Genomic DNA, 138,009 nt, shown 5'->3' with positions numbered 1-138,009 from the left:
TATGTCGCAGGGACTTACCCCCAATCCAACCCTTGATGCTGAGTGTCAAGCAGGGGCACTGGGTCCCATTTTTTTTGAGTCTTTGGTATGACCCGGCCGGGGATCGAACCCCGACCTCCCAGTATCAGGGCGGACACTCTAACCACAAGGCCACTGAGCTGGTTATTTTGTAGAAGGGCAGTTACAAACCAGTGACTGCTGGAGGGAGGGGCAGTTTAGTAGGTGGGGGGCTTTGTGCCATGCAGGGGAGTACACTCGTGGCTGATGACTCAGAATACATCTCGGCACAACAATACAACCCATAGAAAAGCACCGCTCTCCTTGGCCTCTATGATGGCCGGCACCATCACCAGACAGTCTGTATGAATTTTAGCTTTGTTTAGCCGCTGTGTGTGTGATGCTGATCTGTCTCACCAGCTGCCATGGTTTGCATACACAGATTGCTAACCCAGCCTGAAAGTCGGCATCTGTGTTTGCAAGAAAACAGTGGGTTCCTTTAGCTATGTGTCACTCACTGCAAATTTTGGCGACTTAAGGAACTTAATTTGTTTAGTAAACACAAAAAGATCCTGGGCTGGAGACAGACTTAAATGAGGCACACTGTGTATCTCAGACTGATCTTGGGATATGTCTGTCTGTGTCTTGTAGATCAGATTTGCAGTATCAGATGTATTGTACCCATCTCTGCCAGACAGTGCCCTGTGAACATGCTGTGTCATATAATTGGACTTCTGCAAATAATTCAATTTAAAACCATTCCCTGTATTAATTTTGAAGTCTACTTGGCTTAATGTGTGTCCAGGACCATATAGGGCGGCTAATACCAACAACACAGACTTGAAAACCATGTTTTATGCTTCCATAATCTAAACTATAAATAACACCTTTTAGAACTTCAAGCATAGATTGCAAACTTTGAGTTTGCAATGTGTTCCTTCGCTGCATTTGCAATGCTTTGTATTTTGGATTTTCTATTTAGCCTTTAGGTTCTTTTTAAAAGTTATATTAATTTTGGGGGGGTTCCAAAATTGTTAGAAGTACATTGATTTGTGAAGATTATCATTTTGAACAAAACATATATCTTTGTTCGCTACAGAGCTCTTATTTATTTATCCAAAATGTCCATGGGAAATCTGCGATGGGAAACCATGGTAGAGGTAGTGTCTGGGCTGGCCTTCAAAAAGACCTTATTCCCGTAGCACTTCCACTATAGTGGATATGCCAAAGAGAAATTGGAGCTCACTGACACCCAGGGACGTGCAGAGAGTGTTAGAGGCAGGGGCTGAAATCCGTAAGAGGGCACTTTTGGACAAAAATAGCAGATCTACAAGCTCACAACAACGCGACGCATTGAGAGCTTGTAGATCAGCTATTTTCGGGGCGCAACCCAGCACTCTTTAGCTAGTGGAGATGCGGTGTAACGACATGGATTTCTAAACAAATTTGTTCAACACAAAATGTTGCGTTCAAGTTCAGGAGACTTCGGGAAAAAAGCAATTCTCCTGAATGCAGACTTTGGGTATGGCATGAAAAGGATAGGAGTGGCATGTGCATTTCTTTCCATAATAACTCCTGCAATCGTGGTCTAGAAAGGGCAGTATGTTGTACTAACGGGTAAAAGGGCAGGGGCTGAAGCCCCCTTTGATGTCTATGTGTGCACGTCCCTGCTGACATCTAATTGGAATGATGGCAGAGAGGAGGTTTGGCTAATTAATCAAACCTGTCCTGAACACATGTCGGAGGATTGGCCTGATGACAGACGAGATTAATTAGAGACATAATCTGACCAAAGATGTGTTGGTCACTGCTCAGGGTTAGGGTTAAGGTTACGACAATGAATCCTGCTGAATGAATATGTGCGAATGTGAATGTGAACTGCAGACTCACTCCCAATCTTCCGCCGTAGTCTGAAAACCCACCTCTTCAGACTCCATCTTGGCCCGTAGCACTTGCCCTAGCCCTGACGACCTTTAGGCGTATGCAAAGGCTCAATTTATGTAACTTAGATAGGATTTTATGTAGACATAGCACTATATAGTATGCATAGTTTCATTATATAGATATTCCACTGTTACGTACTTAGCTTACGTATGATTCATGATAACTATTTTTATGTATATGATGTATTGCCATGTTTTTGTTCTTGCTCAATGTAAATCGCTCTGGATTAAGAGCGTCTACTAATTGCCTGAATTGTGAGGGCCGATTCATACTCCTATTTTAGAGCCGAATAAAAGTCGGTTCGGCGCTGTAGAGCCTACAATGTGACGTCATTTGATGTTCGGGGGGGACGGGTACCGTCCTTAAGTCGGCTCTTCGGTGCTACTGAAACTTTCTGACGAGCCGAAATCATTTCGGCACTACAGCGCCGAAACAGCGGTAAAATAGGAGTATGAATCGGCCCTTAATGTCAATTCTCAGAATCATCAGCTGAGAATTTCACGTGGAATTCCACCCAAAGAGCATCTTTCTTTTTCTTGGAAGTACTTTGCAACCGTACCATGTACCATGCTTCTCATTCCAGCATCCTATTTATTTTGCTGAAAGCCATAGGCTACTACACAGAGGGGGTTGTGTGGGGCTAAAATAAAAGCTTTAGCCTTTTGTGAATATAATTTAAACAGGCAGTAGACTTGACAGAGACAGCGCATGAATTACGTCTTTGTGTACCGTGGGCACCGTCCTGTCAGCTGACCATCATAGGGGAGCTGGAGAATGCAACTCATTGCTGTCGGTCTACTGAAACCTTTTATCTCAGAGCAATGTTTCACTTTTGAGAATAACCTCTATAGAATGTGATGCGAAATAATTATGTAATAGTGGATACACGTGTTTTTACAAATGTAGATCTTGCATCGATGATTTGAGTCAATCAGTGTTGCCCTCTCCATTTTAAGAGCAGCTATATCCTCCCCTCACCTTGCATACATAGCCATGCAGTTCAACAGGCCTCATCCGCTCAATGGCACGAGAGAGAGTAACACCATCCATCCATCCATCTTCAACCACTTATCCATAGTCGGGTGACTCGGGTCGCGTGTTGAGTGACACCAGCTAGAGCTTATTCAGTACAGCACATCCGTCTCTAATAGCCCCATAATAGCCTTAAAGCTGGCCACACAGTACCTGCAACCATGACTATGACTGTATGGTTCACCTCTGTCATCAGCAACATTACTCAGCATAACGCTGCCCTTGTTCGCTCGGCTTCAGGGTTGACCCAGGATATGTTCATGCCACAATTTCTTGCGTACCGTCCCATAACTGATTTGCATGGATGGCTAGAACTGAATCTCGTATTACGAAATGTCCTTTGACAGTGTTTATAATGCAGTTAGAACAAAATGGTCCTGTTTTTAATTTGATAAAATTACAACATGTTTCTGCATTACAACATTCTTTGTAACTTACTGTTCAATAAAATGACTCATGGTAAGATTATTTTTTACAACCAGCAGGCTGTATTACCACATCTAAGCGTATTGCTCCTAGTCTCTTACGCCATAATTTTTTTTAAAGTTAACAAGCAATACAAATGTTTCCTGTTGTCACAGCATGTGCCGATCACTACTGTAGAACTACTCGTGTTCTGCACTTGTTTACTGTACAGCTGTGTCAGGAAGTGATTTCAGTATTTGTATAGCGTCCCATAAACATCCCATAAAACACTGAACAAACTGCAGGCCTTTAAAAAATGTCAAAGAACACAATGATGATTTCCTTTTTATGAGCGACACACAGATTTGTTGATAAAGGAGAGTTTCGAGGCTGTGTACAGTAACCAAGATGTATGTGGTTGTTTTCTAGCACGTGATCATCACAGTATATCTTGAGATTAGGGTGTGAGGTTTTATCCGTATGCCATTCACACTTAATCTGATGCCTCCGGTGTCCTTGTGCAAGGCTGATGGGGAATCACAAATATGCAATCAAAGACTTCTGTGTTCCTCTCACTTGTTAAGCTGCCAATCTGTAATGTCTGTGTGTGTGTGTGTGTTTGTCTCTCTCACTCACTCACTCTCACGCAGGCAGGCAGGCAGGCACGCACGCACGCACGCACGCACGCACGCACGCACGCACGCACGCACGCACGCAAGCACGCCAGGGTCTCATCAACAGGAGGACACACTGTTCATGTCACCATCCAGTAAATCTTGTCCTTATAATGTAAATAAAAGTGTGGTAAAGTAAAGGCTAATAGTATACCGGTACTTTGTCCTCTGACAGTGATGTGGCATGTTTTACAATTGAAAATCTATCAATAATCATATAAATCAAGATAAATAATACATCTTATGTATATTAGAGAGAACAGCCATGGTGAAAGAGCAGAGCGATTTCCTTTTGGAGCTAGCATGTTCCAGATGCACATTGGAACACAGACTTCATACAGGAGGCGGCTTAACCAGCTCTCATGTCTAATTTGACTGTTGTCGTGGTACTTAACACTCCACCAGACATGCGCTAATTGTGACATAGATGTGATGAGGCAAGCTGAGGCGGGGGGGTATGTGAGGTGGGCATGACTACAGAACACACCACTGCTCCCATGCTCTGTGCCTGTAGGTGATGTTGAGTACAGAACACATGAGTACAGAACACACCATGCTCTGTGCCTGTAGGTGATGTTCAAAACTGAAGGAAGGTCTTCTGCCTCCTACGAGGAAGCAAGCCATTCAGATTTCAGACACAGTCCCATATGAGTGAACACATTAAAAAAAAAAATAATCTACAGTATAGGGAGCAAACACAAAACACATTAAGAATAGGGAACAAGGATTTCTTTCCTGTGGTGGATTTAAATTGCACCTTTCAGATGCAATTTAAGGACATGGCATGGAAGGATGGAGAGAGGCTTCTGAATTAGGGTTTTCATTACTGTCTATTTTTCCATTAAATATAACTAAATGCTACAGTTGTTTTTAGTTTTTTTTCAGTTTCTTCAGTCTTTACTGTATAGACATCTTTGTCTTTTTTATGGCTTTTAATAATCTTTTTTTAAATCGTAATAAATACAATATAACCTGCTAGGGCTATGACTTCAAATCAATAGAACGATTATTACAAACTCTTGCCTTGATCTTTCTTTAAATCGTAATCAAGGCAACAGTTTGTAATTATCGTTCTATTGATTTGAAGTCATAGCCCAGCAGGTTATATTGTACTTGACCTGCTGTGCCTTCAAGAGTGAAGGAGATTCAAGTTAATTGGGTTAGCGCTCTGGCCTCAACCAGACGGTTACAGCCAAGGCAGGTAAGTGGGTCCATTCTGAGACCACCAGAGCTCTCCACATGCATGCACGCACACACGCACGCACACAGACACACACACACACGCACGCACAGGCACACACACACACACACACACACACACACACACACACACACACACACACACACACACACACACACACACACACACACACACACACACACACACACACACACACACTCTTCCAGTAAGAGACAACTTGATTAGCAGGCCTAGACACAGCTGGACATCAGCTTGTGAGGATCTAGGTCTGTGATAATCACAATGATTCTCATTATGATTCAAAGCCTTGAAATGAAATTCAATCAAGAACTGAAGTGGGAGGCTAGACAAAGTACTGTACAAATCTGGTTGTGCTCCAATTGGGAACATTGGGTTCTTAACTTCCTTTGCATGCTGGCCAAAATATAATCACAGGAGTTTAGCCAACTCAGTCGAACCTGTTCTTAAGGATATGATCATGTACTGTAGTCGAGGGGCCACAGGCCCAAAAGCTCAAGGAATAGAGTTTAACCTGTGATGTCATGCCATACTTTTTATTTGTGTTTTTTGAGTGGTGTAAACCACTCCTACAACTGGCTTTGTTAGTGCAGAAAAAATGAGCATGGTTGCTATGTTCACCCTGTTCACCCGGGTGTGATTTAATTACGTCAGACATGATTTCATTACGTCAGACAGGCTATATAAGACCTTACACCACTCAGTTCACACGGGTGTGATTTTTTCTATTCATTTGGTCATTAAGGTCCACAGAATGAGAGGCCTGCTCTGCTGGAAACATCACGAAAAAAGGTTATGGCCATTTTTGTATACCACACCAGAGACAACCTATAGGCCTATAAGGCAAATTTTCCAAATTGCATTATGCTTTAAGTAGCATGTGACATGTCAAACTAGGGGGTTTTCATGATTCTGAATCCATTCCAAGCATTATTTTTGCACGAAAAAACACCCTAAATTCGGCCATAGCCCCTTGCCCAAATGTGCCCAAATCTCCTGACCTCATCACATTTGTGATGGCAGTTTCTTTAGCCCAAGTGTGTGTTTTTTGTGCAAAACTAATGCTAGGAATGGATTCAGAATCATGAAAACCCCCTTAGTTTGACATGTCACATGCTACATAAAGCATAATGAAATTTGGAAAATATATATATATCTATGTCTATGGTGTGGTATACAAAAATGGCCATAACCTTTTTTCGCAATGTTTACGGCAGAGCAGGCCTCTTATTCTGTGGACCTTAATGACCAAATTAATAGAAAAAAATCACACCCGTGTGAAGTGAGGGGCGCTAATATATTAAAGTCTAACTCATGTTGATTAGGTGATGTAATGGTGATGTAATACAAACGGTGCCAACACAAACATTAAATGCCATCAACAATAAAGAGACAATATGACGTAATGAGGCACATTATGACGTAAACTTTCCCTTCATTGTCAATGGCGTTTACAAAACAAACATTGAACTAAAGACAAAAATTAAACCTGTTCTGTATATAGGAGGGGCTAGCGCCTCTCAAAACACAAATAAAAAGTACGGCATGACATCACAGATACTCTCAAATTTTGGGTGACTGGCTCCCGGCTACTACTGCTGAAGATTGGCTACGATAGTGTCCAACAAAAAAAAAAAGCTTGGAATTTTCCAACCTGAACTAAACAGCTACCAGTGGTGGAAAGTAACTTATTGCATTAATCTAAGTACAATTTTGAGGTATTTGTACTTTACTTAAGTATTTCCAATTTCCAATACTTTTACTTCTATTCCAATGTATGTCCAGACTGTACTTTCTACTTTTGGTACTTTAATTATTGTATTTATTAAAAGTATTGGCATTTATTGATACCAAAAGAGGTAGAGCAGGTCGTCCAATGATCCATGGGTCGGCGGCTCGAATCCCGGCTCCTCCTGTCTACATGTCGAAGTGTCCTTGGGCAAGACACTGAACCCCAAATTGCTCCCGATGTGCTGGTTGGTACCTTGCATGGCTTCCGCCGCAATCGGTGTATGAATGTGTGTGTGAATGGGTGAATGTAATGCATAATCTATGTAAAGCGCCTTGGATAAAGGCGCTATATAAATGCACCATTTACCATTTACCATTTACCATTTACCAATACTTTCTTTTACTCAAGTATATTTTGAATTCCGGTCTTTATTGCAGTATTGATACTTCTACTTAAGTAAAAAATGAGCGTACTTTTTTCATCACTGACAGCTACTCTCAGTGAATCAATACCACATTTCTGTTTAGTTAATCTGACACAGTAATCCTTGGGCAAGTTTCCACATTAGTGATCCCACTCTCAGTGAGGGGTGTTATTGTGCAGGGTCAGTTGGGGTACCTAATACATTATTGTCATTTGAAGAAGGCATTATATATATTCTTTTACTACTACATTTCTCTTGTAGAATGCAGATTCAATAACAAGCATTGTCTCAGAGTGAACTTTGATCAGTGTGAGAGTGTCAGAGAGGGGAGGCCAAACAAAAGCACATAACACCAGACATCTGGAGACATGTCAGTTTGTGAGCTGCTATTATTAGCCAGACACATTCAGCCTGAGCCTAGTAGGAAGTATATCAGCAGGAGGTGTAAAGTCCAAGTCGATCACACACGACACTGCTGGGAACTGCGCGGCAGACTTTTGATGTGCCTGATGATGGGGCCTCTTACCGTAACACAAAAACACCCAGGAAAACCCATCGCGTTAATTTAACTCTGAGATTGTACAAAATGTAACAAAAAAGGGTCCATTTGGTTACATTTGTACAATCTCAGAGTTACTAATGGATAAATGAACTCTGACTGACTGAGGATTTGAAGCTGTCTTTCCAGGAAAGCTTCACGCACGCACGCACGCACGCACGCACGCACGCACGCACGCACGCACGCACGCACGCACGCACGCACGCACACACACACACACACACACACACACACACACACACACACACACACACACACAGGCCTTCAAGGCACAGTAGATGGTAAACTTTATCTATAAAGACATCCCTGTTTTTGAGCCAACCTGTTTTACCTGTAAGCCTTTATGTTGTATAAGGAGATTGGCTTAAAAGGCAATAGGAGTGTACTCAGTAGTACAGGCTGCTTAAAGTGTTTAGATCTGTCCAACTGTGTGTGTTGTGTATCTGTCCAATTAACCCTGCTTCTACAGCTGTTGCTGCAGGGGGCAGGCAGGCTTGGACAAGCTGTACTGTACTTTTTGGGAGTCTTAGGCCTATAGATTGTATGCAGGCTATGTGTTTTATTTATGTTTTTTGTACATTCAAGGTTCAAGTGTTCATGTGTGTTTATTGCCACACGTGCGTGCGTGCGTGTGTGCGTGCGTGCGTGCGCTTTTCTATATTACATCCGTTTAGAGGTCTTTAATCAGCCTTAAACATAGCTTGTTGAAATGTATAGTAATTTGATACATGAAGTCCACTATTATAGTAGAACGGAGATCCGATTATGGGTGTGGCACGTGTGTGAACTGGCCAGGTTACATTTCCTGTGTCGCTGTGTGTGTGTGTGTGTCTCAATGTTGCTGTAATTCCATACGTGTGCCACTGAACTATATTATCAGACTCCAGGAGATAATGTATGTGACCTATTTAATGCATATAATGGAGATTGTTAGTTCACGTTGCATATATCGCCTAATTCTGACGTGGCTGTTTCACCATGTCGAGCAGGAGTGGTGGAAAAAGTACTCACAAGTAAAAGTCTGGAATTCCAAATGTACTTGAGTAAAAGTACAAAAGTATTGGAATCGAAATATACATAAAGTACCAAAAATAGAAAGTACTCACTATGCAGAACGTCCCATTTCAAGTTTTCAAATAGTATTTTTCAAGTATAAAAATCTGGTGAAAATAGCAGTGAAGCTCACAATGTGTTCCATTGCGATGCATTGTGAGCTTGTAGATCGGCTATTTTCAAATGGCCGAAATGTATGTAGGGCTGAAGTGGCTAATGTACTGTATGTTTTGTAATAATAATCAAAGTAATTAGTAGCTAAAGTTTTCAACCAACCAACCGCAGCAGCAGCAGCAGCAGCAGCAGCAGCCAGGAGAATGAGACCACAAACAATGTTCTCTCAATATCTTTTCTCAAATTCTATCCATAACCCTATACTTGTGGGGAAATTGGGCCCTCACAAGTATAGTACTGTAGGTATGTAGACGCATGCACGCACGCACGCACGCACGCACGCACGCACGCACGCACGCACGCACGCACGCATGCACGCACGCACGCACACAAAAACTACTATTCTGCTGGCTCATCTTCTCGATATTCATTCACAAACTCAGATTAAGCTCACATCACCTCTTAATACCTTCCATAATCCATTCGCCTTGTAAGCCTTGTTATCAAGAGGATTGCGTATTTGTGAATGATGTCGTCGTCCCCCCCCCCCCCCCCTTCAGATTATGCTATGGGACCCTGCATAGAGGTTCCGCTGATGTAATTTACCCAGAAGAATTTAAATCCAACAAAAGCCCAGTCCCAGCTGTTGAACGATACACACAGCCGCAATGTTGAAGAATACTGTAAGCCTTTCAGAAATATGAATAGAAAGACAGGAAGAAGAATCTATTTATGTATGTACAGTATGTATAACATCATATATTTGTATTTACATTTCAGGGTCCTTGAAGACACTACATTAGATCATCTAACCACTCTCAACCATGGCGTTCCTATTTTGGACATGTCAATGTAAGTAACGATTTTCAATTATAAAAATAGTGAAAATAGCTGTTATTGATTGAATAAAGTAAATAAACAAAATATATTAGCATGTCCGATGTGTGATGACTGAGGGAGATTACTAGAGGGATGGAGCAGGGATGGAAAATGTCCTGTAAACCAGGGTTCAACCAACAGATTATGCTGGTCACTGTCTATCTACCCACACATGCACACGACAGGGGCCAAGCTATCCCCTTCAGGGTTAGTGGAAAGCCTCCAAGCAGTTACACTGGATTGATGTAACGCCTGATTTATAAGTTGTGATCTTGTCAACGCACGACACTGGCGTGCAACAAAGTATAAATCAAGGCAGTTACGCACATACAAAATAGTGAAAATATTTGTACCTATTTAATAATATTGCTATAGTTTCACTATGTCACACCCATTTTAATTTACAGCGGCACTATGTCAGTTTTTTATGAATAAAATGTCATGTTAATACAATATAACTTTTATAACAATTGGGGTGGTTGTATTTTGTCTTCCTGCTCTTCTATTAAGACATTTAGATCGTGTCAAAGGTCATGTCTCACCTAGACACAGGATCTGACACAAATTTTGACCAGATGGTCAAGATTCAATTCATACCCTGAGCAAGCATGTAATGGTAAAAATGTGCGTTCATAAATTGCTCAATGTTGGCAAAAAAAGGCTCATTACATAACCCTTACATGGCATGTTAGCGTAATCCCATTCCTGTGGTTCTATATGGCTAAGCATATAAAGAATTTACTCACTAAGTACTAAGTAAGTAGTGGCTCGCGAGCAGAGTATTCAGCAAAGAGTGTGTGTGTGTGTGTGTGTGTGTGTGTGTGTGTGTGTGTGTGTGTGTTTGTGTGTGTGTGTGTGTGTGTGTGTGTGTGTGTGTGTGTGTGTGTGTGTGTGTGTGTGTGTGTGTGTGTGTGTGTGTGTGTGTGTGTGTGTGTGCGTGCGTGCGTGCGTGTGTGTGTGTGCATGCGCGCATGAGTTCATGCGTGCAAGCGAGGTTTGTGACCTATGTCTGTGGTCTGCACCATTGATCAGTCTCTTGTTCTCATGGTACAGCTCAGTAGTTCCTCGTCTCAATTCAATTCAATTCAAAGGAGCTTTATTGGCATGAGAAAACATATGTTTACATTGCCAAAGCAAGTGTCAAAATATAATAAAAACAGTTGAAAATGGGGAAAGTATACAGTTGGAAGGGGTACAGCATTTTGTAAACAGAGCTATGTCACATTGTGTTGTTATAAAAAGATATGGTATAAAGCTTTTTTGAAACAAATAGCGAGTGCGGGTTTTGCAGTCACTTTGGGACAAATAGCAGCATTTTTACTCAAGACTATTTAAATAGTAGGCATATACGAAAATAACGAATAAGATGCGTTTAAAGGTAGCAGCTCTGTTTACATGTGCAGTAGGTCTTGTGGTCTCATGACCAACTTGTAATGCCTTGTTACAGCATTCGCCCCACACCGCAGGGCCCACCACACTGAATTGCACAGACAGATTCAGAGAGAATCAATTTGATAGAAGATGCATTCATCCTTAAAAAAAACCAAGTAATACACTTTATAGCACTACAATATTCATGATGAATGTGTCTATGATCATCAATATCTTGTGATTTGTTTGTGGAGAAGCCTAATAGGCACATTACATGAGTCAGAGGCCCTGCAATAAATCGATATGTTCACACTTGGCAGATGAGTATGTCTGTATCATCATTCATCATTGTACAGTACGGCTGGTTGTGATATTCTAGCACTGGGACATTACACAAAGGGCCGGGCTGTAAGCCGAGCTATGTTTGGAGTCTCCCTGGATCTAGGGCAGTTACATGAGCCTGTCAATGCATCCTCTCCACTCACACATGAGTCATGACTCGATCCCTTCCAAGGTGTCAGGTTGAAGCCAGGTTGAGGATAATGGCACAGGAATATCCATCATCCACATGTATTGCTTTGGGCTTCTAAACTTTGTAGGTAGAAGGCGCTGGTTAGGAAGAAGAAAATGATCAATGACCCTGGTGAAGACAGCAGCTTCTCCAGCCTTTTTTCCCCCCTCACTGTGGCTGTATATGAAACAAACTTCAAAGAGCCCAGAACACCAGCCAGGCAAAAGCAGAAGCCTGAACTGTACCTTTTGATCTGCAATCTGTGATCTGGTTATCAGCTGCTGCCCATGGAACCACAAGAAAAACATCCACTTAGAGTCATTATGTTCCTTTCTGGCTGAAGTGCTGCTTTTATCAGGGGTGGGAGGAAAGTATAGTATATGTTGAGATGGACATTTTCAAATATATCAAAGTAAATGAAAGCCACAGAGGGAGAGTCCATGTGCTGGTTGTGATAAGCAACTAGCTGAGAGGCAGGATTGTCATTTTATAAAGAGATCGTACGTCAAGTTTGATGCACAGGCTGTTCTGTTTGTTATCGAACAATCTGTTCTGCTCATGTATACTTATACTTGGTTCTTTATGTCGATGACCACAACAGAACACATCCACACTGGTTGGTTTTTTCATCTCTGAGTGAGTACTGAATCTGCAGATAGGAGGACATTTGTTATCTCCACCAAGCTGGAATGGCCGGAAGGCGGAGATTATGTTTTCGCCATAGACTGAAAAGGTTTTCACCCATGTCTGTCTGTCTGTCTGTCTGTTTCTTTTGCCCCATTGGCAAACTTTAAAACAAACCTATACATGGAATAATCTTCCAAAAGACTATTTCATCAACATAGAATATCTGTTCACCTAATGGGTCTAGTTTGATCTCCTTTGACAGTATTGTGGTTTGTTAAAGGCGTAGTTTATCATTTACTCAGCCTGTGATGAATGCACACAATGACGCACAGTCGCATACACCTGGGTGCATGTGCGTGTGTGTGTGTGTGTGTGTGTGTGTGTGTGTGTGTGTTTTGTTTTTTTCTTTTATTGTTTGTTTACAACAGACTTTAGACAATATTGTGAGCGTTCTTTTGGAGTTTTCATAACGTTTTTTGACTTTTTTCTCATTTTTTGGATTCTTCATTCACTATGAAAACGAAAATTCTTAATTTTTTGGGGGAGAACTTCTCTACGTTTATACATGTGCCTTTTTGTGAGCGGCCAAAAGCGCTGCCATGCATGCCACCGCCATTTTGGCTATTCAGTGCAAAAAGTTAATCTGTTCTTAACTTCTTACTCAGGCCACGACCAACCGTTCCAACCTTTTGTGCAAATCTGTTCATGAGACAACAAGCTACAAGTAAACACATTATCCACTTGAATGCAGTCTTGTTCCCTGCCCTGTGTGTACAGCTTAATGGAAAGTGGAACATTTGTAAGAGGTGAAAATAACCTGTGCACATCATTGCCAGTTCCTAAACATCGAGGCCAGGTGGGGTGAGGCAGATGATCAACTTAGATGCTCTCCATTACGTCGAAACCATGATAGTGATATTTTTAACTGGTGTGTTGTTGCTGAGTGTTGTTAAATTAAGCATGATATTTGAATCCCATCATGGTATTTCTAACCTACAGTACAGAGTACAATAGAAACTCTGCTTTGAACCGGTCTGCTCATAGCACACCTCTCTTGAACAATACCATTGTAATTATGTGATGTCAATGCCAGAAGCTGTTGACGCACATTAGCTGTGTCTGCAAACCGGTGTATCATCTCATTGTCCCATGGCCATCTTTTCTAGGTCAAGCATTATTGAAACTAGTATAATAAAATGAATTAATAATAATAATGAATTGCATTTTTATGGCGCTTTTCTATGCACTACGTGCCTACTCAAAGCGCTTACAATGGTTCATTCATTCATACATTGGGAGGTGAAGCGGCGAACAGTCGACGCCAGCGTCCTCACTTCCCACATTCACACACCAATGGTGGCAAGCTCACACCGACCGACTCATTGGAGGCAATGTAGGGTTCAGTGTCTTGCCCAAGGACACTTCGACATGTGGACAGGAGGAGCCGGGATTCGAATCGCCGACCCATGGATCATTGGACGACCTGCTCTACCTCCTGAGCCACAGCCGAATTGACAATGTATTATGATTATGTTTTTTAATCGTTATTCCAAGAAACTGTATCAATGTTTGTTTGTTTTTAATTTAAAACACTGTCACATGCACTGCAGTGACCCAATTCCACCTGTGTCTATAAAACAAGATAAAGGAGCAAAGCTGTTCTCACCGGGGAAGGCACGAAGTGGAAAATTCCTTCTGCAGTGGTCAAACAAACAGCGTGGGGCCAAGAAGATGCCTGGACAAACTCAGCATTGTTCTGAAGAATAACTGCTTATCTGTGGAATCTCTGGACCATGGAGAAATGGTGGGAGTTGCAAAGCATTTCTCTGCATCAAGAAACATATTGACATTTCACAGAGTAGAAGCTGGGGAAGAGCAACAGCTGAAGGCAAGGTGAACTATTGATTATCATATGGCTGTAATCATGACCAACATTACGAGCAGTGGCTTTTAAAAGCAGAGCTCTTTAATTGTATTTTCATATATAAACACGATATGCCTATGCCTAAATTTAAACGTCCATTTATTTTCATATCGGCATCCCTAGGGCAGAATAATTTGAAATGGGGGTCTATGGCTTAATGAAAGTCAATACAGGGGTTTGGGACATTAAACATTTTGAAAACGCCTGACCTAGAGCACTCTCGTCTAAACAATAAACAAAGGAAGGATAAAGTTAATATAGATTATATTGTTTGTTGAGTTTTGATGAAAAGAACACCTCAGCAAAAGAGCATCACGTGTGGTGTAAGTTTCTGGTCTTGTAAGTTAATATGCACAACATGGCTTACCAAAACAAAACTTTAGGGAAAACATTTGTTGAACTCAAGTGCCACCACAAGCACAAATCAGCATCAACATCAATAAGTGGCTTCAGGAGAATATCAGAGAAAGGAGACCTGACACTTATCCGCCTGGTAGCTCCGGAGTCACGTCAGCTCATTTGTCCCAAGACATCTCACAGTCCACTGATTTCATTACACTGATGGACTTGTTACATAAGGGGGTGTATGCAACAAGGGAGAATGTGATAGGATGCCAAGAAGCCCCCATCTAAGTGAATTTCCAACATTAGGTTATGATGAATCACAGCTAAAATTGGTCAAGTACACTTTTTTTCTTTTTCAGCACATGCACCTCGCGTGCCTTTGGGTCCCGAGCGTACAATCCAGATTCCAGACATCATGCGTAACATTATACAAAGGAGTGTTTCAATAAGCATGGTAAAAGTGATTACAAGAACCATATGAATAAATTAAAAGTGCTTGCGTACTCCTCATTGTCTCTCTGTGACAGTGCGGAGATTAATAGCTTTAGACTAGAGAACTCAGCCAGGGTGCGGTGTTTCTTGAGCTGGCAGGATGAGAGGATAGGTCACAGAGGTATGGTTCATGGCACGGTGCCGAGCCGCAGAAGGGTGTGAGGTGGCATGATGCCGAGCCACAGAATGCCAGGGCATAATGTAGCTGCCTTTGCAGCAGATGTTCGCTCTTTCATAACAGGTCGCTGCTGTGTTCTTAATCCCCCATCAAGCTTTGCCTTTCATTTCTGACCCATGCCAGGCTTTAAACCCCCCCCCAAACCCCCCCAGGCACATGCGCACAGTGTACGCTCATCTATCTCTGTCTGTGCTCTCTATGCCCTCTTCTTTGTCATTATCTTTCATTGTGTTTGCATTATCGTCAAGTGGAACGATTAAGCCTTGATTTGCTACGGAAGCATGTCTTGACTGTGCTGGTTCATCATACTTTGGTGTTAAATCTCTTCTTGTATTGATTGGCCTCATCATGCTCAACCAGTATCAACCTACAGTAGCTTATCTATAAAACCTACAACTCTATCTGTCTGTCTGTGTGTCTGTCTGTGTCCCTTTTATGCCCATATAGGGAGATCCTTCATGTCATCAATATGACGTCATAGTATGTCATAGACTGGCTTCCAAGTACTACTAACCTGTACTGCATTACAGTAAGTACTCTGACAACGGGTATTGTATAATATACGTGTTCCCAACAGGCATATCCCTCTGAAAAACAGGTAACCTCCAGAGGGGCTATTATTCCCAACAGACATGCGGCCCTAATTTAACAAAATCTAAACATAACCTACTGGCAGCATGCACAAAACCACTGCTCGGTCCAGCTGTTTGCGAGATTAGCCTCAGACAGACTCACAGACATTTTACACAGGATTTTGCTGTGCACCTACCTGTGTGTCGGTTTTGTATTTGTATTTTGTATTTGAATGACCTTGGATTCACCCAGTGATATAATCCGAGCCCTTTCAGATCCACTGGTAATACAGAGATTAATAATATTTCACGTTTTTCACCAAATCTCACTGTAATCATGTTTATATCCAGTTAATACCCACTTAAACAATAAAGTTCTTGCTTCTTTTACCATACAGTTAGAGTGAGGGCTTTGCCTCTCCAAAATGGGGTGCATACTTAGTTTAGACTAGTTATTGGTTAGACATGGGTTAAGGTTAGGTTTAGGTGTGCTGCCCCGTGGGAGGTTAGGTTTAGGGTGAGGGTTTGAGATATGTTGTAGACAGTTGTAGGACTAATGACTGGTCTAACCAATGACTAGTCTAAACCAAAAACTGTCTAAACTAAGTACTGCACCCGAACCTTGAGTTCCATGTCAAAAACGTCACCCAGGCGTGCTATTATCACTTACGCAACATTGCTAAAATAAAGCCTATTCTCACTCCCCCTGACCTAGAAAACATTATGCATGCAGGCATTTGTTTCTTCCAGCCTTGATTACTGCAACAGATTCTACACCACTCTAAGCCGCTCCTCATTATCCAGAGTTCCAGACTTCAACTTGTACAGAACACAGCAGCCAGAATCCTCACCAACACTAACCGCTGAGAACACATCACCCCGGTGTTAGCCGCACTGCACTGGCACTGGCTACCCATCAAGGCCAGAATAGATTTAAAAACCTTTTAACCACAAAGCTCTACACGGACTGGCCCCATCTTATATTACTGATCTTCTGCCCCCCAAGGACAATGTGAGATTTCTGAGGTCCTCTGACAAAGGTCTCTTAAAAATTCCTGTGACCAAGCTAAAAACAAAGGGTGACCGCGCAGGCCTTTGCACTGCAGTAGTTGCTCCTACATTATGGAACGCCCTACCTTACGTTTTAAAAAACACTGAGTCAGTCGACATTTTTAAGAGCACGTTAAAACATTTTTTATTTCGTAAACATTTTCCCCATGTTGTTATCTGACCTTGTTTTTTTTTAAATCCTTTATTTAATCCTGTATTTTTGGCATTATTACACTATTTTGTCTTGTTTTAACTTGATTGTTTATATTGTACAGCACTTTGTAACTTTGTTTCAAAAGGTGCTTTATAAATAAAATCTACTTACTTACTTCACAATTCAATGATATGTTATATAACTGTTATTCCAAACTAGTTATATCATTTGGTATACTGTAGTGTATGTTGACCCATGTCAGCCTTTACCTTCGACGCAATTCATAGAGCCTAAATAGCTGTTCTTTTTCATAATGTTTTGTGTCTCAAGTGCTGTCCTAGACTGAAGGTTTATTATGCAAGAGCAAGATCTGGAATAAGGCTAAATGACGTCAGTAGTCTCTAAAGGATCAGGAGAGATTTAAACAAGAGAGAACGATACAGGCTAATTAAGACTATTCATCAGAAGAATCCAGAGAAAATGACCTGATCATTGTAGTTTAGAATTTATGGTCAATTGCACTATGGAACATGTTCACCAACAGTAGCAACATCAGGACACATACGCTGGCTAATCAATTGGAAATTTGTTTTTGAGGGGCGTATCCCCTCCAACGTCTGGCTTTCAGAAATCACGTCATATGACACTTTAAGTTTAAGGACTTTTAAATGAGTTTTAATGTTTTAGTGTTTGCTTAACAAACAGAACCCAAAACCCCAGACAAGTCTAGGGTCTTAAGTGCTGCGGTCTAAGGTGAAGTCTGAAGAGGTGGGTTTTCAGACTACGAAGATTGGAGTCATTCAGTCACTTAGTTAGTTATTACATAATAATTCGATGAAATGAACACACACATCAACTAGTTGTCAATTGCAGTATTTGCATGTTATTACGATTTTTATATAAGGAGAGTATCTAGATAACATGGGAGCTAGAAATGTCAGATTCACAAGGTCTGTGCACTGGCTGGCAGCTCCACTACGCACTAATTCGTGGAATAGATTACTTTAGGTCCAGGAATTTTCAAAAGCTCCTCCATTAATTGCAGCTTTACCAAGTTCAGCTTCTCTTCTGATGGCTTCCTTCCATCTTACATCAGTAGAGCAGGGACACATGTGGACTAGAAATATACTCAGCAGATGCATTACACATGCTGCTGTCCGGGTCTAGATGGATTTTTTGAACTTTCAGGCCATTCCAAGATGGAGAGACAGAAGTCCTGTTAACCTCTCCTCATTTAGCTGTGGTCTGACTCTGAATGCCAGCTACTGGTGCAGCACTATTAATCTCTCTAGGCTACATATTTCGGTGTTACATTTCTGTCTGCTTATGCTTCAGACTCCCTTGGCAGAATCCCCCCTTCTCCCTTCACTGGTTACATAACCAAGGTTCCAATCTGGGATTTACAGCAGAGACTTTTGTGTACTCTGTTCTGTTCTGTTCTGTTCTGTTCTGCAGGAAATGCAGTAAATAAACTGATTCTGATCCATTGACAGGAAACTTAAATTTTAAACACTTAAACTAAGACAGTGGCCTTGTAGTTAGAGTGTCCGTCCTGAAACTGGGAGGTCGGGGGTTCGATCCCTGGCCGGGTCATACCAAAGACTGTAAAAATGGGACCCAATGCCTCCCTGCTTGGCACTCAGCATCAAAGGGTTGGATTGGGGGGTCAAATCAACTAATCAAATGATTCCCGAGCGCAGCACAGCTGCAGCTCACCGCTCCTTGGCTGCGGCTCACCGCTCCAAGAGATGGGTCAAATGCGGAGAACAAAATTCACTGCGGTGACGTGTGTGACAAATCATATGACTTAGACTTTTTCCAGTAGACAAATTTGCCATTTAATAGTTCCATGCTTATTTCCCTTCAGCAGTGATCACAAATAGAGCATGTCGAAATGCTCTATTTGTTTCTGACCAAAAGTTTTGCATTCTGTGACTGGTTAATGTGGGCTGTTTGTTGACACAAAGCCACATCCATCACTCGCGATCCATTGTCGAGACTCACAAGTTTCGAGTGAACAAGAGCCTCAGGTTATTTGAACTTTACTGTGAACCCAAATAACTAGAAATCCTAATACCATCTTCGTATTTCTTGAAAACCTCTTGGTATTCCCTTTTGGCAACACACATTTACTTTACATCTAGCCTTTTAACCAAAGACATGACTTCAGCCTGTGGCATCCGACGTCCTGTCATGGGACTGTATTATAATAGGAAGGAAACAAAAGGCCTATTCTCTATAGTCTCTCCCCCCGAGGGCACAAAGTGAGCATGTGTTCGTAGTAGGTATTGAACTTGTGCGTTACTGCTAAAAGGTTTCAACACTTCAGTAGCCATGTGAAAGTGCAGCGGAGAGATCACGGGCACTCTGAGGGAAATTGACGTCTAAGATAAACAGAGGGTGTTTGTTTATGTGAAAGGGAGCAAGGGATTCAGGGGAGGTTAGACGGGGTGATACGATCACGATTAGATTCGAGCAGCTTCTCGTGTCACCGTACAGTTTTCCCTCGTTAATAATGAATTGCCCTTATTTAGCGGGCAGGTTGTCACACTGGTAGCTTTCATTTAAAAGCTTGAGGTCCAATATGTTTTGTCAGGCCTATAAAATAATAAAACATAATGCAGGTGCATCCACGGCAATCAGAGGCCTACATAGTTTTTCTGCTTTCAAAGACCCATTCAAATGCTATCATACACTTGTTTAAATAGGCTTTTAATTTCTTTTTTTGTTTTGTTTTTTTTGCCAGGCATTTTGGCTTTTTGATCATATACCCTTTATGGGAAGAAGGCCAATTTCTCTATCCTGTGTAGAGTAATAAACATGCCCACTTGCCCAGGCCCAAGCACGTCCAGTTTCAGTGAGGCTGAAAAAGAAAGAACCTGCATTCAGGCCTTCAAGTGAACCGAAATAGCTTCTTGATCTAGTTTAATAGTTTCCTGTTTGCTCCTTTTCCTTAGTGAAAGTCCTTCCTTACTGAAAGTGTTGATGTTTTCAGGGGCAAAAGGTTAAGTGGTGTCCAGACTGGCACTCAAAACAGCCTTGTCATTCTCTGCACTGGATTCATTCTAGCCTGAAAGAGCCCTATGCTTTTCTGGGCATAGAGGGGTGGAACCTTAGAGTATATATGAATAGAGACGGCACCCGAAGGAAACCCTGAGGCGAAATGGACATAGTGGCCGAATTTGGTATTGCAGCGTGGGCCCAAACACATGAACGTGCTGGTCCGTTGACTATCATTGTGCACGTTCACGATGACACGTGAACGCTGTTTCATACGTGAACGCACGTGACCGCGTGCAATGATAGTCAACGGCAGCGCGTTCATGTGTTTGGGCCCAATCCATCCCAGAATGCACTCTGTTCCTACCCGGAAGGAGGAGTGAAATCGCCTCATGCTCTTTAGAGCAACTTAATGCAAGTGGATGGGAGGAGAACTCGGGTGCCGTCTCTATTCATATATACTCTAAGGGTGGAACAAACTAGCACTGGAAACCGATGCCGACTTCCTATTGGTTCACCAACCTATGAGCCCGTCTCCCCTCCCCCCGCTCCCCAGTAGAACACTGACATCACCAAATTTGACTGCACTGTCTGCACTGTTATTGGTTTAGCGAAATACAAGGTTTACGCCCACTCTTATGCCACATTTCCTGGCTCGTTCGCCCAGGCTTTTTGAGTGGCGCTAGCCCCTCATATGTTCAGCTTTGAGGCTCTGTGTAAACACAAACATTGAAGAAAAAAATCACACCCGTGTGAACTGAGTGGTGCAACTGTTCACACACTATGTCACACAGTAACCATAGCAACCATGCTCATCTGTACGTGGCCCCACGTACAGGTACACACATACACAGGTACACGGGTACATACACGGGTACAGACAAAGCTGATTGTTGGAGTGGTTTGCACCACTCAAAAAGTGTGTAAACACAAACATTGAAGACAAAACTGAGGACACAAATTGTGATTGGCCAGAATGAGATGATGTATGATGACATATTATGATAAGAGAGTGCCCCTCACTTCACACAAGTTTTTCCCCCATTGAAAACAAAACGCCTGCATTTTCCGAAGCTAATTAATTGGAGGCTCTCACCCTAGTACTACAGTAGATGAGAGGGTTGTCCAGACAGCCCCTGTCTGTGGTATACGTTGCTTCACATGGGTAATCACTGAATGATAACATCAGGATTCATGATGACACATGGCCAGCAGCCCAGCACACAGAATAAGAATGCCCTCCCTTGAAAGTCTTAAAAATACATTTTGTAGACACATCAGAAACTGATTTTTAGAGTCTCTTTCATGCAAGGCTCTAGTTCTGAAACAGAATGATGATGTAACGTCCTTCTCTTTTCATACCACCTTTAATTATTTCATGCCTTATCCAGCACTGCCATTATTCCACGCCAACGGCTTTGAAGTGGGCTGGGTTGCAGCAGCAGGACAAAGATGAAATATGAAAAGGGAATTGATGAAAGAGGATGTTCCACATTTATTCAAATGACTAATGCAGATATAGAGGTAACCCTCTCACAACCGTTGTTTTACAAGTAATTAGCTAGACAAATTTTAATAGCAAAGGAGACTCCATTATTGTATTTATTCTGTTTCTGGGCACACACTCACACACTGTGACACGCACGCACGCACGCACGCACGCACCTGCTTCTTATATCCATTTTCCCCCCACATATAGAAGCCATGCTTTTTCACTCAAATAGTGATATTTTGAACAGAGGATAGAGAGACATAATCTTCTTTTGCAACTCCCAAGAACTTGCATATAGGCATTCTGGGTATTCTGGCATAGACGATGTAATGTAATATCTAATCCTGGTGGAACTGTACAGCATATCAGGATTAAAACACTGTGATGCTTCACTTCTGTTTATTATTTCTTCTTTTCCTTGTGGGGGATGTGTGTGGGGGTCCTTCAGGTGGCCCAGGATCTTATATAGCAAGTATACAAATTAATTACTCCGGGCTGTTTGTGGTGCATCCGTCCGGAAACAAGTGCAGGAGAAGAACAAGCATCCATTCAGTGCTGTTACATAAAAGCCTTGTCTGAATGCAGCGAACCATCACGCTCTATCCAGACCAGTGACCAAGTTCAATTTAATGTAAAGGCATTATATGTACAGTACTTTACGGTGTGTGTGTGTGTGTGACCCCCCCCCCCCCCCCACCACCTATCCCTCTTGTTCAGAGCAAAACACTCCAGCTTATGTCACAGGGCTGAACAGGCCATGGGCAGGATGATCGAGCTAGGGATCAGAGTGTGCTCTGAAGACAGCTGCAGATCTGAATTTACACCAATACTGTATATCTCTATCACAGTGGTTCCCAAACCTTTTGGCTCAAGACGGAAAAAAATAAGAAATTAGACGTTTGCCCAGGACCCAAATTAGTGAAAAGAACAGATCTACAAGCTCACAACACGCATCGTAGGCTTGACGAGAACTACTGTACTGCCGAAAGTGTCCGTCTAACTGGAAGTGCAGGGCTACAGGACCATACAGTAGGCTGGACAACAAGCAGACCTGAAATTCCTGCACTTTCAGTTAGATGTTTTCAGCACTGCCAGATGTTGTTTTCATGGGGATAAACCTGGGAACTAAGTTAAGCCTGATTGGCAATTGAGAAATGATGCGAAGCTTGCGTAGAGGCAGACAACTCGTGAGCGAGCCTACCTGATCAGGTGACTAGTCTCATGCACTCTTTACCTGATCAGAGCGGCTATTTAAATATAGGCATTCATCATGCTTACACTCATGAAGTTTTTGCAAATCCCACTGCCTCCCCAGCATCCACCTGTGTAGGCTCTGTTTCTAGATCCCCCTGCATGGGGGTCTTATTAATTCCCTGTAATTCTATTTGGCTTATATAACCTAACTAAAATGTTAATGGGAATGAATAGGGACAGAGCCCTGACGCCAATCGATGCTTTATATATCTATGCTCAATAAATATATATTCTAAATTCACTCTAAGAGTTGTCTGACTGAACTTGTGGTTATTCAGAATGGGCCAATTTTGCTTGGCCCCTGGAAGTGCTTGCAGTGTTCCCAAAATGCTGCATTGTTCGAGAACCACGGTATGGCTACTTGCAGAATTATGCAAAGGACAGACACCTCATGGCTCATCATCTCTCCGAACGTACTTACTTACTTATTTACGCCTATCGCCCAACCTTGGGCATAGGCCACGAACAAGAGCTCTCCAGGCATCCCGGTCCTGGGCCATTCTCTCCAGCTGTCCCCATGTATGGCCAGATCTCTTCACATCTACATCTAGGTCACGCCGCCAGGTGTTTCTTGGTCTGCCCCTTTTCCTTCTCCCTTGTGGGTTCCAGAACAGGGCGTATCTTGTGATACTAGATGCAGGCTTCCGAAGGGTGTGGCCAATCCATCGCCAGCGTCTTTGTAGTATTTCTTCTTCCACAGGGTGTTGGCCTGATTGCTGCCACAGTTCCAGGTTGCGGATTGTGTTAGGCCAGTGGATTCGGAAGATTCTTCTCAGGCAGGTGTTTATGAAAGTCTGGATTTTCTTCATGGTGTTAACAGTTGATTCTTCAGCTGGTGGAAAGCTGCTCTTGCCTTTCCCATCCTAACTTTCACGTCAGCGTCTGTCCCGCCCAGTTTGTCCACGATACTGCCTAGATAGGTAAAGCTCTCCACCTCCTCTAGTGCTTCACCCTCTAATGTGATAACGTTGTCGGTGTTTATTTTAAGGACCTTGCTCTTTCCTCTGTGGATGGTGAGGCCAAGGCGTGATGAGATGGCTGAGACTGTGTTTGTCTTCTCCTGCATTTGATGTTGGGTGTGGGATAGAAGAGCAAGATGGTCTAACTGTGTCCATGGTGTCCACTGTATGCCATTTATTTTCTGTGCTGTGGATGTCTTCATGACCCAATCGATGGCCAACAGGAACAGAACACCATACGTACACCATACAAATAAATTACATACCCATTAGTTCACGACACACGCGCGTGCTCGCGCATACACGCCACTCACTCATCAAAACACCCTCATATCCAACACTTCTCACTTCTACACTCTAATCTTCTGTGAGTTAAACTCACACTCAGGAGTTCACTGTGTGTGGGAGGTGTTGTGTAACCTTGCCTTCACACAGTCACTGTGATAGACATTTCTACTCATGCTGCTCGCTGGTGTGGATCAGTGGACATAGTGGGCGCACACGCGCACACACACACACGCGCACACACACACACACACACACACACACACACACACACACACACACACACACACACACACACACACACACACACACACACACACACACACACACACACACACACATTTTGGCTCACATATGCACAATTCTTTTTTAATTGTGGTTCTCCAGTGTTTTTTTGGGGTGGTTGAAATGCTATAAAAGCCATACAAACTGTTAAGCCTGCATAGTCATTATTTGACTCAGTTTATGCACCTCTAATGGTTCTAGTTATAGGTTCTAGTTTGCTACTATCACCATTAACCCTGGCATCCTTAGTTTGGGCAAAAGTTAGGCCCGATTCGAATGCTTAATTTATACTCCCGTGTCGCCATCTCACCATCATATGACAAAAAAGTCCTACCTACAGTATGATGGTATCCACTATCCATCGTGAGTTTACTCAAGGCAGGGGTTTAACGATTTGTGGCTAAACCTCAAGTCAACCCACAAAGGCAACTAATGAACCAGCAGAATAAATTTGTGGCAAAAATAATTTACCCCGGAATTTTCTATGGCTGCCAATGCAACCTGGTCCAATCCTTAATCACATACGGACAAACATCTATGCCGATGCTATCTAACTTGCGGAGGTAGCGTGCCTTGTCCACGGGCAACAGATCTTTCAACGTATGGCATTGCAAATGGGTGGGTGACGTGACATGCTGTCCTTTGCTGTCCTCAGTGTCAAACGCGTATAAATAAAAAATATATTTGTCAAAAACCTTCTGAATATTGTGCAGGACATTATGCTTCATGTGAACATACTCAAGATTAAAACATTTAATTCCTCATTTCTTCAGAATTTTCAACCAAACATAGCAAAACTCATATGGTGCTGGCCCTGTTTCTCAAAGTAGGAACTTGAATAAAACTAAGGGGAAAAAATGCTAAAATTATTTTAAAAATTCCATAAATATAATATAGATGTCTATTTGTGAGCCTTATCTTTTCAAAGTCCAAGCATAATGTTTTCAGTCATTTCTGATCAAAAATATTTTGTCCCCCAAACCAAAATCATATTGTGTGACACCATTTTGGGAAATTTCAACAGGCAATTGTTTGGACACCCATTGGGATAGAGAGGTCCTTCTTCAGTAAGGCTGCTCAGCACTTGCATTACAATAGCATGACAGGTGTCTGTGGTGAATTATCATTTTAACATTTCCATGAAATACGATCTTGTTGGAACGCTGACCAATGCGACTCATCCGAGTGTCTGTGGGTGTGACACCTTTTTCATTAAAAAAGCTAAAGTTATTAGATTTTTTGGTCATAATTACATGTAAATCTATGTTGCTTTGTTATAGCTAGCATGTTGTTAGCATGCTAATGTGTAGCTAGTAGCCTCAAGGTTATGTTAAGTGCAGAAAACATAATATGGTGTGACACTATATTTGAAGTGAACGGAGCTCCTGGCCCCTGTCTAGTTGAGTAAGTAGCATTCTTTTGTATTTTAGCAAACTGCTGTTAGTGTTACTCTAAGTACTTTTGTATTAGTATTATATTATTAGCTTGTGTGGTAGTCAGTAGTTTATAGTTGTATTGTTTGTGTTGAAGCAGTAGGCTTTGGACACTTTGGACTAGTGTAACTAGTTTCACCCTGTGATAGGCCACTTGATAAGTAGTATAGGCCACTTGATTCCCTTGTGAAGTGTGAAGTGAGTGCTTTAGCCAGCACAGCTCTAGGGTTAAGTAGCCAGGTTGGGAGTATTCAATTCAGTGTGTAAACCAACATTTGAAGTGAACGGAGCTCCTGGCCCCTGTCTAGTTGAGTAAGTAGCATTCTTTTGTATTTTAGCAAACTGCTGTTAGTGTTACTCTAAGTACTTTTGTATTAGTATTATATTATTAGCTTGTGTGGTAGTCAGTAGTTTATAGTTGTATTGTTTGTGTTGAAGCAGTAGGCTTTGGACACTTTGGACTAGTGTAACTAGTTTCACCCTGTGATAGGCCACTTGATAAGTAGTATAGGCCACTTGATTCCCTTGTGAAGTGTGAAGTGAGTGCTTTAGCCAGCACTCCTGGCAGACGATTAGCAATCAGTTGGAGTGGCCTTATACCACCAGGTGAAAGCGTCAGCTGTTAAGCGGCGGCCAGCAAACGAAGGCCAGGCGAACAAAGGCGACAGGCGACTTTAACAAAGGCGACAGGCGACTTTAACAAAGGCGACAGGCGACTTTAACAAAGGCGACAGGCGACTTTGTCAAAGGCGACAGGCGACTTTGTCAAAGTCCGACTTCGTCACTGAACGATAAGCTGTAGCATTGATTAGTGACATATATAGTAGTGTGATAGATATAGTAGTGTATTGTGGTATATGTTTAGTGATCTACAATGTGTTTTCTTCCTATTCCTGTCCTCTCTTCTTCCTGGCGGTCGCACAAACACTGGGTTCCACCCAGATGTCGCGACACAACTAATCTCATCTATCCTACTCTTTCAACTCACGTCGAGCAAGTGGTAACGGGAGGGCTTTGGAATTGCCACTCAGCTGTGGTGGAAGGCAAATCTGCTTTCATCTCAGCCTACGCGTCCTTGCTCTCCCTTGACTTCCTTGCTCTGACTGAGACCTGGATCAGACCAGAAAACACAGCTACGCCCGCGGCTCTGTCAGATGTGTACTCTTTCTCTCACACTCCCAGAGCCGTGCGGACAGGTGGTGGGGTTGGTCTGCTCATTTCCAGAAAATGGAAATACTCTCCTGTTTCACTGTCACTATTCTCTCCTACCTCATTTGAATTTCATGTGGTCACTGTTTCTCATCCAGTCAAGCTCACCATTGCAGCTGTTTATCGCCCACCGGGCCCTGCTGGTGGCTTCCTGGAGGAGCTGGACCATCTAGTCTCCCACTTCCCTGTCGATGGCTCTGGATTCATCCTTCTGGGTGACTTCAACCTCCCGACTGAGAAGCAGCTAGACCCACTACTTTCGTTTCTCGCCGCCTTTGACCTAGTTCTTTCCCCATCTCCTCCTACCCATGAGGCGGGCAACCAACTGGACCTGATCTTCACCAGAGGCTGCTCTATTGCTAACCTGTCTGTCACTCCTCTTTCCAGTGAAAAGGGTCAGAAACTCTCTGATCACTACTTCATGTCCTACTCTCTCTCTCTCTCCTCTCCCCCCTCACAGCCCCTCCCTACCCACATGATTTCCTCACGTCACAATCTTCGCTCACTTTCCTCCACTGATCTTTCCTCTTCTGTTCTCTCTGCTCTCCCTGCCCCTGAATCCTTTGCTCTTCTATCCCCTGATACCGCCACAGATCTTCTTTTCTCTACTCTATCCTCTTCTCTCGACCATCTCTGTCCCCTCACCACCAGGCCTGCACGCCAAACTCCACCTGCCCCCTGGTTGTCGGACTCAGTGCGGACTGAGAGACGGAGCCTGAGAGCGGCTGAGCGCAAATGGAGAAAGGGCAACCTCCCGGAGGACCTTCTCACCTTCCAATCTCTCATTTCTACTTTTTCCTCCTCTCTATCAGCTGCTAAAGCTGCTTTTTTCTGCACTAAAATTCAGGCTTCTGCTTCCAACCCTAAAAAACTCTTTGAAACTTTCTCCTCTCTCCTACAACCACCACCCCCTCCTCCCTCCTCGTCCCTCCTCCCTGACGATTTCGCCAACTTCTTTGACAAGAAGGTGAACGATATCCGATCCTCCTTCCCTCCTCCCCCGGCTGGTGCCCTGCGCACTGCCCACACCCGTCTGCCTGCCACCCCCCCCTCTCTACCTTCATCTACTCCTCTTCCCCCCCCCATCCCCTCTCTATCCCACTTCTCTCCCCTCTCCCCTAACGAGGTCCTTCTCCTTGTTACCTCTAGTCGCCCCACCTCATGCTCTCTGGACCCGGTCCCATCCACTCTGTTGCAGTCTATTGCACCTGAACTTCTTCCCTTCTTAACCCACCTTATTAACACCTCTCTGACATCTGGCTACTTTCCCTCTACTTTCAAGACTGCCAGAGTCACCCCCCTCCTGAAGAAACCGACACTTGACCCCTCTGAGATCAAGAACTACAGACCGGTTTCCCTTCTATCCTTCCTATCTAAAACTCTCGAACGTGCTGTCTTTAAACAACTGTCCTCCTATCTCCACCAGAACAACCTCCTGGACTCCAACCAGTCTGGTTTCAAAGTGGGTCACTCGACAGAGACTGCCCTGCTGGCAGTGACGGAGTCGCTCCATGCCGCTAGAGCGAACTCTCTCTCCTCCGTCCTGATACTCCTGGACCTGTCTGCAGCGTTCGACACGGTGAACCATCAGATCCTCCTCTCCACCCTCGAGGGGATGGGTGTCTCAGGCTCTGCACTCTCCCTGTTTGCATCCTACCTGACGGGTCGCTCCTACCAGGTGATGCTGAGAGGGTCTGTGTCAGAACCACACAGGCTCACAACTGGGGTTCCCCAAGGCTCGGTTCTGGGTCCTCTTCTTTTCTCTCTCTACACTACATCTCTGGGTGCTGTCATCCACTCCCATGGCTTTTCCTACCACTGCTATGCCGATGACACCCAGCTGATCCTCTCATTCCCCCCCTCTGATACCCAAGTGGAGGCACGCATTGCTGCTTGTCTGGCTGACATCTCGGCGTGGATGTCGACAAACCACCTGAAGCTCAACCTGGACAAGACCGAGCTGATGTTCCTCCCGGGGAAGAGCTGTCCGCACCGAGACATGGCCATCACCATTGATAATGCTGTGGTGACCTCAACTCGGACTGCGAAAAATCTGGGTGTGACCCTGGACGATCAACTGACGTTCTCGGCAAACATCGCATCAGTGACAAGGTCCTGCAGATTCCTCCTCTACAACATCAGGAGGATTCGCCCCTTCCTCACGGAGAAGGCAGCCCAGGTGCTCATCCAGGCTCTCGTCATCTCCCGCCTGGACTACTGCAACTCCCTCCTTGCTGGTGCTCCGGCATCTGCCATCAGACCTCTGGAGCTTGTTCAGAAAGCTGCGGCTCGTCTGGTGTTCAACCGCCCCAAGTTCTCCCACACAACCATCCTTCTCCGTTCTCTACACTGGCTCCCCGTAGCGGCCCGCATCCAGTTCAAAACCCTGGTGTTAGCCTATAGGGCAGTGAAAGGAACAGCTCCTTCCTATCTCCGGGCTATGGTCGATGCCTACACCCCTGCCCGACCACTTCGGTCTGCCACCTCGGGGCGACTGATTGCCTCGTCACTCAAGGGTCCTTCTGGCCGATCCACACGGTCACGACTCTTTTCTGTTCTGGCCCCACAGTGGTGGAATGAACTCCCCACTGATGTTAGGACAGCAGAGTCACTGCCCATATTTCGCCGCAGGTTGAAAACCCACCTCTTCAGGAAACACTACCCTTCCTCTCTGCCTGACCTACTTGTTGTTAACTAGTTGTACGAACGCTTGTTTTCTATTGTTGTATTGTTTATTGGATCTTGTTTAGTCGATACACTTAATTGTTTTAGCTCATGCTCATTTGATTTAGCTATTTTGTCTCATCTGGTTAAGGAAATAGGTAGCTGATATATTGCACTTTTACCTTAGCGCTAGGTATACTCTTGGTTGCTTGTTTTTGCAGAAAATGCACTAAAAACTTCTGGTGATTAGTAGTTTTTGTTCCCTACCTATGTTGAATACACTTATTGTAAGTCGCTTTGGATAAAAGCGTCTGCTAAATGACTGTAATGTAATGTAATGTAATGTAATGTAATGTAATGTAATCATAATGGTGTGACTGTCTGCCTGTCACGCCATATGACTTTTTTGTCACACCATATGATGCAAACTGTATTTTCCTACAGATATAACAATAAATAACAAAGACACATGTTTCTTTTGTCCATTTAAACATTTGTTTTAAACAGCTTCACCTAAAATCTGCAACTATCCACTATAAAATGTGTTTAATTTTGTTTTATTCAGTCATTGCATGTTATTCAATGTTAAAGCAATTTTCCTGTTGCTGTTTTTCCTGAGTAATTGTTTAATCAATCTGTAAAGTTCAGTACTCACTAATAGGTAGGTTAAAACTCAGTTTGCTTTGAAAAATGAAGATATGATCATACGGTGTGACACTAAATCATTTGGTGTGACGTTCCAAATAGTGAAAAAATCATACCTTTATTAATGATGAAACCATTAATGTTCATGGATTACATAGCAAATAGTATCAGGAAGAGTCACAAATATTTGTGTAATTTTAGAGAGAGTTTTGTCACAATAAATACAAAATATGTTGAAAGACCGACAACATGGGCCTCACATTGAGTGTTGATTACGAAAATAATATACAGATTTAATACATTTTCACAAAACTATAGTGGATTACAGGTTAGTTATGATAAAGGACTTTGATAAAGTGAGTAACTTAAGAAAGGTGTACTATTGTCATGTCACACCATATGATGATTTTAGGCACAAGTACAACAAAATGCTGAATAAATTCTGATTCCAATAAAATATCTAAAAACAAAATATGTTTCCATAAAGATGAGAGTGAGTAGAACAAAGGTAAATCATTTTTATTCCTGTTATTTAAAGGTTTTTAAAAAACACTTTTTTAGGGGTGTCACGTCACTGACCCAAATACGTTTGATAATCGCTACTCTGCTCAATATTGTTTTGAAAATGCCGCAAATTGCATTGCAGTGAACGAGTGAAAATCACAACTTCCCCCGTTTGTGGGCCGAGTCACAGTTTGAGGCGCTGTTTACGCGCAGTGTTGTCAGTGTATCCACAATTCATCGTCAGGATCACACAGTTCTTAAGAAGGCTAAGAATAAACAGGCAGTGATAAGCTCTTATGTTTAGAGTTCTAGCATGTGACCTGTGGGCCCATACTGGCACCGGCCACCCAGCATAAGGCCTAATGTTACCTTATTCAGCTTTGAACTCCTTGAAATGCTAGAAGATATTGAATTGACTTATTTAACTTCAGATTAAACTAATACACTGTCCAATGAAGTATAAACTCCTCTCATATTATGGTAGTCTAGACAGGTTCGTTCAGAACATTTGTTATGGTAGTCTAGACTCTAGACAGATTCATCAGTCAAAAGTTTGTTCTGTTTAAGTTGACTGTACACATACGGATACAATCTTGGTTTAGTCTGAGACCTCAGTGCAGTCTCTCCAGTCAACCCTGTTCCCAGATCCTAACTGATAGATGACAACACAGCATGGTGTCTGATGACATGGCTCTTGTGCTGGTGGCTTTGGCTATCACATTGCGTCATGTTTGCTTGCCAGGCAAAGTACAGGCAAAGTACATCTCAATCTTTTTCAAATGCAGACATTTAGATGACACATAGATTTCCTGGAACCAAGCCAGTTTGCTAATGTGAGAAAGAGAGATGTATAGATTTTACATATGATGTTATGCTATTTAAATTATGCTGAATTTAAAACTCCATCGTATAGGTTGTTGTGAGCTTGTAGATCTGCTACTTTCAGTAAGCGAACAGATTTATACTGATTTTACAGTATAAATCAGGCAGTATGGCCTCTTGTGCAATAGACATCAGTCTAGCAGATCCTGCTCCTGGTCATATGACCAGCTTATAAGGCTAAAGATAGCAACAGGTGAGTGCATGGGGTCAGGTTGTCTGTAGACAGAGTCTACACAGGTCATCTCATCTGACCTCCTGGGAACTGATTACTTCTCATCTAATTATTATTTGATTCCACTGTTACGTTCTTAGCTTACGTATGATTCATGATAACTACTTTTTTATGATGTATTGCCATGTTTTTTGTTCTTGCTTAATGTAAGTCTCTCTGGAGCGTCTGCTAAATGCCTAAATTGTAATTGTAAATTATAATGAACCACTGTATGACTGACTTTTCTTCAGCATTATATCACAACTGAACTCATATTGCCAGCAAGAGCCTTCAACTAGTTGGCTCACACTCGACTTATATGCAAATCTGCAGAGTCAGAGGGATTTGACACATATAGTGACTCATAGTCACTACTGTTCTCTGCAAACTGTTTGTTTAACAATGTACCCATATGTTAAGGTCATAGGCGGATCTAGAAATGATGGGCCCCTGGGCCACCGTCAGCTTTTTTTCCTGACGTGGCGCATACTGTCTGTACACGTGTACGCATATAACAATTATGACATATAGGCCTGCGATATTCAGATTTACAGCAAGGGATTGCTTAAAAATAATAAACAGCCAAAAACTAAGCCAAATAAATGCAAACTGAGGGTTTAAACACTTGCAGTAATGTACCGTATCATGATGCTACGGGGCCCCTGGGCCTGGGCCCAACAGGCCCGTTGGATAATCCTCCCCTGGTTAAAGTGGAGTCTGGAGAACAGGCAGAAGAGATGTATTTGTTGGCAGACTCTCATTATTTCAATTACAGACCCCTGTCATAAAAGTAAACACAGTTTTCTTTGACTAAAATATCAGCTTTCATAAATCGATAGACTTTTATTGATTCCTCAAGGTTCCTGATCTGAATGAATTTTAACAACTTTGTTTGAGCTGTTGGTTTGGGTGCAACACTTTCAATATCAATAGAGGCAGACTGTTGGATGCGTCAAGGCATATACAGTACATGCAAGTAGCCTTGGTCAGAACTTGAAGTAGAGATGTCCCGATCACGTTTTTTTGCTCCTGATCCGATTCCAATCATTTGATTTTGAGTATCTGCCGATACTGATTTTTCCCGATCCGATATTTATATTTTTACAGAACACTTATGCCATATCACTATATCCAAAAGCACAAACAATATCCAGTCTAATATCATGATATGGATATGATATTGATACTAGGGATGTCCCGATAAAAGTTTTTTGCTCCCGATCCAATTCCGATCATTTAAAAAATGACGTGATGCCCCCGATTTCTGATCACGTGATCGGATCGGGACAACCCTAGTCATAAGCTTTTGATAATGAATGTATAACAACAAAGTCAGTTTATCGTAAAAACAACTGAGTCACTATAAGCACGTACAAGCAGCAATGATTTTACTGCACACACACAGACCCATATCATATTACTCCAGTTTTACACTCACTACATTGGCTCCATTGGTGGTTTTTAGGATTGATTTTAAAATGATTTTACTTGTTTATAAATCCCTAAACGGTCTTGCACCCTCCTCCCGAATGCCTACCCAGATACGTTCCTAACCGCCCCCTCAGGTCCTCCACTGCTGGCCTGCTTGAAGTGCCTAAAAAATGTCTACAAAAAAATATGGTGAGGCAGCCTTCTGCTTCTATGGGCCTACAGCCTGGAATAGACTTCCATTTCAACTTAGACACGCACCCTCTGTAGACATTTTTAAAGCTCAACTCAAGACTCACCTTTTTACTCTTGCTTTTAATTGAGTTTTAGTTTTAGTTTTAGTTGAGTTCTCTATTCTGACCTTTTGCGGTGTGCTCTGTTTCTCGTCCATCTATGTTTTTATGCTTTTATTTTGTTTGCTCTTTACCATTGTTTTATCCTTCTAACTGCTTGCCTGTGTTTTATTGCTATTTTTATGTACTGCCCTGTGAAGCACTTTGAGTTGCATTTATGTATGAAAGGTGCTATACAAATAAAGTTTATTATTATTATTATTATTATAATATCACACGGCATTTCCTGACTGAGAGACGATGGTAGTGTGTTCATCTATACATTAGCACACAGTATACAAAAATAAATAAAGGCTTTGCCCCTGGCAACATTTCAACCGTTGTCATTGGCAGGCCACATTATCATTATTCTCATTTGCAAAATGCAGAGTGAGCTGAAATTAGGACACCACACAAGGAATACTGAGTCAGTCTGAGTGAGACAACAGCAAGAAACCATTAATTATTTCATTGTTTTCAACGCCTGTCAATATACGCTAGTCTAGCATCTAGACAACACAGTACACAGTCATAACTCCAGTGCATGTGGGAACCCATTCGTTTTTTGCAGAATATTTCTTAAGAGAGTGGAAGTGCATGACAAATCCATTAGTTAGGGAAGTGCATATTGATGAAATATTTCTTATCCAGCATCGAAGGACAAGCAACATAATTTATCACATTGTGTGACTCACCAAATATTGACTTGACTTATCAGTCTTGTTGTCTTGTCTATGGTTTTTTTTCACACTGATTAAGCCTATCTTATATGAATGAACCCTACAGAACCCTACAGACCACGTTTCTCCGTCAGATAATACTCAGTGTAACACTGGCCTAGAGCCCAAGGCTGTCAGCTAACAAAGCAATCAGACCTCAGTATGGCTAACCAGATCATATGCCAGCCTCTTCAGAGCACCGTTGTTATTATAGTGCTATAATGTTCTGTTCAATTAATTTTAGTTTCATTTTTATTTATTTTTATGATTTAGAAATATTCCATTTTAGTTTAGTTTATACTATTTTGAAGCAATCAAAATTGTTTTTTATTGTAAATTGTGAAGATAATTTGTGTTGACAAATTTGACCAAATTGACAAAGAGTAAAACTAAAGAGTAAAGACATACAGTGTGTGTGTGTGTGTGTGTGTGTGTGTGCGTGCGTGCGTGCGTGCGTGCGTGCGTGCGTGCCTGCGTGCGTGCGTGCGTGCGTGCGTGCGTGCGTGCGTGCGTGCGTTATACTATAATAACCTTACTTCAGATATGGAAAATAAAGAAGTTATGGGGGCTGACAACCAGCAGGCAGTTCCTTAGCGCAACATCAGCCAATTAAAGCTAGTTCTTTAAAAAAAAGGTGCTGCCTGTTCCCTGTATTCCTCAGGTGATTTCTGTATCATAGGAACCGGCTTTCCCCGGGTGGGACACCCGTACTCACGGGAGCTTGTAACAAGACACCTGCTTTTGTTTTGTCCATGGCTCCCAGGTATAGATGAAAGAACAGATGGGGGGGGGGTGAGAGGGGGGAGCAGGTGCGTCACCGCGCTTTGGTTTCAGTTATATGGTGTCATTGTTTCAGCTCTGCATGTGAGAGGGGAGAGAAGAACCTGAGAGGCAGAGAAAAAAGGGAGCAGGAGGAATTGCGATGAAGAAAGTCGTTTGATGGTGATTGAATAGACTTTATTTCAGCCAGTGCTGCAGTGTGAGAGAGCGAGACACAGAGAGAGAGAGAGAGAAAGAGAGAGAGGAGTGCTATTAAGGAAAAGGTGGATTTACAGCAGCAGAAGTCAGAGGCATCTTTCTTGTGCACTCAGCCATCAGGAAATTCTGAATCTGACACACAGACCTACATTCATCGGAAACGCCGTCTCAGATCATAACACGTTGCATGTAATCACAGGAATACACAGGCTGCACAGCACAAGAGGACATGAAGACCGGCAAGAAATCTTTCATAGGTGGGGGCTCCTTTCATTATCTTTGTGATGTGTACATGTACAATAGCAAGCTGACGTTGACAACCATGGATCTCAGTGGTAAAGCAGTAAAAGGATAACATGCAATTTAGCCCTGCTTCATTGCAGGGTAAGTGTTCTGATGCAAGATCATCATTTAGATTTAATTTACTTTCTTTATCTCCTATCTCACTGTGCCCCTCATTGGATGTAACATACGCATTCCCATTGTGTAACTTTGAATCCTAAATATGTCCGTCTGTTGACTTATTTACATGCATGTCTTCCAATCTGTGAACCTGTGCATTTGCCAGGTTCTGTGTGTGTATAGTATGTCTCTCACTCTCACTGTTTTATTGATTGTATTATTACATTCCCTCCACCATTTTCATCTTCTCACCTCTCTTCTCTCACTGTTAATACCCATTGATGCCTGGTGCAACCTATACGTTGTTCTACCCTTGATGCCGGCGCGCTCTCTGTGTCTCATCAGCTATTGCTATACATGTAGCAACATAACTATTTAAAAAAAGAATGCATCAGAATTTGAAGGTTTTCAGAAACCTTAGGTCAGGCCCTAGAAGGCGTTCCCAGATTCGGCCTCAGGCATCAATGGGTTAAGGTGCAACAATTCATATTTGGATCACAGCATGAAAAGCTTTAACTATGACACTTCCATCTGTCCCTGCTGACAGTCTAAATGCATTTTCAACATTTTTCATTTCACCCGTTTTGGTTTGGGTCCAGCCATGCATTAGGTCACAGCTCCCCATTTTATATGACCCCTATCTACTCTGTAAGATCCTCAGTTATTTTACAGACCTGAAAGGGTACATTTGGTTCCTAACTATCAATTTAGCTCGGGACTCCCTGGTACCCCCTCAAGGTCCAGCTCATCGGCCTTGTGGTTATAGAGTGTCCGCCCAGTACCGCCCTGAGATTGGGAGGTTGGGGTTCGATTCCCCCGCTGGGTCATAACAAAGACTGTAAAAATGGGACCCGACTGCCACATACTAGCGTCATGTCCAGGGGGTGTACTTGTACATCAAGCTGCCTCACGCTACATAAACAGTAGATAGGCTACTGCCCTATGGGCCTAATGGCTGTCAGCAAGGCTTACTTACTTGCATTAGGTCATGAACCCCCATATATGACCCCAAGTAATGGTCCATTTGGTTCCTAATTGTCACTCATTTAGCTGGGGACTCCCTGGTACCCCCTGGAGGTCCCTGGATAGTACTATGTTGAGAACTAGTGGTATAATGTATTGTTCAATGTCCATGCCTGTGCCTGGATAGCCCACTCTCCTATTTATTTCATTTCTCAACTGAGCTGAAAGTCCTGACAACCATGGCCAAGGAGATAGGAGTCGGATCATTCTCAAATACATCCATGCACAGCAAAACATCAAACCTACCGTGAGAATGCACGAGTAGGGTACATACTTGTGCCATGCCCATAGGTCCCTAATACAATATTATAAAGATGTTGTAAGGCATGTCAAGACTTCTATTTTATATACAGTATAATTGTCAGTTGATTGCAAAATGGTAAGAATTAATAGTAAAGAAAATAAGTTAAACTCATAGCACTGCAAAATAGGCCCCTGTGTTTCCATAGAAGGCTATGGTTGTACAATGAGCATTCCCTCAGAAATGGGTACATTTATGTTGCCCAGTCTATTGTCGACTCATACACGTTTTACGTTCTACTTATGACTCAGTCCATGTATGGAGTCACAGGGAAGGGATCTAGGCATCGCATGAAATAATTGGAGTCACAACAAGCCGCTCGTTGATCCAGTGGGACTCATCTGAGGACGGCCTAGAGAGACGCTTGTTCACGATCAGTCAGTTTAGAATTGTGAATGAATGAGAGGGCTTGTTCTGTCTGCAACCACTTTGCTGAGCACCACTCACTGAGCCGTGGTGTTTCTGTAATGGCAGGGAACCTGCTGAGGCATGAATGTCCTTTTACAGTCTTATCTGCTGCAGTGCTGGGGCTGCACCTAGAAGAACATACTCTCCAGATGTTATAATTTAGCTATTCAAAAAATCAAAAGTGCTCTATCATCGTACATCATCATGTCGTAAAATAGACACTATGTCTATTTGCTCAGACACTATATGACGTAAAATTCTCATTTCGTTGTCAATGGGAATTTAATGTATAGGACGAATATATACACTAAGCCGTTTTGCTCAGACACTGACCTAAAATTCTCCCTTCATTGTCAATGGGAATTTAATGTTTGTGTAGGACGGAAATAGTTGATTTGCTCAGACACATGACGTAAATTCTCCGTTCATTGTCAATGGGAATTTAATGTTTGTGTAGGACGGAAATAGTTGATTTGCTCAGAAACATGAAGTAAATTCTCCATTCATTGTCAATGGGTTCCTTAATGTTTGTGTAGGATGGAAATGGCCGATTTGCTCAGACACATTATGACGTAAATTATCCATTCATTGTCAAATGGATGGATAATTTAATGAGGGAATTGAATGTTTGTGTAAGACGAAAATCTACACTAATAGTTGAATATAGGAGGGGCTAGCGCCCCTCAAAAATTGTGTGTCAGCAATTGTGGTAATAATGATTGCCATTTGTGTGTGGCTGGGGGGTGTTCTATATAGCATTTCTAGATTAATTTTACTCATGGCTTTCCTGAATATAATGCCACTGATTTGACATCAGTGTGTGAGTCATCACTCATCACACAAGTTGTTATATATCTGACAGTGCCGATTTATGAACAGCAGCAAATGCCCTGTGTTGATGTGAAAGGCAGTCATCTTCTGACAGGGAAAGAGTCCGGTACTACTTCTACTGTGACTGTTTGATACAAAATGTACAACCACTTGATGGGGCCAGGGACTGTAAAGCAGAGCAATAGGACCACAACCTCCAGTGTGTTTATGGCTCTGTGGCGAGGATGTGAACAAGGCTGGCTCAGAAAAAGGCACTGGTACATGCGTAGACATCAGTAACGTCACAGCTAAAAAAGAAAGCTTGGATGATGGACAGATTAATTTATTAGGTCAAACAAGTGAAAGACTCTTGGGACTTTACTGCAGATCTATTACCTAACACCGCAACTGCCATGACTGTGTTGGATGGAAATTAAGGCTAATATAAGAAAAAGACACATTTTAGCTAGTTCAGATTTGAAATGTAAAAAAGAAAATCACACCCGTGTGAACTGAGTGGTGCAAGGTCTTATATAGCCTGGTCAGCCGTGGTCTGACGTAATGTCAGTGACCGTAGCAACCATGCTCATTTTTTGGTACGAACAGACAGACAGACAGACAGACAGACAGACAGACAGACAGACAGACAGACAGACACGTAAACTAACAAAGCCAGTCGTAGGAGTGGTTTACACCACTCAAAAAACACTGCTCATCAGATGAAAGATTTAGGTGAGGTGCTGGAGTCACAAAAGTATAGCAATGAAAAAATAAAGGGAGCCTCCTCACACTCAAATCTGTGCACAATCAATTTATTGCTGCAAGCTTTCGGTCTACTGACCTTCTTCAGGCTATAGTTCAGATTTTAAAAATGGTGGTCACCCAGGACCTGCTTGCCTATGTGACTCATCCGTTGACCCTGGATCTAGGCACAGCCTCGCCTTGTATGCAAATATCAACCTCCATCTCCCAGTCCCCACACCCCAGCTCTACTTGTAGCCAAGGCAACACACTGTAGTTACCGTGATAATAGATGGCATCATGGCTCCCTGTCAAATTTAGAGGCCTGTATTGGCTTTGCTGTCATAGTTCCTGGTAACACACATCATGGGCAGTCTACACACGGAAGGAGCGCCTCTACCACCTGCCCACTTGGCATCACTCGCACAATTTCACAGTGACAGAAAGTGTGGAATCTATTGAGGAGGTGTTAAATAAAAACTTGCCAAGTCCATGCCATTGTCTTTAAGATAGGAAGGGCATCTGTCACTGTGTTAGTTTCAGTTTGTTTCCAAAGTGCGTTTGCTCATTTCAGTTTAGTTTTCATTTAAAATTTCAGAATATATGCAGAAATTAATCTAGAAGCTGGTACTGATTTACAATAACACAGAATAACGACTATGATTATTAGCGAAAAGAAAAGCATAGCAGAGAAGGTATAATTTCTAATCAGACAGGAGGATGCTGGTCAATTTGTATGACTCATGTAAAAAACACACAGAGGAGTGGACTACCCATAACTCTGACATCCCATTACTCCCGACTACATGGCTTCGTGTGCGGTTAGGGACCGGGTTAGTAATGTGGCGAGTCGGACCATTGTACACGCCGTCACAGCACCAAACACATGCACGTATGTCGTATGCCAATCCCATTGCACACTGCAATAATGCAATTACAAAGCTTCTGTCATTCATTACTGCTGGGCAGTGGGCAGAGTATGTTATTGATGATACTGACTGAGAAGGAAATCCTCTCAATATATAATATTACTAATATATGAATAATATTATTAGTATTATTAATGTGATAGCATAATAATATTAATATTTTAGGGAAGTACCACTGAAGCATATAGCTGTAACTGACTTTCTGTTTCACACTCAAACATACAAGGCATACAAACAAATTGCAACCTATAGGTGGAAGTGAAACAGAAATTATATACTGGCTTTTCATGCAACTGGGGTTGGAGAATAAGCCATGCCATGTGGAGTCAGTGTCGTTGAACTGGAAGAGGTATGTGTGTAAATAATTCTGGACTAGGATTGTATGTCCAGGCAGGTACTGTATCACACCAATTTTTGACATCATGAGCCACTGGCTCCATATCAGTGAGCTCACTCTGTTCTTTGGTCATGCAGCCAACAATAGAATACTTCAGTTCCTCTTTGCCAAAACAAGAACTACCGGTCAAAATAAGTCTTGAGTTGCTTCCTTTAAAACATGCATGACTGTCACTTGTCACATGAGAGGCAAACCAGGATTTCCCATCAGGTCGCTTTTCAGGTGTTGCTGGTTAGTCAATTTCAAACAGAGGAAAAGTGACACTTCCAGACATACTGTATACTTTAAGGATGAAGCCACATGCAGTACAAGTATTTACAGTAGGACAGGTTGATTCCTTGAGTGTTTGTCTCTGTCTTATATAACACTGAACACAGAAAGAAAAAGAGTTTACAAATGAAGGAACCATTTGGTTACATTTGTACAACAGAGTTACATTAACACTGAGGTGTTTTTTTTTCTTTCTGTGCATGCTGTATAGGGTGCTATTATGGCACAGTTATATAACTTATCGGTGTCAGACTGGGCCACATCTGCACAACTGGTCAGATAATTCTGTGGGCTTAAATTAACATGATGTCGTAGTGTAGGCTATGATTTCATTGCATTTTTATAATTTCACTTTACCATGCTACTTCTATGATCTTGACTTCTTATGGCCCTCTCTTATAGGTGAGCAGATAGAACTCCTTGTGAGTTACCACATGCAGTGGGATTTTGTTTATTATTTAATTGCATGGGAACATGGCACAAATTGCATGGCGTTGAAGTGCTTGTGTGCATGTTTTATTTGAACTATAATCATAGTCATTTTTTTAACATGAGGTGGGACACCACACCACGTTAATATCATAACACATATATTTGCCCTCATCTTCGTGAAACGGACCTATAGGTTGGGCAAAGATTAAAGATGCAGTCTATTTGCACTGCTCACTGGTCATCTGGGGTATAGCTACCTGCCATATTGGGGTATAGCAACCTCTACCTGCCATACAGACTATGCCTACAGTAGTGATTCTGGGAAGATTATCACAATAAGGTTGTACATTTCCATGGAGAGCAAGGAAGTTATAGGAGGGGGCATCTATGCGGTGAGCGCTCTTCGTCATCCCTGCCCGCCTCCCATAGAGTTATATGCCGCCGCCTGCAGTCAAACCACAGAGCTGCGGAATCCCGTGACATCACTTCTCTGGCAGTTGCCTTGGTTACACGAGTGATGTCAGTAATGTTTCGCCTCCGATACCACGTGTTCCGTATAATAACCGAGTGCCTGTCGCGCACTGGCCAGCATTTAGAACTGTAGTCAGTCAGCCCCACAAGAGCGAAGTGGGCCAATTAGACGGAACATCATAGGCTAGTAGCACATTTCATTTTCTAGGAGAACGTTTTTTTGTTTTGTTTTTTCAGCTACAGAACTTTGTTTTCCTTTTTGGTGGATTATATTTTTCGCTCATCATGGCAGTTACTGAGGCTGGAAGTGAACTGACTTACTGCAAAATGAGAGGAATTGTAGGCGTTCTCGCCGGTGAGCCTATATTATACCTGCCTACATTAGTCTTAAAATTATATCTTCGACTTGAGAAATCTATTGCTAGTTTCTGATGGTGGAGTTTGTTTTCGTAGACATAGGCTATTCTGTGACTGTATGGTCCATTATAACTGTAGGGTTAAAAATGTATGTTATAATAATATTAATATTGTCTGTGCAACTTGAGTGCTCTACCAATTCGTCTCTAAACTCTAAATGACTTTATATTAACCAAATGATAATTTGTATTCTAGTAGAATGTTGAATATCCCTGTCCGCCCATCGCGGCTATAGTGGCCAAATCGTGTATCGGTGGTTGCATAACGCAAGCCTTGAAGTCTGCAGCATAACATAACGCATCCCGAAAATATAGGCTAGCCTACAAATTACAATAGCATAGCCTACAGCGACAGTTAATATAATTTAAAACTAGGCCTACAAAATAGCAGATTAAAAACAACATAAAATCGTATTGTATTATTTCATAGTGACAATTTTTACATCACGTCATCAATCCAATCCAAAGAAGCCTGGCTATTATAATGTCTTTCCTTGAATGGGAGTATATGGGACGCAGTGTGTGACGTTTCGGCCGTTAATGCTCTCCATTGATGTTTCTCCATTCGCAGCTTTCATCAAGGAGAGAAAAATGGGACTGAACGACTTCATTCAGAAGCTGGTATCAACGCCAAACATCTGCCAACAGTGAGTCTACAGATGAGCTCTTAAAATGACATTGTTATTCTTCATCACGTTGAAAAAAAAATAGAAACAAAAAAATAATAAATTGAATGTTATAACTGAATGGATTTTTATTGTAATATACGTTATATTATTAGCACACTGGCAAACCAATCAACCATTAGGTTTTGGCTGCACATTCCATGACAAGTAGACTAATCTCAAGGCAGGTGTAAGAATAGTTCGTGATGCGCGCTGACCTTTTACAGCGCCTAATCATCTCAGTAAATCCCTTCTGTTCCCCGTGGCGAGGATAAACCGTTAATTCAATTATTACATGATATGGGTTGACCCATCATTCTGAACATCCCTGCATACAGGTCAGGGTGATGTCCGGTACAGCGGAAAATTCCGCTAACACAGCACAGCCCGTGTCCACTATCTAGAATGTAAATGCTTAGAAAATACTGCAGTAGTTGTAGACAAGTCCTATTCTTCTGTCCTTGTTTAGGGTCAGCAGCTTTAGCTGTCTCACTCAGATAGGTTAGGTAACCATCAAGGCTGTGACTTGACCTGTCCTGGATCTGTCCATATAGGCCTACAGCTTAAGTCTGTAGGCCATTGAAAGTCATGTTGTCATTACACAACAAGAGCAAACCTTGTGTCCACTATCTAGCAATTAGAAAATACCACAGTACTTGTGTGTAGACAAGTCCTATTCTACTGTTTAGGGACAGCAACTTTATAGAAGTCTCAGGCAGGTTAAGGTCTTATTATACCATCAAGTCTGCCCTGTCCTGAACTGGACTGTCACTGGTCCATACGTAGGCCCTCAGCATAAGTCCATTGAACATCATGTTGCCATTACACAAGGGCAAAACTTGTGATTTCACTGTGACCTATTGCAAACCAAATAAACACATCCATGTCGGATCATTTAATGCTATCTTCCATATAGTGCTAAAAGACATCTTTAATAAGCCACTTGCCACATAATAAAATAGCAATAACCTAACCTTAGGATTGATCTCCTTTTTCCCCAGTGCTGACGTCACAAACTTTCTGAAAATTGACGAGAATCTGGAGGAGTTGGATGGTTTGGAGGATGATGAAGGTCCTAGCCACCATGTGAGCATAATGTGCACAGTAACTTAACTTGATACGATAATTGCTATACATTTTGTTTTAGAGCACTGGATTTTTTTTAATATTAATCTTTCTTGTTCAGATGTCGCGTCTGGAATCAAGAACGTCACTGGCTGAGGAGACTCAGTAAGTGGTGAAATAGTTTTTTATAGTGTGTGTGTGTGTGTGTGTGTGTGTGTGTGTGTGTGTGTGTGTGTGTGTGGTAGGTTTGGTGTGTGTGCGCATGTGTGTGAGAACATCGTTCAAATACAACTCTGTCTCTCTATACCAGTGTAATCCTAATGTTTGTTATTTTCCTGTCCATCTTCAGGATCAAACCCTGTGATTTTGACTACCTCAAAATCATTGGCAAAGGCAGCTTTGGAAAGGTGAGCATCTGTCTGATTGTGTAACTCAATCATCTGCTCACCAGCTGTTCATGAAATCTCTATCACAGTTTATTTGGTGCACAAGCTGATGTCATTGTCTGCATGGTTACAGGTTCTGTTGGCTAGACACAAGGAAACAGGCCAGTACTATGCTGTCAAAGTCCTCCAGAAGAAAATCATCATGAAAAAGAAAGAGGTCAGTCGTATATTACATTAGCCTGCTGCCACAAACCCATTTCCTGAACCAATCTTAACCACTTTGTCATATGACAAATAGTCCATCTTACATACAAAGCTAGTTTGGAATGTTTTGATTTTTTTTGTGTGTTTAAAGAGAGCCACAGAGATACTGTTGATTTAATTGCAAATTATATTTTCTCATCTTTTTACCCCCCTTGACTTCTCCTTTCAGCAAAAGCATATCATGGCAGAGCGAAGCGTGCTAATGAAGAATATCAAACATCCGTTCCTGGTGGGGCTACACTACTCCTTCCAGACAACAGAGAAGCTCTACTTTGTTCTTGACTATGTCAATGGCGGAGAAGTAAGCCAAATCTCTTCAGTGTGACACACAGAATTGTGTCTGGTCAGAATAACGTTTCATATAGATTTTAAAACACACTTTTCTCTCTCCTTAGCTCTTCTACCATCTTCAGAGGGAGAGGGTCTTCCTTGAGTGTAGAGCAAGATTCTATGCTGGTGAAATTGCCAGTGCACTTGGCTACCTCCACGACCTGCATATTGTTTACAGGTATGGTACTATGTATGAACCAGTCTACAGCACCCCCTAGTGGGCATTTACACACGAGCGCAGGATGATTTTGGACCAAGAAATGGTGACAATTTGTTCAGATAAGTTGTAGTGATCATTATTCCTTGTACTTTACAGGGATCTCAAGCCTGAGAACATCCTGCTGGACTCACTGGGCCACATCGTTCTGACAGACTTTGGTCTCTGTAAAGAGGGCGTGGAACCCAACGACACCACAACAACCTTCTGTGGAACCCCTGAGGTACAGAACATACTGTATACTTGTACAGTACACCCTTGAAATGTACAACATTTCAGGAACTACAAGTAATGATTAATGATAAGATTTGGTGTAGAGTAGACAATGGTTGACCATGTTTTCCCTTCTTTCTGTTCACAGTACCTGGCTCCTGAGGTTCTCCAGAAGCAGGCATATGACCGCACTGTTGACTGGTGGTGCCTGGGATGTGTGCTCTATGAGATGCTCTATGGACTGGTGAGTGAAAATCACTTATTACAATGCCCTATGAATTTGTTTTGCCGGATCGAGGAGAAACCTATTTAATTTCTTTAATTTAATTTTTTCATAAATGAATGGTAAATGGTGCATTTATATAGCGCTTTTAGGTGCATTACATAGATTGTGTATTGTGTACATTCACCCATTCACACACACATTCCTACACCGATGGCGGCGGAAACCATGCAAGGCTCCAACGAGCACATCAGGAGCAATTAGGGGTTCAGTGTCTTGCTCAAGGACACTTCGACATTAACTCTGGGGGAGCCCGGGTTCAAACTGGCAACCTTGCGGTTACCATCCAGCCACTCTACCCCTGAGCCACCGCTGCCCGAATGCAACCTCAAATTATGCAAAATATCTACAAGCATCACAAGTCAGGTTGAAAGTGGTTAAGTCTGCCTGTCTGCCTGGTTTTATAAATATTTAACCAATGAAAATGATTAAATATGTGAGTAAATAACAACTACAATGGATCGACTGAAACACTTTTTTTTTTTTACATTTCCTGAAGTAGACTTACAAGGTTTCTGCCCGACAGCCATTCAATATTTTGTAACGTGTTTTAATTTGGCAATATAATTCTAAACTTAATTTTGTTTCTCCCCAAACAGCCCCCATTCTACAGTCGCAATACATCCGAGATGTACAATAATATCCTGAACAAGGCTCCAGTGCTCAAGCCCAATGTGTCCAACGCAGGCAGGGAAATCTTGGAGGGGCTTTTGCAGAAAGACCGTACCAAGAGGCTGGGAGCAAAAGAGGATTTTGTAAGTCTACTCTGCTGCACCTTGCTACCACTTCCTTGTGACGATGCAGATCTAGGAAGTTTTATTCTACTTTTACTCTACTCTACTCTACTGCACACATTGTTAGTGCAGTTAATATCAAATGGTCTAAAAATGTGATCTTGTAAAAAAGGTTATCCTGATAACCTTTATAAGTTAAAGCAAGCCGTTTTTTCCTGGTCTTATATGATATCGTTCTTTTGTCGTCCGACAGCTGGAGCTCAAGTTCCACAGCTTCTTCTCTCCCATTAACTGGGACGACCTGATGGCGAGGAGGATCACGCCTCCATTTGCCCCCGCAGTGGTAAGTTTACATATCGAAATGAAATACTAGCCTACATGAAAGCACTTAATGATGGATTGTTTTCACTGCATGCATGTCTCTAATGTGTCATCATCATTGTCTTCACAGTCCGGCCCTACCGACCTCAAACACTTTGACCCTGAGTTTACCCTCCTCCCCGTGACCTCATCTCTGTGCAACACAGATTCCCTGTGTATTACAAACAGCGTCAAGGAGGCTGCTGGAGCCTTTCCAGGCTTTTCATATGGACCTCCTGCTGAGCTCTACTTCATGTGAACTTTTTCAGTTGGTCCAGGCCTCTGACACGTTCTCTATTTCTGACTAGCAGCAGAGGATTTCCCTCAACACAGGACTAAACAGACCTGGGGATCTACATGCATTTCTAATATCGGCCAGCAGATGGACAGAATACAAAATACGCACAAGTAAATGGAAAAGGCTCTTGAGCTCAGGACAAACACTGCCTTGGTTTGGTTATGCAGTATGGGGATCACGATGGAGGGGAAAACGTCTTGACAGACACAAGTATTTGTGTGGAGTTCTTGAAAGATTGTGAGCATTATGTGTGGAGATTGCACAAGACTCTCAACATCAACGGCTTACTTTTCCACTTCCAACCCCATGACTGATAAAGGGTGTGCCAAGTTTGGAAATGCACTTTTGTACTCAAGGGACATTGCTCTGTGATGGCTATGGACCTCAGACATTCTTGATGTGACATTAAGAGATGAAGTGACTGTGAAATTAAGTGAAGTGCCTGAGGTACTAAAGGCAGTGTGGACTGTAGCTTGGCAAGAACCAGCTTTATCAAAGTAAAATGAGAGACTTTTCAGAACATGGGATGCATATGAAAGATAATTATTTGTGTCAAGATTCACTTTGGATTTATTGTTATTTCCATGTAAACTTTCCATGTCCAATTGCACTTGAGAGGGAATAAGGATCAAATACAATGTTATTCCAACTTGGTTTAGACATACATCTCACATCTGTAATTCCTGTAGAACAAATTTAAAAGTTCAGTGTTCTATATTAGTGATAATTATCGAATGGACCAAACAATGACTCCTATTCTCAACCAAACCAAACAATTTTACTGACCAGTTTTTCCGCATACACCGAAAAAGCTGTACAAACTATTTAATTTCAACTAAATGGTTTTCCTTTCTCTAGTAACCACAGCCATTCAGTTCACTTTGGCCTTGTATCTAATCTTATATCTTACAAATTCTTAACTCCCATTCAAATTGTACACCTGTTCAGAAGTATGGTCTGTGCATGGGTATGTCTTATTTTTGTATGTTTAAACTTCTTTCAATTTGCTCATATTTCATACCAGATAGTCAACATATCTGCCGTTTGCAGACTTGCAATCCAGAGAATGCGATATACAGTCTAACCAGCAATAATAGGTCTGTAGTAATGATAGCACATTCATCAATACTATTTTTTGTTTTTGAGTTAAAGTGATTGCCGTTTTATGGCAAACATGAGAAAATCTGCTATAATAGTTTTATATTATACACGTATGTACATATATAGAAATTATGTTCATGTGTTTAAGTGTACATTTCAAAGATGGAAAGTGGTATTAATGAAATATTTTCTTTATTGTATCTTATGTTGTATCTTTGCTTTATTTATGTCATGAATGTTGACATTCTGCGAAACACTCTGTGACACTGTCCCTTTTGGAGAAGCCTCGATTCGGTATTGGGATCCAAACATTAACCAAATAGCAAACACACACATTTTGCCGTAAAAAACATTAAAGTTATGAACAAAAACATGGTTGTGCTTTGTCCTATCTTGGGCAGGGGTATCTAAAAAAACTCTTTACTGGGTTTTGCTAACCCTAAGCCAATAGTGGTTCTCAAAGTGGGGTCCTTGCCTGGGATTGTCCCCAGCAAAATAAGGAAAAGTTTAACCATTTAAATTTTATAATTTGGCTATTTTCAAATAGCCGATCTACTAGCCCACAAGGCCACAACGTGTAGTAATGCAACATGTGAGCCTTGTAGATCGATTGTAGGACATTCGAAAAATATCTTGAACCACATTTTTTTTGGTCCCTAGCACAAAATAATAATTTAATGTTGATGTGCTGTCAAATGCACATCAATTTGGGGGTCCTTGACATGAAAATGTTTGAGAACCACTGGTATACACTGTCTTCTAACCGGCATGGTCCTCTCTCCCCCACCCCACCGTACAGGAAGAGTGGAAGGGGTAGTGGTGAAACTTTTAATAATTAGATAGGGGTGAGTGGAATTGTCAAAGTTGCCATTATAAACTCACTCCCAGGTAAAAGATTTTGTCTGAGGAATATAAAATTGACTTTAATAGTTTTATCATACTTCCAAACTGAATTTCAAATCAGCCTATAGAAAATTAATTCAAGCTGGCAAGAGATTGAGATTGCCAGTTCTGTCACCACTAGAGGGAAGCGTTGGCCTAAAAGTCAGTGTATTTGGTCCTATCAATTTCAGACAAATGTCCAATCTGGCAATAAATTCCTTACCAAGAAATGTCTCCACAATTATGTTTGTAAAGCTGTCTAGTAACACATCTCAAAGATTGAAATTCAATTTCCCTAGGGGAAAGCGTCTGAAAGTTGGGGGCGGGGCTAACCTAACTGCAGGCAAAATGTAGTAGCATGCGAGGGGTAAAACTATTTTTTTCAGGATTCTGAAGCCATTGCTAACACTTGTTTTGTACAAACACTCCTTGGGCTAAAAATGGCCATAATCATCACCACAATGTGATGACCTGGAAAAGTGGCTATATACAGGAATTTACCGTCTAGGACTCAAATGGGTGGGTACACATGCGGCCACACAAATTATATCGGGTCTCTTTGCAATAGACAGGTGTCACGTCTCGTGAAGTCACAGGGGTCCCCGTTGACCACCAACTTAGTAGACTGCTACATTGTAACGTAATCCGAGTTCCCAGAAGTTCTCGCCGGCTGTGGCATACAACCGGTAAGGGCGAGAAACAGCTGCTACAACTCACTTCATTCCAACCAACACATTACCAAATATAAACTATAATTCAAACAACCATAAAACAGTATTAAGCAGTAAGCAAACACTCACTCAGGCAGCCTACAAGCACAATATTACTGTGTTTAAGTGACACACACACACCAAGTTAACATACACATCTTAATCTTCAAATAAGTGAAATAGACAAATCTAGATCAGGCATTAATCTTTATTTAATGCAAATGATAAAAATGTTTCACGAAAGGTGATGCCATATCACAGTATGAAAACGGATCCAACGAGCACATCAACAGAATAGTATGCTTGTATGTGCGATGAACATACTAAGACATACTACAGCATCAGCATAATTTTGATCCATTTAAATGTACAAAAATTGAGCTCTCCACCTGTTATGTCCCAAACTAACTGTTTAGTTGTCATTCCGTTATGTCAAACACCTCCATAAGAGAGAACACTACTGGAAAAATATGTTGAATAAAAAATAAAATAAAATGGAGAAGCATTTGCATGAGAGACATCAAGCAACCGAGTGTAGCCTATAGTATTCTACACATATTTAAAAACAAAAAACGACACATGGTTAAGGATTTTTGGGGGAATGTAAAAGGAACAGGGAGACAGGATAAGGGCTCATGGCAGGACAGTCCCATCTCGGGACTAGGAACGGGAACGAGAACGTGAGCGGGACTGGGAGCGTGATTTGGAGCGAGACTCTGAGCGGGACACGGATGGGGATCGAGCTTTAACAGGTGAGGGGGAACGGGACTTTGATTTAGACTTGGACTTTGATCTGGCTTTGGGTTTGGATTCAACAGGGGAGCGTGAGCGAGAACGAGAGCCTTTCTCAGCAGCGCCTCCCTCCTCATCACTTTTTGCCTGATCGACCTTGGGGATGGATTTTTTAGGACGATCCTTGATGCCTGACCTAGATCGAGACCTGGAGCGAGATCGTGATCTGGACCTCGACTCATCTTTTCGGCTCTTCTTTCCATCTTTCTTGTTCTTTTTGCTCTTTGGGCTGCGGCTCCTGCTGCGACTGCGCCCTTCGTCACGGCTGCGATTCTCCTTGGGTTTGTGAGCACCATTACTGCGCTCTTCCTCCTCCTTCTTTACCTTCTTGTTCCCCTTCTTGCTGCGAGAGCGGCTGCGGGAGTGAGACTTGTCCCCCCTGGGGACAAGAAAACTTGGTAAATCAAAATGTCTTAAAAAATACGGGGTTAATAGCTAAAGGATTTACTTTCTGCCATTATGCCGCTTAGTTTGTCAAGTTAAAAATTGCTCCATGCATGTAGAAATTCACATACTAACAGGCATTTCCTTTGTACCATTCTCTACTGTGGTCTCTCACCTGGATCGGGAACGACTGCGACTGCTGCTTTCACTGCGACTACGACTCTTGCGAGACCTGCGGCTTCTGGAGCGAGACCTGGGAACCAACCGGGAATAAGGCTTGGTTAGAAATATTGTTATGGTCCCACCAAGAACATTTATTAAATGTTCATGAAAAATTGCACTGTATGAAATGCACTGTACACAATCACATTTCCCTTGTTCTCCTATTGTGCACGAATCATGTCCATTCTATTGTTGCAACTATGGTATTTGGCAAATCAATTAGTCAAGTCCATTTATCGATTTCTTCCTTTGTGTTCGACACAGCAGTTGAGAACGCAACTATGCATTCCTTTAAGCAACACAACTTCTGCAGCTGCACCCATATGTTTAGAATTTGCATCAAACCCCTAATAAAAAAATAGACTATTTTGTAAACAGGCGACACAAGGCTGCATCAGAAATGACGTTGGACACGTGGAAAACTTGAAACTTGCAGAGTGACTCATTACTTTACCTGGGCAAGCTGGGTTACATCTTCTGATAGTTGTACTTGAATGTTGACATGAAATAATCCCGCTTAGTGTTTCATAAGCACGAGCGTGAAAAAAATACAGCGACGCTGAATGCATGCCGAGGCTAGGATAAAGATGGCAAGGATTCGACAGTGATGTCACTATTATGAGACACTAAAGGAGCACGGTTGTATGCCGAAACTGGTTATAAAGATACCAAGGATTCGACAGTGATGTCACTTTTATGCGACACTGGAGGAGCAGCAGCCCGTTGTTGTTATGCTAACAATAGCTCTCGACAGTTCTCCGCACACGGCCAACTGCTATAAGAATAACTGTCTGAGTAGCGGCTCTCCACCGCTTAAAAAAACGAGCACACCCCCACACACCCCCTTTTTTTCAAATCCCTAGTGGCAACCATCATTTGTGATTTCTTTACCTGGAGCGGCTGCGACTACGGGAATAGGAGCGACGAGAACGTCTGGCACCAGGACGGTCCTCAATAAGCCGGATCTTCCTGCCGTTCACCTCTGTGCCATCCAGCTTATCCAGGGCCCTCTTCATGTCAGCATACAGCCTGAACTCTATGACTCCCTCATTCCTACGGCCCTTGTTGGTGTCAGCATAAGTCACCTCCCCCGCCTGTCTCATATAGTCCTAATGAGTGGATGAAAACAAGAATTACATGAGTACAAATAAATTCTAGAATTTGGCTTAGTCCATTTTAATGCAATTATCCATCAGTGGACATATTGTATATTACTGTATATTACTACTACTGAACTTAAATTCCATTTAAGACGCTTTAAAAAAGGCTTGCCGTAAGACATGATTAGAGACTTGCCGACATACCTTCAAATCTTGCCAGCTGCAGCGACTAGAAAGGTTCTCAACAATGAGGCGATAATCTGTCCGTGTAGGTGGGCCGTATCTGTCCCTTGCTCCACGCCCATATCCACCTTTCAAGTTAAAGAAGGAAGTCCAGAAAAAATGAGGACATGAGACCAACGAAGACATGGTTAACAATACTACACTCCAAGCTACACACTAGAAACAATGTCCATATAAATTTGGGAGAACGCAAACAAAAAGGGGTAAAATAAAGATGATAGAGCTACATAAAAATGTGAAATAAAAGAAATAAAAACAACTCATTACAATTTAAGACTAGCTAATCTATCCTATTAGACGACGAAACCTTTTATTTATGAACATCATTAAGGCCTATGGCTAACAATCTATATTGATTAAAATGTGGTAGCATTGACAAAATAACCCTGCTCTACTTTAAGACAGTGAAATAAGACAACAAATATTTAAACAATGTCTGAAGTACTTACGGTGAACTAAAGCAACTTTCTAAACTACCACATCTACTAAACATTTCACTTTTTCATAAGAACAAGTTCTTTTTTCAGGCACCTATAAGAGCTGAACCCACATCTGTTTTCCTAAACCCATGGTATCCTCACCACCCGGCCTGGGCCTAATGGGAAAAGCGGTCTTCATTCACAATGGCTCCCTTTTTTGGTCTGCCCAGGGGCCCAGAATGGTCAAACCACACTCTTGGAAAGGGGACACCATGGCCAGCAATAGGGGCAGGCAGTCAGCCAGCAAAGGACTCTTTCAATTAAAACATTGAGGTTCTTTGTTAAATCTTTACCGTTATATTGACATTTTAAATAAAATAAAATAAATCCTGAACAAAAAACAGCAACAGATTACAATATACTTCATCACAATTAAAAGTAAATGTACAGTTTTATAGTCAAATCAAGACATTTATCAGCAAGCATGTAAATTTCCACATTCAAAACATTACATGGTCCTATATTAGTGATTTCACTGAGACCAAGTATATGGAATCCCAGGATCATTTCAAGTCATTGGTGGCCCTGGTGCACACAAAAAAAGTCACCATCAACTAATACACGGACTGTATTGGTGGTATGTAACTATATCAACCCGGTTGAACTTGGTGCTTCCTCATGGTCAAAGACTATTGTTTGGCAGATAAGCAAGACAGATAAACTACCCGAAGCAGACAGTCATCAATATTGAAATGTCATGCACCATATTATAATAATTTGTTAGACAAAAGAGCACATCCCTACTTTCAAGTGCTATGAAATTCTGCATGGAGTTGTACACTTGATACATTTGAAAGAAAGGGGTAGAACATTTAATCTTTTTTTTTTTTAAGTTGGTGCCCTAACTGAAAGCTTTGCCACACCTGTATGCTAATTCAATCAACATAAACTCAGTGAATGGCTAAATTAGCCCAAAATAGTGTGTCACACATGAAAGACCACCAATTCCTCTTTACTACTAAATTGCACTTAATGTGGAGAGATTTTTCAAATTGAAAAGTGAATAATGTATGTTGCACCAATAGTTAAGATAGCTATAGTAATTATTTTTTCCCCCCATAGATTTCATTCCCAAATATACAATTTCGACATTAATTTAATGCACATCAGCCACCAAGGACATGTTTAAAATTCATGCAAGTATTATATTTGATTTAACAATGATTTTCTGAAGTGGATGAAAAGCCCTCTACAATCACATTTATTCCCAAAACTACAAAAGTAACATTTTAATGAGAACTTACTCCTTCCTCCTCCGCCGCCGCCTCCTCCTCCTCCTCCACCACCACCCCCCCCTCCTCCTCCTCCACCTCCGCCTCCTCCACCGCCACCACCTCCGCCGCCACCATAGCCTCCATCTCGACGTGGGCCCTTGGTGTGTTCCACTATAACCCTCTCTCCACACAAGTCTTTCCCATTGAGGTCATCGACAGCATCATCTGCATCACGGGGGTCATCAAATTCGACAAACCCATACCTAGAGGATTTTGCCAAAAGCTCCATGTTAATAATTTCATAAACAATAGTGTATGTGCACACTACACACCAGTGCAATAAAATATAAGGCGTCTCCAAATTTAACTTTTGTTACCTAGTATGCACAAATCAAAATAAAATCTAACTTTATTTGGTATTATAGCACATTCCAACGACTAAGATCGAACCAGTGCTTTACAGAGCATATATACTATAATATAATATAATATACAGACATGCAAAAGAAAAGTAAACACACGAAAATAAAAACGTATCAATATATGCAGCACATCAAAGGTAGGCCGTGAGGACCACGGAAAGCTAATTACGTTGTAAGCGAGACCAGAGACCACGATTGAAAATGTTGTTCAGTATGCAGAATGGGTACATTTCAAACGAAAGTCAAAACCGCTCAAACCCGCTCTCAAAGGGCACCTACGGGTGGCTGCAATTCGAAACTGGCCCCCGTAAAATCTGAATCCCCCCACCGCCCCCCCCCCCCCCCTTTTCCCCTCACTGTATATGTTTCTTTTCCCTTTTTACCTCCATTATGATGAATTCCTGTTCTGTTCTTTGTCTATATAGAAGTGTCTATTTGTACGTCTCTAAATGTTTTGATGAATTGAACATGGTGGACCCTGTTGTAAACAAGTGTAATGCTTAATTGGGTCGTCCACTCACAGTTAACAGCCTTTGTATTGAGTTTGTGCTTGAAATGTACTGTAATTCTGCAAACTGTTAATACAATTTTCAATCAATCAGTAACAATCCTAACTTTAAAACATCAGTCTTAACTAGGCCTTAATGTCCATTTTCTAATTAAATCGCGAAAAACTTCGGAGGAAAACCGGTCCTCCAACTAAGAACAAAAATGTAAATAATGTTTTTCTTCAACAATGTCACCCTCACGCCCCCCCTCCCCTTTGTGCTAATTAAATAGATCTAACCTCGTAGGTCCGTTTTTTAAATAATCAATAGGGATAAAGTGGTTAAGCGAATATCACCGACACCATATGGTGAATTGGCCAAAAGGAGGTTTCATGAAATTACATTATGCATGTTAAATGTAATAAAGCACGCTTGTCTTTGTATCCTGACTGGCTGTACAACAACATGGCCACGTATCATTCACAGCAGCAGGCTATATAATAGCAGCAAGTAGCTACAACGTTAGCATGCCCACACAGCCTCAATAGTAGCATTAGCGCTACTACTAGTATACTACCACCGGTCAAGAAGAGCTGTAGGAACTCACTGTGCAGTGAGTGTACCGTGTGGCCCTTTCTACAATTTACAGTAAACGCTAAAGTAATGTTATTTGCCTCAATCGCTTTGTTGAAACAACATTTCCCCCCTCCCACACACAAGGGTTAGCAAGCCAGGCTTGTTGGTTAATGCATGCATAGTCGCGCGAGCGTTTCGCGCAACAACAAAAACGGCATTTGTGGGCACATATAGCCCTATTTTGAACTGCAAATCGTCAAAAATGTGCAGCTTTTGTCGAGGCAAAGGGTGGTGCGTGAGCTCGTGCTCCGTGTGTGTGGTGCTGACGAGGCCTGCCGTGAAACAAGGCCCACATGCCGCGGCCTAAACGTTAACGCTACCGACTATAATGAACTTTCCCCCCCCTTTCTTGCTCCAATAACACGCCATTTCAACCTTACCCGTTTTTTAGATCGACTTCCAGTATCTTCCCGTAGCCTTTGAAGAACTTCTCGACGTCCTTTTCTCTGGCTCGGTAGCTCAATCTTCCAATGTATACTCTCGACATGTTCCTGCTTTGTGTGTGAAGTCGAGTCCGTCAAACACACACAGGAGGAAGAGGCGGCAGTGAGTGAGTGAGCGCTGAGCTGCACACAGACAAGACACGTGAGTTATATGGATGGGCGTGGCTTTGTGTCTCCCTCTTTCTTTGGTGTCGCCAAGGTGGCGCCAAGTTCACAAAAACTATGCCAAAAATAAAAACCCTCACAGACGCACCTGACCGTGACATGACCCTAGATAGAAACTTCACAGAAATGATTCCTAAAGTAAACATGAGCAAACATTACACCTGGGGGAGGTACACATGTCGTTTTATATTTGTTGATGATATTGACATTTTGGTGTTATTTTTATGCTATGTTGATGAAACAATTCCCCATTACTTGTTTGTGTTATCCCTTAGCTAAAATGACTGACTGACACTGTATCTCGTGCTGTTTAGCCTACGTAACATGTACATAAAGTATTCAATCAATCAACAACCTATATTATATATTATATATACCCGATATTTTAATGTTTATTTTTAGTCCAAGTTTTTGTAAAACATGTTTTTCATTGATTGAATACTTTATTATATTGGTTTGTAGAACAGTTTGTAGAATTACAGTACATTTCAAGCACAACTCAATACAAAGACTGTTAACTGTGAGTGGACCCAATAAAGCATTATACTTGTTTACAAGAGGGTCCGGTCCACCATGTTCAAATCATCAAAACAGTTAGAGACGTACAAATAGACACTTCTATATAGCCAAAGAACAGAACAGGAGTTCATCATAAAGGAGGTAAAAAAGGGAAAAGAAACATATACATTGAGGGGAAAAAGGCGATTCAGATTCTACGGGGGCCAGTTTCGAATTGCAGCCGTCCGTATAGGTGCCCTTTGAGAGCGGTTTTGAAGGAGTCAAGCCAGGGATGCGCATGTCTTAATGACTGTTGGTAGGGCGTTCCACATTTTGGTGGCATAGGAGCGGAAAGAATATAGTCCCTTGTTTGTGCCAAATCTGGGTTGTACATGGTTTGTTGCACTCCCTCTGGTGTTGTGGGTGTGGACTTCGTTAACATTAAGGAAGTATTTAGACAGGTACACATGGGTATCTTGGTGGTGTAGCGAATCTTGTGGACCAGACCCATTGCAAGATGCTGTACTCTGTCATCGACCCTAAGCCATTCCAGCCTGTCAAAGTGGGCAGGGGTGAGGTGGGTTCGGGGGGTGAGGCCAAGTAGGAGCCGGGCCAGTTTGTTTTGGGAAGTCTGGAGCCTTGTTTTAAGGGCCTTTGAGGTGCTGTGGTACCAAGAGGTGCATGCATAGTCAAAGAAACCTTCTACGAGGGCCCCTGTTAGGGTCTTCAAGGTGTTTTTGTTGACCAGTGAGGAGATCCTGTAAAGGAATCTTGTTCTTTGGTTGACTTTTTTGATTACGTTGGTGGCCATTTTATCACCGGAAAGATTAGCCTCCAGGATGGAACCTAGGTAGGTAATTTCATCTTTTCGTGTGTTTTTTTGTTTGTTGTTTCCACTGGGAATATTCAATTCATATTGGGATTGAATCATCATTGGGATGATCGGAGAATTGAGAACACGTCCAGAGCTTAATCAAGTTGCATTGTTATGGAATTGTCTCACCTGTGACCTGTGTACTGTGCAGTAATGACAATTTGTTATTATTCGAAGTCAGTCCAGGTGAGACAGACAGACAGACAAGACAAGACAAGACAAGACAAGACAGACAGACAGACAGACAGACAGACAGACAGACAGACAGACGTTACATTATTATAGGTGTATAAATCGATCCATCAAGATTCATCCATGCATGGAGTGGACAGCAGTTTTGGTGGGAGCATACATGTAGATGGTGGGAGGGACTATAGCCATAGCCAGCTACTAACTGTTGATGCAGGCCAGTCGTGTCACTGCGGGGTCGGGTCAGTCGTCGTTCATTGTTGTTCAACCGACCGCCGGAATACAAACATAGCAGCCTGTTCACGTCGATCTCCGTGTACTAGTGTTGTAGTAACATTCTAATACATTTATCGCAGTTAAATGAGCAGAATACTCGACACATCGCAATGTATTATAACGAGTAGATATACGTGGTCTGTCAAACATGAGGAAATGTAAGTTATACACCCCCCCTAACGGACTGAAGAAAGTCGCATGGAGAAGATAGCGGTACACACGAGCGAGCGCGGGGGGATTAGCTAGTCATGTTAGCTCATGTTAACAGGTAGCTCGTCAAAATCATCACTCAGTGACTCAGTCCACTCTAAACTTTTTATGAAACAACAGAATGGTGTATCCAGCTTTTTCCAAATACTCGTGGCTCGATTTCGCCTTCTCCGTGATCGGGGTGTGCACCTTCCTCTTCGACTGGGGCGCAGACGTGTGGGTCGCCGTGGAGTTCTACTGCCGCGGGGACGTGCTGTGGTTCGGGGTGCTGGTCGGCCTCATGGTGCTGTCCTCCGTCGTGGTCCAGATGTTCAGCTGGTTCTGGCTGAAGTACGACCGCGAGTTGGAGGGCTTCGATGGCGCGCAGACACCGGGGACCGTGCTCCTCTTTGGAAACCGACTGAAACTCTCGTGCTTTCTACATGTGTTCCAGCTCGGCTTCTTTTGCAGGTAACGTTAGGGATACATACATTACATTGCATTTCGTAAGTAACTTTGTAAACAAGGCAGCCAGTGAGAACCATTAGTGACGAAGTAATCAGGGATTTTGTGTTCCCGTAACAGACTGACACTGACAGACTCAGACAGTCTAGCTCTGAGAACCAACCAACCACTCATCTAATTGGATTTGAAAAGCTAAAAGTTAACAGTACTAAACTAGGTCCAGAGTTTCATGATTGACTATGGACCTACGCAAATTAATGTTATTATTATGTCATATTCAAGCTATGGATGTGATTGTTGTAGTAACCACCTTGTGATTAACTGACAGTGATTTCTTATGGTAGGCAAATCAAATCATCATTCCAAATCATTGGAATTGGAACTGGTTAGGTTACTGACGTCACAAGCAAATAGCAGTTCCTCCATATCAACTTTAAAATTATTTACACTACAGCTTGTTTTGTCTATAGCTGTCTAATGTTAGTCGTGTTAAACTTACACTTGACACACAGTCAGCTTAAACATGCATCTATGGTATTTGACAGGTGCAGCGTTTCAGTGACAAGAAAATGTAAAAAGCATATAGCCTATATTGTAATATGATGAAGGAAAGCTGACAGGTTTGATTAAATTGAAGCACTTTGCACAGGGAATGCGTGCTGTTTAAGAGCATGTTTATGTATAGCCTGGCCCTATACCCTTCATTTATTACTTGAGTCTTTAATACACCTTTTCTTACACTATCCATGCAGGCACATCTCTGCCATATGGCAAGGCTTCCGGGTTTGGTGGCGGAAGGAGCAGGGCTCAGAGTATGCTGTGTACCTCATACATGACCTGAGCATGCTCCGGCTCATCGAGACCTTCTGTGAGAGCGCTCCTCAACTTACCCTCATGATCTATATTATGCTTCACACCAACAAGGCCTGGACTGTACAGTGTAAGCATATATATATCTTCTGCTTTTCCCCCCTGCAATCTTTCACTCAAAAGCAGAAATATAGTGTGAAGACAAAACAATATAGAAGTATCATGGTTGTGAAAACTGCTGCTTGCTTCCTGTTCCTGCTAACAAACACAGCAAAGACATATAGTCATAACTCATATCCGCTTCCTCATGTGTGTAAAGCAGGGGTAGTGGTTAAAAACATGAAATAATTCTCTTCTGCTGCAGACATTGTATGTCTCTTTTCTCTCATCACGGCGTCTTTTCCCAAACTTATTCTCATTACCCACTCTTAAGTTGGTAGCTTTGGTTGAAAAGTAGTTACTTAGTACTATAAACAGGTAATAGACCTGTTAATACACCTGGTAATACCACCCTGCTGCCAGGGTGTTCCTGTGTTAATTAGTGCTGTGTACATGCTTAGTTGCTAGACAATATGAGTGGATGTATCTTTTTTTTTTATTGCTCTTTGATCCAAATCAAAATGCCCATTGGGACCTCTGGTGTGAAACTTATGGCTCAACTGTTATTTTGTAGGTGTGAGTGTTGCTGCATCAACCACTTCCATAGCCTGGATGGTAGTGGACTATCACCGCTCCCTGCGCTCCTTCCTCCCAGACAAGGCTAAGCAAGGCTGGGGCTCCTCCATGGTCTATTTTCTGTGGAACCTGCTGCTGATTGCCCCACGCGTGGCAACAATTGCCCTCTTCGCCTCTGTCCTGCCCAAATACATCGCTGCCCACTTCCTCCTGCTGTGGCCTGTCTTTGTGTTCTGGGCCTGGCGTCAGAAGACATACTTCATGGACAGCGCTGCAGGGGAGTGGCTCTACCGAGCTACCATAGGTCTCATCTGGTACTTCAGCTGGTTCAACGTGGCAGAGGGGAGTACCAGGGGCAGGAGCATCATTTACCATGCATTTATGACTATGGATGAAGGGATCCTGCTTGCCACTTGGTGGTGCTACAGGGACCCAGTCCTGACACAATGCTATGCCACCGTCCTGCTCATTGCTCTGCCAGTCACCTACCTCCTCGGACTGGTCTTCAAAGCCGTCTACTACTGCTGCTTCCACCCAAAGCTGTGGAGGCCTCCGGTGAGAGAACCTGGACTTGGCAAAGAGATACCCGATGGAAATATTGTCTTCAGAGACTCCCCACTCCAGGATGAGTCCCTGGCTTCTCAGCTGTTCAACAAGAGGATGGCCCATCATGCCACTCATTTTTACTCTGAGGAGTCGGGTGATGTTACAAGGCCTCTTAAGACGAATAGACACAAGGCCAGCAGTGTTGTATAACCACAATGTGTCAAACCAAACCATGCACTACTACTTCAAGGCTGCGGACACGCCGGACAGTTTTCCAAACCGTCTTGTGTAACTCGGCTTGTCTTTTATGCTGTATTTTCATGATATTTAGAGGTTAAATGTGTTCTGTTCTATACCAATTTGCAGACACAGAAGCTGTTGTTATTTGATAAGCTTATTCTAAAATATGTATATATTTTGTATAAAATTAATAATTTGTTTGTACACAAATGTTTTTATTTTTACATTATGTAAATGTTCCTCTTTTGTAGTGCACATGGCCTTATTTTAATAGATCCTACTGCATAAAAACTATGCATTTGTGTATTTTTGGATGATTCTGTATTTTTACTATCACTTAACTTTGTTTACGTTTTCAGAGAACATTGAATGTACAGTCTACCTGGTAGACTCTACCATCAGACTTGACTATTTAATTTTGTCCTATTTGCTTGCTGTGCCACTCAGTTGTTTGGGTACACAAATATGTTCAGTATTTATCTTTATGACACTTGGATGTATTATATTCAGTTCAAAGGAAGGATTCAAAGTCTTTCCATGTCTTTCAAGCAGCCATTTTTAAACTATGCCATAAAGTGGTTTATCCTTATATCCGGTAAGGAAAGGCACTCTTTTCCTGTCCTGATATCTTCTTTCTGATATCATAATTAGCTTTATTAATTTGTGTCCGGTGAACGTTAGTGTATTACAGTGTCTGGTGGATTTCAAAAGTTATATGCCAAATACATTTTTCGAACTGAAAATATTTCCCAAATGATGATGTCTTATTGTACATACTCTGTTTGTATAACTTGTTCAAATGCCACTGATTGCAAAACAGTATTTACTCGAGTAGTAAAAGGTTGAAGGTTCACAGTTTATTTACTTGAGTATCAGTTGGAAGTTAAAGGTCTACACTCCTAGAAATATTCTTTCTGTGTTTATTATAGGAATTTACTATATTCCTTATGTATTACATTTACCAATACAAATGGATGTAGTATACTGTAAGTAAACCTGGTTAGTTTCCCCAAACTCTCCTGAACACAGGGTCAAGGTCAGTACAGATGTTTTGCCTTTCCTCATTTGCTATGCAGGAAACTTCAAGTCTTCAAGAGACCGTTCTAAAACTCCAGTTCATAAACACAGGCTATCAACATACAAAATATAGCCCTTTGTTTGTTTGACTTGTGTATATTTAGTATAAAGATGGAACATTATGCAGGTACATTTCACACCAGACATCAACTCAATAGATCAACTTGAACTTCAGCAAAGTGCCTTTAAGAACTCATATTACAGTGGGCGGGTTCATGGGAATGGAGGGGTGTGTTTAAACAATCTGGACCTTGGCTATTTGCTTACTTTCAGTTTGCACTTGCTTGGGTATGAGTGTGAGAAACGGAAGGCCCACACACACAGCTGCTAGCAGAAGATAGCTTAAAGTGAGAGGTCTGAAAGTTTTGATCTGTGGACACCATGGAGGATGATACCTTTAGGTACTCTTCGGTGGATTTTGTCTTTACATTTGTGGGTCTGCTGTTCTTTTTGTTGGATATAGTACTAGATATATGGGCAGCTGTGTCTTTCTACCATGAAGGGGACTATATTGTCCTGGGACTCCTGCTGCTGTTTTTGCTCGGCTCCTCAGCCCTTACACAGATGTTCAGCTGGCTGTGGTATCATTATGACTACAAAACAGACTACAAAACAGACAGTGCAGTAGAGCGCTGCCTCAACCGTTCATCTCTCATGGCTCTACACGTGTTTCAGATGGGCGTCTACCTCAGGTTGTGCAAACTTTGTTTACTAAAGAATTTAGCATGTTGAAATTGCCATGAGCTGTACTTCCATTTATGGTACTTAGTTTTCACAATGTATGTGATGCAATGTATGCAGGACATTGGGTTTGCTATGATGGATATACTGCTGATGTAGTGGACAAAAATGATTAAAATGTACAACCAAGTCTTTTTTCCCACTGGGTTCTATTTACAGGAAATAGGGTTGGGTCACATAATTACTTTTTTAATGCAGTCTGTTACTGAATACAAATGGCACTGTATATTTAGTAGAGTTCCACAAACAAACATTCTATAAACACATTTGGCATATTCAGTATTTACAGTTGGTAAAGTCAAGTTAGAACTACCCGTACAAAAACATTACTGGCACAAACTACAGATGCGCTGTGTATTCTACAATCTACACACAATCTACACAGGGCGGCGGTGGTTCAGGGGTAGAGTGCCTGGATGGTAACCGCAAGGTTGCCAGTTCAAACCCGGGCTCCCCCAGAGTTACTGTCGAAGTGTCCTTGAGCAAGACACTGAACCCCTAATTGCTCCCGATGTGCTAGTTGGTGCCTTGCATGGTTTCCGCTGCCATCGGTGTATGAATGTGTGTGAATGGGTGAATGTAATGCACAATCTCTGTAAAGCACCTTGGATAAAGGCGCTATAAAAATGCACCATTTACCATTTTACAATCTGATTACTTAATCCTGATTGCTCAACTCTAAAAGTAAATAACAATTGTGTTGCCTGCTACATTGTTTAATATTCACAGAAAACATATTGGGAAGATTATACTATCTTATGCCATGTACCATCAGTTTTTTTTAAATCCTTGCTATTCTGGTGGTGCTGAAGCAAAGTTAAACATCAGATTAATTAATATACATTTCCTTCCTTAGGTATGCTTGTGTAATGGAAGTGTCCATACAAAGCTTTAAAACAAAGAAGCGTGACCCTGGGGGTACTGCAGCGTTTCTCACCCATGACCTCAGCATGCTGCGACTCATAGAGACATTTTCTGAGAGCGCTCCACAGCTCGTCCTCATGCTCACTATCATTGTCCAGAGAGGTCATTTGGACCCTTTAACAAGTAGGTACATGCCTATGTTAGGAATAAAAAAATAATGATAGCCTACAAACACATACAAACTTACATAATATCACTGAAAGATAGTTTTATTCTAGTGGTCAGACTTTATGATACAATGATAAATCTGCTATATTCACTGTTGGTTCAAGTTTGTAATGCCAGAAGACATAATGTTCAAGGTTGCGGTTGTTTGTTTATATTTTTCGCCAAATTCATAAAAATGTTACCTACCTAATAATCAAGTAAACAAAACGGCATTGTTAATAAGTCACAGATACGAATTTGAATTAATTTCATGAATAAATCTTTTCCTCAGGGAATATATTCTGCTGCAACCATGTCACTTTGATAAACGAATTACAGAGCAGTATAAGACATCAAGCAAGTTTCTAGTTGATTTTCATACATACTCAAACGAATGGCAAATATTAGCTTCCTCCAAGACCAAACAAACCACACTAACTGTTGTGGTATGTCAAGTATACAGTGAATCGTAGTCAGCAGCTCAGTCCCAGGAGAGGTGCCAGTTCACCTCCTGGGCCTTGTAAATGTGCACTTCAGCAATGCACCGCACCCCTCGTATTATTTGAGGTATTTTCAGTGAGTGACAGGGTATGACACACGGTCATCTAAAATCGTATAACCAGTTATTTGTCATAATGTATTAAGGTAAATTGTTGGCTTCTCTATGACCTGACCTCTCTCTTTCTCAGTGTTAAAGGCAGCCGGTTCAGCAATAGCCATCGCCTGTGGTTTAACAATGTACCATCGTTCTCTGCGCTCCGTCTTGCCTGAAACGGATAACCAACACCTTTGCTCCTTTTTTATCAACTTTGTCTGGAACCTGCTACTCATCGTTGCCCGTCTTGTTGCAATTGCCCTTTTTGCCTCTGTACTGCCCTGTTACATCTTCACCCACTTTCTATGTTCTTGGATGATTTTTTTCTTTTTCGCATGGCGATCAAAGACCAGCTTCATGGACAGTCCTGGTGGAGAGTGGCTCTACCGGGCCACAGTAAGCCTAATTTTGTATTTCAGTTGGTTCAATTTGCTCGAAGGTCAAACAAGGTACACGTCTATGCTCTACCACATCTACGTGATAATTGATCTCGTACTGCTTTGTGGTCTGTGGTGCTTGCAGATTTACAGGGAACAATTGTATTTTGAACTGCCAGCCTATTATACTATCATAATAAGTTTGATCATAATTGCATTATACATCATTGGTCTCTCTCTAAAAGGAATATATTATAAGTTCTTTCATCCCAGGCTTGCTAAGCGCGAGCATGAAGAGAGTTTGAGTGAAAGGTCAGAAACTGTGGAGTTTCGAATGCTATGCTCAGATGGAGAAGATACCGTAGATGTTCAGATGGACAGCGAACCACACACCACGGATGGCATGATGAAGCCACCGACAATGACTCAAAAACGAGAAAATAAAAGAATGAGGAAATTGGCAGAGAATTTCTACAGCTGATCTGCACCAGCTGACAGATTGGTTTTGTCACAGTGGCACAGACACATTCACATGGGAAGTCATGCATTGTGGCCTCGTCAGTCAGCTTTAGACGCGGCAGATGTAATAAGCAGGCAATTAAGTTTTGAATATGGGCTTAAATGTGATATACTGTAATTGACATTGCCTTTCTTATTACGTGTCAGAACGTATTTAAATTGTATGAACCCTAGTTATTTACCGACCTAGAGTTCATCCAGCCTGGGAAGTTTTCCCTTAAATACAATTACATCCAGGAGAAATGGTGGAGGTGGCCATTGCAAGCCGCTTAGAACTTTTATAAAATTAAAACTAGTGTTATGGCACATGGGACGGTTTAATTTATGGTTTTCTGTAATATATTAAATATTTATATTTTTAATGAAGTAAATGATGCGTTGGTCAAGCCTTTTTCAAATGATTTATTTACATTGTCTTGTGTCCTCACTACACAGGAAAATCATGTTGGACCAAGTGTTCTGGTCCCGAACAGCAAGTGTGAGACATGATATCTAGTATTCCATAATCACTAAGTATTTTGACAGCATTGAGAGGATCATGTTGAGTCAAATATGACAATACTATGTGCTCTCACAGCTCAGTGAAACGTGAGGAGAAAAACATTTAAAAGAAAATGAAATGGAAAAAATAAAACAGACATGACATTTTAAAAATAAAGTTTTTGGCATTGAAAAAAAAAGAAGAAGTTTAAAATCTAAAGCATAACCCCATAAATATTGCATGGTCAAATGTCCATTGCCATGGCATAGTTTACACGAAAGACTGACATGCAGACACAAAAGTATAACTAGTAAACATCAAATGCTAATAGAGGAAAAACAGGGAGGCAAAGCCCCATGAATATTTGAAAACGATGTAAAGATTGCATATAGTCTCTGAACTTTATAAAACGTAGGACAGCATCGACTTCGTCAAAGGACACAAATGATTCATTCAGAATTTCCCTTTGACTCATTTAGGTAGTACAACATTGAACTAAACAAAAATGAGGATATTGTGGACTTAATTTAACATACCACATTCAAGACTGATTGTCTAAGCGAAACAAGCATTTCACAGCAAAAAAAAAAGCCATTTCCTTTTCAAAAGGCAACAGGGGGGTCCATTTCAAAGCAGACAAATATGATTGCTGAGCAATGATTAACCTAATTAACATAATATAGCTGACAATAAGCTTTGGCAGCACAAAGTATTAAGTAAAAAAAGAAAATGAAGTAAAATAACACTTCAGATAATAACATGATACTGACATAACGTTGATAATGTTAATGTATTTAACACATTTTTAAGTAGTTCCCTTAAAGATTATGTGTACAGATGAAGGTTAAAGGCACAATATAAATATGTACAGTCACGCAAGAGAAAAGAGAACAAATACACACAAAGAAAAAAAAATACACATTCTTAATGGTCAAGCTGCATGTTTGTACTGTAAATGCTAAATCTTCCTCAGGCTCAGTATTGTTCAGTCATTCTCACACAAACCAGGGATAGTTGACCCCCATCCAGCTTTCTTGACCAGCTATCAGGTGAATCTAACCTCTTGAAATACAGTCACTGACCATTTGCACCAGCTAGAAATGTATTGCACAGTCATCCCTTGTGTTTACCAATGACATTTAATGACAAGGGCATAGGGTTTTTAAAAGTGACCGATGATGCCAGAATCTGTGTAAAATCCAGCGTTGTACGAGTTCCAGGTTACTTTGGGGTAGTACTGTAGCTGTCAAAGAACAATGAAGAGAATATCCACAAGTGCCACTCTATTGCAAATTATAATTAACCAACTACTGCCTCATCCATAATTGATTGTGCAACAGGTCACACCATGGAAAATAGCACATCTATGAGATTGTAGATCTGCTATTTTCAATGTGCGGCACCGGTGCACAGCAAAGTATAAATAAATAAGGCATAATGGTCCACACTTATAATTTACCCTGCCATTATAAAGTTGTTGTTCATGCGAGAGTGAGGTCTAGTAACTGACCAAATGGCCGGTGATACAAGAACATTGGAGGGGGTGGGGTTGGGTTAAAAAAGAACATCATGCTAGAAAAAGAATACATTTAACAGTATTTGAAATATCAGATCTAAATTTACCTACAAAGAAAGTTATTTTTTCTGCAAGTGGACTACAGGTATTTGTTTCATCCCAATGAATCACAGAATCATTGGTGGTGTTAACATACCCAAATAGTTCAACGGACTCCACGCCATCTAATTAAACTATCCACCCTGACCATTTAAAACTAATGCGCTTTTGTGAATACTGTGATTATTTGTGATGCGAGAGATTTACGTAACATTTTGTTATCGTGGTCTATTCATATCTTCCTTATTCTAATGCTCTATTATCCAACAACTGTAACCCAACCCCAAGAACTAATCAATTTTTAATTAATACAATTTGTGTGCAATTGTGATTAATTTGCATCCTAACCATTTGCTTAAGCCTTATTCATTAGAAGTCTCCTCTTACGAAATGAAAGACACATACATACATAATACTCCTAGATTACTTTTAAAAATTTGTACCGTACCAGCTTTCAAAGTAACACCAGAGGATTTATACAGTTCAATGCTTTGGCTTGTCTAGTTATGTAGTTAGTAGACATATTTGACAACAGCCACTGATCCTCAACATGCATGCACTTCGCAGCTGGTTCCTTCCAGTCCTCTGATCTAAAGCAGTGTTTCGCAAACGTTTTCATGTCAAGGATCCCCCCCCCCCCCGCATTAAGGCCACAGCAGACTGTCGTTGCAACACAGTGGAGAGGTCAGGACAGCTGACTGGCTGATGGTCTGGTTTGGTCAGATCATGGGGTTGGGAGTCTCATGGTTAATAAGGAGAACACTATCGGTACCTTTAGTCAAGGAGTTAAACAAAAAAATATTGTTATGCGACTATGCTTAAAACAAAACAAGGATAATCACTGATCTCAGCTCAGTAACTCAAAGGCAACATTGTACATCACTGCTTTCAAGCTTGGGAATGAGTGCAAACGAAACTAGGAGAAAAAAGGATTTTCGAGTTGTGACATTTCCTTCACTAAGGACTGTGAAGAAGTCTGTGAAGAAGAAAAGCTAAAAAAAAACAAAAAAAAAACAAAGAGTACAGAATGATCACCAGTCAGTTCCTTTGGTTGATTCTATTCTGACATCAACAGAGAGAAACCAGATGGACAATGACATCTTCTGGGACCTTGAGCTACACACATGTACATATTAAAAATAAAAAAAGGACACGCAGAAAGATGATGAGGGAGAATGCAGACATAAAGGTGGGTGTCTTCCCTTCCATGCCCCAGTCAGTGCCAGTTTTCAGCCTTAAAGAGGTTAGCTGCCGTAGAGGTGGGAGATTTCTGGGCATGAAAAGCTAATATAAACTGTACATCCAGTCTGCTTCCCACAATCACTACTGACCCAAATGTCCCCCTCAGTACATTACCATCACACTGGGAATTCTTAAGAGGTCACCAGAGAGAGCAGGGATACGCTTGTGATGCGTGTGTGTGACTGTGATTGCAGGGCTTTGTAGGTGATTCTGAAGACCTACTGTTACTCCACAAGCCAGTAGAGATAACCAAAATGTTATTTTCCCTTTTAGTGTGTTGGCGTCCAGCCACCCCAATCTCCCTACTCCTTTACAAGAAATCCAGTTCCAGGGCTTGGTGTAGGGAAACCAGATCCCCATGGGTGGAGATCCGCCAGAAAGGCATATTGTGCTGTTAAGAAAAACCCAATATATTCAGCATAGAGTATTTTCCCAAAACAGACAAATTATTGTGAGCTAATACAGAGACAAATGAGGCAAGCCATCTATGCGTCTGGGTCTGTGTGTGTGTTGTCTGGAGCAAATCTCACAAACCGCTGAACAGATCTTCACATATTGTGCAAATATAATTTTGACAGCGTGGCGAATGGCTAGTCTGTCTATGAACAGAAGCTTAACTAGTAGGCACTTTCTCCCAAATGGTGAAAATGACACACAGATATGTCCCTGTTTTTCCATGTACAGTCCCAGTTCCCGCCATTATTAGACTGTCTTGTTTTTTGTTTTCTTACCTGTTTTGCTGCAAATTCCTCATCTCGTCCGTCTCCTATCACCACATAGGTCACTTTCTTCCCAAAGCGAGAGACGATCCGCTCAAAGCAGCTTTCTTTCCCTATTTGAATGAGATCAACAGGCAGAAATTGGACATAATTGGACCGCCTTCTGTGAAACAGCCAATTCCAAACTGATGTGTAGATTAAAAAACAATCGTTGTCATGTCTTACAGTCGAGGCACTGTAAAGCCACATTTACACGATAACGATCAGAACAGAAAACAACATTGTGCTGTTACGTTCTCACTTTTTATTCTGCGTTTACACAGAGACAGTCCCCATTTACTTAACTGATTACCTCATAAAAAGGTGAGCAACTCTCACAGCCACAACACTAGAGGGAGTATAAATAATGATCTGGTGCCCCCCCCCCCCCCCCTCAGAGTGATTTTTTTGTATTTTGATTTTGTTGTACTTCCACCTGTACACAGTGACGGATCAACCCCTCTCAAGGCCCTGGCGCTTCACCAAATCAAAAGGCCCTACAGATTCAGCCAATTAATTAATTAACATGCATGCATGCGTTTCGCCGTTTAGCGCATATCCACTACTGCCTGCGCTGCCCAAGACACAGCCGCACTGGGCACTCATTAACAGGAAACATGCAGCAGCATGTTTTGTCTAAATTGTCTTTGTGGCCAACAAATGTAGCTACATTTGCAAACAGTGCTGTTGAACAGGGGCTTCTGACGGCGTCGCTTACTCGCTTCCCCTCTGTCGGAGGAGGAAGCGATGCGCAGCCGTCGGGAACCCCCCCAAGCTGACTGCCCCCCCCCCCCCCCCCCCCTGCTGCTAGTATCAGACTGCTACAGAAACTCTCAGACGAGAAGACCAAAAACACTAGCGGGGGTTCCTGTGTTGCGTTATATTTTTCGACAGAAGCAACAGTTGTACCTATAGTCTCGTACCGGGCCCTGCAAGCTTCGGGCCCTGGCGCTTAAGTTCCATTGTTAGTCCGGCTCTGCCTGTACATAGTTAATGTTTTTGAGATATCTCGATTATTGTCATTATTGTGTTGTGAATGAATGCATGGGACCCGAATGGAAACAAGACCGCAAGGTCTTGTTTCGGTGCTATCCTTTTGGATCAATGTGCTTTAACTGTACCATGTACTGTTTTGCATTTGTTATAGTCTAATACAATAATAAAAAAAAAAAGCTGTTAATTTACACCAATGTAATAGCCTAGGTTTGCCGTTTCCCCCGTATTGCATTTTACAGGAGAATCAAGGCGGAGAGTTTTCAAAGATTTCCACTCTGGAAGAGGGTTTCACTTTGTTGCGGTTTCAACACCTGAAAATGCAGTTGCCGTCTAAACAGCTCCTAAGACATGACAAGGATTCATACTTTGATCTATTTGTTTTGTTTGTGTGTCAAATCTACCTATCTTGGTGGCGCTGTATATGTTCTCGATGGGGAAGACTTCTCCCAGGCCATAGAGTAGCACCTTGGCCAGGGCTGGAACCAGCTGAGTGGTAGTCACCAGGACATTCATACACTTCCCCCTGTCAGCAGTCGGAAAAGAAAAGGAATTTAGTTGGTGTTGTTACTGACAACTGCACGCGCACACACACACACACACACAGGTACGCACACACGCACGCACACACACACAGGTACGCACACACACACGCAGGCGCACACACACACACACTCACACAGGCAGGCACACACACACACACACAGGCAGGCACACACACACACACACACACACACACACACACACACACACACACACACACACACACACACACACACACACACACACACACACACACACACACACACACACACACACACACACACACACACACACACACACACACACACACACACACACACACACACACACACACACACACACAGTGAGCTTGCCACCATTGGTGTGAGTTTGCCACCATTGGTGTGTGAATGTGGGAAGTGAGCCATTGGTGTGAGAATGTGGGAAGTGAGGACGCTGGCGCTTCACCACCCAATGTATGAATGAATGGACCAATGTAAAGCACTTGGAAAAGCGCTATCAAAATGCAATCCATTATTATTAAAGTAATGTATATTATTCAGTGGTGCTGGATTGATAAACAACATGGGGGGCGGATGAAGATGACTACATAGAAGACATGAAATATTTGTTTATAAAATAGAGCTTGAGAGAGAAGCTACTTCAGTAGTGCAGCGTTAAAATGAGATGGAGCTTTTGCAACCGCTAGGAGTGTGGAGTTGTAAAGTTACCTTGAATTATTTGCTCAGCTGAAGCACTCCTTTCTATTCTAAACATTAATTGCGTAATTTTGTCACTTTGCAATGGTGTGTGTAAATATCCTACATGGGTGAGATCGCTGGTTAACTTAAACGCTTAAAATGATTTGGAAAAATTACTTGCTTTGGCTCATTCATTTTCAACTACTATCGGTCCTCTCCGTTTATACGTAGCAGCTGCATGATGGAGTTGTTTCTATGCAAAGTGGGTACTTCTCTTCTATTGTTCTGTAGAAGACAGCTCTGTTTCATCTGGTGGTGTTGTGGCATTCAGTGTGAAATTCACAGTCAGGGACAGAGCAGACAGCAAGTGTTCAAAGGGGCCAATAAACAAATTGTGTGTAGTTACAATGGGGGTAGCTAGACTGATTCATATGTGTCAATAATGACACATATGCCAATAACCTTCCCCTGTGCTGACCTGGACTGGATGAGCAGCAGGGATTTGAGTGCTGTGCTGAGCCAGGTGTCTGTCACGTTCTCTATTTCTGACTGTAGCCGCAGGAGAAGTTCCCTCTTCATAGGACTCAACAGACCTGGGGATCAGCATGCATTTAGAATATCAGCCAGCAGATGGCACAGGAGGACAGCCTAAATACATCAGCAGCTGAAGCATTAATTAACATCAGAGATGGTGGGTAATTAAGAATAAAATTTGCTGCATTTAGGGATTATACTACTGTTTAGCAAATTAGTCAACATTTCAGAGTCCAGCCTAAGGTGTTTCCAGAAAGCATCACTCAACTCAAGTGACCCAAATGATGAAGCAATCTCACCTCCGACATTCCCTTTGTATCCATTGTAGATCTCTTTTAGCCGCCGGTAGCGAAAGGCCAATTTGCGCATCCATTCCACACCTCCCTGTACTCCTGTTGTGGCACCAGTTTGCCCTCCACCGCTGGGGCCATTGAAGCCATCCGCCAAGAAGTTATAATTACTAAGGAGGGTTAACAATGTGGAAACAGGTTTGTGTGTAAAATTTGAATAAGAAATCATGATAAAGCATAAGATTTATTGTATTGACAGTTTGTTTAACCACTTAAGCCCTAGCTGACAGTTTTTACATCAACACCAAATGTCTTGGCCAAAAATACCAGCTCACAATGCGAACATAGGACATCTAAAAGCACAGTGCTTGTAGATCTGATCTTTTCACAGAATGTTCGCCAAATAGAGACAATATGGTTTATGTGATTAGCCTGGCAGAGTAATGACAAAAGAGGCCCTTACCTCAGGTCCTGTCCATTGTCATCAGAGGCCACATCCTCCACATGGACCTGATCACACTCCTTGGGAGGAAAAAAAATATTAACAGCGGAAAGCAATTATTTTTTGACACACATCGGTTTGTTAATTAACAGGGGTTTCCCCGTCTCTCAAGGACTTTTTCAGGTGGCTTGGCAATTTCATCCAATCAAGAGAGTACCCAGCTTCAATTTTATAGCGTTACTTCCAGTTTAAATATTGTTTGCTCATTTCTTCGTGTCATCATCAGTTATTCCTTTTTTGCAGTATTCTGAAGCAGGGTACAACTCACTGTACCTCTAAGTCATTGAAGAACAAGTGCGTGTCTGCCAGCTCAAAGATCAATTCTTCCATTTGCAAGCCCAAATTCAGTACAGTGGCTGGATCCTGGGCAAATAAAAACACAAAAACAACATACATTCTTCACATAAATGGCACCCAAGTTTGACATTTTATGGTGTTATGATGGAGTTAAAGAGTTATTCATGGTAGGTACAAACCTTTCCAAACTTTTGAGCAAAGGAACCAGTAAGCAGTGAGTGGAAAATAATGATGGTCTCATCCAGATCCCATAGAAATATCCGCTACAAAAAGGAAGTAAATAAAAACTTAATTTCATGTGCAAAGAATTTTGTTTTGTTGCATTTTCCTTCCATACTATTATTTGATTCCATTGATTATTATTGACAAAAGTAAAACACAGCTAAAAATCTTATTAAGCTACTGATTTTGTACCAATCAGTCCTGAGAATAGATATAAACACACATTTGCATTTGGCCAACATTGACCCACTTATCCAGGTAAGTTTGGGAACGTAGTAATGCTGAAACAAAGTCTAAAAAATAAAGCTATTAATGGGAAAATGGTCTAGTTTTATGTACACTATGTCGCCAAAGCAGTGATGTCTTTGCCATTACAGATAACACAAGTAAGACGTGCGAACACGGGAAGCGAACGCAGCTCGTAAATTGCAATAACAACAATTAGAATAAATTACGTACTTTAAGGTTTTTTTTTAGTTCTTTTTTTTTTAAAGATTTTTTTTAAGTTAAGTTTTTTTTAAGTTAAGTTTTTTTTTAATTAAGTTAAGTTGTTTGTGTGTGTGTGTGTGTGTGTGTGTGTGTGTGTGTGTGTGTGTGTGTGTGTGATACAGCTGCGGGTGGCGGGCGGGTGGTGTTACAGCGTGACACACACACACACACAGACAGACAGACAGACAGACATGATCTGCTGGGTCTCATAGTAAATGCTCACTGCATTCGCAACAATTACCTCCAGGTCACTGTCTGTAGCTGGGGAACTATCTGACTTCTTGGCCTTGCCCTTGGCTTTCCCAACAGAGTTCCTGCCTGCAGCCTCATCCTGGTCTCTGGCACCAGTGGGAAGGGCTACACCCGTGGGAAGGGCGATGCCTGTCGGGAGGTTCTCATGCGGAGGCACATCTACGGTTGAAATTAACATGTTGGCCATTAATCCTGGACTAATTAAAAAAAAAAAAAAAAGATACGCACTTGAAAAACAAACCTGATACTAAATAAAGTAAATAAAGTCAATACAAGGCTTTAAGATGGGGTGCCGTGATCACCCCCCCCCCCCCCAGAAAAAAAAACAAGAAAACATGTTCATCAGGTTTTTATGTGGCCACACCCACCAGTTCATTAAGTATATGGTTTTCACCAGCACCACCCACGTGAACTTAAGCCTCGCCCACTGCCGTGTGTTGTTGTTGTTGTTGCAACCGTAGGTCACAGTTTACTCTGAAAACCTGCATTTACGCCTCGTGACATCACGCCTCCATATATGGTCACGCCTCGTGACATCACGCCTCCATATATGGTCACGCCTCGTGACATCACGCCTCCATCTCCATATATGGAGCTGACCTGTTCTGACATTCCATATGTTGATCCTCCCCACCTGTACTTCCTCTTCAATGTCTCCCTTTTGACTGATACCTGTTACCATTCAAACTCTAGACAACCCACCCCAAAGTTATTAGGGAAGCTGCGCCCGGAAGCCGGCGAGAATTAGAGTTCTCAACAGGCCCGCTGCCACCCTTAGATCTCCATATAATATATGGAGATCCATATTATGAAGCTGACCTGTTCTGACATTCCATATGTTGATCTGACCTCATCAAACCCTGTACACTTAAGACATGCTCCATATATGGCCAGACCTCATCAAACCCTATACACTCAAGAGACGCTCAAAAATCATGGCACTCGACCATCAATACAACAACATGTCACATGCCATCATAAATGAGGAAGATGTCTTGCATGCGAGAAATAAGCACAATGTCAACTAGTACCTGTAGTGTTAGGGAGACTGGCTGAGGCAGTGTTCTCTGATTTGACTGCTGGATACCCAGCCACTCCCACACTGGCACCATGGCCATCGCTATTGGGCAGACCAGCGGGTGCATAGCTGGGAGGTGGCGCATAGTACTGAGGAAACTGATTCTGTCCTAGAGAGTTATAGTTGCTAAATTCCTACAAATGGAAAGAAAGAAAAACATATATGGGGAGGGGGGGTAAAACGATGAGCAAGAGGGACAAAGAATGATTTATTTATTTCACTAAAATCCAGCCGTCTCTAATTTTGAGGACACTTGCCTGGTGTGCCACAGTGGCTGAGCCAGTGGTAGCAGCCGTAGCCGACGGGATGTTAGTGTATACACTGGACGTTGTGAAACTAGAACCTGGAGACAGAAAACAAAACATTAAAGCAACAGATGCTTCCGGATGAAAACAATTATATACGCAATTACGCATGCCGCTTGACACCAGGACATTTGAAGTGGCTTAACGAAAGAGGAAGAGAGCTGTGCCCCTGCAGAACCAGCAGTCCATTTTGGTCACTGACCGGTTAAAGTATGTGGAAAGCACACGTCAGCTAGATATTGTGAGACAGGGTGAGGATGCCGCTTGCCTTGGCTGGGGTATGAGTAGTGGAGTTGGCCTGTCTGGGTTGAGGTATATGCGGAGCTGAAGCTGAGAAACCCAGGCTGGCCAACAGAGGGCGCCTCAGGCAACCCTGTCTCTGTCTTTATGCCAGGCCACATAGCACCTGAAGATGAACAGAGCAACAGAAGCAGAAAAAGAAAGGAAAATGGGAACAAAGGGAAGGAGCAGAGAGTGAAAGTAAGTTAAATGGAGGCAACAGGTTGTCTTTGTGTGCATGTGTGTTTGTCAGGAAAAAATTAAAGCCTTTCAATTAACAGCGCCAAAGCATGTTGAAGCCTAATAAAGCAAAGTCAGAGGCGCAGTGCTGGTTTTAGTGAGCATACAATGTTAAGCAGGACTGTGAGGGAAGAAAGGGGGGAACAAACCAAACGGTGGAAGGCCATAGGTCTGGCCCGATTGAGGGAAGGCAGAGTACACGGTGGATTGGACCAGAGGAGGGAAAGCCACCTGGCTGGTATAGGCTGTCACAGCTGGGCTGAAATAACGAGAGAGAGAATAAATGACCTGTCAGGTTAACTGCAGAAAAGTTTGTCACCAATGCAGGAGAACAAGTAATTCCGTTCAGAGGTGCACAAGCACGCGGTGCACACAGTTCAAATAAGCTGTGTAAAATTGGGATAGCAACCTAAATTAAATACATATCACATTTGTGCAAAAATACTCACTTGCTTCCTTGGTACATCTGTGAGGTATATTCAGAGGCAGCCGTTGTATCTGGCTCTTTGCAGGTCACAACTTCAATGAAATAACAACACATGATAGTTCAAAGAAGAGGTTCATTTTTTATCACAGTATTGTTTTGTAAACGAATGCCCAGTTCTCTTCATACCAGAATGTGTGTAGGAGTTCATGGTGTCGCCACATGCTTGAGGCACTGCCTCTCTCTCTGGACCGGCTTGCCGTTGCTGCACTGTAAATCATGAGCAAACTGTCAACTTCTTACATCAGGTAATCTCACTACATTCCAAGAGAAATGGGATCCTTTATTGTTATTCTTTAATCGCCAACTAATCCCTACTCATTGAGTGATTGCCCCCCCCCCTCTTCTCTCTTTCCCCTCTTTCTATCCTTCCTTCTATACTTTCTTCTCTCTCTGTGTGTTTATGATTATTATTTTTACAGGTTTTTAATATTTATTGTATTCATTTAAAAAATGTACCATGTTCTTTATGCACTTTTTATTTTATTACTTTCTGATGTCTGTTATGTTTGTTTGTGTATGGGTTTAGAAATGGAAAATGGAGTGGGCAAAGCAATCTAACCAGAAGTATTATAAAAGGCTGTCATTCCATGTACAGTATACCTAAATAACTATTGTATATGATGTGACTGAAATGACACCATATTAAGGCTGTACCTTAGCCCTTTTTTTTGGACTCGAACTTCGGCAGGAATTCCCGAGCGAACATCCGGACCATTTGTTTCCAATTAATTTAAAAAATAACCTTTGAGATATCAGCGCGTCTCCCCTGCTCTTTATCAATCTCTCTCGTCTCTCCCAACACACACACACACACACACACAAACACCGTCAAGTGGCTACGCGAAAACAGCTGATCTGCAAGCTCACGTGAGCTTGCTGGCAGGCAGCTAAAACAGCGTATATTGCTCGTTATTTGTTCCACCTGTGTATTCTGGGAGGCGCATTGAAGTGAAGTGGGCACAGGGCAAAAGCAGATCCTCCGTGACCGTTTTGCTTAACAATGATCAGAGTTCCCTACTTTTTGTGATGTGATGCTAGAGAGCATATGCTAATATATCATGGCCCCTGTCAGCGATCATGCTGGTGTGTGTGTGTGTGTGTGTGTGTGAGAGAGACGCGTCAGACATTCCATTCAATTCACCTCAGCTGCAGGCCAATCACCAAATTACAAGCACGGGAGATGGGACAGCAGAACTAGGAGATATTTCTTTAAAAAAATCATAACTGACAGGAATGCACTAGAAACTTACTTTTTTTTACATGCTCATATCGCATTCTCGCCGAGATATATTTTCGAGTTAATAAAAAAAGGGAAAAAATTATAATATTTTTTATTTAATAAAAAAATAAAAATAAATAAAACGAATGGTTCAAGCCCATTAATTAAGATTCGAGTGCCAACCCTAACGAGCGAACATTCGAACCTTGAATGTTTGGGGACAGCCTTACACCATATACTGATGCCTAACTTCTAATAAAAATATCAATGAAAAAAAAAAACTTCTTACATCATCATGAAGGGAAGGGCTCTATTAAAGTCAAGTCAAAGTCATACGACGAAGGAGACTTCCCACATGTGTCCACTTACCTCCATCCAGGGGGCCAGAAGACAAGGCAGAGTACGAACTGTCCTGCTCTGCTGAGCCAAGGAGGACAGGTGGACTCCCATCTTCACCTAAACCACTTCAAACAAGAACAAATTACAAATGTCACGTGTGTGATTGGGATACCAGATTGTAATTTTATGCATGAAACCTTTCCAACGCTCTTTTATTTGTAAATCTGTGTATATAAAACATGTATCCTCTATCGAATCTCTAATTAATTACACCAACAAAGCAGGCACAGCCTTGCGGATGTAATAGCTGGTGAGTCAATGAGACAGCGAGCAAATGTACAGTACATTCACAATCAGCGCAAACACAGTTAAGGTCCTTACGGACTGATGCAATTTTATGCGGTCTTTCCACCATAAGGACCTTTACATCGCTTTTGTCTTTTTTTGCCTTCTGGTGTGTGACCCGGCAGAGTGGACACAGCAAAAACAAAGATGCTGTAAAAAATGGAATATTAATCAATACTGAACAACTACATGATTTATTTATCGGCTACAACTAGAGACGCACAATATTGAAATTATGACCGATACCCAATCCCTGATTATTTGCAGCTGAGGGTCATATCGTCCGATTCCAATACCAATACCAATATATGACATTATTAAATTATATTAGTATTGAACTCACTGCTGAAACTTTTACATTTTTTGTTTTAGATGGTTTTTTGTTTTGTTTTTTGCGACCCCCTGGGAGGTCGCGACCCACGGGTTGAGAACCCCTGCTTTAAGAGACCGGCATCACTATGGTTACGAAACTGCCGAAAAGCAGGTCGTCTCTGGGTGACTAACGTGAGTTGTTGTGACTCTTAAGTACATGCTGCTGTGTTGTTGCCGAAGCTTTTCAGTAAACTTTACTATTTTGATTTAATATAATCATTGTGTGGACATTGGAGACATATTACAAAGATGCCCCCGCCAGCCCACCCCTCTGCAATGAACTAGCCTACTTATTTGCGTAGTTTTCTAACTCAGAAAGTGAACGATAAGGCAACACTGACAGCAATCAGGTAAATAAATAAACTTGCAGGATTGCAGTGTCCTGTCAATGCCGGTTGTTGTTGTAACTTGTGGTGTGCTTCTGACTGTAGTTTGTAATCATCTCTCTTATAATGACATGATGACTCGCTGTACGGCTGTAGTGCGCGCTCGTGTGTGTGTGTGCGCGCGCTGCTGTCCTAAATAACACATTTTAGGGGTTAGGGCATTGTATAAAAACGGAACAATACAAAAAGCTAAAACAAATTGCGGGGATTCCCCCCCTGGGGTCATGTTCAAGCTACGCCCATGAAGGAATAGCCTAGAAATTATGGAAGACTGACCTTGGCTCTTTCTTCTGTGAAATAGTCAACTCAAGCCTGGCCTTCTTTACCTGCAAAAGATAAAGACATTCACATACTTAAAAAAAGAAAAGAAGAATCATAGTATAGATAATATTGACAATGCTCAGTCACTTGTTGTTTTAAATGTTCTTAACTAAAAACTTTCAAGATTTTTGCATTTTACAAAATATTGGTCAACATCAGAAATCGTTGGTCTCACTCTCCAAAATCAGGATCAGACCTCTCAGGCAGGCTCCAATGACAGGAATTGAACCGAGTGCACTCACCGGCATCTCGGTCAGCTCTTGCGAGTCCTCCATCTCTGCAGCAGAGCGACCTGACACGTCTGCACGTTTAGCCTACTCTTTGTATCTGGGAAGGTTTTCTGGACCCTGATCCACACAAACAGTCAAAAACACATATGAGTTGGACAGTGGCTCACTGCTACTACACCACACCCCTTCCCTTCATCCTCAATTCCCCATACACTAGCATCAATAAGTGTATCCCCTTGGGCACTTCCTGTTAACACATGCCGGTGGGTGATCAGTGGCACGTGTGGCACTGACATTGAGCCCCTACCAGTACAAACCACATTACCTAACAGAGATAATTATATTCTCCTGCATTAGGTGTTCCAAGTACAAGCTCTTGTGTCAATAAGTACTCTGAGGGATAAGATCTAACGTCATTCATGCCACTGCTGGCCTTTTACAGACAATGGAAAAGATAGGTATAACATTTATATAACTGCCATAATGCGAGAAAACCCTGAAAATAGGTCAGACAAGACATTCAAAAGCATCCTGATATGTCAAGCACTTGTTAATGGTTCCTTCACACGTGCCATCAACAGCATCCCACATTTTCAAAGCAGATGTCAGCTTATGCAAGTTCTATATTAATGATCCCAAAAGCACGTTGACATTCAGAGGAAAATAAGGCCACCTTGTCCTTTCCAATTAGCCTTATAATTACTATAGTTAGATCTTATATAAAGCAATTATTCTCCAAAACAGTAAGCACTCTCAGACAATACATTTAATAATCCTACTATTTCAAATGAACACAATTAACGCATTTTAATGGCATGATAATTGGGACATTTGAGACGCTTGTTGTGAGAATCCCACAAAATAAACGCTCCTGGTGTGTAAGGACCTTATTACAACTATTAGTCCATGGGCCAGACCAGAAGTGAGGGACATTTTTGGTGGCAAAATCTATTTGCTACCATTTTGTTTGTTGGGTCCATATAAGTACTTTGAGACATGATAGCATTTTCAAATGAGTAGCTTTAATACTTTTTTGGGACAATCATTGTTTCCCCATTAACTCCCATTATATGCAGAGTAGGATTTTGTGCAGTTTACTGTAGATGTTATATGTTACAATTAGGTTTATTCACACTTATAATTATACACACACACAAATGCTATGACATATAAAAGTATGTTATAAAAGTATATAAACATGTAGGCCTATAGTAATAAATTAGCATAATTGGCTAAATATTCCCCAACACAAGAAATTGCTTTACTTACTTAACTTAGAAAGGTGAGTCTATGTTTGTGATGTATAGAAATTCATCTGTTACCATGGTGCAATCATGCCACCTTTTTAATTTGCAAAAGTCGAAATAAGGACATTTCTACATTTAGTCAATGATTATCTTAGTCTCTCTTAGACTGAGTCTATACATGTCCTGAAATTCGTATCTCGCCATGACTAAATTATTCAACCTTTTGTCATTTAGCATATTTGCATAAATTATGAAATAATTAGGCTGAAACCCATAAATAGCTATTATGTTTTACTTTACATTTAGTGAGAAGGATCTTACAGTCTAAAGTCTGTTTTGATGTCCATACAATAATGTCTTGTCATAATTAAGTTAAATGTAACCTTGATGACTTTAATCCTGGGGCAAGCCTTGGTTTGGCTACTTTCAATAATAATAATAATGAATTGCATTTTATAGCGCTTTTCCAAGTGCTCAAAGTGCTTTACAATGGTTAATTCATTCATACATTGGGAGCGGCGAACAGTTGATGCCAGCGTCTTCACTTCCCACATTCACACACCAATGGTGGCGAGCTCACACCGACCAACTCATTGGAGGCAATGTACGGTAGGGTTCAGTGTCTTGCCCAAGGACACTTCGGCATGTGGACAGGAGGAGCTGGGATTCGAACCGCCGACCCAGGGATCATTGGACGACCTGCTCTACCTCCTGAGCCACAGCCGCCCGCGTCTTCAAGTCTTCATGCGCACAACTGAAGCTGAGGATGTCCCGGTCGTGGACACCATGTCAACAGATGACCCGTCACCCTCTTGGGGTTCCTAGCAAGATGTCCCTGAGGGCTTAGCAGCCACTACTTATTGAAATGACCAGTTGACATCACACCATCATATATGGCCGTCAGTCCCTCACACCTAGTGACACATCACGTCACCATATATGGCCATCAGTCCATCACGCCTTATGACACGATCCATATATAGACGAATTCAGAAACGGGTCTCATGGTCGCAGCTTACGTATTTCCTGTAGGCGGACTCGACATAGCTGCGGGGTTTAAACCCTCACCAGGCGCACCTCTTCTACTACAGTGAACGGTAGAGTGACTGATGTCTGCCTCAAGTCAAACATTACTCTTACCTGCTTTTTACTAACACTAACATTACAAAGATGCAGAACATCGAGATGAACCTGTTTAGTTTATGGCTGGTCCAACAGTAGTGACAACATTCCAAAAAAAAAAAACGGAATGTCAAAATATGTCAAAATATCCACCACTGGGTCTGAGACCAGAGCCATTGAGTAATGGTTGAGACGAAGCTGTGAAAGGTCCTGAAAGATACATAACGTCAGTCTTACCCAATACCCAATCTTTCTGTTTTATGAACACATGGCTGCTGTACTTTATACCTCATACTAAGCATTTAAAGTATGAGGTATATATAAAGTACGGCAGCCTTGTGTTCATAAAACAGAAAGATTGGGTATTGGGTAAGACTGACGTTATGTATCTTTCAGGACCTTTCACAGCTTCGTCTCCACCATCACTCAATGGCTCTGGTCTCGGACCCCGTGGTGGATATTTTGACATTCTGTTTTTTTTTGTTGATTTGACTTAACTTTTTGATTTACCTTATTACAACATTTTAAAGGCTGAATTTAGAGTGCAAGACTAGCAGTCGGACTCTGTCTTGATTATTCATAGTGGGACAGCTATTAATCCAGTTCTAAGATGACCCTGGAAGAGGCAGGATCGCAATTTATAGGTCCAAACTGGCACAGGAGATAGTGGCGTACAAAAATGAATTAGGCCTGGCCACTAAAGCAGGAGCCTCAAGCATTCATTACATTTAACATCACTGGCATTGTTTTTGTTTTCCACTAATTATTTTATCACACATTTTTGCAACCCTTTTTTTCACCCAGTGTCAACTATCTAATCATGTAATCCTGGGAACTACACTTCCTCTTCCAACCTGAGGGGGCAGCGGACTGACCTCATGCTTCCTTCTATGCATGATGAGTCCAAGCCGCTTCTTTTCACCTGACAGGGGGGAGTTTCCCTGGCCGGACGTAGCACGTGGAAGGAACACGTTATTCCGACCAGTTCCTTTCCCCTCCATCAGGTGCCCCGGCTGGCCAGGGGGAGGTAGTTTAGACTAGAGACCAGGATTACTGCATGTTTTTTGTGAGAGTCCCTGCCCTAGGGGACACGGGGAGAACATGCAAACTCCACACATCACTGGCATTGTTATCATGTGCACAGACATGTCATCATATTACTGTAATTGTTGCACAACTTTGCCTGCTGTATATGTAGTGCAGTTACTGTATGCACAATATTGCATTAATCACATTTTTACGAAACCTCCTCATTGAGTGGTTAGCTTGTATGTTGTCTCTAGTCTACTCTAGTCTCTAGCTAGTCGGGAGTGTATTGTTAGGCAATGTTGCTACTGCCTAGGCCCTATAGAGAAGAGACCTGTATGTCAATTGATTGATTGAACAGTTCAATACAATACAAGCCTACAAGGTCTGCTAAGAGGATTTAAAACCCAAGAAAGCCAATTGGCTTGTTTCCATTGGGATCCTTCATATTAAATCCATCAGAACAATTCATCCAGACCAGTACAGTATTGTGTTGGTGACAGACACTATGATAAACTTAAAACTTCTTCACTCAACCTCACACTAATAAGGCCTCGCTTATGATTCTGTAGGTGTAGGTAAATCATACTTCTATGACTCTTGTAAACAAGTGTAGTGCTTTGTTGGCAGTTGCCTTTTTAATTTAATAAAGGCGTTCCTCATTTTTTAACTTTGTGTGCCCGGATCCTTCTCTTTTTATCCAAGTGTAGTGCTTTATTGGGTCGTCCACTCAGTTAACAGTTTTTGTATCGAGTTGTGCTTGAAATATACTGTAATTCTGCAAACTGTCAATACATACTTCAATCAATCAAACCGAAGAACAGAAATTACACTAGTGCATTGCAGTCGGAGTCCGTGTTTGTATTCATATATTATACCGACAGCACGTGCGGGCTACATTTGAACACGTTAATCTGAGATACCCCGACCACCTTGTGCGTGTAAACCAATGCAATGCTTCTACCTGGCCCACCTTGTTTGTAAATCATGCTGAAGCTGAACGCGGCCAAGGACGGTAAACCGTATCGTCTGAAGGTGAGCTACAACAACTCTATAGACAGACTACTTCCTGGAATGCTATGTGCACATTGTGCAGCTAGCCATGATATTGCAAGCCTGGGTATTCTCCTGAATCTGAGATGGGACCACATCACTAGCCAACATACATAAGTCAAGACAGAGACAAAACGGAGTATAATCATAGGATTTATCTCTGCTCGAGGACGGGAAATTATTAATGTGTTCCAGAAAACACAGCAAGCTAACGTTAGCCTAATAGCCAGCGTTACCTATCTCGCGTTTCAAATGATATAAAAGAAAGCCCTTATATTTATTATCCTGGCATGTACAGGGCTTTTACACGGTAAACTTAGTCACGCGTGTTCCACACGTATACTGTCTGCAGCCAACGCATCACCGTAAATGATCAAATGATGAACGAACAATTGAACCATATACAGACTGTTTTTTTAGGCTCCAGATAATAGTCGGGACCAGTTTAAGCAGGGATCGAGTGAAATGGCCCCACATTCACTGTAGCACTAACTAACTACAGCCTACACTCTATCGTAAATGCATGCATTCATGAATTGCAAAAGCAACATATTGACCTTACCATTGAGGAGGTAAATGTGCTATATTTTAAATTAAACGTCTTCACTTGAATATTCCACACTGTTAAGCTTTGTCTGTTGTTAGGGACCACTATTTTGCAGGAAGTTTTGGTGCTCACGCAACTGCGCAAACGCAAAACGTCCATTCATGCGAATCCCTCCTTTCCTTTCGTTAGTCAGTAGCATAAAAAAAAACTATATTAATTTATAATAAATTAAGACATGGATGTCGACTAGGATTATTTTATTAAATTATTATTGGCCTATTATGCGATTATAATTCACTAAATAAGTCAGGTCAAAAATATGATCATGTAAGATATTGTTTTAATGTTCTTACGAATTTAAATATAAGTTCAACTAATGCATGTCATTTTAATTTGATTAATTTATTTACAATACTTTTTCTTAATCCCTCACATGCTGCTTAAAGCAGAACGAAATGTAATCTGCAAATGTAGTTATTAATGGCATCCCAACTTTCAGCAGCTTTCTCTACTACTGGGGAAACTGAATTTCAATCTTTGTGATATGTGTTACTAGACACAATTTATTTTGGTGAAGACATTTCTTGGTAAGGAATTTATTCCCAGATTTTTCTGATAATATTCCTTGGACTCTGCAGGATAGGAACAAATACTCACTCACTTTTAGGCCAATGCTTCCCTCTAGTGGTGACTCAGAGAACTGACACCCTCAATCTCTTGATAGCTTGTATTGATGTCAGGCTGATTAATAGGGCTGCCTACACATACATTTAGGGGTTTAGTATGACAAAACTATTATAAAAGTCAAATTCCTCAAACATATCCAGTTTCAATTTAGATTGATTGTAGGAAAAGGTTGCAGATTTATTATGGGATCTAAACTAAATGACACTGTAGTGTGCACTTTATGGTATTGTTCTCTTGCAGAGACAGTCGACAAAAGGCATTTAAAACATACATTGTGATACTGACCATGACACATCACTGACATGTTTTCTTGTACGCCACTACCTCGGTATGATGACAATAAATTCAGATTATTAGGGATGCACCCAATATCCGGCCACCGAAACTATTCGGCAGACTAGTGGCAAAAGATCATATTCGGTATTCAGTTCGGTTTATTTTAGAGCTGAAACCAAATAGTCAAAGAACTGGGGTTACCTTAACCTACCATTTTGTTGTGACGTGATCAAAACACAGCTTCAAGCACGCCGCACACACATGCCTGTACGTAGCAACAAAGGTACGGCGATGACAGCAATGGTACAAAAACGGGTAATTTTTTTTAATATATAATTGTAATCGTATTCGGGCCAACTGTTTCATATATTCAGTATTAGGTTTCCCATTCGGTGCATCCCTACTGATTATGCTGACATGGTACTGACCATGATAGGGAAGCACCATAGAATGGTAAATGGTGCATTACATTCACCCATTCAGTTAATGAATAATGTTGTAATCTTGTTCCCAGTGGGTGAATCTTTATTTTTAGGCTTTGTAAGGCGAGGAGCATGGAGGCAGCCTGCCTCTCTCCCCACGCTCTCATGGAGCATCTGAATGAGTGAGTCCTGACTCCTCTTCCAACAAACGTTTTCAAAAAAAGTTTCAAATTGCATGGTATCAGATCTTCTATAAATTGTCAGCACATCCCATCTCTCAGATTGGTTGCCACAAGCCCTGAAAACTGCAGTCATCAAGCCACACAAATATAATCTATTCTATACATGTTCCTGATGAACAACAGGCCCATATACAACCTCCTGTTGGAAGATAATTCAGTAAAATAATTGGAAAAAAGATGTCTTTCAACAAACATCTTGGCACTAAACAACAGCTTTGATGTTTTCCAGTCAGGATTTCCACCACATCACTGCACTGAGACTCCTAATAAAGATATTGTAATGATGATGTACTTTCTCAAAACAAAAGAACTTACGTATAAAACACATTTAATTACACATTAAGAAACATAACAGTTCCTTGTGCACTGTAAAATAAAAGTACTGAAAACTAAAGTATTCAAATAAAAGTTACTGTTACTGTAAAGTAAGTACTGTAAGTAATTTAACTAGAGTGTAAAATGGAAATGACATTTTCACACTGTGAAAAAAAATGGATAACAGGATTTACTGTGTGCTAATGTTTTTTTTCTTTTTGCTTTGTTTCATTTTACATCTTAACAAGACAGGCTTCTTTCTTCTGGTTAATGTGCTACAATCTATGAACCGTTTCAACTCATTCCATAGCTGTGTGTAATGTAGTCCTTGTCCTCATTCAAACCAGAAGTACAGCTCTTTCTTCTCACTATGCATGCAAGGTGCGCGTGTTGATCGGCAGGGTGAATACACAGCTGTTGGGCTGACATATATATGGCAGTCAGTGGACATCAGTCAATCCACATGACTATGGAGTGCATGGAACTCTTCTAAACGCACTAACGCAGACTCTCACAAAGTCATTTTCAGTCATCATCCTCAGAAGAGGACGAGCGTGCCACTCCACCACTGTCGTCCCGGTAACATCGGGCCAGGAGACGCAGCTCCTCCAGAGCCTCCATGTAGTCAGCCATTTCTGGTCCTTGTGAGAGGAAGCTGGGGGACCTACGGCAAATGTCAAGAGCGCTGACACCGCGATGCATATCTGACAGCCATTGGCCGATCGCGGGGCTTGACTGGAGGGAGGTCAGGACAGGCAGGGAAGAGACTACTGGTGCTGAAGCTGCACACAATCAAGAAAGAAACAGAAGTTCAAGAAAGGAGGGCAAAATCACAGAGGCTCCATTTGAAAGAAATTAACCAGAATCAGTTTTTTATATAAAACAAAAGCCATAATGATTGAAATGACTGTATACTCACAGCCAGGGGGAGGGGCCTGACTCTGTAATAAGCCCTGCACACCAAGAGACTGGCTGCATATGCGTGGGAAAGGAGGTGTCAGTTTGCTGGGGGCTGAAACCAGTTGCAATGCCCTGTACAGCAAAGGATGGAGACAAAAACCGTCAATCAGTAGTTACATATACACAATAGTTGTTATCTGTAGTTACAGTTTATTTAATATACATCTGTGTGTGTGCGTGTGTGTGTGTGTGTGTGTGTTAGAGAGAGAGACTCACAGAGTTGTGGTAGGATAGAAGGATCTGATGTAGGCTTCAAGGACATCGTCCCCACGGCTAAGGCTGTGCAGGGGACTAAGTGGCTGGGTTCCTGGTTCCAGAGACCTATAGTATGGATCGTAGTTTTAGTTGTTTTTTCATCAAGTATTACAATAGCAGTGATGCAAATAGCCTGCATCCTGCACCCTTAGACTCACTAAATTGACAAAGGACGCAATATTTCATGTCACCCTCCGGGGGTCCTGGGATGCAATACTGTACTGTAGGCTACTTGAATGTCATTGAAGTAGGACTCAAAATGTTTCTGGGACCCATCTAAAAGACAACCCCTGGGTTTCAGGACCAAACATTGAAAACCTATTTACATCACTGCAATAGTAACGTGGAAGATGCAGACCTGACAAGGCTCTGTCCCTCCAAGCCCTTGAGTGTCACCATCTGGCTGTAACATCGGCCATCACCAAGTTCCGGGCAAGCTGATAAGGGTTTCCATGGCAGTGCATCAGCAAAGGATGACAAGGCATCAGGGAGACAGCTGCCTTGCATCATGGGAAAGGGAACGGCACCATACGCAGCCACCACCTGAAATTAACCACAAGCTAAAAGCCTCTTGTATGGCATGTAGGAAATATTGTTGCTTTTGCTGTTGTGTTTATATGACCATATAGGATTGTCCTTTCATAGAGGAAAATCACATATGATGACCCTAAAACCTTAAGTTCAGTGGTGCTAGGACAGGTAAGCCACATTATAAAACATAGAAAGAAACTATTGTGTTCATATGAGAGCATGAAGTTACCTTTCTCCCGGACAAGGTCAGCTCCTCTGCCACTTGCCACATTGTTGGAACAGTGTTGTTCCTCAGCCTGTAGGATGCAGTAAGGGCATCCAGACCTAGAGCCAGGACAGCACTGCTGTGGTACCACAGTGAGGGCTGGCACAAAGGAAATATAAATCTCTATTACTAGACATAGATCAATTGATAAATTAGATAATGCAAAATAAAACGCTGGGAAAATCTCTAGGGTAAAGTTGGTAAACTGGCAATTATCTCTCTTGGACGAAAACAAAATCTGGCAAAGGATTAAAACATTGCCCACCACACCGCCCGGGTTCAATTGCGTTGGGAAGCAGACACGGGATCATGTCCTTGTCAGTGCCCTAGCAACCTCTGACTGCTGGTCGAGGTGCCTGCTCAGCACGGACGGGGTCTAGGGGAGGTAACCGGAACGGTCGGCACCAATACCAACTACTCGTCACCATTTCTTTTCACGCAAAGCTCGGCACCAGCGGGCCAAATGTAACTTGAACTACTCAACACCGTTCAAGTTACATCCTGATAGGGAGTAGGGACAGAATCATAAATCATCGCCCCCCTAGTCTCTGTATCCCCAAGACATCAAACATGGCCGTCTTGGGATTGAGAATGCGTTGTATTCCTGCCTGGGGCCGAGTAGGTTCTGGTGACCAGAAATACCTGGTGCCGACCCCTCCGAGGTCACTGATTTGACTGGGGCAGAGTAGGTTTTGGTGCAGAGTGCCGACCATTCTTGTATTCCTAGGGGAGATAGTCGCCATAGTCGCTCATTACTCTTCCCTGGTGAAACTCCTCATTGTCAGGTGAAAAGAAGCAGTTGGTAATTCCATGTGAGGAAATAATTATTACACATCCTCCTCAGACCCAACACTGAGGGGGCTGGCCATGTCAGTGCAGTACACACAGGGAATTGGCAAAAAAATAAATAAATAAAAATGATAAGTGAGACTCACATTGTAGTTTAGATGAGGAAAGGCCACGGGAGAGGTGGGTCGTCTGCCCAGCCCACCCCTCAAAGTCATAGGGCAGAAGAAAGAACTGTTCCTGGCAAGATGCACTGTCCCTAATGCACAGTTTATCATGTGGTAGAGGTCCTTCATTGGAGTCTGAACCAGAGAAGCAATAGCATTACAGAACAAGCTTTGTGTATGTTGTAATAGTATAAAAAGTAGTGGTGCTTTTAGGAAGAAAAAAGAGATAAAAGGAACTATAAACTAGCTCAGAGTTAAATGACAGGGTTAGACAATGAACAAAACTTGTAATCTTGGAGTTTTGCAGATAGCTACCATAGAACATTTCTCATTACTCACCGAGTCTGGGTGGCTGACAGGTGCCAACCCCCAGGTTAGGATGCCTCTCCCACCATATGAGTCCTGCAGCATTTCTGTGACCTTTGACCCCAGGCCAGAAAAACCATCGGCCAAGTCACACAGCACCTGGAACCCCTGAGAGAAACAAGGGATGCAGGAAGAGGACGAGATAAAAGGAGGGGAAAAAGAAAGAAGGGAATGACGTAAAGGACAGAAGGAAGAATATAATATGAGAACTTTCACGATATGTTCCCGTCTTTGTTCAACATCACTGGATGCACTTGAAATAAACAAGATAAAGTAGTAATTGGATGTACCAAGTTCCTCTATAATCTTCAGTGCAATAATGTGAATAATAGAAAATGATCAAATCTGATATTAATGCACTACTAGAGTAGCTTTATTTTGAAAGGTGTTTTTAGGGTTTTTAGGGTTAGGAGGATTAGGGATTTTTCAAAAGTTGGTGGAAAAAATTAATATATTTTTATTACATGCATCTTGTTTCCATGAGTTAAGAAGGCCAGGGAGGTACATTGTAAGTTGAGAGTGTGTACAATGACATGATTTAAAATGAGTATAATAACACTGACGAAGGCCTGTGTGCCGAAACGCGGCTGTTTGGTAGACTGCTGCTACGGATCTTAAAACATTATTAAACAGGACTCCTAGGATTCCTGAACTTTTCCAGACTGTTCTTGAGTCGAGTGAGCCTTTCCCTTGAAGTGAGTACTATTTAAAATCAAAACAGTTAGTAGAGTTTAACTGTGTATTGTAGCTACCTGAAGATGATCACATTCCTCTATAAAGAAGTGCAGTCTGTCCTCCAGCTCATCCAACACCGATCCCTGGAGCAGTGCCTCTCCCTGGCCAAACGCTTCCAGACGTTGAGTCTCCCTGGACATCCACACACACATCCACACTTTGAGCTGTTGTTGAGACTCTGACATGCATTTTAGACATGCATATACTGTATGATCAAGGGTTGGATTGGGGGTAAAGCCCTGCAACATTCTAGCGTCATGTCCAGGGGCCGGGGGTGTACTTGTACATCAAGCTGCCTCACACAGAAACAGGAGATAGGCTCCTACCCTATGGGCATCGTGGCTCTGCAACTTCGGCAAGGATTACTTATTTATATTATTATGGAACTGAATATAATGAACTATGGTGCACCAGATAACTCCATAACATAATCTGGACAAATAGTCCCACAATCCCTTCTCCAAGAACTGTATAAGCGCTGCCGCTCACCCATCGTGGTTGAACTCGTGGATGACAGAGATGGTGCGAGGGTGCAGGTGGATCCTGAGGAAGTCAGACCATACCCTCACACTTCCCTCCAGCCTATAAGTGTTCTGCAACCGCTCCAGATGGTCGTTCACAGTGGCCACGCTCACTGCGGTTGACAACAGTAGTTTCATGAATTATCTCAGGTTACTTTTAATTACACACAGGGAGGGAACCCCCATGAACGGCATTTAAAGATCACATGCAAGCAATTGATAACAATGTAAAACTATATAGATTTAAGAGAAAATTGATTATTGGGAGTTCTGAGATTGGAGTGTTCCAATACCTGAGCACTGAGGGTGAGATTGAGAGGCAAAATCAGCAAATATCTCCCCCTTCTGAAAACATAGAGGGATGTCAGAATAAGATAACTGCATGAGAATGTTTTCATGATTCAAGTTCAGTACTAGATGAAAGTTACAAGTGGATGGACAAACAAAGCCCTGCCCTTTAATCTCAGGACTCGTTTTTTTCAGTGATGGAATGAACAATAAACAAACTAAATATAATTATTTATGTCGATGTCACAGAACCACTTTTCTTCATTTTCAAAAGACATTTTACAAGCATTGTGTCATAAGATAAAATATAAAAAAAGTGTAATGCACAGGATTTCCATCTCATTAGAAATACTCACATCTAGTTTGTCCAGGTCTTGGAGGAAGGGGTTCTTTGTTGGGGGGGTCTCTTTGTGCATCGTAATGTTTCCCTCCCTGACAAGAGGAGCACATTTTCACATTGAATACAAAGAATACAACTAATAACTTGTTATGCAAAGATTGTTAGACCAAAATTATAAAATATTTTTGTAATGGGAGAATATTCAATATATTTGAAATTGTCAAAGGGTTTAAGATTTAACGTTTGTGAAATGTGGTTCACAAATTATATCACATGGGACAGGAGAACATCTTAATAAATGTATTGTCATTTATACTATATTTAGTTATTGGTACCCTCTAAGCAGCCAAATAATACCAATAACACATACCATGTGGAAGCAATATTGTCATCTTTGTCAGTTTCATACAGACTTCCCTCTTGCCTTAGAGTCTGAAGACTACCTGTTATAGAGGAACAGAGTGAGAGAGGTATGAAGAAGAGGGATTTTATCTTAACAAGTGTAACGAGCTGTGTTTTTTAACAGGACCAGAAATCATGATGCAAAGAACTTGCCGCCTGCACATTTTTTGACCATGCTAAAACATTTTACACTGTGCCAAATTGAATGTGATGAAACTACAACCTGTCAGCTGACATATGTTGGGGCAATATTTACCTTGAATAAAACAAAACAAAATAAATAATGAAAGGGGGAAGATTTAGACTCTGATGATTATGATTACTATATTTACCCAGGGTATCTGGGCTAAGCTCAAGAACTTGTTTCCAGCCAGGCCCTGCTCATAGAACACATTTCATCGTAGTGGATCAATGCCTTGTTCAAGGGCACTTCAGCGGTGGTAATTTTAACGTGTCGGACAGCTGATTCGAACTGGCGACCTTCCGGTATCAAGACCGCTCCGCTATCCGTTCGGCCACCGCTGCCACACGACTTGGCTTGATGATTCTCCAAATGGTAGTGGTAATATCTCCAGTCATGTTTACACATAGACTAGCAGAAGTGTTTGATTCCTGTGCTTGAACACATAAAACATAAAATATTTGTTGCAGTAGTTTGTCTGGTAAAGGATAGAAACACACTTAACAACCATGGCAGTGGCACATCATTTCGGCAGAATTCATAGCCTACGACACTGTGCATCAGCTCGTAGAAGGCCTTACATGTGACACATTGGATGTTACAATAGTCTCACAACAATGCAACAAAGTAACAGAGAGAGCATTACCGGTATATACAATCATTCTCATAGCAAATAGCACAAAAAGGACTGACGAAGACCCTCCAGCCTCAGGCTGGAGGGTCTTCAGGTAGAGGAATACAATACGTCCTTCCTATCTGGAGGGTCTTCAGGTAGAGGAAGGTAGAGGAATACAATACGTCCTTCCTATCACTCACTCGCTCTTCAATCTCAATGTGGAGGGTGTGGGAGTGGTATCTCTGTACCTTCACCAAATCCTCCCGTGTAACCCCAACAACAGAACCCCACAAACCTGTTTAGGCTTATTGTGTCCGCAGCCTTCATGTGACACCCCCACCCCACAGTAGACTATCGCAAAGAAGAGGACACTGGCCATTACAGACTGATAGAACATCTGCAGTGCAGCATCCTGTAACACACGCCAAAGGATCTGAGCTTCCTCAGCAGAAACAAGCCTGCTTTGGCCCTTATTACTGTAGAACTTTGGTCTGGTAATCATACATACAGTGCATGCGTGCATGGTCAGCTTACCTTTGAGATCCAGGGCAATTAGACGAGGGGTGTAAGTGACATGACCCCCCAGAGTCTGTCCCTCACGAAACACAACGTCACTGTGGACCTCGTCGGGGCTATTTGATGAAGAAGCATCCTGAAGACAACAAGAAGGGAGAGAGGCTGAGGTGAGTGGAAGACTCGACACACTCAATATGACCAGAGGTGTAAGTGTAATCATGGAAAATTAGAAATGTGTCCATCAAAAGTTCAAAACAGCATATCCCAACCAAGAGCACAAGTGGAAATGTTAGCTAGGTTTTGTTCTAAAAAACAATGGATCATACTTAATGAAACGTTGAACACCAAGGCAAGTTAAAGGTTTTGTGATAAATGACCAGTAGCTTACCTAGAAAATGCATAATCATAAGCTAACTCAAGTGGATCAGAAGGAATGTTTAAATATCTTGCTTATGGGACATAACTCAGACACACTAGCCTAGTAGGCAGGTATTCATTGGAATACCAAATCAGTGATTAAATTAAGAATGCAATTAAACACAGGACAGTAATACCTAGCTGCAACTGCAAGCTAGGCTATCCATATGGGTATGGTATGGGTATCATCTGATTCGCTGGTATGGTACGAACTACGACATAAATAAATGTCAGGCCTCGACTTGATATACTGCTTTGTCAGTGTATGAAAAACTGACTTTGAATCCCATACACACTGAATGCATCCTTCACATACATCTCTTCCAGAGAGAACAAACAATAGTTAGTTTACTACTAATCCTACGAGTTGAAATAAAGTTTCTGTACTGTACTTATGTAATATGTATGCATTGCATATAACTACGGTATGCATGTATGCAGAAACAATAGACAGTATGGTCTTTGTGTTGTCTGTCTAGCAGCTAACTAAAGCTAAGGCTATACTGTCCTTCCTGTTAGCTTCTGTTCATAATATAGTGTATACTATACATTAATTCAATACTAGCCATTATCAGACATCAACACAAGTTTTGAACTTGGATAAGTTATACATAGATCAGACTTACCGTTATAGTTAAGTTAGCTAACGCTGACAAACATAAACACTAACCTGTAAATTCCACCAGTGTGTTCCCACAAAGTTTGAATAGTGTCCCAATTGAATGGTAACGACTTCTTTGCAATGGCTACTCATCGTGACGGTTATTAGCGATCAAAACAAACTGTAAATTTCTGGAACATTTTGTAAATACTGTCGACAACACTGTTCACTCTGTCTACCTAGTATTAGTACCTAACATCATAGCTTACAACAATCACGACCATTGGTTGGGTTGACGTGCGTACAGAAATGCCATTGGCTGCTCCTAAAACGCTGTGTGGTAGTTCGGTTTCACTGCGCCATTCGCCTCACATGTGGCGCACGCGGCTCCGATTGGCTAGAGTTTATATCCCATAGCCCAGAGAGGCACGACAAGGGCTGTTATAGGCCTAGTTGGTTGTTAGGCAACTGCTAAATCATATAATTAATTCATCGAATGGACGATTAACTTACACACTGCAGTTAAACACTGATTATGGGTGCGATATGATTTTACGCACAGATCGTCGAACATTATTTCCCAGCGCGGTTATTATTGTTGTTAATGTTATTGCCCGTGACAGACAAACATCAACAACAACACCAACCCATGCTATGGGATGGCGCAAGTGCACTCGCAAAAGCGATCCTAGTCCTACGAAACGTTTAATTTAATTACAAAATAAATGCGATGGATTATTCTAGCGTATAGGTCTAGAATGATCGAACTATTTACTGCCTTGAACTACATGAAACACATTTTGTTTATGACATCATGTGTCACATTATATGCCATATTAACTATTTGTTATTATGCAGCTCATTCGAAATGTATAGGTAATGTTACTAATACTGTCTTAACTTAACTCTTAATAAAGTATTGGGGCCTAAAATATCAAAATATGTCCTGCCCCATTCCCGTTGGGGGTGGGCAAGCCGTACAGCCGTACAGCTCTCTATCTGGTCCATATGCAGGACCAGAGCTAGGCAAGCCCATAGATATATATAAACACTAGATGGCTCAAGGCGGAGTTTCTGACGTCGTTCACCCGGCAGCCATCTTACTTCGGGGATACAGTACAGTATGTTCAATGGCAGCTCAAACAGAAACAGTCATAACTCGCTCAAATCTTGACGGATTTACAAACGGGTTGGTTTATTACAAACGTTGTCAACGTGGCTATGATTCAGGACGCTTATCTGCTTAATTTATGTTTTTTATATGAACGTCGTATAAAAGCATATAAGTATGCGGACGTCTCTGACGTTTATAACAAACCAAACCGTTTGAAAATCGGTTGAAAATTGAGCAAGTTATGGTCATTTAAGAGTACATGCCCCATAGACACAATGTTATGTGTCCCGAGGTAAGATGGCCGCCACGTAACGACGTCGCTCTCCATTGGCCAACAGCGCGGGTGAGCTATCTAGTGTTTATATATATCTATGGGCAAGCCGGTGAGACAGGTTTGCATTGTGGAGAGAATCTCAGATTCTCAGTCATGGACAAATACAATGGTGTCTCAGAGACAGTATGAGATGTTGTAAGTGACACAGTCAGTGAGTCACTCTCAATATAATAGGACAAATGGCCTGCCAGAGGCCTGGCCTGGGTAAAGTTTAACTTGAGTATCCAGTGTGGCTTCTTCTGAGAGTCTGCAAAGAGTATAGTTTCAGAGTTCAGACTTCAGATTGAATAGCCCCATATGTGCCCTCTCCCTACGATCATTCTGTAGCTCCGAGACAGAATGAGTGTAGGGAGAGGGCACATATGGGGCTAACTTTTTTGTGTATGTGTACTAGCCGCGGCCCACGGGCAAAGTCTCCCTAGTTGCTCCGCCCTACTTCATGTAAAGAATGAACCTGCTATAGCCACACCTGCCCAGTAACTTTTCTGTCTCACCTAATATCAAGACAAGCAGAACTTCTTGTCAAACAGAAACGGGCGCATTCAGGATCGTTTACGTCCACGTCTTCTACGGGTTGATTTCGGCAATGGAGCGGGATTAATAGTAGGTAGGCTATGCTCTCTGTACAATCATATTAAGTATTTGTAGACTACCCTGAAGGATCGCAATTTAGACAGCCCCACACAGGATTTTTTTTTTTGCTATCATCTGAACCTGAACAGTTGTCACGCGGGTGTGAAACTATAATCGCATTTATACCACTAGGGAAAAGTTTCAACTTAGTAGGTCAACTTTAATAAGGCATTGATCTTTTCATACTGTCCCATAGATCTAGATTGTAGCCTGCCTAAAGTTGTTATTCATACAGTAGTGATGGTGGTGTGTATTATTGGAGGCTAGTCTATAATTTGTTTGTAGGCTATTGTTTGTAATATGACACAGACACACCCATGATAACAAGTGAACTTTGCTTTTTGAAAATGGGAGATGAATTTGACAATAACATTTATTTTTCAGAATCCACTGAAGACTGTATGACATGCAACAACAAAAATGAGTTGTAGAGGCTAAAGACAGACACAGATAAATAAAAGTTAGTCAGACAAAAATGTCTGGGCAAAGTAATTTAATCACAGAATCCGAAGCCACCCATTGTCCTGCTGTAGTGGGCCTACTCCAAGTAACAGAGGCCAATCAACAACATGTAGAGAAGGGGACAGAAGAAGAGAAAGATGACAACATTGAAGCAGAAGAGCTGATAAAAGTGCAGGAGCAGGAATTCCACAAGGAGGAGGAAGTGTTTGGCTCTGCTGTTTTGGAACCAACAACTTTGCCATGGCCAGGAGATGAAATGAGAAGGCTGGAGATGATGAACAAGGGATTGTCATCAGAAAACACAGCTGAAAAGATTGAGAAGGACCAGGACATGGGTAAAGGAAGCCATGACCTGTCAGAGGACCAAAGCCAGGCATCAAGTGACACAAAGGGCAAAGCCAAATGGAGGGAGAGCATGCCTGAGGGAGAAAGGTGGAGGGACGAGGACATAGACATGGACAGGCATGACAAAGGTGACGGTTCATTTGCGGATGATGAGGAAGAGGACGAAGAACCAGCGAATTGGATGCCAGAGAAAGCTGCTTTGGTGTTCACCCCGCAAGTTAACATTGTGCATCAGTCCAGCAAAGAGCTTCCCCAAGAGAGCAGTCACTATATTGACCAGGACATTGAGAATGAGCTGCAGACGAAAAACCCAGCAGGCCAGCTGTACTCAGAATGGACAGGAGATGACAAGTATGATGCATGTACGTATGTATTTTATTTTGAAATTTCCCTGAAGGATAGTCCCTTGAGTTGCAGCAACTCGTTTTCAAGGGAGTCCTTAAATCCTAGATCAGATTGATATGTACTAAACAGAATATACAATATAGGCCTATAGAGAGTATGCGCATGCTTAAAGTGAATGGCACATCGAGTGGCAAAGCAACAGGAAAAGTGAGTTTAACATTGTTTAATGTTGTTTAATGCAATCAGATAGGACTTTTCTGTTTGGATGTATGGGCTGTCAAGGCCAGAAAGTCGTTTTTTGCCACTCATTAGGCATTCCTGCATAACTTCCGGGTTTGATGATGATGTCACGCGCATACCCTCTATTGTAATTTGTAAGATATCAGATGGCATGAAACAAAAGAGCTTCCATTATATTCAGTGGAATGTGATTAGGTTAATATGTAAATGTAACAGAACAAAGCAACAATACTGAATACCATAGAGTAAAATAACATTTTAAGTAGTAGTGTGAAGATCAACATTAAAGATTATAACATTTAAAAAGGGGAACATTATAGTAAATGCATAGTATATCTTTGCCTATTGAGATAAGGGCTTCCCTGACACGCTTGCACATTTTGGGCTCAGGGATGGCATTGGCACCCGTTTGAATGTACTTGACCTTTGCAAACCATAAAGGTTTGACCTTTGCAAACCATGTATCATCACCTTTGGAGTCCCCATATGGTAGTCACAGTATGTGCTGTACTAATCCTCGACTTGTCATACAGTGATAATCTATTAATCACCACAATGAAACATAGGAGCTATACTTCCCTTTGGGTCTTCCTCTTAACATTTTAACACAATTCGATGGTTCTTTTATGTGTCTTCCTCTTAACATTTTAACACAATTCGATGGTTCTATTATATTCTATTATAAACATTATAAACATAAAAGAAAGAAAAGAAAATGGTGTAGAAAAAAACAATACAACTTTGTTCTTTTTTTCTCCTTCCTTAGATGTGAGTGACAATATGTGTGGTGAAAAACTTAAACTTGGTCTGGCGACAGCTGCAGCAGCTGTCATATTCCCCTTCCTGGTGTGGGGGGGATATGCCCTCCTTCCCTTCGATGTACCACCGCTCAAGAGTGCTCCTGCTAGACTGGTGTACACGTTGCGCTGCTCTTTCTTTGCCAGCATCCCCATTGTACTTGGTAAGATGTTAACTATAACTTACTGTATGAATTAAGAAGTGTTGTGCCATGCCATAGAAGCAGCCCATTTGAAAATAGGTTCCATAATACATACAAGTTGTTGGCTAATGCTTTTTAGCAGACTAAAACAATGTGTGGTTGCAAGGACCACCCTGCAGTGTTCACACCACAGCTATGCACAATAATTTCTAATAAAGTCAATTATAAGACTAAAATTTCCTCATTCCTCCAGTGTTTGCAGGAAAGCAAACACTGGAGGAATGAGGAAATCACACACCTTCCTCCCTTTCTGCACGCCAACACTGTTGTTCTGTCTTTCTGCAGGTGTGTTGGTGCAGGGGGTGGCAAGGCTGCGGTACAGTGCACTGAGCCCCCTATACGAGGGCAAGCTGGAGAACAGGGAAGTGGCCGTCCACTGGCACTATGTCAACGATTCACTGAGCCTCTTCCTAGTCTACTTCCTGCAACTAGCCGTCATGGCAACCTACATCAGCCAAGAACTCCTCAAGCTTGTGCCCCTGCTCACTATAATATTTGCCTTTGGCAGGTGGGTGTTTATGAGTTTCAACAGTCTGTCTATAATTTACTGCTAATTTACTGTTTTTATGCTCCAGGTGGAGATTAATCATATCTCTACCAGATTAATCATATCTCTATCTACCATATTAATCATAAATTATGAGTTCCTCCACAAATTAGTCATTTCTATGTTTGCTCTCCTTTGGTCTGTCTAATATGTTCTCCAAATTAGTTATTTTTGTCGGAAATAACTATTGTTTTCTTTCATAAAGGTTGATCTACTGGGTATGTCTTTCGCTGGGCAGCAGTGTGAGGGGGCTGGGATTCGGTCTCTCCTTCTTCCCCATACTGGTCATGCTGGGCGCCAATCTGTACTACGTATGCTCATCACTTGGAGAAGAGTCAATCTTTGATGTGGCACCAGCTACTACGACAGCACCACCTTCCATGAAAAGGTGGTGGGGTTAAGGGATGAAGTCTGGGGCAATGTTGTTCATAGAAGCAAGGCGATAAGAGAATATGTGCAATGCTTTTTGTTTCACGACACATCAACATAAAAAACGGCATATTGGGATAATTATGGTTTTCATCCTCATAAACATTCAGTTTAATTCAATGGCATGTGTTCTTAAAGCAAACCAGCTGTCTTGAATTCACAGTGTAACATTATTCTGGGTGTGTTTCTGGTGTGACTGTTCCAATAAACCGAAGCAGCAGACTTGCAGAGTAATATTTATACACAGCAGATATGAAGGAGACAGGAAGAAATTAGAACTGTCAGTCACAACTAATAAACCATCTGATTTGCACAGAATTCATATGAAGTGTCTTGGCATATTGTTACCTAGCAAGCTCAGTCAGTGAGATTGGTGTCACTTGGTTACTATAGCAAAAGGTACATGTTCTGTTCCTCATGGGTCAGACGAGTGCCCAGACTACATGCACATTCTGAGATCCTATGATTTTAAGAACATCAATTCTGATGGGGCTTTTAACAGCCAGTGTCCATTTCTGGGAGAAAAAAAATCTGTATGTAAGCATACATGAAATACTACAGGACAAAACAGAAGTAAATTGCCAACTACATTATATGCGCATGCTCATTGCCTTTTTTGGGTTGTGGAATACGGAATATTCAATGCTAGTATTGAACAATATTAAACAATTGCTAGTATTGCCAGAAATGTGTTCTCTAATGTAGAATGTATATTTTTTATCAATTTGAAACCAATGTTTACAATAGGCTACTAATCATTTACGTTTTCCAGTGATTAAAGGCTTTTATCCTTTTTTGTCCACAGAAGCACATTACTTGTTCACTTTTGTATACTCTTTGGTGTTTTATATAAACTGTCGAATGATCTTATCAATTGAAATAATTTCTATTCAAAATAAACATTATTTCAAACCTTGGATGAATTCTAATTCATATTTGCAAATTTGACAGCTCAGGTCATTCTCACTGATCACTTGATCACCTTATATTTCATTCATCCGTCCATCCATCTTCAACCGCTTATCTGTAGTCGGGTCACGGGGGCAACAGCTCCACCAGAGAGCTCCAGACTTCCCTCTCCAGAGCAACATTAGTGACTTCCTCCTGGGGGATCCTGAGGTGTTCCAACTTCCAAGGCCAGTGAGTTGATGTAATTCCTGATGTGCCTTGGTCTGCCCCGGGGTCTCCTCCCAGTGGGACGTGCCTTGAGGACCTCCCTAGGGAGACGCAAACCACCTAAGCTGGCTCCTTAGAGGTAGCGACTCTACTCAGAGTCTCTCGTGTGACTGAACTTCAAGTTCTCACCCCATCTCTAAAGGAGATGCCAGCCACCCGTTGAAGAAAACTCATTTCGGCCACTTATTCGCGTCGCAACCTTATTCTTTCGGTCATCATGACCCACACTTAAAGGACCACTTCACCACTTTTCAACCTATCTTCATATAATAGGTCCTCACTAATAATCATGAAAAAATGGCGCAGTTTTTTTCTACTCTGTCTGTCTCATAGGAGGGCTGTGGGCAGTTCAGAAACCATCCTCCAGTGACATCATCAATGGGGAATACAAGCTAATAGAAACTGCAGGCTTTCTAGTCCTGAAAGGTTGCAATGTGAAAATGGAAGCCATCGTTCTCACGATAATGAAAATCTAAACATGTTTGTAAAATAATCTGCCTAATGATGATGTCACTGGAGGACGGTTGCCCACAGCCCTCCTATGAGACACAGGCTTTAATGACAATAGGAACGAAGATTGCTCGGTAGACAGAGAGCTTTGCCTTCTGGCTCAGCTCTCTTTTCGTCACAACAGCAACACCTTATATTTACTCAACACAATGTAACTGTTGAAGCATAAGTGACCATAGGCTGGCATAAAAACAGGTCCTTTGTATTCCACCTTTTTTGAGGATTCAAGCATGCATTATTCGATTACAGGCAGTGGAGTGGCGATAAAGATGGGAAAAATGTGATTTGCAGCAACGGTCATGAACCAGAAAACCCATTTAACTCATCAAAATGATTACCATTATAAAATAAATAAACAAGGTTCATACACATTTCACTCAAGTTTGTCTATTTAATATATAAAATACGGTAAAACATACGCAAAAAGGATAAGGTTTCAAGGGACTTGGATACTTTGGTACAACAAACACTTTTTTTGTAAAAGCGGTATAGAATTTTAGTAACATATCAGTGCATACTTTGTATATGAAAATATACACAAATTGTATATCATTCTCGAAAAAACAACAAAAAGAAATATTTCTTTACAACAAAACCCAAAGCAGACTAGCTGAACACAATATATTAGCTATAAATTTCCTCTTTAGTATTTCATATGCTACATTTTTCTGAGTTGTTTTAAACTCATTTGTGATGCATGTCCTTTATCATTATGGTATGTAACATATCTTTTGTTACTTGTTGCTATCCCATGCATGTACATTTTTCAAATTTTATGAATTGCTAAATTTCAGTTGTTTCCCCCCATTTTATAAATATATTCTATATCTTAATTAAAACTGCAGCATTTAACTGGTATTTTCCTTCATTGCATTTGCTAATACCACAATAACTGATCGTGCAATTTTTAGCAAGTTGTTTAAAAAAAAAAGGAAACCAGTACTATATATGTATATGATAAGGTACATCAAATAAAAAATAAAGAAAAACTGTTGGCTATCCTACACAAAATAGCAATGAAATAAAAAGCTCCATAATAATATCATAATAATAATAGACAATGGAACTGTCACCAGCACAAATTAACAATCCAAAAATAGTGAGATTCTAAAAAACATTGTACACGACAAGAATAAGGGGTGCAGGTTTTCATTTCTCATATAAGATTGTCTTGAGACTAAATTGCTAGATTGGACAGAGAACCTTTTGTACATGAATGACCTGCATATGGCAGGATGTCGAAGCCAAATGCTGTGGTGTCACATATTTCACTCGACCACCTGCTCCCATGGAGCGAAGTCTTTCCATTGAAATGAGTCTGGTTCAAAAGGGAAATGGCCACGTGACGGTTATTATCCTTAATGGAGCAAATCCTACACAAGAGAAGGTAAAATTACCTAAAGCAATTGAACTTCTGAATTATGTCCTACCATACTGACATGGTATTGTATCACGTTGACATTTTCTCAATCTCACACACTGCATGCAACACTACAGCAGCTGTAGCAGGGAGGAGGGGTGTAAATGTCTTTGTTAGCTGCCCCAAAAAAGTGCAAACATCAGCATCTGCTCTCACATTTTAACAGCGAGGAAGATACACTGCAAGCACTGCATTGCACTATGGGAGGGCCCAGGACAAGCCATGCTGAACACCCATTCTGGAGTCTGCTACCTTTGTGCACCTGGACCATTTATCCCACCATTTCCCCAACACAGACTTAGCACTGCTGCAAGAGTATACATACTTTAAGAAGTAGCACGACATTGTTTACCTGCATGCATGATCTGTAGAAACCGATGCTGATTGTATAGTTTTCATATAAAATGTGTATCCTATCTATGAGAACTTGGCAGAATGTTACCTCTTAACAGAAGTTTGTTCATGGTTATGCCTTTTCACGGTAGGAGTCTAGATGTGTTTGCTCAATGCATAGAGCCTGTATTTTCATGATTTCAAGATCAGTCTTGATTCTGTGAAGAAACAAGGTATACTAAGTCTTCACATTATTCAAATTTGAATGTCTGTCCATCTGGATTTCATCCAAATGTCTTGTGGCTTTTGACATCAAATGTTAAAATCGGTGGTTAGAGAACATAGTGACACCACAACCAAGCAGGCCTCTGTGAGTGAGAGACAGAAAGTGCACACACCATCAACACTAGCATAAAATAGGTTACTGAAACGAGTCCGATTCACCAGCACTAGCATGTGCGGCTTAACCCCTGCGTCGTAGCTCGAAACATATCAAATTCACACTCATATAATGCAAACAGATCCACTGAGAATTAACACATTGCTTGTTTTAGGGATACCTAGCAAAGTCTATGCAAATATATTCATATGTACATACACGTCATCCAAGCTGAAAAGCTATTTTACTTTGCTGCCAACTGAAGCGGTAGAAATATAGAAAACGTCTGTTCCTTTCACTTTTTGAAACACCACAAAGAGCTAAGGAGAGCTAGTAGATTGCTAGAGGGTGGACATCAAAGCTTTTTGTATAAGGAGTGATTTTATACAAAGTCAGAATTCCTACTTCTGGACTACTAACAGACCCTCAAAACAGATTTAAAATACCAACAGATAAAGAACACTTGGACTGAAACTTGAACCAAATACTTCCCTATACCAAAAGCCATCGGAGGCTCCAATAACTGACTACATGTTTAAAGTGGATGGCATCTAGCTCCTGTTGTTAAGCTTTTATTACGCTGGCTGGATTTCTGGTGCGACAATTTCCATCCACGTTCTAAAGGTGGTGAGGCGTGAGGACTGGAGAAGCACCCAAACTGAGGAGAGAGCTACGGCCGACTCAAAGCGCTTATATTTTGCTAGCTTCACAAATAGTATCATAAGTCATTACTGTGGGAGTGTCAGAGTGCGAGTGATATTCTCCGGTGTCCCTGCACCATGTGTGAGAGGCATTTGGCATTTTCAAAGAGAGGAGGTTGATATTGGCACTCTGGCATGGCGCTTGGGTCTTTAGTCGTAGTTGGTAGCACACGTTGACCGCAGAGTGCCACCTTTAGCCCAGGGAGGGGGTTGGTAAATGTGTCAGGGGAGGGATCCATTCATGGTGAATTATTCTTACCCGGAAGCCTGTCTAAGGCTCTTTGTCCAGTGCCAACCACTATGTTGAGCCAACAGTCTTCACAAACCATACTCGTCCAGGTAGTGGCTTCCAAAAGTGCATTTTGGAAGGTATATTCATGAGAATGAACAGTACTCACTGCAAATAAATGACTCGATTTGTAATAGCGAGAGTGGACAGTCAATATGGTATTCAAAGTTCCATGTGGACAACCAGCCTGTGTGCCACCTTTCAAACTGTGAGCAATGTGGCAGTGCTCAGTGTACATACATAAATGTGATGCTGTCAACAGGATCTAACAACATAGATTCTGTTTCACAATTGGTATAAGCACCGAAACCACGTGAAAGGTAAATGTTTTGCATAAAGTCTTCAAAGCAAGCCTCAGTTCTGCCAAAAAGGGGTGAAAATAAAAAATACTATGGGAGTCTGTTCATTCAAGCCATATTTGCTTTGAGGTTCTACCTTCTCTCTATTTACTGCACTGCCACAGACACAAAATCTTACTGGGCCACACCTCCCTCACTCAGAGCATGCCCCCAGAAGTGTTTTTCTATTTATTTATTTTTTACTTGTTTTGGCAAAGCCTCAAAAGTCTGGACAAATCAGTGGGGTATACAGGGTATACAGTTTTGGACAGAGGCAGATGTGTGATGATAGTGTCATTTGGCAGTGGGGTTGAGGCAGTGGATGGGAGGGTACAGGGATGAGCATGTGGAGGTGATGGGTAGGTGTTTTAAGTGTCACCAGGACTGCAGGCGGCCCTTTCGGCCTCTATGTGACCCAGCCGTCCAATCTCATGCGCTTAACGATACCGCCCTCCTGCTCCGATTCACTCTGCACTCTAAGTAGCTCGGTGGAGGGGCTGAAGTCAGAGGGCAGGGATCGCCCGGCAGAACCCGCGGTGCTTGTTGCCCTGATGCCGCCCCCCGCTCCGGACTCGTCGCGATCGCTGCCTTCGTACGAACTGGCGTTGCTGCTCACGCTGTCAGCAGGAGAGCGGCCGGTCGGCGGCTCCAAGCAGAGCAGGGAGCCAGGGTACTGAGGTGGCGCAGTCAGGATGCTCACTCCGGAGGTTAATGTGGGCGTAGTGGAAGAGGGAGGCGGGCAGGGTGTGCTGCGGTCCCGCCCGGGTGAGATAGGCTCCGACTTGATGCAAATGTTGGAATTGGTGTTGACAGTCAGCATGGCGCCTTGAGGTATATGAGTCACAGGCCTGAAGGATGAAGGACAGACAAAGAGAGAGAGAGAGAGAGAAGAAAGTGGAAGACGGGGGACAGAACATATGAAAAAAGAAACTAGAGGAAAGAGAAGACAGAAAACCTTTATCTTTTCTTTTTATAATTGCCAAGTCACTGGACAGAAAGCGTACATGAGTAACTGGCGCATCACTCGAATGTCAGACAAAAAGAAACCTGACAATTACACGGCACAGCACCGACAAGGAGAAGCCACACCAACTGATTAAAAAAAACAGTCCATTCCAAGCACTTTCCAAGCATATGCAATAATCTTGCACCCAAATTATCCACAAAACAGCCCAAGAAGCATGAAATGATTGACGGGTTGATTGGCCATGAGTCAGCTATGTTGTGAAGAAACTTCAAATTAAAAGAATCCTGGGCCAGAGAGGTATGTCTATTTCCTGCAGACATAACTGGACATGCTTGGGGGAGGGGGCAGCCAAAAGCACACAAACACACAGGAACAGAAGTGGGATACAGTACCGGCCCAACCACTCATCTCTACCCAAGAGCAGGTTGGACGGAGAGCCAACACTGTGGGGAGAAAAGAAAATGTTGGAGCCTGCATCCAAAAGGAAAAGGTGAATTTGAAGCATGTGGGGGAAAAACCCAAGAAGAAAAAAACAAACAAAAAAAACTGACTTCTCTGTAGTCATAGAGCTTGGATGGTCAACACTAGAGCAACATTTGATTAGCATCAAACACTCTACTTAGCACCAGGGGGGTTGTATAATAATAAGCTACTGTATGCTGAAAACACAACTTACTCGATGAGAACAGACAAAATTATTTTTCTCACCGGCTTATCAAGTCTTCCTACAAAAGATGATTGTTTGAAAGAATGAATCTATCATTATTTCATCCTCATTTTCCCATATCTTTCTAAACATCACAAGACGGAAGGTCTGGGTGTTTGTTTTTGTTGAGGTTTAATCATGTTTAAGCCTAAAGTCTTTTTGTTACATCATTTGTATTTTGGTTTTACATTGAGTGATATTCTGATATCGCTCAATTATTTATGAAATCAATGATATTATGTTCAAAATTCATAAGCAGACAAGTTTACACAATAGCCAGTCAACACTCTTGCAACCTTTCCATCAACTTAACTTCCGACACGTGAACAACTCTTTGCTGGCTAGCTGGCTGCTGCTCCCCTATACAACTATCATTTATTAAATTATCAGTATTGATGACGTCATATAAGTATACAGTAGTATCAATAAACTATACATAGACAGACACAGAGTTGGAGCATATAGAAAAAGTGAGAGATAGGAAATAGGCCATTGTTATGATTATTAAAACTGTGACTACCTTCATGCAGACTGAGTTATTTTGTGTGTGACTGTGTGTGTGTGTGTGTGTGTGTGTGTGTGTGTGTGTGTGTGTGTGTGTGTGTGTGTACACTGTGCAATCACATGTATGCACGCACACATCAGTTTATTTATTAATAAACGGCAGCCGAAAATCAAAAGGGAGACACAAAAATAAGAGTGCCTTCCATCTAAAAGGTGGAATAAATTCTCAGCGCTGCCCTAGTCAATAGTGCCCCTTTGTCTGGGGCACTATTGACTAGGGCTGAGAATGTTCATTCTATAACATTTGACTAGGGCTGAGCGATATGGACAACATTTTTGACTAAATATCTCTCGATATCGATACTGACAATGAATCAATGATATAAATTCCTTCTTATTTTTCAAAAATAGCAGATTTACAAGCTCACAGTGCGTCGGTGCTACCTCCATTATATTTGACAATAGTATAAAATAAGGCTTTTTAGTGGTTGAAATCAGGAAAAAAACAACACGTGTGCCATATCACAATGTCAATGTTACGATGTCCAATATCGCCGAGACAATGTCTAGTCTCAATAATCAATATAGTATTATTGATATATTGCCCAGCCCTACATGTGACACACTCCCACGCACACACACTGGTTGGCTGTTCACCTCAGATTGGCAGCCAGACTGGAGACCTGGCTAGACAGCTCGCCGCTTTGTCTGTCCACGCCCCACATGCTGTGGACGAGAGGAGAAGAACAAACTTCAAGGTTCGGCTGCAGAGCCCGACCGATGCCAGATTGTTGGGTCCCATCTTGACGCTGGAGAGTCCTGGACCACCGATTACCCATGTTTTCACCGATTGTTTTGTCAAAACGTGCACAAATGTTCTAATCAATTTGAAGAACTTGATTTGATTAAAGTTCTTATTTCAGAACATTTCACTTATACGCAAAAAAATAAATACAAATACACAAATAACTGTTGATATACTGTATATTATAGATATATATAATTTTTTTAAGTTTATTTTATTTAATAATTTACTGTAAGCCCTATTTAAAAACTTTAAAAAATAACTGATCTCCAAGCTGTTCACCTATAATGACATACCTAAAATAGGGATATAAGGTGGAAAGTGGATTAAAAATTGAGGAACGGAATAATTGCCGACACAGATGTTGGCATTTAGTTAAATAATGTCTGGCCCTAGTTCTGTATTCCGACCTGAACAGTGCCGTGCCGGGTTATGAGTGGCAATTCACGTAGTTCCACTGTCCGCAATCCACAGAGACGTGTAGTGTACATGTAATATGTATATAATGCATCTTGTATATTTGTATTTGTAATATAGCATAGACTAATTGTGGAGCATTCTATGTCCAAGACTGCTGACACTTTGAGACAATCAACTACAACCATCTCACCAACTATGTCCATTATAACACATCATCTCCATTCTCCCTCCTTGCTACTGCACAAAAGCACTGTATGTCTACTCCATGTCCTAAATATTAGGGTACCGGTTAAAATGAAGATATGAAGAAACTGAGATGGTGAGATGCTGGTGAGAGACCAATTCACCAATTCAGGAAATGTGAATTGCTAGCATAGTTATGGTATGGGGACTCCATGCTAGCTGACTTGGAGTCAGCAGCATTGCATTTAAAAACAAAACAAAAAAACAAACATCAACGTTGCCCAGAGGATTGATTGATCGTACACAAGGGCTGTCGGTTTGCCAAAAATGTCTTAGCCACCAGGTTCATCACGGCCACAGGCCAAGGATGATGGTAGCGATTTTTTGGAAACACAACCCAGATGCTTGGAAAAGGCTGTGAGGTCAGTGAGATAATTAAGAATCAATTGTACTTACACCAGGTTACTGAGTGACGCGAGATTGAGCTGTTGCTGTTGATGTTGCTGCTGTTGTTGCTGCTGCTGCTGCTGCTGCTGCTGTTGCTGTTGCTGCTGCTGCTGTTGCTGTTGCTGCTGTTGTGTTTGTTGCTGCTGTTGCTGATTAACCGACTGTTGCCATGCCGTCACATTGGATGGCAACAGGCCTCCAGGTGACGTCAGGGCATGTAAAGCTGTTATGTCAGCACTCGTCAGCTGGTACTCTAGGAACCGAAAATAAAAATCATGAATCTGAAGCAATTCCTCCTCTGAATTTACCTTAAATGACACAGTCTTCCAACCGTAGTTCATGAACAAAGCTCTGTACAGTATGTCACCCTCACCACCAACACGCAGATACAGTATACAAGAAAGGACATACATAGAAGGGGAAAATAACTGAATGAGTTTTAATTCAGAGCATATGTTTATTATAATTTTACCTGTGTTGTAAGCTGTGGGCATAGCCGAGAAAGGCAGGCCCTGTGCTAGGAGGCTAGGCGTGGCCACAGAGACCACTGGCGTAGTGAGCGTTTGGGCCACCTGGGTAGCTGCTGCTAACCGCTGGGCATTCTGCCAGAAAGGAAAACAGGAGGTTAGATGCAATAAATACCCAAGAAAAATGTTGGTGTGAATCAATCAGAATATTATCTTGAATGAATGCAACGTTTTGACATGCTTGAAATGAAAATGTGAATCAGGCTGGATTCATAAATGGTATAGTGTGTGGAGTGAACCTTTAACATGTTTGTTTGTTTGTTTAATAATTGACTTGAGGATGACGTAAAAAAATAAGCAAAAGAACCCCAACCTATGAATTACTAATGAGGTGGACATTGTATGAATTATTAAGCTAACAAAAGTAGTCTGTGGTTCCGCTGCATACTGTAGCAGTGCTGCACTGTTTCTTAATCTGTGGCTGTGCTACCAAGGTATTTGGGACTTTTATGAAACCAGACAGGGACAAATGCTGCACACCCGTGAAAAAAGCTAAACCTTTAAGGAGACTTGGCAAAAAGGCCAACTGGGGATGGTTATAGAAACAAATGTGTGTTAAAAAATAATAATAATAAGCACTGGCTAAATGAAATGACTAGTACACTTGAGAGAATAAGGTACTTCCTGAGAAACAGGGAGAGACTGCCCCTTGTCCTTCTATCATCTTATTCTATAGTATGCGGTGTCACTGAGCAGTATGGGTGGGAGGGTTGAGGGATTTCTCTCTCTTTTTTGTCTTTGTATTATTATTTTTTTCTTCATTTTTTGTTTTCTATAAAAGAAAAATGTATTTCATATCATAATGTTTGTGTAATTTATAGGTTGTTCAATAAAAACCTATTTGGCAAAAAAATAAATAATAATAATAATAAAAAAGTAAAGTATACAGTATTGTCAAACCCATGACAGAAACATATAGCTGACTGTAATGCTGAATTAACAACAGAGTTCAAATGGAACTGGTTGTGGACAGTCACTGGGTTCCACACATTGCCAATGCAGCAATGATTGTCTCTCTAGTCTCTCTACTAGAAAAAGAAAAAGGTGGCAGGTTTTGACATCTTTTTGTATCATAAATAACAAAACATAAAAGTGTGCTTTGTGTGCTTTATCACATCAGAAAAGTTTATTGAGTTATTATTGAGCCTTTAATGCCTTTTTTTAAGATCACACGTTTTCAGTGGTACAGTGGGTGGTACAGTAGGTGAAAATGAGAACCAGTGTGGGATTTTGGCGAACAAGGAACATGCACGTGAAAAGACATCCATGCTTTCAAGTGTTGTCATAGGATGGAGAAAACGAGATCTCAATCAAACATAAAGGTGTTTCGTCAATGTTGCTGTAGGTGTAAGCGTTGCCTACCGTGGAGTTTTGCATTTACAAATTGAGAGAGAGAACTAGCATTTGTTTAACGATCATACGAGTATGATCCTCGGACTGTACACAATCATGCTGGAACCACAAAACAATGAGCCTTGAACCACATGCAGTCCGGTGACGGGCCCGAACTGCCAGTTTGCCCGAGATCAAAAGGGGAAAACTATCGTTTCTTAGGCACACGTATGAGGACATTGCATCCATGCTAATGTGGAGGCAGTCGATGGCAAATCAACTCATGCGAGTGATTGACATGGGGAAATTCACCTCGTTCACCAATTCCAGCTCATCCTCTGTCTGCAAAAGGTGGTAACAGAGAGGGTTACAACTCTGGCCTGTGGTTACTGTACTGTAGCTATAAAAATAATAAGAAAATAACAAAACCTAAAAAGCCATAGAAAAAACTAAATGACAGTAAAATCTATGCCTAAAAAATAACTGTGTCTGTGTGTGTGGGGGTCCATTGTTTGTCCCACATTGTACAAATACTAAACAATGATAGTATAAACAATTTTATGCTTTAACCTAACTTTTATTATGGGCTCAGAATATCTGTTAATCTTAAAGTGACTCCACACCAAGCAAACTTGTTCAGACTAGTCAAAGACTGCTTAAAACTGTCAGATTGCAACAGACTAGCATTTTTTAATCAGCACAAAACCAATCGCCCGACGAAACATAATCTTTTCCCAGTCGCTTATAATAAGCAGAACTGGCAACACTGGCAAACTGCAAACAATTTCCAAAAAGCGCAGTTTGCAGTGTTACCAGTTCTGCTTATTATAAGCAACTTTGGGCTAGTTTTCCTGTAACATACATTAATATTCATAGTTGCCCGTTGCTTTAGTTTGGGCTTATTTCTGAAGTGCAGTTGCTTATTTGGGCTTGCTTTCATGATTCTTTTTTTAAATAGCGGATGTAATACAGTGGAGTATTTATTTACCCCCGTATCACTACTACACGGATAGCGTCGGCTACCGAGGGTCACCAGCCGACCGAACATGTTTGGTTCTTGCCTGTTGTTGTTCCAGAATGCGACGGTGGCATATTTCTTGGTTCGACAACAAGCCATGGAACTATTTTCAGGGGGACTTTCATGGATGGCGCAAATACTTCGGCGTATGTTCCAAAGGTAATTAAACAATCCTGGCAGCCTCAGTATATTGGATATATTAATTTAAAGCCCTCAAAGTGTTAAATATTTAATTTTTTGAATTGTATTTCTATATAAGAACAGCAAGTGAGCAGCAAGTGTTAAATGGTTAGTGTTTACTTATTCCCAATTCCAGAAAAAGAACAACAAATCATATTGTATTGAATCTATACAATGTCTGTATACAATGAGGTAAATGCATTATTTTTGTGGCACATGTTTTGCTGGTTTTACTGACAGTAAATCATTCTTTAATTCACTGTCCGTCTAGAGGATGCCTTTTGTTTAACATATTGAAATCATTTATATTTATATTGCTATAAACATTTCTCCACCAACTCCAAGGTAATATATCATAGCTGCAACATTATGCTTGCTTGGTTAGTCTGGCGAGTACCTAAGCTGGCCACTCAAGACAAGAACAGTTTAGTGAGAGACGGACAAGATTAAGCCCATGAACTTAGTGCATCCCGTTAAGCGAGTCAGCCCTCGTGAAGACGGGTTCGGCGTGTTTAAGCTCACCATCTGCATGAGGTTCTTTCCCCCCTGTGAGGTGATGACCCTCAGGTCTGGCTTGCGGCTGTTGGCCATCTGGGGGCTGGGGGGCGGCGGTGGAGACTTGGCCGGAACTACTTTCCCCAGGCTGTTGCCATTGGAGACTGAGAGGAGGCCTGGGGAGGCCCTGGCACTGATGTATCCGTTTGCTGCAGGGGAAAGGAAACAGGTGAAGTTGAATGGAAATCAATGACAAAGCCCAGGCGTGTAAAGGAACGAACAAAGTAGTATACATATATACTGTAGTATATTGACGACATTCAGGAAAGGCTAAAAGTTGTGCGAACATTCAAATGTTTTGGCAAACAGTGTCCGTTGAGGTCACACTAGCATAAAGGAAAAAACTAAAAAGATGAAAATCAACTTTACGGGTAAACTTCGAGACAAAGTTTGAATCATAATGCCAATAGGCCGCAAGGACGTTGGTTCAATGGAGCAAATAGCCTTGTAGAAATTGAACAGTTTCTGTTCAGACGTTAATAATATTCAAACCTTCAGCCAAGTTACTGATTGATTACCTCTACATTATCTTAATAATTATTTCTCATGATGCTTTGTCCCTTGGCTTTCAACTTTAAAGTAGTGTAATAGTAATTCAGAATTAAATTAATTATTGAAAGCATTGAAGGCATAAAAGTTCTCCATTTAATTTATATCCATCAAGACAATCCATTCCTTATGACACATTTATAGATCGGCTGCCACAGTTTTGTGCTGTGCAAGGTGTTTGTACTCAAGTTGCAAATTCAAGTTTGTATGCTAAGTTTAGAACACACTACCCTGGTGATTCCTCTACGTCCGATATTCATCACATAGTATTAATTCTGTGTGCCTTGGTTCAAATATGTAAAGGAGGTGCTTAGCATACTATAGTATGTAGAGGTCATTGAGGAATTTATGATGAAATGCACATTTAAGGTATGAAAACACTATCTGCAGGTATCAGCACATTCAATTAAAGACGTTTTAATACCTTTTTAACCCATTCAGAACGGGAACCCCTTTTGGTGTTTTAAGCATTATGTTTTGAAAGATTTTGAAAATGTGGCACAAATCTTTGAATATATATTCTTTCAGAGCGGACGTCTTTAACTAAAATCTTTGCTCCTGGGGGTCCCTGGAACAACATATTTTCAGATGGGGGTCCGCAGTCAAATACACATAATTCTGGGGGTCCTTGACATGAAAAAGGTTGAGCACCACTGACATAGAAACATAGGTTTTTCAGAAAGCTGTCGTGATTTAGAAGACATTTGTAGAATCTGGTCTCAATTACAGACCACTTTTTCATTAAATCGCTAGATAGCTAATGCAGAATTGCCTACTTACAGGGATTAGTTGGATGGGCTACGGTTGCACACATACTGTATATGTCGCATTCATAAAACTGAGATGACATATAACTGATTATGAATTATTCAATTCACAAATACTTACGGACTGGACTTGGGCAACCCCCATTCGAATTATTCAGGTCACCTCCGAGAAGAGCCCCTGTTGAAACGAGAGAAAACCGTCAGACGTAAGTAGCCTGGAAAATAACAAGCGATTTATCTTTCGCTTAAATAACACAAAAATTGGGAAGGCCGCTTCTTATCACCTAACGGTGGGAGTTTCTCCGGTAGGACATAGCGCATGGATGGAACATGTTATTCCAACCAGTATTTCCCCTCCATCAGGCGCTGACCAGGGGGAGGCAGTATAGAGAGACCAGGATATTGTTTTTTTGTGAGGGTACCTACCCTCACAATTATTTGTATTATTAACTAGTAAGATGGATATTGAAAAACCCACATACCGGTAGTCTGATAACATAAAAAATGTCAACTATAAAGGTCTTTTCACAAGGAGAGCGACTGATGCGGATGCACAATCCAGAGAAACTGTCACGTTCATGCTAGTCTCACACCCGCATCATGTCTGTCACCGAGTTGAACTGAGCTGAAATGTCTTCCATGTGAAGTGTAGAAACACATCTATTCACATGACATGCAACCCCACGGATCCAAGCGAGTATGCAGGCATGCTGCCTGACTGTGTGAAAAGATCTTAATATACTGAGGAAATCCATGTATGCAAGTATCTGAATAATACAAAATAAGCACATAGATAGATCTAAGGTAGCATCTCAGTATTTAGTAAATTATAATCTATTAATTTGGCTTTAAAGTATGAGGAAAGTTTTGAGCTCAATGTGTTTGTTTGTCTTTGCTCCCTTAATGCTACCTATTCTCCTTCTTATTCAAATATATTTCAATCACTCCACAATTTGTACAATTTAACAAAATGATTTGTTTGCGTGACAGTAAAATGTATTATAACAAATTTCCTTCCAGTGTCGATTATAATCACTCATATGCAATTTCATTTTCTATTCCCTGTGTGTTTGGAGGTCATTTGCAGAAGATTCCAAACTGTAATTTGATGCCACTCATGGAAAATGAGTTTGAGGATTTATCACCAAGCACTGCCTGATCTGTGAGTTTCCACACTGTCAAATCTTCGTTGATGAATGAGCTATATTTAGATGCTTATTTTACATGTTTATAGAACACGTTCGTCCTTGCAATAACATCTAGCAGATAAAACTTTCAACGCCGATTTTATGACTAAACATTAAAAAAAAAACTGTCACAACAATTACATTCTGAAGCACAAGAATGACTAGCCAAGTCAAATACAAACACTAATTGCACAAAGAGGAGACGACTACAATGGAAGACCAGAGAGAGTCCTCAGTTGCTTTCATGTTACTGTTGGAATTGATGACTTGTTAAGTCAAGGCATGCATGACTTCATTCTTAGCACAATCATTAGAATGCCCCTAGATCCTTTCCTCACCTGCGCTGGCCGGTCGCTGTGGCAACCCAGGAGATACCGTGTTCCTCTGAAGCGCTGGTTGCTGAGGCGACAGCAGGTGAGAATCGGAAAGTGAAGACGAGGTCACGTAGGAGGTGGTCACCAGGGCGTTGCCAGGGTTACTGAACTGTAACGTGTTCTGATTCGATGCCTGGATGGTGACTGGCATGGAGAATGTAGGGGGCTGGGCTGTAGACTGCTAGAATAGAAAGAGAAAACTTCAGTTTTAGTCGCATCCATGCAACACCAACACGGCTTACTGGTCCTAGGAGAGGTAGCATACCGTAATTATGGCTTTGCTCATATCACCTCACACAAGTATTTATCATCAAGTATAAAAATGTCAAAGTCAAACGATGGCAGATGAAATAAAATCCCACATTACTTTGAAATACTTCAACTCTGCAGACTTGCAGACAGATTTTCAGCTGAAAAAGGTTCTCGTCTTCTCGACTGACATTGTTTGGAAATATGTAATTCTTGAATCAGTGAGTGACAACGTATAAATTAGATCTAAGTGTTAGGACAGACTTACTCCATAACGTTTGAAGAGTATGTCCAAGTCCTCAGTTGTCTTGCGGTACTTGTCATCGTTTAAAGGACTTTGATCGATGGAATCCTCTCCATCGGGCTCTGGGCTGTCACATCCATTAAAACCTTTCTTTCTCAACGTCTGAAGGCAAGAGAATTTCAGGTTAACATGGAGGAATTTCAATTACTTTAAGTAACCCATTTTATTTTTTAATAATCTAATGAATTATTATGGTGTGAATAAGAAAATCAATTTAGATATTTAGGGAAGATTTCAGTCAAAAGTAGATCAAACACCATTACCATATGTGAGAGGAAACATGTTTTCCAAAAGAGCAACAACATATATTTTGCAAATAATTCAGATAATAATAATCATAATTATTTATATTATTGAAATATTAAAATTGCATAATTTGTTTCATTATACAAAGCACAATCATAATCCCACTAAAATACAAGCTTTCTTGTACACATGTACACCACCGTCCACCACACAAACCCAAATGTCATCGTGATTTACTGACATTTGCTTGTTTGATAAAGCATGATATATTTAAAGATGGAGTGCTGTGATTTTTGTACTTTTTCCAATTTGTGACATTACTTCATTAGACCCCTTGGTGTGGATGTCTTCCCTTTGTATTTAGGGTTTCTTCCTGGAGGCTGAAACCTTGACACTCAAACGTGCCAATGAAAAAAACAGTAATATAGTGACATCACACTAACTGCCCCTCCCCTAACACCTCCCCCTTTATCATACAACAACAGCTGGCTTCAGTTCAGGTGGATCACCACCCATCACCACCCACCAGGCAAACCAGGCATACTTAATGAACTGGTGGGCGTGCACACATAAAAACTACATTTTAACAAATACTGTACACTTTTTGGAAAGAAATCTTCCTGACCTTATATAACAATAAGACCTGATGATCATGTTTTAGGGTGGAAAAAAAATCATGGCACTCCATCTTTAAAGTTTGCCTGCGATAGAGGAGTTGAGTATCCCAGATATCTCAAGATGATTTGGGAGAGCTTTGTAAATGGTGCAGCGGTTTACCTCAATGATGTCTGCGTTGGTCCGGCTCTCGTGAGGCTCGTTGTACTCTGTATATTTGAGCAGGACCTTGTCCATGTCAGTACTGGCGTACTGGAACAGCTTGTTGGAGTGGTTGAAGATGATGAGGGCGATCTCACAGTCACACAACACGCTGAGCTCGTAGGCCTTCTTCATCAAGCCAAACTTCCGCTTGGTGAAGGTCACCTGAGGGGAACAGGGGAGGGGAAACAGATGGCAGTGGGTGTCAAAAAAGAAATATGTAAAGATGGGCGCCTCGGAATAAATGGTCCAACTGACTGTTGACAATTACAGACACGTTTTGAAGATTAATTGTGACAGATGGGTGGTGAACTGAATTACTGTTCTTCTGTGCTCATTCTCACGTAGTTTCTCAGTTTTCTTTCTACCTGAATGCGGTTTCTCTCATTTGCAACACAGTGCTAATGAGATGGATATTGTATCAGAAAATATGGATTCTATAAATATTCCTCACTAAGCCAATGTCAAGTTATTATCAGTATTCAGTACACTGGCCTGTAATTCGTGTTCATGCTCTGTCCAGTTAGCCCACGGTTTGGTTTGTTTGTACTTTGGTTTTAACAATTTTGGTTTGGTTGCAGTAATGTTTGGATATATATTATACACACGCACACGCACACGCACACACACACACACACACACACACACACACACACACACACACACACACACACACACACACACACACACACACACACACACACACACACACACACACACACACACACGAATTAGAATAATCTGAAAAAGTTCATTATTTGCCATAATGTAATACAAATAAATAAACTTTCATATATTTTAGATTCATTACACAACTGAAATAATTCAAGCCTTTTATTGTTTTACTTTTAATATTGATGATTATGGCGTACAGCTCATGAAAATCAAAAACTCCTATCTCAGTGAATTAGAATATTTTACGAGACCACAAAAACAAAAAAACAAAAAAAGAGAAATGTTGACAATCTGAAAAGTATATTAATGTATGCAGTTACTACTTGGACTGGGCTACTTTTTAACAAATTATTTCATCAATGTGGCGTGGCATGGAGGTGATCAGCCTGTGGCACTGTTGAGGTGTTATGGAAGCCCAGGTTTGCTTTGTATTGTTCAGTCTTATGTCTCACACCTTCCTCTTGATAATACAACCAAGATTCACTGTGGGGTTCAGGTCAGGCCAGTTGGCTGGTCAGTTAAGCACAGTAATACCATGGTCAGTACACCAGTTACTAGTAGTTTTGGCACTGTGGGCAGGTGCCAAATCGAGCTGGAAAGGAAAATTAGCATCTCCATGAAGCTTGTCAACATACTGAAGCACAATGTACTCTAAAAAGATGGCTGTGTTGAAACCATTGTTTTACATTTTCAGTCATGAGTCAGTCAGTGGATCAACACCAGCAGATAACATGGCCTAAATCATCACTGTGTTTTGTCATGTCCAGAGTCTCAACACAACCATCTATTATGATATTTTACAGCACTGTGCTAGCACCTGACGAAGCTCACGGCGAAACGCGTCGTGCTAATAAATAAGTTGATGCAGTAAGTTGTCTGTCTCTGTTCCCTGGAGTGTGCAGTCCCTTCTTTGGAAGGTTTTTTTTTCCTTTTTGATGTCTATGCCTGATAACTAAATATTTCCAAAATGTTTTGCCTATTAGCAGAAAAAAGAAAGGGTTCTTCCATTCAGACACATTCCAGTATGACAATAAGATTATTGTCTGCCTTTCATTATTTAAGGGGAAAATACTAATATTATTTCACTATTCATTTCACTAACTGCACTGTGTGTAAGAGGGGAGGGACTATCACAAAGAAAAACATCAAATTACAGCAGTAAAACTAGGAACTCTGTATACTTAAAAATGTAATGTGCTTACAACAATATTGTCACTATATGGTGGGTTAGGAAGGTTTGACCAACTGATGGTGGCCCTCCTGAAAAATGGCTCCCATAGCCACCAGGGCGCAAATTAGTGATGCCCCAATATCCAGTTTTGTTCCCAATGTATATGCCAAATGTTGCGCTTTTATCAAAGAATTTAAGATGGTTTGATACGTCGAGCTATGCCACCCCACCCCACAAGGAGAATCATTCTATGACCAAAATCAAATTCATGTCCAAATGTGCAACATTACTTATATGACTAGGAATGAAAAAAGGGGGGAAAAGATTTATTACGACTATAGGTCGCAGATTACTATGAAAACCTGCAAAACCTGTCAGTCCGTCCGCACGTCAGTCAATCCGACACGCCTCCATAATGGTTGTCAGTCCATCACGCCTCGTGACACATCACTGACCTCATCAAACCCTAGATAGCCAAGCCATACATGGAGAAGACTGGACCTTTAGCTGCATATATGGAGCCGGCCAGCAACTCTACATCTGACCTCAAACCCTTAGATCTCCATATATGGAGCTGACCTAGAGAAAAAACTAGCGAAAATAGAGAAAAGTCAGAGAACAGAGAAGACTGCACAACAGAAAATATTGTTTGAGTTGATCCTTCTTCAGAATCAGTTTAGTGTCAGATATAGATTAGGTAAAGAATACATCGATGTAAGGTGCCTGCAGAGTGCGGACAGCATGATTTTGTCCATCTTAACACAATTTGTGCCCAAGACGTCCACAGACGTCCTAGGAACTACCTTGGGGAAGAAAAAAAAAACGTTTTTTTCCCCCAAAATGTCAAAATGTGGGTCAAAATGTGGGCACCCCACGTCGCTATTTTGAATGAATGAAAGGGCACATAACGTGTTCTGATCTTTAAATCTGTCTTCACACTGTGCATTGTGCCAAGGTGATGTTTATGCTACAATATGGAAAAAAGACAGAACAAAGACAGCCGATATTGTGCAGTGTGTGGTCACATTTACAGCGACAGTACAGCACTATCTATATTTACTTCAGTCATGAGTGTCAATCAAAAGTATTGAAAACAGCAAATCTACAATCTCACAATGTGTCACGATGCAATGCTATTTTCACCATTTTCTTTTTTTTATATAATTATAAAAAAGGAACTGTTTCGAGTACGGTACAAGATGTCCACCCGACAGCAACTAATATATATAGACAAGGTCTATAGTTATAGAATTATAGTAGCTATATCATCCTCATCATCATACTTGAGGTACTGCACAGGATGTTTGGCACTGCTCTGTACTGCTTGGAAATGAGCTTGTATCTTTTGTCGTTTAATTCGTCTGAAATGCAACATATTTCCAAACAGCACTTGCGCCGTTTTCTAGCTATTAATTAAATATTAATTGACTTTTGTCCAGAACACCATCTCATATTGCTCAATCGAAGGTTCATGGAGGCTCTGCGCACTTGTCATCTTCAACAAGTTGACACCATGACAAGACCCGCAAACTATTTCAGTGAGAGGCGGGGCTGCTCCATGTGGGCAGGGGTGTGTATGTGGCACCCAACTGGTCATACGCAGCCGTGTGTGTGTGTGTGTGTGTGTGTGCGTGTGTGTGTGTGTGTGTGTGTGTGTGTCACTGTTGCAATGCAGGGAGACCTTTCCACTAGGAAAGAGTCATAGGAGAACGTGCGGCTGGTATCATACCACAAAAACAAATACTTCCAGTCATACACTTCCAAGATAAAACTCACGGCGGGGTCACATTACATGGTACACGCCGTAATATATACGTATGTTGTGTTCAGGGGACTCACTTTGAATGGGCAGTTGCTTGGCACAATTTTTCGGGACAATGAACGGGAGGCGGGAGCCAAAGCCAATTCTATTACAGCTAAACAGAACTTTATTGGTGTCCCTTCTGCTGCGTTACCGCAGTCACTCCTGCCATCAGTCACTTTCTTTACACAAAGCCAGCTACACTAAACTGCAGTTACTTTGTCCCCCTCATTATGCATTCCTATTGGCCGGTCGCCAGTTGTTTTTAACACAGATCTTCCTACAATTTAGGCATTTAGAAGACACTAAATACAATGTGCAAGATCAGACTATTGGCTATTTGTCAGAAATGACAGTGGCAAATGGGAATGTAACAACAAACACAGTTGAATAGTGTTGCATAGATAGATGCTCATTCTCATTTGCTGAGCGGCTGTTGCGGAGGTGCGAAGGGTACAGAATTCGACATTTCTAAAAGTGATAGGGACATGTCTGCCCAGTGTCCCGACTCCCCAGTGTAAATTCCGCTTATGATTTTGTGTGTGTCCATGTTTTGCAGACTTAAGCCTCGAGTCTTTGATGAATGGAAATCGGACGCAGTGGTTCACAAATCTTTCTTTGCTTGTGCCATGTCAGCTCTAATACAACACATTCCCTCCAACTATGATAAAGCATTTCTATGTATTTCTTTTAAGAAATGCTGCCTGTCAACCATGCAAAATACACACAGCACAAGCATGGATGAATATTAACACTAGCTCACAGAACAGAACTCACAGAACAGTCACATGTGTGCTGGAGGACTGCAGCTGCTACGGAAGGATTGATTGATCTGGAGCAGCTGTCCTGGGGCTCGTGTGACTGAGATGATTGGGCTTCCCGATGCTTACTACTCCATGCCTTACAAACACCAAATCTTGTGCTGCTCATGATGTCCTACTCTTTACTGCTGCTGCCAGTCCCTGAAACTGACCCCGACGGGACAGCCAAGACCTCTGAGGTATGATGGGTCTGCGTAGCAACATCTGAGCGAGCCAAGTGTGAGATTATTTCTAATCCATCTATCAGGTTATTTTTCACAGAATATATCATAAAATGTAAAGATACCTTTATCCGATGCAAACAAAAAGAGAGAAGAAGCCAAATGCTTAATTTATACTTTGTCGTACGATGGCGTCACATTGTTGCATAAACAATCTACAAGCTCACAGCGCGTCACAATGGAGTAGAAGGGGAGGGGGCTCACCTGCTTGTTCCTTTCATCTGTGATCCGCTGGATCTGAATCTTTTTCCTCCCCATGATGCCTTGCAGTTGTGGAGAAGGATGCTGAGATCAGTCAAGTAGAGAAGTGCCTCTCAGAGGGCGAGAGGGAACGCAGCCTACTACTTGTACAGCCAAACACTCACACACAGGCATGCAAGCAGGGACACACGCGCACACACATTTCTCTGCCCTGGCGTGGTGTGCCAAGGTAAATTACTCTATTGACGAAAGGCTGAGCCAGGCGATGGTGGGCACCGCTGAGTGAGGGGTGCAGGGTGTGTGTGTGGAGGGGAGTGTCTTAGTTCATTGTTTACTTAAAAGGGACAACACTGGCCAACTTCTCTACTGTTGTAGGGGTGCAGAAAACGTCACTCCTGTCCTGAGAGAGAGAGAGAGAGAGAGAGAGAGAGAGAGAGAGAGAGAGAGAGAGAGAGAGAGAGAGAGAGATTATTCCAATATTAGTCTATATTATCAGTCATATCAGAGGAGGCTAATATAAAGTAATGTGTGCACATGTAGGCACAATGTGAGCGTATCAGAAAGATAACAAATTACAAGAGTCCGATAATATGAAGACAATGCATTAATTTGCACAGACTATATATAAGTGTTTTGGTCAATCTAAAATTAGCTATATTTCTGTAGTTACACCACACACAAATAGTAAATGTATAGGAGCAACTGAAATAGCATGTGCAACCACAGACTGTTGCTCAGAACAAATGGTGTCAGTTCTGTCAGTCAGACAATGTTCCCTCATATAAACACACTTGCAAAGTTGCACACACAGGTGTGTGCACACATTCACACACACCCACACAAACACTGCACGATGGCTAGAGTTTCACACACACACACACACACACACACACACACACACACACACACACACACACACACACACACACACACACACACACACACACACACACACACACACACACACACACACACACACACACACACACACACACACACACACACACACACACACACACACACACACACACACACCTTAGTGTATGTGCGTGTGTCTGTGTGTGCATTGCATGCATGTCTGTGTGCATGTGCCTGTGTGCGTGTAGACCATGTTTTACTGTCTTTGTGGTGACAAAAAGTCCCCATGAGGATAGTAAAGCCAGAACAGATAGACCTTGAAGTGACAATTGGATTTGTTTGTTTGTTTGAGTTAGGATTATCCTTAAAAGATGCAGGTTGGGGTGACGGTCAGGACCAGGGTTAAGGTTAGTTACTTTTAGGTTAAGAGATAGGCATATTGATGACGTTGGGTGTTAAATTGTGGTCGTGGTCTTGCATGGCCAGACTACTATTCAACAATCTCCGAATGCTAACATAAAATCAATCTGAAACTACACCTCCCAACACACACACACACACACACACACACACACACACACACACACACACACACACACACACACACACACACACACACACACACACACACACACACACACACACACACACACACACACACACACACACACACACACACACACACACACACACACACACACACACACACACACGGAGGAGGGCTTGTACACAATACAGCACCAGTTCAGATGGCTCTGATTTGTAGTTGTATTCTGTATGTACCTGTCCTGTACACAAGATGTAACAATAAAGCACAACCTTGAATCTTGAAGAATGGTATATTTCCCCCTTGGTGCTATGGTGACAAGATATGAATTATATTCTACAAGGTTAAAAAACAACAAAAAAACAATCAATGGCGTCTTCCTTGGGGGTGGACGGGGGGGGGTTATAACCGGATAACTTACAATGGATTGAATGTCATACAACAGACCTGAAAATGGGGGTAGCACAGTAGATGGCAATTATTATATTACAATGAAATGTGGAGGGAAATACAGCCTGAGGTCTCAAGACTCAATTCTTTCTGCTGACTCCTCCTAAAGCTTGCACTGTTATGAGAAAGAAAGCCTTAATGTGTTCTCCATTTCCTCTGAGCAGGTTGCAGGCAGATTTAAGCTTAAGGAATGGGATAATCTCATTAGTGTACTGTCAACTAAGACACAACTTGGGCTAGTTGTGTAAAAAAATGTTATATTCCGTTTATGATGTGACAAGAATGTTAATTGAGTAGAAGGCGTCAACTGGCCATGTAGTATGGGTGCTAATCTCTAGTAGTACACAGTAAGTATCGCTTTTTGAGCGGAGGATCGCTGTGGATATCATGTCCATCCATCGCATAACTACCAAAGCATGATGTTCCAACTGTCCAACTTCATGCTGTTATCTGTACATGAACCCCATCCAGTCTTGACCCTCAAAGCTCATGCTTTTCTGTGGGATATTTGTGAGGTTAAATGGAGAATACTAGTTAGCTGGTGGAGTGTGCTTAAGCCCTTTGCAATATAAGCTGCTTCTGTGATGAGTTCAGAGGATGTGAGAAGTTAGTTAGTTAAGGTTAGGGGGGTCTCTAAAGATGCTATGTAGGTTGGTCGGCCGGTTGGTTTGTCAATCAGTCCGTCCGTTCAATATTTTTGCACAAATTGCTCTCAAACAACATACGGTATTTAAAATTTTAAACGCCAGATTGCCATGACACTTTGCATTCATTCTCCGCTACTGACTTTGGTGGCCCATGGCCTTAGCCTGGCTAATAAGCCAGACTCAAATCAATGGTATTTGAGTCTGGAGATGCGGTGTATGGATCTTGTTTCCTGTGGGCGGGTTCAAACATTTTCTCTTTGACGCAATTGGTCAGAGCTACTGTCAGTCAAAGGTCTCAAGCATTGAACGTCACTGTACCAAAGCCCGCCCATATTGCATACCGTGTCCCGATTGGCCACACCAGTTCTCTGGTGTAGGAAATGGGCGTACAATTGAGCCTCTCCAGACCGTAATCCGCCGGCAGGCAGTTTTTTCCAACGGCTGATTCGGTCTGGCTTATTAGCCAGGCTACCATGGCCTTTCCTCTGGCACAGGGGTTCCCGAAATGTGGTGCACGCACCCCTTGTGGTGCACGAACGCCCTCTAGGGGGTGCTGGTAAATCTGGTAAAACACTGTTGTAAGGAGATGAATAGAGCAGCTGCAGGAGTATACAGCAGCTGCGTGTCTCTCAGTGCAGTGACATTCCGTGATTATTTTCCATAATCATATTAAAACATTTATGGTTTTCAGCCAAATACAACGAGACTGGGCACTGGGGGTGCGTCAGCTAGGTCGGGAGGTAACAGGGGGTGCACGGCCAAAAACGTTTGGTAACCGCTGCTCAATCACCACTCTTAGGCCATCATTTCTAGTTGGACACAAGATATCTCAAAACGGAAAGGGCAAACGATCGCGCTTGCTGAGCACACATGTTGTGTGGTGGATGAACATGAACCATTTAGGCAGCCCCATGATGTGCAGCCTATAGTGGCACGCCACGCAACCCCAGCCCAAAATATCAACTTTTGAAAAAAGCAGATTGATGAATGAATCTTAATGTTTTTTGCCGTTGCTGTGTCCCTCCCTGTCATGCTTTAATATACAAAAATACATTTAAAAAAAAATGAGAATGAGCATGTGAATATATGGTATCATGTGTCCTGGACATGAGACGACATTAATTTAGGCTACAGTGATTCTGACCACAGTAGCACGGCCAATGCGTTTAGTCTACCTCTCCTTTCCAGGTGATGTTGTTACGGTGAGCAGAGAGCTTTGTTTTCCCCACCCCCCATCTCCTGACTCCTTTCCTTACTTGTTTCTGTTTATTATTATTTATTATTTTTACCTATGTTTTTCTCCTTGCTCTCCCTTTCTCTGAGACTCTGAACCTCCCTTTTACACCTGTAAACGAGTGATGAGACAATACAATTTATTCTCATCTTTATTCTGATTCACTGTTGACGTGAAGTTTGGTCATGTTTCAATGACTATGGAGAAAACGAAATGTAAATGTCCTATGTTACAATACAGTATAGCCTAGCATACATACAAAGACCATTTTCCATTGTCAAACTCCTGCCGCATATGGCTGAGCAGTTATGTATTCATGGCTGATGGCTGTAAAAGCGGCTTTCCCTGCAGACAACGGTTTCTGTTGAAAAAAACCCGATAGGCATATCCTATATAATATACAATTGTCTGAAGTCAGGTAAAATCTGCTTCAGAAGGTGTTTTATTATAAATGTTAAATGAAACAAAGGGCCACTGACTGTTTTACGATGCCACACTCAAAACCTCTCTATTTTGGATTGAGAAGTGCTTGAGAAATTGTCACAGCAGCTCTTTGCTTATAGGCCTAATCTGTGGTATTGGCAATAATAATGAAATGATCTCCAAGGGTTTCGATTGCTGTAATGATTTCTATTATCAAACATTACATGCGCTCAGAGTCAGACTAGCACTTAATCAGGAGCATGTACAGTACACTAATACTGTTCCGTGCTGTGCATGGATGGCGCTTTTATGTCTATTAGGGCCCTATTCCCGAGCAGGCCACATCAGAAATCATTCAGTCATTAGCTCTAACTTACTTAAAATCGCTGACCCTGAACAATTACCACAACAAGAAATGTTGTAGAAACTGCCACTGCCAGAGGCAAACATGATTAAAAACATACTGTCTCTCCAAACGTTGCAACTGTCAGGCTACAATATTATCTTTAATTTGCTATGGACTGGTGTGAGTGGGGCAGCCCTGCAGGACCCGGGTGCAGCCTTATTCTGCCCACCAACCTCTGCATGGCTGACCCCTCATTACTGTAATTGTCACGTTCATCCGTCCTCGACACCCTCAAGGCACTGATGGTTCAATTAAGAGCAAGCTAGAGGACCGATTGGATGCCAAGATAATGAGGTCGCTACTTGGGTCAAAATTCTGTGACATGAAGGAAACAAGAACCCAGTCAACCCCAAACTAGAGATGACTCAAGACAGACACCTGTACTGGTGGAAAATGAACAACTTTGGGATGTGCAAATTCTGCCTCATTGTCTTTGGAGGACAGGAATCTGCCACCTTGGTTAACCACTTGAGTAGATAAAACAATATATACATTGTTGAGTGTTCCTGTAAAACAATACAAGGGTGTAAGCCCTAATATGACTATAGCTAAAGTTCTACAGGCGCACTCTGCTATTTATTTTTGCAACATAGGTGCGAGGGACGCTATGCCCTCACACCTTTTGGTCGGATATGCCCAAATTATGAGTGTATCAGAGGTAGCCTGGCTAATAAGCCAGACTAATATCACACACTGATTCGGTCTGGCTTATTAGCCAGGCTATATCAGAGGCACCCAGGGGAATAGCTCACCTAAAGTCACCTCGGGCATTAATCTGGCAGTACGGTAGACCGGTCTCTTCCTGGTATTCCTAAACGTAACCTCAGTATGCCTAAATGGTTAAACATAACCTTATTCCTACCGTATTCCTAGCCTTAACCTCAGTAAAACGGTGCAAAAACCTATGCCTATTCCTAAACTTAACCTCAGTAAAACTAATAATAATAATTATTAGTATTATTATTTTCAAATGATGACTTTTTTGAAAATGTACACAAAAATGGGCACCAGGCTGGGACAAATGGGCATTTGGTTGAATCACCCAAAGGACAATTTAGCAACATATAAACATTTCTTTGATGAGGAAAAGCAGTGTGCAATCATCCTCTGGGAAAGCACTTCTAAAGCACTTGGAGGGGTTCAGTGGCAGTGACCTTTCTGAGATATGGTCAGTGAAATAGCCAAAGCCCTGAGAGTCCTCTAACGGTTAGAGGACTCTCAGGGCTTTGGCTATTTCACCAGGTTAGAGTCTAACCTGGCACAAAGAAGGGCTTAACACAAAAAGCCCTCTCAGAGAAATGTTTTTGAATTGATGATGACTTTACTACCCGAAGATGGACAACTTGTGTGATTTAAAGTTAATGGTGACTTGTAACATCGCCCACAAAATAAAAATAAACTTTCTGCTGACAACAAAAAGGAAAGCAAGATGTCTAACACCAAAATTGATTGTCTAATCTTTATGTAGCCCACAAGCATGATTGACAGTAATTACATTGGAAGGTTTCTTTCTTACGAATTGTCTTATTGCTGAGTCTACCTTTACCATTACCTAACCATGAATCAAAGTTTTGCTTCCCCACCTTATGGCCTCTGCAGTTCCAGAACACAATTATAAGTTTACACACGTGCTACTACAGAATTCAAACCAGATTTACTACAAATATAGACTCATGCACATAAATCATTGTCAATATTTTGTGTAATATGACAAATGATATCACCCTGACCACTACAAACGTCACAAAAACAGTTCCCCAGAGGACACAAACACATTAAAAAGATTATAACGTCATATTTAAAGTCACTTTTATGATCTGCATGAACCAAAGTATTCAAATCAAACACAATTAAAAAAAATCACCATTTGGCATCCCATTCCCTTTATTCAACTTTTAAATCCTCTTCACCTTCAAGTTCACCATAAAATGATCATTAGCAGACAACAGTAGCCCTTTTAAAACCTTCTGTGCTGACCGATTCCCCTGCACTGTTACCCATTTCAATTTAGCTGAATCAGAGAGAACTACAGAAAGGAAAGCATATCGTTAATACCACCTACTCCAATTTGAGAGTGATAAAGTCACACTGTGTTCACCTATAACTTTTCATTTAAATTATTGTTACATTATAGGTACCTTTAGCCAATGTGCATACGCCGTGCAGACTTACAATGAGTGAGCAGGTGAACTCTCTGCCTTGCTCAATGACACACCGGTTGTGGATAATGCCTATATTGAACCTGTGATGTTCTGATCACAGTACAGTCTTTTTAACCATGTGTTATGCCCTAACCACACCAGAGGGTCACCCCTTGTCAGGAGATATCCTACTGTTGCTCATGCCTGGATGCAGAAATAGATTTATGGAACTTCCAGAACATAGTCTTTAACTTTCCTTTTGTTTCATCAGGCTTTAACAATTAAAACACATCATAGAGATGATTAGTATTACAATAAACAAGCTGTGGTTCATTTCACACGTTACACCGAGCTCCTTATATCTACTAACATGGCCCAGATGCCCTGGAGCCTGTCTTTTGTGCTTTCTCTGTTCATATGAGTGGAGCTGAACTTCCCTACATTAGATGACTCCATCAGCGTTGGGGGTGTACTATGGTGCATGACACTGTCAAACTGGCCTACTTCTGGCCAACAGCTTTAGTGTGCTCTCTTGGGATCCCACAGAAAACTGTGTCTGCATGACACCAAAATGACAAAGTCCTGTGTTAAGCCACAGTCCATGCCGTTTAATGTATTCCTTATGGAAGTTGCCCATTAAGGCAATGATTGATACAAATATGTGTAGGCTACTATAGTTACTTCTCTGGGGGGACGTGCACATTTGGCACCAGGTGTTATAAAAAATAACTGTGAGGCGAGATTTATATCATTTGATGATTATTATTTTTGTACCCCAACAACGTCTGTTCCCAAGGCTTCAAAATATATTAAAAATCAAATTTCATAAATTATTCAATATTACACCGAACGGTTCACTAAACCTTTCCTTGTTATACGTAGACCTCAAGGACTGAAGAAAAAAAGCTATTTGCTGGGTAGCTTTGGACAAAAGGCCCAGTATCTGTGTAGTTATTGGCTACTTAATTCCATTAGGCTACGGAGCATGTTATTGGAGTGAGCTCCTTGGGATTGGATTTAGGAAAAATAGGGCTAGAAGCTCGGCCACTATTACCATAGATGACTATTACAGTATTTCTCAAAACTATGTTATAAATGCCCGTAACTAACGTTATGAAGCGAAGTAGGCCCCCACTGACGGCAGACAGGTAAATAATATGATTTGACAGCTTGGAAGCATTCGCGTACAGCCAAATGAGCTGTGCGATTAATTTCACCCATAAACAAAACTGCCTGTTTATCTTGACATAACAAATCGAGGTTTGTAGAATGACATAATATACTGTATGACTGTGTATACTAGCCATTTCACAATATACGAATCCGACCGACGGACAGCCATTACCTTTTTTGCACTCTCCACAAGTCGGTTCTCGATCTGGAGTACACAATAATTTAAAAATCCTAATAATGGCATCACGACATATGCACTGTAGATTTCGGGCCGTATATACAATGCGAATTCTACGTGTTTATTTTTTGTTATGTCTACATAATACATGTAAGCAGTTCTGTCCCTGCGAGAGGAAAAAAGACGCAGGAAGGAAATGTATCATTCCACTTACCCTGAAATGACTGTCCAAAGCCCACGACAGGCCAATCAATCCGCGTTTCAATACGGCGTTTCGTAGCTCAAACACATTGAATTATTCAGCTTGAAGCGATGTCGCTATTTACATCCATCCATGGCATTATTTTCTGTTTAATATCGAAGTAACTATACTGTCCACCCAGGCGATACAGTATAACCAGTGTACGACCGACGTCATTGACATAGTTTATGACTGACGGTGTCGGCGTCCAATGAGAACCCGACTTTGGAGCATCTCGGCCAATCGCTGAAGTGGGCGGGCCCAGAGGAGAGGACATGACGGAGGTGACGGCCATGTTCTGCCATGGTGTTCGTATCCCTCCGCCTCACTATTTACCTTTTGCATGATTTTGCATGTGGGGGGAAAATGTCACTGTAACCCGACCGTGGAGTAACCCACCTCCTTTCATTAGGAAGGTCCGTTAGGCCATTTGCTTTTTCACATTTGTTACTATAACGGCGGTGTGAACAACAGCTGGGTAGGTCCACGGTGCCTTTGGAGATGGCAACTGGCAAATGAAAGAATACCATAATGAGGGACGGGTAGCTACTATTGTTGTGTTAAACCCATAGGTTACACCATAGAGGCCTAATTTTCCTAATTTCCTGGTCGGGCTAGAGTTCACACAGGAATGCCAAAGGTTAGAGTACTGTAGCCTGTAGGACTCGGAGCTGTCAGCTGTGGTTTGATTGATTGATTGAAGTATTTATTAACAGTTTGCAGCCAGAATTACATTTCATTTGAAGCACAACTCAATACAGTATTGCCTGGCTGTGCCTTAAGGTTTGCACTGAAGATGCGCCAAATTCTTTATCGTGCCAAGTTGCGCACTGATTTTTGAGGGGCGCCTCCTATGCCCAGCTTTGTGTATTTGTAGTTTGTACCACGGAAATGATTTGATTGGCTGAGCACGGAATGTGATGTATGATGATAAGTGCCCCCTCAATTCACACGAGTGTGATAATGACGTAAATTCTCCATTCATTGTCAATGGGAATTGGGAATTTAATGTTTGTGTAAGACAAAAATCTACACTATAATAGCTGAATATCAACAATACAAGCAGTAAATGTAAATAATATCAATGAAAAGGTAGGTATGCATTCTTATGAATGAATGATATGAGTGGAGATACATAGCCTACAGTATGAGATGTTATGGGGGGGTAAAGAAGAAATTACAATCAGGCTTGCTGGATAAACTGGCCTGGTGGTGACCAAGTGATGAACTTAATTTCCAGCTCACTTCCCTGCTGGCGTGGAGAGAGAAGGCAGGATGCAACCGCCGACCCTCTTGCCTGAGCAGATGATCCGCTGCAGTCTGTCCTTATCCTTGGCGGTAGAGGCAGTGAACCAGATGGTGATGAAGATGGACTCCATGATATAGCTATGGAGAACTGGACCACCATTTTCTCCAGCAGGTTGAATTCCTTCAGCTGCCTCAGAAAGAACATACTTTGCATACCGCAACGGCGGCGGTGGCTCAGGGGTAGAGTGCCTGGATGGTAACCGCAAGGTTGCCAGTTCAAACCCGGGCTCCCCCAGAGTTACTGTCGAAGTGTCCTTGAGCAAGACACTGAACCCCTAATTGCTCCCGATGTGCTAGTTGGTGCCTTGCATGGTTTCCGCTGCCATTGGTGTATGAATGTGTGTGTGAATGGGTGAATGTAATGCACAATCTCTGTAAAGCGCCTTGGATAAAGGCGCTATATAAATGCACCATTTACCATTTACCATTTGGGCCTACTGGGTGGGTGACAGAAGACACATGATGATAATGTGAATTCACGCGACCGGGGTGGTTTACCAGGCTAGTGTTAACCAGGGAATCAGAATGAGGGTGGGGCTGGGCTCCACCTGAAGTCTACTGTTCCATCATCTATCAGTCTTTTACAGCCTTTAGACTATAGTGTCCTCCAGACTCCATTTGGTTCCATTTATACGCTCTCAGGCCTCTTTTCCACCAACAGAACCTTGGTTCCCTGTGGTGTTGTCGCAGAACCGGCAGGCCATTTTTTGGTTCCAGTTCCGAACCAACTTTTAGGGTTCTGAACCAAAGTATTTTCAGAGGAAACACTGAACTAGGTCAACATTAGACAGGGAAAAAAGAACCGAACTGGTTCAACCCCGGTGGAACATGGAAAAGGGGCAGAGTTACAGACCTGCAAGGCCCTTGCGGGTCTGTAACTCTTGCTTGGATATGGGCTTTAAGCCCTTGTCACGACTATGGTCGTGTGTGTTATGATTAATTATGAGTTATGAGTGTTATGAGTTATGAGTGTTATTTGGGATTATAAATATATATATATGTTTATTGCTAATATTATATATATATTTATATGGTGATATTATTGGTATAGTATATATATGTGTATATGGAATTATTCTAGATGTCTCCTAATATATATATATATCTATACCTCTAGCAGCAGTTATGAACCTGTATTAGACTAACTCTCCTCCCATGCAGTTGGATGGCCGAGTATACTAATGGGTCTTCAGACGGTATGATTGTCATCCGCTGTGTGTCTGGGTACTCCTGTTGGCCATGACCGTGGAGGCCTGATCAAATTCATATCCAATTGGTTCTTATACTCAGTGACCCATGTGGGTCCCTGGACCCCACTTGAGAACCAGTATTTTAATTTAGAGCATTGGGAACTGAGAACCTAATTTAACTTTGTTCATGAAGCCAGGATCCAATCAAATAGCACAATAGCCTATATAGGCTAATGCCAACAAAGATGTTCTCAGTCAGCGACCGAAAATAGCAGATCTACAAGCTGATATCGTAACACAATGCTTTGTGAATTTATAGACCCATTTTTGCCAAATGTTTTCCCCAGAATGGGGACGCAAGAGTTCTACACCTTATAGATTTGGTGTAGAAAGTGGAAACTAGGCTATAGGACCCCTGGGGGACATGACCTAATGGTTATGGAAACCATTCCCCCACATTACCATTTCTCCTGATAATATGGTTGGATCCGTAGTATAGGTTTTTCAAATTAATATTCTGAGTAATTCCTTGTAAACCATTAGTTAAATATTCCAAGGTGATGATTTCTACTTATGTTGTTGCTAGGGTGGTGCATCTGTGCAGGTCACATTGAAGCATTGTATCACTTTAAGCAAGACAATATATCTGGCTCATAACAGGCCTACAAGCTTACATCTCTCCGCCTACTGTTCTCGGTCACTTCGTTAATTTCAGGCACTATAAGAAGTCATTGTGATATTTCATTGACTGTCATTATTCACATTTGATTATTATTATTATAGGCTAGAATATATAGGCTCCAAAATATTGTATGTCAGAAATTTGTAGGCTATTTTACTGTGTTTTGACACTGGCACATGTGTGCAAGTGCAACTCTGTATCCGACTATTCTTAGATGCTCCAGGGCTGAAGTGAAATATCAGATGCAACATTGTTCACATTAGGCCTACACTTTTAAGACCACTGGAGCTGGAGGGCATTCGCAAGTCAGCAGGAGTCACCACCACGCCACCGGTTAAAATGTTGACTATACCCTCGGTCGACAGACGGGGCAGCAGTGTCTTTGGAATTCATACATCTACGGTTATTCTGTGCAATACAATATATCACCACACGATGGTAGCATTGTCCCATAAAAGAAATGACCACTCGACCTGTGAAACGAAATCTATACATTTTCTGTCTGACATCGTAATGGCTCTGGCCCCTGGGAGAATGGAACTAATTTCCACTAAAAGAAGTCATCGTGATATTTCATTGACTGTCATTATTCACATTTGATTATTATTATTATTATTATTATTATGTAATAGAAATCAGAGTACCGTCCATACCCCAATTTAACCATTTAGTATAGCCTACTGAAGAGATTAGGCTTAGGTTTAAAAAGTGATTAGCATACTTTTAGCAAGTGGCTTTACCATGTAAAGCCCAATAATTTCCCTCTAATTTCAACGGGCTATATGACATATTTGTATGCCCTGGTGTGTTTTTGACATATGCAGGCTTTCTATACAAACTGAAGTCGAATCTTCCTTATTTCGAGGGAAATGCCTATACCTGTTGCAGCCTCTGGTCTGCTGCCACCTTAAGTTAAAGGTGTTGTATTAAGTTATTTTGGTTAAAACAAAACATCTTTGTTAAAGTTAAACGTATAGCATAGCTAATTCTCTCTCTCTCTCTCTCTCTCTCTCTCTCTCTCTCTCTCTCTCTCTCTCTCTCTCTCTCTCTCTCTCTCTCTCTCTCTCTCTCTCTCTCTCATTTTCAGATGGGTTGCCAATTTAGTAGTAGCCCAGTTCCAAACTTGTCTGCTAATTTCTTTGTTTCATCACTTCCAGTTCCACTTGTTATACGAGCTGAGTTCTCTCTCTTCTCTCTCCTGGTTATTAAATTGGTTTCCCGACCTGAAAATGTATTTTCTGTTTACTAAAGAGCTGCGATATGGGCCATAATGACAATGGATGATCAATGAGTATTACATGTATCTTTTATTTTTGTGTGTGCAATAATGTAACATTCGAAATAACCATATATACTAGTCAACTTGTACTTCTTCTTGTCTATAGTATACCAGATACCAACATTTTCTATAAAATGTGTATTTTTATTCCTTTTTGGAAGTATAGTCCTATATACCATTAGCCTACGAATAAAATAAACTCTCATTCCAAAATTTCTATTTATTTACAGAAATCCATAATCATGACTTTCTGCAATGAAATTAAAAGATGGGCAAAGTTTGTTGATCCCATGCCTCTGTCTTTTCATACATTGTTCTAAAAGTCATTGTTTTAGATTTATAGATTCACTTTTGACTGGGTAAAACGTGTCCTTTCAAATGTCTATGACATAGTATATATAGAATATATAAGCCTATGCCTATAAGTTTAACTTTTATTATATTTCGTAGAGCGTTTTTCCACTCTAGTTAACTAATTAAGGCAAGAGACCATGCTGCACAAAATCACAGTCCTAATCAGACCAGACGGACCTCATGTTGAAAACTTCCATAAGAAAAGAATAGTTTTGAACCACCGCAGGCAGGGTGAGGAACGCACTCCACTCTGATGAGGTGCGATCGAGCAATGCTGCAAACGCATGCTTAAACAACAGATTCATTAATTAGCCACAATTTTTGAATTCTATCAACATTTTTATTTGAGAGTTGACTACATGTTTGAAACCCACTTTTCTCTCTCAGTAGAGAGAATATATGGAAAAGTATCCATATAAACATGCGTCCTTCACTTGTTCAAATGGTCTGATTTGATTTCACAACGACTCGAAACGGAATATAAAATTATACATCACAATTATTTCCCTTGCTTTAATGTTGGACATTTACAACGCTGGGAAGTCTATACAGCATCATTAGCAAATTATATTAGGCTATGGGCCTACATTAACAATTAATTTACATCTATATCTATCTATATGATATATCACCACATATTTTCACGAGTGGAATAATCCACTGAATTTCCTGCTCGTTTGAGTCTTTTGAATGTCCCACAAAAATGTCAATAAAAAGTGGCAGAACAGCTTGAACTGAATTAAGCCTTTTTGGGTTTCACGGGAGAAACATATAGGCTGTATATACTTACTTCACAGAATGCTCAAATGTGTCTTAATTGATGCAAGGTGTATATGCACCATCAATCCATATTGGGTTATTTGGTAATCAATTAAATAGCCTGCAGAGTCTGCACCCGACACGCACGTGGTGCATGGAAGCTGTATTGTAATATATTTCATTGCATAAGAGAGTTATAGTCAAAGCTTTCATTGAAACATTTTTTGAAAACATGTCCACAATCTTAGATTTTTTTTAAACCGCATGTCCAAAATATGCCATGGGCCCCCGTAGGGTGAAAGTGTGCATCTATACAAACCGTTTAAAATGGGTCAAGTGCAAGGTGTTAATTGTCTGTCTGTCTGTCTGTCTGAATTTCCTGCTCGTTCATCTGTCTGTCTGTCTGTCTGTCTGTCTGAATTTCCTGCTCGTCCATCTGTCTGTCTGTCTGTCTGTCTGTCTGAATTTCCTGCTCGTTCATCTGTCTGTCTGCCTGTCTGTCTGTCTGAATTTCCTGCTCGTCCGTCTGTCTGTTGTCTGTCTGTCTGTCTGTCTGTCTGTCTGTCTGAATTTCCTGCTCGTCCGTCTGTCTGTCTGAATTTCCTGCTCGTCCGTCTGTCTGTCTGTCTGTCTGCATGTCTGTCTGTCTGTCTGCCTGCCTGCCTGCCTGCCTGCCTGCCTGCCTGCCTGTCTGTCTGTCTGTCTGTCTGTCTGTCTGTTATAGTTAGTTAGTTAGTTAGTTAGTTAGTTAGTTAGTTAGTTAGTTAGTTAGTTAGTTTGTCAGTGAGGCTTTATCATCATCACAGCTGCAAGTGATGACCATGGCTCATGAAAATCTATAAACTATGTTTCATGTTTGTTATCCAATGAAAGAGAGCTGGTTCACATTTTATGTTTTATGACATTTGTCAGCGGACTGTAAACAACATAGCCTAAAAACACACTGTGATGTAGTAGCCAACATACCGAGTTCTCAGCTTAACAAAGTTATTTAGCGCCTATATGAGCCAGTAATTGTTAGCTCTTAAATGTTAAAAATGATTTCATCATCCACTCATCCAGCCTTTCTAGTCATATAAAGCCTAATTTAAGATATTCGTTGAAGTTAACTTGCAAGTATATTTTTAGCTTGTTGTTAATCAATAATCAGTTATTTTTCTGAGCGATATACAGTCATGAGACGAAGCGGCGTAATAGGCCTACGTTTGTTTCACTCTCCAACAACAGTAAATATATAGGCCCACAACACATGTCTTTAAATAATCTTAAAAGCAAGTCTGACTTAATGTGTGTGTTTTTTGTCGTAAGGAGTTTAAAATAAATGTATTAAATTACCAATAAGACTTACCATTCTAAAATCCTATAGTCTATAAAGTTGGCTAAACTTAACTCTGAAGCATGAATTCAAGTTCAAACCCAAGTTTCATTCATTCTGCACCATGCACCACCATATGTGTCATTAGTATGCATGTTATTCAAATCAGCGGGCCCCAATTTGAATACTGGCGCGACTGTGTGTGTGTGTGGGGGGGGGGGGGGGGTCTGCTTGTTGTGAGCTATAGGCGCAATTCGTGCTCAAGTTCAACGCGCGCGCGCGCGCACACACACACACACACACACACACACACACACACACACACACACACACACTTTTTACTCGAATCAATCAGTCTATACCCTAAATCACACACAAATTACACATCATCTGACTGTACATATAGGCCTATGTAATTTCCTGCGTAAGCTTATATCTTTGGAGCA

The 138,009-nt window shown here is 41.6% G+C and overlaps 8 protein-coding genes across 21 annotated transcripts; 4 read left to right on the top strand and 4 right to left on the bottom strand.

Moving 5' to 3' along the window:
* The first annotated feature begins 41,857 nt into the window (after positions 1-41,857).
* LOC306938935 (serine/threonine-protein kinase Sgk1) lies at positions 41,858-48,252 on the top strand. Its single transcript, XM_079523315.1, has 13 exons — positions 41,858-42,075; positions 42,708-42,783; positions 43,803-43,887; positions 43,988-44,031; positions 44,216-44,273; positions 44,386-44,469; positions 44,686-44,817; positions 44,912-45,024; positions 45,163-45,286; positions 45,425-45,520; positions 46,159-46,314; positions 46,547-46,636; positions 46,745-48,252. Exons 1-13 carry the CDS (start codon positions 42,006-42,008, stop codon positions 46,910-46,912), a joined length of 1,296 nt encoding a protein of 431 aa, XP_079379441.1. The 5' UTR covers positions 41,858-42,005; the 3' UTR covers positions 46,913-48,252.
* A 1,580-nt stretch (positions 48,253-49,832) lies between these two features.
* Positions 49,833-56,210, bottom strand: LOC306938490 (uncharacterized protein). Its single transcript, XM_079522707.1, has 6 exons — positions 56,005-56,210; positions 54,109-54,341; positions 52,347-52,453; positions 51,934-52,151; positions 50,996-51,073; positions 49,833-50,815 (listed from the first exon to the last, which is right to left on the bottom strand). Exons 1-6 carry the CDS (start codon positions 56,109-56,111, stop codon positions 50,305-50,307), a joined length of 1,254 nt encoding a protein of 417 aa, XP_079378833.1. The 5' UTR covers positions 56,112-56,210; the 3' UTR covers positions 49,833-50,304.
* A 1,791-nt stretch (positions 56,211-58,001) lies between these two features.
* Positions 58,002-61,806, top strand: xkr8.3 (XK related 8, tandem duplicate 3). The gene is made up of 3 exons (XM_079522444.1): positions 58,002-58,729; positions 59,476-59,663; positions 60,207-61,806. Exons 1-3 carry the CDS (start codon positions 58,401-58,403, stop codon positions 60,962-60,964), a joined length of 1,275 nt encoding a protein of 424 aa, XP_079378570.1. The 5' UTR covers positions 58,002-58,400; the 3' UTR covers positions 60,965-61,806.
* A 197-nt stretch (positions 61,807-62,003) lies between these two features.
* LOC306938365 (XK-related protein 8-like) lies at positions 62,004-65,637 on the top strand. Of its 2 annotated transcripts, XM_079522505.1 has the most exons (4): positions 62,004-62,763; positions 63,669-63,859; positions 64,573-64,874; positions 65,129-65,269. In XM_079522505.1, the coding sequence occupies exons 1-4, from the start codon at positions 62,453-62,455 to the stop codon at positions 65,135-65,137; spliced, it is 813 nt and encodes a 270-aa protein (XP_079378631.1). In that variant the 5' UTR covers positions 62,004-62,452; the 3' UTR covers positions 65,138-65,269. The 2 variants fall into 2 exon arrangements, with proteins under 2 accessions (XP_079378631.1, XP_079378630.1); XM_079522504.1 differs by having other exon boundaries at positions 64,573-65,637.
* Positions 65,638-65,756: 119 nt separating this feature from the next.
* eya3 (EYA transcriptional coactivator and phosphatase 3) lies at positions 65,757-84,999 on the bottom strand. 5 transcript variants are annotated; one of them, XM_079522497.1, is made up of 19 exons: positions 84,884-84,999; positions 79,886-79,990; positions 79,599-79,648; positions 78,250-78,344; positions 76,788-76,868; positions 76,624-76,693; positions 76,324-76,433; positions 75,924-76,061; positions 75,608-75,693; positions 75,304-75,484; positions 74,262-74,431; positions 73,489-73,572; positions 73,286-73,375; positions 72,974-73,032; positions 72,520-72,680; positions 72,165-72,279; positions 70,868-70,989; positions 69,444-69,544; positions 65,757-69,103 (listed from the first exon to the last, which is right to left on the bottom strand). In XM_079522497.1, exons 2-19 carry the CDS (start codon positions 79,916-79,918, stop codon positions 69,023-69,025), a joined length of 1,827 nt encoding a protein of 608 aa, XP_079378623.1. In that variant the 5' UTR covers positions 79,919-79,990; positions 84,884-84,999; the 3' UTR covers positions 65,757-69,022. The 5 variants fall into 5 exon arrangements, with proteins under 5 accessions (XP_079378623.1, XP_079378626.1, XP_079378624.1 ...); XM_079522500.1 differs by having other exon boundaries at positions 72,520-72,641; XM_079522498.1 differs by lacking the exon at positions 84,884-84,999 and adding an exon at positions 84,242-84,320.
* Positions 85,000-86,130: 1,131 nt separating this feature from the next.
* LOC306938364 (protein misato homolog 1-like) lies at positions 86,131-95,390 on the bottom strand. 2 transcript variants are annotated; one of them, XM_079522503.1, is made up of 14 exons: positions 95,027-95,390; positions 93,758-93,875; positions 92,395-92,467; positions 92,041-92,116; positions 91,690-91,741; positions 91,365-91,509; positions 90,893-91,007; positions 90,114-90,248; positions 89,757-89,909; positions 88,786-88,920; positions 88,384-88,568; positions 87,987-88,091; positions 87,730-87,842; positions 86,131-87,592 (listed from the first exon to the last, which is right to left on the bottom strand). In XM_079522503.1, the coding sequence occupies exons 1-14, from the start codon at positions 95,039-95,041 to the stop codon at positions 87,336-87,338; spliced, it is 1,677 nt and encodes a 558-aa protein (XP_079378629.1). In that variant the 5' UTR covers positions 95,042-95,390; the 3' UTR covers positions 86,131-87,335. The 2 variants fall into 2 exon arrangements, with proteins under 2 accessions (XP_079378629.1, XP_079378628.1); XM_079522502.1 differs by lacking the exon at positions 95,027-95,390 and adding an exon at positions 94,827-95,020.
* Positions 95,391-96,223: 833 nt separating this feature from the next.
* Positions 96,224-101,123, top strand: LOC306938326 (transmembrane protein 79-like). 2 transcript variants are annotated; one of them, XM_079522447.1, is made up of 5 exons: positions 96,224-96,808; positions 97,223-98,007; positions 98,997-99,191; positions 99,516-99,738; positions 99,983-101,123. In XM_079522447.1, exons 2-5 carry the CDS (start codon positions 97,314-97,316, stop codon positions 100,176-100,178), a joined length of 1,308 nt encoding a protein of 435 aa, XP_079378573.1. In that variant the 5' UTR covers positions 96,224-96,808; positions 97,223-97,313; the 3' UTR covers positions 100,179-101,123. The 2 variants fall into 2 exon arrangements, with proteins under 2 accessions (XP_079378573.1, XP_079378572.1); XM_079522446.1 differs by having other exon boundaries at positions 96,224-96,812.
* A 1,146-nt stretch (positions 101,124-102,269) lies between these two features.
* LOC306937802 (myocyte-specific enhancer factor 2D homolog) lies at positions 102,270-130,833 on the bottom strand. Of its 7 annotated transcripts, none has more exons than XM_079521760.1 (13): positions 130,650-130,833; positions 122,382-122,778; positions 117,450-117,653; positions 116,391-116,528; positions 115,838-116,054; positions 114,434-114,490; positions 112,964-113,145; positions 111,556-111,585; positions 109,857-109,986; positions 109,394-109,637; positions 108,187-108,255; positions 106,712-106,762; positions 102,270-106,200 (listed from the first exon to the last, which is right to left on the bottom strand). In XM_079521760.1, the coding sequence occupies exons 2-13, from the start codon at positions 122,433-122,435 to the stop codon at positions 105,759-105,761; spliced, it is 1,818 nt and encodes a 605-aa protein (XP_079377886.1). In that variant the 5' UTR covers positions 122,436-122,778; positions 130,650-130,833; the 3' UTR covers positions 102,270-105,758. The 7 variants fall into 7 exon arrangements, with proteins under 7 accessions (XP_079377886.1, XP_079377888.1, XP_079377887.1 ...); XM_079521762.1 differs by having other exon boundaries at positions 115,838-116,051; XM_079521761.1 differs by having other exon boundaries at positions 122,382-122,773.
* Between the last annotated feature and the right edge of the window lie 7,176 nt (positions 130,834-138,009).

The sequence above is a fragment of the Electrona antarctica genome (assembly GCF_951216825.1).
Source record: "Electrona antarctica genome assembly, chromosome: 15".
Classification (NCBI taxonomy): Eukaryota; Metazoa; Chordata; class Actinopteri; order Myctophiformes; family Myctophidae; genus Electrona; species Electrona antarctica.
The sequence above is the reverse complement of the archived record's forward strand: the minus strand, read 5'-3'. Positions and strand labels throughout refer to the sequence as shown.

Bases quoted from the DNA above. Each gene is read 5' to 3' on its own strand.
- LOC306938935 (XM_079523315.1), top strand. From the start codon at position 42,006: ATGGCAGTTACTGAGGCTGGAAGTGAACTGACTTACTGCAAAATGAGA. The intron at 43,888-43,987 runs GTGAGCATAATG...TTTCTTGTTCAG, and splicing joins ATGAAGGTCCTAGCCACCAT to ATGTCGCGTCTGGAATCAAG. The intron at 44,032-44,215 runs GTAAGTGGTGAA...GTCCATCTTCAG, and splicing joins TCACTGGCTGAGGAGACTCA to GATCAAACCCTGTGATTTTG.
- LOC306938490 (XM_079522707.1), bottom strand. From the start codon at position 56,111: ATGTCGAGAGTATACATTGGAAGATTGAGCTACCGAGCCAGAGAAAAG. The intron at 51,074-51,933 runs GTAAAGAAATCA...GTTGGTTCCCAG, and splicing joins CGTAGTCGCAGCCGCTCCAG to GTCTCGCTCCAGAAGCCGCA. The intron at 50,816-50,995 runs GTGAGAGACCAC...TCTTGTCCCCAG, and splicing joins CGCAGTCGTTCCCGATCCAG to GGGGGACAAGTCTCACTCCC.
- xkr8.3 (XM_079522444.1), top strand. From the start codon at position 58,401: ATGGTGTATCCAGCTTTTTCCAAATACTCGTGGCTCGATTTCGCCTTC. The intron at 58,730-59,475 runs GTAACGTTAGGG...CTATCCATGCAG, and splicing joins CAGCTCGGCTTCTTTTGCAG to GCACATCTCTGCCATATGGC. The intron at 59,664-60,206 runs GTAAGCATATAT...GTTATTTTGTAG, and splicing joins CAAGGCCTGGACTGTACAGT to GTGTGAGTGTTGCTGCATCA.
- LOC306938365 (XM_079522504.1), top strand. From the start codon at position 62,453: ATGGAGGATGATACCTTTAGGTACTCTTCGGTGGATTTTGTCTTTACA. The intron at 62,764-63,668 runs GTTGTGCAAACT...TTCCTTCCTTAG, and splicing joins CAGATGGGCGTCTACCTCAG to GTATGCTTGTGTAATGGAAG. The intron at 63,860-64,572 runs GTAGGTACATGC...TCTCTTTCTCAG, and splicing joins TCATTTGGACCCTTTAACAA to TGTTAAAGGCAGCCGGTTCA.
- eya3 (XM_079522497.1), bottom strand. From the start codon at position 79,918: ATGGAGGACTCGCAAGAGCTGACCGAGATGCCG. The intron at 76,062-76,323 runs GTTTGTTCCCCC...GTTCATCTTCAG, and splicing joins CTATGGCCTTCCACCGTTTG to GTGCTATGTGGCCTGGCATA. The intron at 73,033-73,285 runs GTACAGTGAGTT...TTTCCTCCCAAG, and splicing joins TGTTCTTCAATGACTTAGAG to GAGTGTGATCAGGTCCATGT.
- LOC306938364 (XM_079522502.1), bottom strand. From the start codon at position 94,910: ATGAGTAGCCATTGCAAAGAAGTCGTTACCATTCAATTGGGACACTAT. The intron at 91,742-92,040 runs GTGAGTATTTCT...CTATGTTTTCAG, and splicing joins AAGACCTGGACAAACTAGAT to AAGGGGGAGATATTTGCTGA. The intron at 90,249-90,892 runs GTAGCTACAATA...TGTTTCTCTCAG, and splicing joins AGGAATGTGATCATCTTCAG to GGGTTCCAGGTGCTGTGTGA.
- LOC306938326 (XM_079522447.1), top strand. From the start codon at position 97,314: ATGTCTGGGCAAAGTAATTTAATCACAGAATCCGAAGCCACCCATTGT. The intron at 98,008-98,996 runs GTACGTATGTAT...CTCCTTCCTTAG, and splicing joins AGATGACAAGTATGATGCAT to ATGTGAGTGACAATATGTGT. The intron at 99,739-99,982 runs GTGGGTGTTTAT...TCTTTCATAAAG, and splicing joins ATAATATTTGCCTTTGGCAG to GTTGATCTACTGGGTATGTC.
- LOC306937802 (XM_079521760.1), bottom strand. From the start codon at position 122,435: ATGGGGAGGAAAAAGATTCAGATCCAGCGGATCACAGATGAAAGGAAC. The intron at 117,654-122,381 runs GTGAGCCCCCTC...TGTTCCCCTCAG, and splicing joins CAGATGAAAGGAACAAGCAG to GTGACCTTCACCAAGCGGAA. The intron at 108,256-109,393 runs GTAAGTACAATT...TCTCGTCCACAG, and splicing joins GCGTCACTCAGTAACCTGGT to CATGTGGGGCGTGGACAGAC.